Here is a 124976-nt window from a genome sequence, read left to right as displayed (position 1 = left end):
AAATACAATGAGTTACTGGAGATTTGAAAACAGATTCAATCCACACGCTGAAGTAGCAACCTCTAGAGATCCACATATAAGAACTATGCTATTCCCTCCAAATAGGAAGAATATTCATTAAATGTTCAACTGTTTTATGGCAAAGCTACCATATGAAAATCACCATATTAGATGTAGAGGATCATGTAAATTCAAATTAAATATAATCCTATGCCAGAGAGAGCTTGTATCAAGTAAGTGAGCTAAGATATGTATGAGCTAAGATGGGTAGCCAGGCAGGATTATTATATTATTAACAGAAAGGGTTAAGTCTGAAAAGTATAAATCAAAGATCCATTGGAGTTCAGAGTGGGGGGAGAGAAAGACTCTTGTTGGGTGACTGCAGAAAAGCTTATATTCTAAGAAGGCATTCCTTAGGTTTAATTGGAAAGGAGAATAGAGTTTGGTAGAAAGGATACAAAAGATATTGGAGAAAGGTCTGAAGTCCAGTTTGGCTACTAGGGTAAGTCAAATAAGTGACCCTCAAAACGAGTACCACCTTAAACATGTGTCCGGGCACCTCGCTTGCCTCATTCATAGAGCTTAAATAAGTGGTCTTTTTCCAAAGCTCATACATTGTTCCATATTAAAACTAATGGTCCATCTGATGTAAAATGCATGCTTTTTCCATGAAAACTTACACTAACCTCCAAATGCAAAGCTAATGTACGTTGAGTTGCTCTAATTGAAGTACAAGTGGGCACTAGAGTCCAACTGTACCAGCTTAAGTCACTTTTCCTATTTTCAACACACTTACACATCCTGTCTTATTTCCTATCCTACCCATGCCAACTGCAGAAGAATTTGAAGAATTATGTTTGAAAAACTGCATGCTTTCATTAATATAGTCAACAGAATTTGAGCATCTAGAATGTCCTAGTAAATGTGCCATATGGTGATGACAGAATGTTGACTATAGGAGACATGACCCCGCCTCATGGTGCTGCTGATAGTATAGCTACAAATAAAGATCAGGTAAGGGTATTGTGAAAAATGGAGCCAAAAAGGAATCCTTGGGCCAGCGTATGGGAGAATTTGAATACTAAGCTAATGTAGTATGTTTAAGGTTGCTGGATTTCTTTCCTTCTTTCTCTTTCTTTCTTTCTTTCTTTCTTTCTTTCTTTCTTTCTTTCTTTCTTTCAGGACTGATGAGCTAAAGCTACCACTTAGGCATATTAATCTAAGGGTATAATATATAGGATGGATTATGGCAGAGAAAGGTGAAATTAAAAACTCTTGCAAATAGGAGACTATGAAAACAATCTAAGTGTGATATGTCTAAAATTCAGGTAGGGATAGCAATGAAAAATAAGGATGAATCGAAGCATATTTGACAAGATGATTTTTATCAATGGTAATCTAATTGGTAGTGACTGACAGAATGCTGGGTTCAAAGACGAAGTGGATCATACACCAAAGCTAGAACTATAAAAACAGAAAAGTCAAAAGAATAAAAGAGTTGGCTTTTTATTACATTTGTTTTATATATAAGAAAGTTCTAAATATCACCACCCCCCCCCCTTTTTATAGAAATATCCACTTCAGCTAACATGAGACTAAACTTCAATTCTGGAAACTCTCAGGCATTCATCAACACTATTAAGGCATCAGTTGTCAGAGCAGGCCATTTATTCAGCCAATACCAAAATTATCCAGTACTTACTATGTTGCAGGCACTTTGCTTTGCTTTGACTGACTTGTCCATGAGGAGCACACTGTCCTCTGGGGAAGAGTAGCAGTTAGCAAAGCATAGTAACACAATGTGGGAAATCTATAACAGAGGAATAAAGTGTCATGGCTACATTAAAGAAGAGAATACTAACCCTGCCTAAGGGAATCCGGAAGGACTTCACTGAGGAAACAACATACACACCAGTTCTTGAAGGATGAGCAGTAAGTAGTGTACCAGGCAAAAAACAACACACAAAAAAGGCTTTTGTTTTAATACATCAAGAGAGTAGCACCAAAATTATGGAAGCATGAAAGAGAACAGCATGATTGGAGACTAATAAAAAGTTTTGTGCAGCTCAAATGTAATATATACAGTGCAGAATCTTAGAGAAAAGACTGGAAAGTTTAGTTGGGACCAAATCATAGAGGGCTTTGTGTGCTGTGCTAAGAAGGGAATTTTTTAAATCCCTGGAAGAAGTAGAGAATTAAATATTTTTGGGTAAAGGTGTGATGATTATATTTTTTATATTAAAAACATACTGAGCCACATTATGTAGAAAGGATTGAATGTAAAAATAAAAGAAGCAGAGATCAGTAAAGTGCTATTATGTAGTTAAATCAAGAAAGGATGTGATTACTAATTAATCCAAATGAATACCAATAATCCAATTCCAACCCACACAAACCAGGACTCATAGTCTATCTTTCAAAGGAACAGTTTACAGAGTAAGACAACAAGAAGCCTGAACACTGATTCTTGGTAATTTCAACACATATACAGGGTGCAACTGAGGAAAAAGAGCACTGAAGACGCACTTGAAAGGCCATTTGGAAATAAAAAAGGTGGTGGGGGGGGTGGGGAACAAGAGGAAAGGTGAAAATAACGTCACAGTGACCAAGAGGAAAAGCATCTTAAGCATCTTTAAGGAGGAAAAAACAGTAAATAACATTAGAGACTGAAGAAGATCAAGTCAAATTAGAACTAAAAATACTCATTGGATTTTTCTAAAATTAGGGTTTTTTTGGTAATCATTTTCCAGAGTGATTTGACTGACTATCCAAGGGCATGTGAACCTAAGTGAAATGATTTTTTGACATGGAAATATGAGTAAGACAAAGTAAAAGAAATTGGAGTAAAGTGTTGAAAATACAAAAGAAAATACAATTTACTTATAAAACTTCTTAGTGGCGTCTGGGTGGCTCAGTCAGTTAAGTGTCCAACTCTGGCTCAGATCATGATCCCACAGTTTGTGAGTTCGTCCCTGCACTGGGCTCTCTGTTGTTGGTGCAGAGCCCGCTTAGGATCATCTGTCCCCTTCTATCTCTGCCCCTCTCCTGCTTGTGCACTCTCACTCTCTCTCTCTCTCTCTCAAAAATGAGTAAACATTTAAATCTTCTTGTAGAGATGAAGATTCTTAGTGTGCAGACAGAGAATCAAAGGCAAAGGTCTTTACCTTTGCTTTTACCTTTACCTTTAAAGGTTTATCTAAACAAGAGAAACAAGAAAAGTGCCTGGCACATGCATGCCTAAGTCTTGAATGAATGTTAGCAAGTTTAGAAGTAATGGTAAATTGAAGGCTTGTTCTACATGTTTTTCTCGCAATGGTCGTATGTTCAAGACAATATGCTGAAAAAAGCAATAAAGGCATGGTAACAAATTTAAGGACAATGATAAATGTTTGAGGTACTCTCTAAGGGGATTATAAATTTAGGTATCTTTAAAGAAATCAAGAAGTTCCTGAAGATGCAGATGAAACTGGAAGTCTTGTATTGTATTGGAGGTTTATCTGTACTGGTCCTGTGATTTATTCTAATGTCACCAGCTGCCCACATACAGGAGTACAGAAAGTACATATCATTACAGGTAAAATGAGTATGCATCATTACAGATAAGAGTACTTAGTACTTAGAGAAGAGTAACTTAGAGAAGTTAAGGGTATAGATGAGATGACAGTTAAAGTGACTGTCAATATGTCAATGGATAGGAAGACAAATTTAATCAGAGGAATTCAACTCATAAACTGGAAGCATACAGAAGAGTTGAGGCTTGGAGATCATAATAAGGATAAACAAAATATTTTGTTGGCATAATGCAAGAAGAGTAACGTTATGGTAAAAGACTGTGAACAAAGTAGGGTCTGGGTTTAATAATGTGTGATAGAAAAATGAAACTATCCACAGGCAGTTATTTGTTCACATTTGTGACATTTGTTGGAACTCTATCTCTATTACCATTAACATATTTTCCCCCACTGGCCCTATAAACTTCATCAAATAATGTGAATGCAAAGGAGAATATAGGATTCTCTAAATTTTTTATATAATCCAGATTCTGTCCAGTTATACATGATTCCCAGAAGAATCTGGAGTATTTATTCCCAGGACTGCAAATGGGTATTACTTATATTTAACTTTGTAGGGGAAAGGATTCTATACCAGAATTGTAATTTTGTATCTTCCTCCAAATGGATTTTGCTATTACTTCTGTACTTCCTATCAACAAACACAGAAAATCAAAATAATAAAATTAGTACATTTATGTTATAAGAGAAATGTGACTGACTTCATGAGAATATTAGTTAAATAGATAGCATTCTGGGCTGGAAATCAGTTAATTTGCTTCTAGTGCTGGCTTTGCCAGTATATGTTCTCTGACCTTTGGTGGCTTACCAAACCTGTTGGGATCTGTTTCTTTACTCTTAAAATCAGTTATTTTATTAGCTTATCTTTAAAACTGCCTGTTTGTTTGAAAAGTCTTCAGGGTACACATTTGTTTTTAAAATTGTAATCACAGTTGATTTTTCATCAGTTTATGCTATGTATATTTTTTAAAAAGGGACCTTGTCAAGGTCCCTTTTCTTTTTTAAAAAATATACATAGTATTTTGGGGCATGTGGGTGGCTCAGTTGGTTAAGTTCTGACTTGATTTTGGTTCAGGTCATGATCTCATGGTTCATGAAATTGAGCCAGCATCGGAATCTGCACTGACAGCATGGAGCCTGCTTGGGATTCTCTCTCCCCGCCTCCCCCCCTCTCTCTGTCAAAATAAATAAACTTTAAAATAATAACAATACATAAAAAATATACATAGCATTTAAAATCTATGCTTCTTGAAGTTTTTCAATTTTTCTCATTTTATATTTTGAAGCCATGTTATTAACAGTATGAAAGCTTTGAATTATTGTATCTTCCTGGTACAGTGAATCTAATATCATCATTCATTGCTTCTCTTTATTGCTAGCAAGACCCTCTGCCCTAAAGTCTATTTTCTGAGATAATACAGAATGCTAACTTTCTTTTGGTTAATATTATATCTGTTGGTTAGTATTCTTTTTGTTACTATTAAGATGGTTGTATCTTTCAATTTGTTCTGCAAATTTTGTGTTTTAATGTCAGAATCTAGTCTGTTTATGTTTATTATAATAATTAGTAAATTTGAAAGTGTTTCTACCCTATTATGTTGGGATTTCTACTTCCTCTATTTTTCTATATATCATTTTTATCCTTACTTACTTTTTTAAAAAATTTATATAGAATATTTTTGTTGTTGTTGTCATCTGCTTGTTTATCCATTAGTTTGGAAGTTACACACTATGTCTATACTATTAGAAGTCACCCAAAAATGTTAGGAAGCAAATTTACATGTCCAGAGTTAAAGAATATCCTCTCATCTCAAACATTATGAAGACCTTAGAGTGTTTTTATTTCTAAACATGTTTTTAGACATAATATTTAAATACTAACATTCAATATTCACAAATTGGATATTGTTACTACTGTTTTAGACCATCAGGTTTCATTTGGATTAATCTTATGCTTGCTATTTTCTCTAATTACCATTCTTCTATCACTCTCAGTCTTTCCTGAATGAATTTTAAGTTATTCATGAAGCTCATCTTCTAAAACTTCTTTAGAGAGAGCTGTTGGCAGTAAGCTCTCTCAATTTTGCCCTATCTAAAAAAAAGTCTTTAATACACCCTTATTATTTTTTTAACTCTTTTTTAAGTTTATTTATTTATTTTTGAAAGAGGGAGAGCACACACACAAGCAGGGGAGGGGCAGAGAAAGAGGGAGAAAGAGAATCCCAAGCAGTCTCTGCACTATCAGCACAGAGCCCAACATGGGCTCAATCCCACAACTGTGACCTGAGCTGAAACCAAGAGTCAAATGCTTAACCAGCTGAGCTACCCAGGTGCCCCTATTTTACCTTTATTTTTATATTTACCCTAATTTTATAGGCTATATAATTCTATGTTGGAAATTGTCTTTTCTCAGAATTTTGAAGATATTATTCCACAGCTTTCTTGCTTCAACTGTTGAACTACTGCAGACTCAGATACCAATCTAATTGTTATTCCTTTGCAATCCATCTTTGTTCTCAGTCAATATTTCTTTTCATCATAGTGAGTCATGAAGGTGATGCCTTTTGATGTATCCTTCTTGTGATTGGTAAGGGTTTCAAATACGGTAATTTCACAGGAATTACCTCATTGGATATTGCCTGTCTCCCATTCATTCTATCCTCTATTTACAGAAATCAAATTACATACATCTTAAAATTTCTAACTCTATTCTGACTCTATTCTTCATGTCTTTTAGAATATTATTTTGTATTTCTCATTTCTTTATTTCACTGTATTGATTTCTGGACAATTTCTCCAGTTGCATCTTCCAATTTACTAATCCTCTCTTCACTTGTGGTTAATCTGCTATATAATTAGCCCAATCAGTTTCTAATTTCAGATATTGCATTTTTGTTGCTATGGTCTTTTACAAATTGCCTTGACAGCTGTGATACTGTTTTGCTCTTTACTCACATTTCTGATTTTGTTTATTTAAACATTTATTAATTTTATATTTTATATATAATGCAAATATGTACAAGTTTTACTGGCCTGATTTTACTGCTAACGGTTCAATTAGATCTCACTCATGGTAGCTTGGTTCTTTCTGTACATGCTTTATGATTTTTTTCCCTATGACCTCATATTTCTTGCAACTTTATATGTGAAAAAAAATGTGATATGTCTGGGTCTTTTGCTGATTCCAGATGCCTACAAGCACAACTAACATAAAACCACTTTGAATTAAATTATGACCCTATACTTTTTGATGATACAAAGATAATGAAAACTGAAAATCTAAGCCCATGTATCTTGGAATTCTCAGTATGTGTAACTACCAATCCCTATAACCTAAGTCTGTCTATCTATCTATCTAAAAAGATAAAGATAAATAATTTTTATTAAAAATTTTAAGATTACCCATTGAATGTCTATCAGACTTATGGCCTTATATATAGATTTAAAGTCTTACTTCCTACCCTCACAGAGACCCTAGTCTTTGCTTTCAGTCCTTCTCCAATGAATCATTCAAACCAAAGCTTTAGGCTGCTGAAGATTGGTAAATATCCCACATGAGTTACAGGTTTTAGTTTACTTCCCTGGATTTGTCATTTCTTATTGTTTTTGGTCTCTAAGAATTTTCTTTTCTCTCTTGAAAGCTTGGGTTGGCCTCATGGCTCATATCATTGTCCCTTTATCTATAAAAGTCTGTTTATTTTTGCCCCTTTTAAAAAAATAAGACTTTATAAATATGTCATAATCCTAGGGAAGAACACAGACAGGAGCCTCTTTGACATTGGCTATAGCAACTTCTCAGTAGACATGTCTCCAGAAGAGAAACAAAACCAAAAATGAACTATTGGGACTTCATCAAGATAAAAAGCTTCTACACAGCAAAGGAAATAATCAACAAAACTAAAAGGCAACCTACATAATGGGAGAAGATATTTGCAAATGGTATTTGATAAAGGGTTAGCATCCAAAATCTATTCTAGAAACAAATAATCTAGTTAAGAATTGCACAGAAGACATGAAGACACATTTTTCCAAAGAAGACATACAGATGGCCAACAGACACGTGAAAATATGCTCAATATCACTCATCATCAAGGAAATACAAATCAAACTACAATGAGATATCACCTCCCATCTGTGAGAATGGCTAAAATTAACAATACAGGAAACAACAGATGTTGGTGAGGATACAGAGAAAGGGAAACCCTTTTGCACTGTTGGTGGGAATGCAAACTGGTGCTGCCACTCTGGAAACAGTATGGAGGTTCCTCAAAAAGTTAAAAATAGAACTACTCTAAAACCCAGTGATTGTACTACTAAGTATTTATCCAAAGAATACAAAAATATTGATTCAAAGGGACACATGTACACCAATGTTAATAGCAGCATTATCAATAATAGCCAAATTATGGGATAAGCTCAAATCTCCATCAACTGATGAGTGAATAAAGGAGATGTGATAGATAGATAGATAGATAGATAGATAGATAGATAGATAGATAATCACACAAGAATATTACTTAGCCATCAAAAATAATGAAATCTTGCCATTTGCAACAATGTAGATGGAACTAGAGTGTATTATGCTAAGCAAAACAAGTCAGAGAAAGGCAAATACTATATGATTTCATTCCTATGTGAAATTTAAGAAACAAAACAGATGAACATAGGGGAAGGGGCAGGGGAAAGAGAGGGAGGCAAACCATAAGAGACTCTTAACTATAGAGAATAAACTGAGAGTTGATGGAGGGGAGGTGGGCAGAGGATGATTAGTATTAAGGAGGGCATTTGTTGTGATGAGCACTGGGTATTATATGTAAGTGATGAATCACTAAATTCTATTCCTGAAACCAATATTACACTATATGTTAACTAACTAAAATTTAAATAAAAACTTGAAGCAAAAATAAAATCACCATCTCAAATAAAAAAGAATTTTTATAAAAAAAATAAATATATTAATTTCTTCTATTATCTAAGTCACAGGTCAGCAAACAATGGTTTGTGGATAAAATACATCCCACTGCCTATTTTTAAAAATAAAATTTTACAGGAACACAGCCACAATTATTCACTTATGTATTTTATGGCTACTTTTGTGCTATAACATCAAAATTGAATAGTTGTCAGAGACCATCTGACTCACATAGCTGAAAATATTTACTGTTTTCCTTTTATAGAGAAGCTTTTCTGACCCCTGATAGAAATCATCAGCAACTGACTTCTTTTACAACAATATCACGAACCTAATAAAACAGCAAAGTGTTATTTAATTTGTGCATTAATTTACTTATGCATGCATATATTCAATATAGTTATTTAATACCACTGCAACGGACTATAACTTCTTTGATGCCATGAGCTACATATCTAAAAGGTTTAAGTAGCAGATCCATCATAGAAATATATTTAATAAATGTCTTTGATGATGATGATGGTGATGGTCATGATGATATCCTGAGTTCCCATAGTTTTCTAATCCATGACAGATCTAAAAACAGATATCATTTTAGAGACTTAAATGTACTTGTCAAGTCATTTTGGAATGTGGTAAATCACCTTAATTGGGTACGTTTTGCCTCCAGGAATCTTAACTGCTTATGTTCTCTGGCATTCTTACTGATAAAACTCATTCCCATAGATTAAAGCTGTGAATGTTACTCACTTTTTAACATTATAGCTCTTATTACAGGGAAATATCTTTACTATTAGTATAATATCCCATGTCCTCCCACAAAAGAAGAAATACACATTTGCATAGAAACAATGCAATATTCTAGTGATAGCTCTTCACTACTTATTTTTAGAGTGTGTATAGCCTCAACTATTCTGGTCCACTCAGAAAAACAGAAATATACATATTATTTTTTTGAAAATGTTCTTTTTGAAAATGCTCCTGACAGAAGATGGGAGATACAGTCTGCAGAGTAAAAGAAATGGCTGAATAATAATAATAAAGAAAATACTGTCATAAGGGAAAAAGAGAAATACATTAGAAAACTTTATTCCTAGGATAGGGAACACAGTACTTGATGAGACAAGCCAGGAGTGAATGAGTAAATGGTATTTACTAGATAGAAGGAAGTGTCCAATAAAATGAATATAGAATACATGCAAAATGTCCCTGATGGAAGGATAGTGTGCTGGATAGAAGGGACAGCTGGCATTTGTTGAAACACATGAGTGACATGTCCTAGAGAAAGAAGGAAAGTGCTGGGTGTAATGGCAGCTAGTGTAGAGAGCACGGACAGCAGGTTTTCTGCAGAATAATGTTGTTCGTGGCTAGTAGTGATCTGCGAAAAATGTAAGTGAACAGTTTTGACAGAGCAGCATGTGATAGGGAATAAACTAACTAGAATATCTGGCTGCCATGCAACTGACTAAGGGAAAAATGTATGGGTACAAAACCAAGCTGTAATCTCTTCAGAAACCAAGCAGTAAGTCTGAGAAAGGAAAAAAAAAAAAAAAAAAAAAAGAACTATATTCTGAGACAGAAGTGAGTAGCACAGCATTTCAATTCAAGATTTGTATGACAATCTTTCATTTATGTTAGGAAAAAGCGTTGTAGAATGCTAATGAATAAGTTACAAAAATTTATAGTGGGAAAATACTTGGTCATTTGCTCATTTCACTGTTTAAACTATTTATTTCCTATTAGTGTGGCTGTCCTAAAGTAAAGAGCATTTACTGAATGAACTCCATGAACAGAGCACATGTAAAGGACTTAGTGGGGAGAGAGAGGTATAGTAGAGGTGATTCTGATTGTGAGGAACAAGTTTCTAGCTTAAAGACGAAATTCAATGCACAGAACACTAAAAATACACCACATCGAATATATGTGCAGTGGTCCAACATAAACAAATTTCTTAATGTAAATAGAAATATGTCAGTTTCACAAATGTTAAATGCCACATCAATATCACCAAAAATATCCATGACTGCTGTTTTAAAGTGCCATTATAAAGCAAATAAAGTAAAGTAGCTCTGGGAGTTATTAATAATAGCTGTAGGATTTGGATTCTATAGACAAAGAAACATGAGATCTTCCCCAAGGATCATTATTATAGGAATCTCATTGTGTCCCAAACTTACCTATGTTTATTGACTGTCAAGCCTTGATACAAGACTTATCTGTTTCAAATGGCTGTTCCTAAGTGGTCCTGAATGTTTGAAATGTTTGAAATATAATAGCTTTGTGAAATCTGTTTGTGATTTAACATTCTTACAATATATCTTATTATAGAGGCTATTATTTTCATAAATCCTATAAAACAATGAATAAATACTTGCAAGCAGGGTTTAATAGATGACATCAAAATGATTCAACACAGTATTTTTTTGAAAGTATGGTGAGATGCATAAGGAAGAGGCTCTCAGAAGTGCTGACAATACTACTGAAGCAGATTACCTTAAAAGAAAACACATATGGTTCCATTTTGTGCCTTCTCGCTCAACTAAATATGTTTAGAGGCATAAGCTTGCAACCTGCTGAGTGAATCCTATTTTATCCATATGAGGATTACAAAACTAAAGAGGAGACAGTTAAAATTATTCAGTTACTTTTTTATAATTCAAGATGAAAACATGAGCAAATACGTGGGCTTCCCTTTTCTTCCTATAGGTTTAGGCCCAAGAATTAATTTCTTTTCCTTCAATGAACTATCTGTTGACCCTCCTGATTCCCCAATCTCTATGACTCTCAGGCCTCCAAAATTCAATGCCATTTTGTTTGGCCATAAGAATTCTTTAAATTGGGAAGGAGAACATTTTGAGTAAACACAAAGGAAATAGTAGCCAATTATCACTTCACTCTATCTACAGTTTCCTTCATCCACATACTCTAACAGTGTCCATTCTGACATATAACTCAACCCCCACTTCTCATTCCATCCAGTTACTATCCTATCTTCCTTCTCTCTTTCATAATCTTTGTGAATGTCTTATCTATCCTCACTGTCTCTATTAATTTGTACCCAAACTTTCCTTAAAACACTCCTGTCTGGATTTCCCTCAAAACAGTTCTGAAAAATAACTTTGGTTCAGTCATTAATCACTTCTACATTAAGCTTTTGTCCTCTCCATTTCTTGATTTCTCAGTTTTAGCACTGTTGATTATTCCCTTCTTAATACTTTTCCTTAGCTTCTGTGACATCCTAATTCCTGTTTGTTTGTTTGTTTGTTTGTTTGTTTTATACCCAAGTGGAACTACTTCTTCAGCTCATCATTCAGGTTTTAAAGGTTGAGATTTCTCAAAGCTCCCTCTTAGAGTCTGTTATCTACTGGCACTGCATTTTTCATAAAGGTATCCTGATCCATTACACTGGCTTCAATTATTATCTATAGTCACATAATTTATACATCAGTAGCCTAGGCTTCTCCTCTGACCTGTAGACTAAGCCCCCTGCCTACTCATATTGCTTCCTCCATGACTTGAAAATTTCAGAATAGGTCTAAAAATAACCCACACCTCCTCCATCCTGGTGTATGGCCCCTCTCTCCTTTAAGTTGTGCAAACCAGAAACACAGGAGTAAGCCTTGACTCCTCCTCTCTCCACATCCAAATCTAAAGAATCTTGAAGATTTGTCAACTTCATCTCCTATATGTCTCTAGAATCCATCCATTTCTCTACAGCCTCACCACCATTACTCATTCCAGGTGTTTCCTCCACTGTAGCTCAAAAAAAATTATTGAATTCTGTCTTCTTTTCTCAGCATTCATCATCTGTTATTAAGGTGAACAAGTGGGATGAGTACCTAACAAGAGTTATTGCCACCAATTGTTCTCTAGTCCAGAAAATCATCTACAATGCTCTCAGAGTTACTGTCCTTATTTTTTTAATTTTTAAAAAGATTACAAAAGAATATTGTTGTGTAATAATTTGATGACAGTTACCAATAGAAAAAAACTCGAATTCCCTATCTTAACTGTGACTTCCACAATTTATTCCCAACCTTTCTCCAACTTCATTTCAGAATATTCTCCAACCTCATCAACTCTAATTGCAAGCCAGAGTGAAGTTCCTTGTCACCTTTCCTTGGGCTTACCTATTTCTTTTATGACTCTTCAGGCTTTTATATTGGATGATTTCTCTGTCTCATACACTCCTCTCTATTCTTCCAGACAGAAGTCAAATATTACTTATAGCTGTCTTTGACTGCTTCAGGTATAATTCTTAATCTTCTGTACTTCTTTACCTCTAGATCCATATATCTGTTTTAGTATGTACCATGCAATATTTTCAAATCTCTGTTAATAGATATATCCTCCCAAGAAGACTATGTGCTTTGTGATGGCAAGTGTTGTTTTAGTTATCTTTTGGTGCTTATCACACATAATAGGTGTTCAACAAAAGCTTTAAGCTGAATTATTAGACTATTTATAAAATCACAAGACATAAATAAAGTTTTAATAGAATATTTAAGTAGGAATGTTGTTATATGTGTATTTGATGCCTGGTTAAATTAAAAGCAAGATCACATGTAGGGAAATATAATTGAGATGCCAAAACCAACTCCATGGAGGAAAGTAGGTTTGGGGGTGACCAGCATAAATAGATAGATACTGACTTAGCATAAATAGAAAGAATGACTTAAGCCTATTGTACCAGAAAAAACTCAATGGTTAAAAAAAAGATTTAAAAAAGAAGTATATATGTACATTTGTTAAGGTACGTTCTGGTGGGCAATATTTTGGGGTGACCTCTTTTGAAAGTCAAGAACTGTAATTTCCTGGTTCCTTACCTGGTTCTAAGTGACTTTAGTCAAACAATTCCATTGTTTCAGATATATTAAGGTCCAGACCACAAATTCTTTAGTTTCTTTTTCACTTTTTAATACCCTACAGGTCTCTCTTCCTTCCTCCAGAGCCCCAGAGCTCCTTTCAGGCATATTAAGCTGTTTGCATATCTATTAATGCTCCATATTCTTTTTTAAATTTGCACTTTTTTGCACGCACTTTTCCTCTGCCTGAAATACTCTTCCCTCTTCCTCTTACTTATGATTAAAGTGTCAACTTAGCTTCTTACACATCCAGAAACTTACCATAATTTTGCAAATTAAGTTAGATGTCCCTTTATGTCTGACCAGAGTAGCTGCTATATCTTCATGTCATAGCACATATTACATTACTGTGCAATTGCCCATTTATCTGTATCCTTCTCTAGATTATAAAGGAAGGATAAGTACTATATATCTTAATTGTAAGTGCCTCCCTAATGCTCAGAACTCTCCCTGGAACCTAGTAGGAGCTCAGTAAATATGTGTTGAATGATTACCTAGGCTTCTTCAGAGAACATCTTTCTCCATAATACCATGTTCTGTTACCAACATGTTATTTCTCTCTGCTTGTGCTAACAAGCTGAGCAGGAAGAGGCCAGACATAATTTCATTCTGTTCTCCACATTTAATTATTGGGACTATATTCTCTTGCAAAACCAGACATCTCGGTCATGGCATTTTACGTACTTTGATCACTGAAGTTACTGACCCTGCTCTCCTTTCCTTTGACATCACAATTCCCAGATTTTTGACCTGCCAAGGTCATGGATATCACTGGTTTCCTGACCCTTGCTTTGATTTTATGGTTTCTGGCTTGTCAGCATGCTGCCAAGAACAGAGAGTCCACATTATTTGGTTACTGCTTTGACCTCAGGTCTTCTGGGTGCTTGGCTAATTCCTGATTTATAGCAATCTCAGAAATCTTCATCCCCAGTTTCATCATCTCAAACCCAAGCCTCAGTCCAGATTCCTGTTGGTTCCAGGCAATGATCTGACAAAACCTGACTTAGGTCCTCTTGGAAAAATGACTCAAAAAACTGGTACCTACGTATAATTAATAAAATCCACAGAATATTGAAGGCTGAAGAATGGCTTACCTAATGTAAAAAGTGTTAAGATGTTTACTAGTCTTGTATTATGATGTAAAATGGAACTAGAGCAAATTAATATTGTTTTTCTACATATGAATTTATGAGATAAAAATAACATGTATTGTCAGAATTATGTGGGTACTACAAAGGAAAATATTATTATTTTAACTATGAATATTGGATTATTACATTATTAGTAGCAGATTAAGTATACTGTTTTATTTAGTTTGGTATGAGATTATAGGTGGGATATATGATGCATATATGGAAACATGAGGTGTAAAGGATGGTAGGTATTTTGCCCTGAAACTATGTACCCAAGTTTCTAAGCCCTAGCTGAAGTTGTAAAAGGTGTGCAAGCTGGCAAAAAAAAAAAAAAAAAAGAGGCAGAAATACATAATCATGATACATAAGAAGATATTTAAGATCCAGACAGAAACAGGGAAGGGACCCACAACCAATGAGAAAAGAGAATACTAATGTCCACTGAGGAAATTTCTATTCCCCTCTATTCCTGCAAGGGGAGTTTGAAGAGGATAAGATAGATAATAATATGTAAGACTACAAGGAAGTACACACGTTTGATATTTCATGACAGAGACAGCGTGAGGGAAACTGAGTTGTATGCATAGGTCCTTTTGCCTTAGGATTGCAATTACCTGTAGCAATGTTACAAAGCTGGCTCCCTTGGTCCAAGAAAAACAAATATGAAAAAAAAAAAAAACATGGGTGGGGGTTGCATGTATGTTTTCCTGAGAGAGCATTTCTACCGTCGTTATTTTTTTTTCTTCATACATTATCCCCTAACTTTTGGACACAATGACTCCCTGGAAAAGTGGCCTGGACTGTCTTCTACTTATGTTTAGTTCATAGATTTATTTTTGTCATGGAGAATTTTAGGGCCATGTCAAAATTTAGGCAATATGTACTGAAGATACATTGACAATCAGAATTTGGACAGCTAAGATTCTTAGGGAATATTCAAAGATGATACTGCTTTGGAAAAAATACATTGTAATACTTTGAAATCCCCATTAAAATACAAAAACATGAAATACATTTAATTTGCTATACTAACCATCACTATAGAAACTGCCCAAAGCAGAGAGTTCATCCAAAATCTGTCATTGAAAAGTAGTTGGTAAGTGAACATTACTCCCCAACACCTCCAAGTCAGTATGAACTGACAGCTAACAAACTGCATTTTAGATGCAATTTTTTGCCATAATATAAATTTTCTTTGAACCAAAATATAAGGCACAGGATAAAGCTGGTCACCACATGGTTTCACAAGAAGGGCACTATTTCTGAGATCCTTAAACTTAATATTCATTTGTACTTATAACTTCAGTGGTAGTTTGGTATCTTTATAAAAGAATCTTTGTAATACATAAAAATGTGTACTTTTTAGTATAAAATGGTTATGTTTTTCTTACTAAGTCATATAGCTTTTTACTATAACCATGCAGTATAATAAAGACAACTGATTTTTGGCAGTTCTTAAAGTCCTAAATTAAAGTTAGGATTCCATCATAATTTTCAATGCGTGCCCTTACCCCCAAAGTATGCAGAAAAAGGAGCTGAACAACAAATAGCAATTAAATACCATCTCTTTATGTTCTATCTCTTTACTTATTTCCCTCCCTGCAAAAGAAAATGAATGAGTGAATACATACATACATACAACATACAATTAGGCTCCCTCTGTGGTGTATTCCTTTGAAAAATGCTCTGGACTTCTGACCAAAACATGTACATGCACAATCTCCTTACCACACCTCAAGACTAAAATACATGCATGCACATGCGCCGCCCCACCCCACCACACACACCCTACTGCCCTATTTTTTTTCACAATTCTTCAATCAGGGGTCTTTATGTATTTTTTATCGTTTTATTTGGGGTCATTTTTATCAGTGGGCCAAATAAATCTCAAGTAAATTCTTCACGATCTCTATTACCAAATCCATTTAAAAATTCAGTAGAACATCTATAACTACTTGTCATAAATATGTATGTATGGTAGGACATGTATGGTTGCTTTTGTAAATATGTATGCATACACACACCCACACCAGCATAGAAATAACCAAGCTAAGTAGCATTGCTATTTATTTAGAAAAACTTCCACAAAAATGTATAAAGATAGAAACTTCAGAAGTAATAATCACAGGGGCGCCTGGGTGGCTCAGTCGGTTAAGTGTCCAACTTCGGCTCAGGTCATGATCTCATGGTTTGTGAGTTGGAGCCCTGAATCAGGCTCTGTGCTGACAGTTCAGAGCCTGGAGCCTGCTTTGGATTCTGTGTCTCCCTCTCTCTCTGCCCCTCCCCACTCACGCTATGTCTCTCCTTCTCAAAAATAAATAAAACGTTAAAAAAAATTTTTAAAGAAGTAATAATCACGTTTTAAATTAGTTAAGTTTATGATGAATGAACACAAACTCAAGCCACATTTCTGCAGTTGTAATCAGCAAATTATTGAGGATATAATTCTCTCTCCAGAGACAGTATAGGCATCTCTTGACTCAGAAAATTGAGGCTCTTTCAAGGAAGTAACACATAGAAATTAAAGGAGTTCTAAGCATTATAATCCAGAAATAGTTGAATATATAATAAATGAAGAGTAAGTACAGTCCATATAATAAGTATATAACTTGACATACTAACAAAAACCTCTTGTCGAGGATTAGACCCTACTTAGCCTATTAAAAAATAAATGAGTTATTGCATTTCTATTTATTGGCAATGGAAAAACTGTACAAGAACTGAGAGAGTTAATGGAAAATTAATAATAAAAAAGGGCAAAAATGATAAAAGTAGTGTGTTGGATGAGATATAGGGTCATAGACATTTATATAGTCAAGAGAGGAGAAGATTGAAGGGGATTTGATCACAGTCTATAAATACCTTACAAGTATCTGTATAAATGAAAGAATGTGATTATTCAAAAGCATCAGAAGATGGGAGAACAAGGAGCACTGATCTGAAACTAAAGAAGAAAATGTTTCAGCCTTATATTATATTAAGAAATACTTTGCAACAGTAAGAGGATTTGGCATTAGAAATAAAAACCAAGGACAATACATAAAGTTTAGAGAACGCCTGAAAATGAGGTACCTATGAGTACAGAGAATAAATCAGAAATGATGAAGGGAAGAATGGAAAACAGCGAAGCTCACAGGATCAGAAGATACACTTGTTCATGATGTGTGAAATATGTTAGCTGCTGGTCTGTTATGCATGATTCTCCATTAAGTCTCATCCTAGGAAACTATACCAAAACTGGGAAAGCAGTTTAAATAAATGAAAAAATTTAACCTGTACTTTAATCAACTATTCTACTATGACACTCAATTATTTCCAGTTTTGGGCTATGTTCTTGCGTTTGATAAAGAGCAATGCATTTAAGTCTGATAGCTAGAGTTCATGATAATAGATTACACATAGAGATATACACATAGCATACTCTTTATAATTGCCTTAATTATATAGGCTCAGAACCTCTCCTAAAGAAAGTTAAAGAATAGTAACAACAATAATAGTGAGATCACTAAAACAAATACATATCTTTCTATAATACTTTTCCATCTAAGAAAAAAGGAAAACCTATATGTCTCCTTTCCTGAAAAACACATTAGCATAGGGGTGCCTGGATGGCTCAGTCGGTTAAGCATCGTCGGTATCTTTGATTTCTATTCAGGTCATATTCTCACAGTTCTTGAGATGGACTGTCAGCCCAGAGCCTGTTTCAGATTCTTTCCCTCTCTCTCTGTCCCGCCCCAAGTCTCTCTCTCCCTCTCTCAAAATAAAAATAAACTTTTTAAAAAGACATTAGAGGAGCACCTGGGTGGCTCAGTCGGTAAGCATCCGACTTCAGCTCGGGTCATGATCTCGCAGTTCGTGGGTTTGAGCACTGCATCGGGCTCTATCCTGACAGCTCAGAGCCTGGAGCCTGCTTCGGATTCTGTGTCTCCCTCTCTCTCTCTGCTCCTCCCCCACTCACGCTCTGTCTCTCTCCCAAAAATAAACATTAAAAAAATGTTTTTAAGACATTAGTATAAAAATAAATGTATATTCTCTAAATAATGAAAAATCCATCAATGTTGCTTTTAATCATGTTTTTTTCATTGTTCAAACTTTAGATTTTACTTTCTTCCTTCATTGTTTCCTCTTATGAGTGGACCTTCTATCATCTTATCAAAAGCTTTGAACTTTTTTTTTTTTAATTTTCTTTTTTTGAACGTTTATTTATTTTTGGGACAGAGAGAGACAGAGCATGAACAGGGGAGGGGCAGAGAGAGAGGGAGACCCAGAATCAGAAACAGGCTCCAGGCTCTGAGCCATCAGCCCAGAGCCTGACACGGGGCTCAAACTCACAGACCGCGAGATCATGACCTGGCTGAAGTCCGACACTTAACCGACTGCGCCACCCAGGCGCCCTGCTTTGAACTTTTTTAAGAGAGGTGCTTTAAGGAGTAAGAAGAAGCTTGCTGCTTCCTAGGTGCAGGGTATAGTTGACTACGAACAAAGGAATTACTGCAAACAAGAAGTGTTTAGCTGAAGTTAAATGAAAGGAATTTGCTGTGGTCCCAATTCATTAATTCCCTCACTTTAAAACAGACAAAAAAAAGGAAATACATGTAAAAAAATTCTGATCATCTTCTATGTATCAAGAGATCAACTAAGTAGATCTAAGAGTATGGGAAAATTCTGGGGTGCCTGGATGGTTGAGTGTCCAACTTTGGCTCATGTCATGATCTCACAGCTAGTGAGGTGGAGCCCCAGGTTGGGGGCTGTGCTGACAGCTCAGAGCCTGGAGCTTGCTTTGGATTCTGTGTCTCCCTCTCTCTCTGCCCCTCCCCAGCTCATGCTCAGCCTCTCAAAAATAAACATTTAAACAAATTAAAAACAAAAAGAGTATGGGAAAATTCTATATAAAGATGATTTTGATCCAATCAAAGGCATTTGGCCTAATGTGTTTCACTTCCTTAGTTTCTTGTAATTACTTTGTAATGATCAATACATTGCAGGTGGAGAAAGTGGAAGTTTTTAACAGGTGAAAACTGGCTGTCTAGGAGTTCATGATAGGGTGAGGAATCTATAGGATACTGGTCCTTATACTGTTGACAAGGATGACTATATAAAAAGGCTGGATAGAAAAGTAAGTGGAGCCAGAAAGGGATGACATCCTTAGAGAGCAGAGAATATTTAATAAGAGCACATGATAACGAAAAAAACAGATTCAGAAGGTATTAAAAATTGGAGAAGGTAGAAATCACAGAGATGATAAGCACAAGAAAGATTTCAGAAATGTGAAATTGTAGAATCTGAAATTTATAATCTGAAATCAGAATAGAGTGGTCACTGGGTTTTGTGCTGGAATGGAAATGCTAGTTAGTGATTGTCAGCAAGGAAGCCAAAAGCTCTTAGTTGGTGAGATAAAGTATTTTAATAATTGAAATCTTAGAGTTATGTGGATTTTTATATATTTTATGAATCATAAACAAAATAGAAAATATATTAATTTAGATGTTCAAGTGCAAGTAAATTCATTTGACTTTTATATTAAGAGCATTATAGACCAAGTTCACCAAATTAAATTTAATTCATTCTTTTGTCAAATATTCTTTTGTAGCACATGATTAGAACAATTAGAACACTTGATTATTAAATTTCACTGTCTTAGGCTTAACATCAAAACATGACAATGTCTAAAAATGAATAAAAGAGCTAGAATATAAAGAGGGATACAGAATATGTAATCTTACTGTATTAGCTCCTATGACTTCTCTTTTTTGTTCCTACTAAAATATATATATTGCTTTGATGACTGATGAGATAGCACAATTTCAAATTTTTCCTCTCTTCTTCCCTTCCCTCCCTCCTTCTCTCATTTCTCTTAATCATCTAATTTGAAATGTTACTTAATAAGCTTAAATCAATTATGTGCCCCATACTTAAGACTGGCCTATAATATTATTTCTTAAATCACACATTTTAGAAGACTTCAGGACCTAACTAATGGAATTCTTGAAAAACCTATCAAAGTGTTTCAGAACATAAGAAATATATCAATGGGACAGACACAGTTCTTCATTATGCTTTACACACAATTTTGCTCAACTGCTTATTTTAATTAGAGCAGAACTCTAGCTTCTGCTCATTGGTTTAGCATGAGCAATAAAATGAAGTTTATTTAATTTTCTAAAATAAGTAAAGCAGAGTAAAGTTAATTAAAAGTTAATTACAGAATAATGAATCATCTACCCTTGCTGTGCTAGTGTTGCCCAGATGATTAGATGCTGTCCTTCCTGAATACACTTCCATTCCCTTAAGCTGAGTATTCACTTCATTCAGTATAAGGATTTTCATTTGTGCAGTTGAAAAGTTTATGTTGCCTTCTTCTAAAGCTGTCTTTTTAGGAAATAAACTCAGACATAGAGGTACGTACACACACCTTCCTAGTTTCTCTTTTTATATGCTTTCCCCAGGCATAATTTTCATTTAGACTTCTGATTGCCTTTTAAATTTGACAGAATATACCTATAAAATTCGTTAGTAATTGTTTCATTTCCCAGCATGGCATGTGTAGTTAACCTTGAAAGACGGATTGGGCGTTAACTGTAGTGAACCCAACCTTTGCCAGTATCACAAAGGTCACGGATCTGTTCTCTCTAGCCCTGCGTCTTCAAATAGAAGGTTTTGTACATATTGGAATTAGAATGCTTTTACTGCTCATTAATTCATCATTAAAATGATGTTAACTAATCATTCTCTATAAGGCTCTGGTGTACAGATTTTCTGGCTTGAATTGCTGTAGCTTGGCTCCCAGCCACTTATAACTTGCTGAAAACAGTGGCATTCATGTTTTTGGTAGATTTAAATCTTTTGTGAAATTGTATCGTAAGTAGCAGGTCTTATAAATTGCACTGGAAATATAGTATGGCTTATACTGAGAGTATCTTAATTTTTATGAATGGATATATGCATGGAAATACTTGAATTTCAATTTCAATTTGGCAGCAGGCTTCTCATAGTATAAGGAATAATGTAAAATGAATATTATGTCCTCACCCCAATTATGTGTCTTGCATCTTGACATCATAAATACTAAGGCACTGTAGCAAATATTGTCACTTAAAATAGGGAAAGAAATGAATTGGTGTACTTAGGGTATTTACTGATGATATGTCCAGTCTGTGGAAAAAGCTGCAAACTATTAATTTTGTAAAATTATATGAGATTGGATACAAGTGTGTTATGCAGTAACTACAAACAACTGAGTTGTTGAACCTTTTTATAAAAGTATACTCTATATTCTACACCCATAATTTTTCAACCCTCTGCTAACAGATATATCTAGAAGCATTCATTTCCCCACATGTTTTTAATCAGATGTTAGGTAATAAGGAAACAGGTAGAAAAGATCCAAAAATAAAGTTTCAAGAGGATATTTTGCATGGGGACTGTGAGAAGTTGGAAGACAGGGTGTGTTCCTGCTTTCACAACTTCCTACTTGTCATGCCTTTATCTTCACTATTCTAAAGCTTTCTCTCATTCTTCTTTTGCCCCTGCCTTTCTATTCTAGTTATGTGTGCAACTTCACTCATATCCTAATTTTCTGGTTCTCAATTTTCCAAGCTTTAAAATGATGAGTATAAAGACTCAATAAATAAACAAATCGTCTTTCACTTTAGAAATGCTGACTTCTATTTTAAATATGATTTTCAAATGTGGATCCAAAAATTCGTATTCATATCCATTTCACAAACACAGATATTGGCTGTTCTTTTCATTTGCTTATGAAAAATATGCCAAATTAGGAAAGCACAATTTTATAAGGTGAGTTGTTCATTTATTTATTTTTCTTGGCTTTAAAATTTTATGATAATGTTATTTAGTATCTATATGATTCAGACACCTTTACTTAATAATACTTGAAATTCTTCATAAAGAAAAATAAAATAATTCAACCCATACTATAAATTATAGGTATTTCACCATAAGCAGAAGTAAACAGTATACACTCAATAATGGAAATTCCTTCTTTTGGCTTTTTGGTTAGAAAGGGAAATGGTCAAATCAATGCCAAAATATTCTGTGTGTTTTTTTTTAAAGTTTATTTATTGTTGAGAGAGAGAGAGAGAGAGAGAGAGAGAGACAGAGAATGAATGGGGGGAGGGGCAGACAGAGAGGGAAGCACAGAATCGGAAGCAGGCTCCAGGCTCTGAGCTGTCAGCACAGAGCCCAATGTGGGGCTCTAATTCGCATACCATGACATCATGACCTGAGACAAAGTCAGAGGCTTAAATGACTGAGCCACTCAGGTGCCCCACTAAGTCTTTTTAATTTTTTTTAATTTTTTTTTTTTTTAGTTTTATTTATTTTTGAGAGAGACAAAGTGTAAGCAGGGGAGGGGCACAGAGAGAGGCAGAGAGAGAATCTCAAGTAGGCTCCACAATGTCAGTGCAAGGCTAAAATTCATGAACCATGAGATCATGACCTAAGCTGAAATCAAGAGTCAGGCGCTTAACTGACTGAGCCATCCAGGTGCCCCAAATATGCTAAGTTTTTATAAACAGCTTAATACTGTCTTCACTGCTGGAGCAGAACTAGGTTTCAAGTGTTTCATTCTCCACAGAGACAAGTTTGTGATTAAAGACTATAGTCTTAACAATCACAAATCATTTCTATAAGAACCCAAAAGAGAAAAACAGATTATAAAGCATCCTACAAATATAAAGATCTATTGTTTTGTGTTATTACCTTTTACTATAACCAATTTGTACATTTACTTAGAGTTCAAGTTCTATTATTTTTATGTGATTACTCCAGTTAATGAATATGCAAACATACAGTTGATATGTCAAGATCATCCAGTTAATTTATAATTTAGCACAAAATATGACTGGCAGGTAGTGCCATAAAACATTTAATTTCTTTGCATTGAATCATACGCATCACCTATTTTAACAATAATACAGTATATAAATATGTTCATAAGAATTTTTTATATATTGAACTAATTATTTTTTGATGTTTTTGAGCTTTTACTGAATCAAAAGTTTAAACATTATAAGCAGTATAAAAATGGCAGCACCACGTAGGAATTATGAGAAATCACAGAGGAAATAATAATGCAGCAAGTAGCTCATACAGATAAGGGTCAGAGTGTATTTCAAATATATATATATATATATATATATATATATGTGTGTGTGTGTATATATATATATATATATATATATGTGTGTGTGTATATATATGTATTAAACAAATATCTGTGTATAAAATAATAGTATAAATATACGTATTAAATTAAATACATGCAACATGTATTAGAACACCTAGTTTATAATAATTATTAACCATATAGAGTGAGAAAAACAAGCAAATAAGTAACTAAATTTTAAGACAATTAGTACAGTAGGGCAGGATGTATTTCTTGTATATATAAAATAAGTGAATGATGGGAGATCAATGGACATAATATGTTCATTAACATTTTTCTCCGCTTCATGGAAAATTTCTGCTCAGTATACTATAAGAAAACAAAAACTATGCAAAATGAGTCTCAAATGTCTTTAACACTGCCAGCTAAATTAATCTCTGAAGGAAAATATAAATTCATAAACCATTGCCAATCTGAGAATGTTGTTTAGGGACCTGTGCAACACGGTAGCACACTGAGCAGACTGACAATACAGTCCTTCTCTAATGCAGTATTTGCAGAAAGAAAAAAACTTTTTGCTGGATTCATTACCCAAGATTGAGATTCCTGCTTTAGAACCCAAAGAAGACTCTGTGCTGCCTGTTGATCTCCAATTCTGCTTGAGATAAGAGAGGCAGAATGGTAGCACTTCTAAAAGGGACAAGGAAAACCAATGACTCAATTATAAGAACAGCATGTTTGCTACAAGTTGGTCTACTCTGAAGCCAGGCTACTGGCTACTTCACTTACTACCACTCCCCTCTTGTCCCATTGTTTTTCTCTCCATTCCCTAAACACACCAGTCGTGCCCCTCCTGCCTCATGACCTTCGTGGCTGTTCCTTCTTCATGGAACATGTGTTTCCTGGATATGTGTATGTTCTTTCCTTTACCTCCTTGAGATCTTTGATCAAATGTCAATCTCTCAGTGAGGCCTTCCCTGATTGCCCACTTAAAACTGCAATCCTTCTCCAACCCTTCCAATAGTCCTTGCCTACTTTAATTTCTCGTAGTTTTCTTTATTGTCTGTCTCTAATCACTAGGATATAAGTTCCCTGCAGCGAACAGCAGTTTTTATCTCTTCTATTTACTGATATATCCTCAGTCCTAGAACAGTGTCTGGTACTTAGGTGCACTCAGGTAAAACATTTTTTGAGTGAATGAATGTGAATCATTAAGATATCTCATGGAAGGAAAGAGGAGAACAGTTTTCTTCCAAAAGAACAGCATGATTATAAAACACACTTATTTCCAACAACATAGGTCTAAGTACTACACCTTGAAGCCAAGTAAGCCAAACTCCTAGGTCATTTCTGAGTCTATCTTTGACTCAGCCAGATATGTTTTTCTCCATGTGCTGATTGTGTAATCTCTTCTGCTCCAGTTCCCTTTATCCCACACATCAACAACTACTCTGGCTGCCACTGGAGCTCATCTTTCACTTCCATAGTATTAAGGGAAGTATACAAGGGAAAAGAACACAAGCAGGAACTGTAATCCTTCACTTTCATAAAATTAGAACACTAGCTTATGTTTACTTGACTGACCTCATCTCATACCCCTCCTATTCCCACACTCCTTGAAAATCAGGAAGCAGAGAAAAAGCAGGACAATTTTAAGCTTAATATTAATTAAAGTGAATTATAAGCCCAATAATTTCCTACAGCAATACTTCAAGGGTTATGTTGACAGATGTACTGAAGGCAGTTAAAGTCATATAACCGCCCCTTGCCAAAAAAACAAAACCTAGCCAAAGAAATTCTTAAACATTTCCTTTTTCATTCAAGTATAAGATTATTTATTGGCTTTACTTAACCCACAAAAAATGATCAAATATGTGGGGGTTGGGGGAAAGGGTATACTAGTTTTACAAGCAACTATTCCCACTTGCAAACTAGATAACTAAAAGATGAGTTGGAGATCTTAGCCCTGTTCCAGGTAACAGAGAGGTGTCTACATCACAGAAAAAGCCACTGCTCTTGAAACATTTTGAAAGGCTCAGCAAAAATCAAAAGGTCAACTGACTCTGAGATTAAATTAGACATTGAAATTTTAAAAAGTGGACTATATATGAACATGTATTACCTCCTTTATGCAAATAACATCAAAAAGTACTACATTAGAAGAGATTAGACCTACGAAATATAATCCATTCAAATTAGAAATAACTTTAATTATGTTACTTTGCATTTGTATGTGCCAAACAAAATATAGAATAATCCCCAATATTAAAAGTTATAGAACATAATCTAATTAAGCCTATGCTTTCATAATGATTTCACAATGTCAAAACAGTAAATTTCAAAATCAACCCTGTGGAAGTAAATGAATCAAACTGGCTTGCCATTTTAAACACAAACACCAGTCATTTGAGAGTCAGTGTCGAATATCAGTTAAGGACATAGTATTTAGAGCCATCTTCCCTCGGTTTAAATCTTGCTTCTGCTGAGAGCTCCGTGACCTTGGCAGAGTTACTTAACATCTCCGTTCTCTAAGTATATTCTCTCATATAAGGATAACAATGGTCTCTAATTTGTCAAGTTAATTGAGGATTAAATGAAATAGTGTGAAGAAGGCTTGTGATGATGTCAGGGAAATACTAACCGTTTAATAAATAATTATCTGTTTTAGCCAAAGAGACTGGGGTGACAGGGCGCCGGGAGGATTAGGGCTTAGCACATCCTGGAAATTGTTACAGATTACATTTTTTAGCTAAAAAGAGAGGAGGGAAACCTCTGTTTTTATTAAAAGAAATCAGTACAAAGGTGAGTTTAGGCCAGGTGATCTTAGGCCAGGTAATCCCCCAATTATCCAGAATCGTGAAGGCTCTATGCAGTGTCCTTCTCCAAACTCTACAGGTCTATAAGAATAATGGATTATGGAGTTAGAACAAAAATATTCTTAAAATTATCCCTCAACCATTACTTTATAGATTTTCAATGTAATGGATCACCTTATCTAAAAGTTAACTCAGGTTAATTTCAGATCATCTTTTTAAAATATATACATTAATTCTATATGTTATGAGCAAGGTTTTCAACTAAAACTGCCTGTTTTCTCTATGCCTTGGAGTCATATAGATGTCAGCCAAATTATTACACACTGACTCAATAGAAAATTTTATTTAAAACATATATACATAAAGGTTTAGAAGTCAACACTGTCTACATGAAGATTTTCTCTTTAGTTTTGTTATGCAAATTTAATTATAGAATATATATGACAACTTGACACTGGATAATCCGGTAAAGTCCATTTAAGTAGCACTCATATTACTGTTCCACAAATACCTTCACCTGAATAAATATTTATTTTCTTATCATAATTGTGGAAAAGTTAACAATGCCAAAGTGGCTCGATTACTTTTCATGTAAGATATCTTAAATTTTTAATTAAAGCTCTCCACTTCCAATTTGAGATCTCACACTTGGCTTCAGATATAAACTTGCTTATAGAGACACAAAGCATACTATGTATTTATAGGTGTTTCTACATATTTAGTATATATTTAATGAAGGTCAAGAATAAAACTGCAAATGAGGTTTATGGAAGTGTTGTAAAGGTTCATTATTGTCATTGTGTGGGAAAGTATAATTTTCTTAAGAGAGATGATGACATATACATAATAAAGTCCCTGTCCATGTCATGACAGCTCAAGAGCATGCCATCGTTACCACCTATGTCACACCGCAGGTGTGCCTGCTACATGGGTGACAGCCGCTGACTTCTCTGATCAACACATAATTATCTCTGAATAAAAATGCACGTTGAAGTTAGCTGGACATAATGGATTGAAGACCCAGGGCAAAATTATCTCTATCATGGCACATAGCACCACCTGGGGGTAGGAGAGGGCTAGAGAGAGTTGTTGGCAATGACGCAACCTTGAGAATCCTGCTGTAGTGTGGGTACCTCTGGGGTGTTCATGTTTATCCTGCCTGTCTCCTTTTGGATATAAGAGGTCATTTGGTTAATGGTTAGGATGCTCCTGGCAGAGAAAGGTCCCACTGATCAGCGCTATTCTCCACTGATCTAACTGTATATCTCTCTCTCAGCATCTGGATAGTTTCCATTTGCAGAGTTCCCTTCCCCCATAAGATAATAAATATCATATCACAAGGATGGCAGTGCTCCTTCATGGAACACTGACTGTTTATTAGAGGCAAAAAAGTTTAAGAGAAATGCTAACAATGTTCATTAATGGCCCGCATCCAGGTTTAATGAGGCATGTCAATATGCGGACTGGGCAACATCAGTGGCATAATAGTGGTGGTAAATGGGAGTAATTGTATCCAATTGTACAGCACAGCTTCCAGGAATGAGCCCGAACTGCCAACTGACAATGACAGAGCAATTATGGGAAGGCAAGCGAGCTGTGTCAAATTAGCACTTGGTGAGAACTCATTTTTCAGAGATGTGCTTGCTCTACACCACCACAAGTGATAGCTACTTTATTGTGAGTGATAGGAAGACCAGCACTTAGACTGATGTTCTGATTTGTCAATAGCTGTATTTGAAAGCTTAGTGTCACAAATATATAGAGATATTCAGGGAGAGAGGCACACTGCTCATGATCCGAAGGATAAGAACGTTGCCGAGAAGGTCATCTGTCAGTGTGAGCTGTCAGAGAGAGATCACACTCTATGAAAAGGGAACATTCAGCCGACTTAAGTAATTACCTTTGACTGAGATTTGAAGATGTCTTCTTTTGTTGGCCTACATTGACTGCATAATTTATAATTTACTGCAATCAGCAAAGGGCCAGGACTTGTAACTAAGAAAATTCTTATTTTATTTCCCATAATTACTTTTCCTCTCTCTCCTCTTTTTTTTTTTTTAACTCCTTTAGCATTTCAGAAGTGTAAAATGGGAAACTGATGAAATTGATTTTTCTTTCTTTTTTAAACACTCAGTCTCAAGTACATCAGAAACAATGTATTTACTTTTGGCTGTTGTTTCACAGGGCCACACCTCCCTGTCATAACGCTATAAAGGGTATAAAACACCCCTTTATCCTTGATGTATTTTTTCTTGCTTTGTGGAATTACTAGGTAAAGAGGATAAAGGAATAATTCAATTTTGTCTCTCTAGTGCAGAAGAATAATAAAGAAAAAAGCAGATTTAGAGTACTAAGCACGGAAATTGTAGTTCACATCCTCAGATACTCATCAGTTTGACTGAGTTCTCATAACTATAAAGAGATAAGTATTGTAGCAAATATTTCAGAACTATATGGATTAACAGAATTTTCAGTTCTTGTTGTCTTTTCCCCCTGGGACATACTACAGGATCGGTGTTTGCAAAATAATTATTTCGCCTTTAATAACCTTATGAAAAAATATATTTTGTGACCCATTATATCCTGGGTGAAATAAACATAAAAATTTTATTTTTTATATATTTTTTTAGAAAAAGTGATTACTTAATTTTGTTAGCTAAGGTATAATAGGGGTCATGACAGTGTAGCTTTTGATTTTTTACTCACTGGGTTAAAAAAGAACCTCTGAGGAAATACCAAACTTCTACGGTTTGGCATTAGTATAAAATTCTAGCTGCTTTTCTTTCTCTCTAATGGTGGCCAATTGATTAATGAATTGTAACTAAAAATTACCAAGATTAGCCTGCTTTCTGGCAAAAACTGTTATTTAATTCTAGGTGTATTGATTTACTGAAGAGATATTGACAAAAGAATTAATTTAAGTACTTTAAGTCAATATTACTTGAGTAGAAACTCCACCTTTTTGGCTTAAAGAAATACTCTTAAGAACACTCCTTTATTAATATGTTGTAAAACTATTGTCACATAATAAATGTTCATTTCTTCCTATCTGAAAGTCTGCATAGGTTCACACTGCTTTTTCCCCCCCAAGACCCATCAAACACTCATATTTGAAATTAATAATTATGGGTTTTTGGATGTTTGCTGATGTATTTCATGTTTCCTTTAAACTAACAATTCTGATAAAAAATATTTTGTTTTCCAGAGTTTACTATCTACTACCTGGGATTATTTTAAATTATACACTTTGATGTTTTTAAAACACAGTTTTAAATTATTTTTTTAAATATTTCAGAATTCCTTGGACCATTCAGTTTCCCAGTTGTAGAGAGCTGTTTAATTCACAACGCCTTGAGTACAGGCCCGTCATCTATTCTATAGTGACTGTGCCACTTAATAATGGAATAGTGCATCAAAGTGGCACTTAGGTCTCAAATTGTTATGTATGACTGTCAAAGCGGCAAGAAAAAAGAATTAAAAAAGGGGTTGAGGGGGGAGAAAAACCCTTGATTTGTCTTTACTACTGAAATGTGAATTTGTCAGCCAGGTTCTGAAATCACAACAGCATTGCATCCCCAGCGAGATGTTGAAAACTTGACAGGTACATATTTTTTCAACTACAAGCACTTCTATAATGAAAACTAAATACACAAATCTTATTTTTTTTACTTTATTTTTTATTATTTATTTTTTGCTCTTGACAGATAGTTGTTGTCAATGGGATTTAATGTTCAGATTTGGGCTGTCAAGAGAAATAACCAATAAGCAAGCCAAAGAGTCACGATACAGATATTCAAAGGCAAAAGCCTGACTTCTGTGATATACTGAAAGGATTTGAGTGTATAATTAACTAAATCTAAGCCACTGGCACTTAATCTTCCCCCTAATGGCAAGTAAAGCCCATCACTGCCTCTCTCAGGGGAACAAACTGTAACTTGTTTAGTGGTCACCAAGGTTTTTGATCATCACTGTTCTTTTTACTTCCTCACTTAAAGAGGACTTTGCTTTAGTCTGGCATTTTTCCATTTTATCACTGATTATTCTCAGGAAGAATACAAGCATAAACCACAATTCAGTATTGAATTCTGTTTTAGTAAGTGTTTTTAAAATTTCTTAAATATCCATATCTCCCAAACTTTCTACTTCTGAGTCTGATTCAGAACATATCCTGAGTATATAATTTCTCTGGGTATATTTTGTGCACAATGTAAGTGCCCTGACAACCAGTATTAATACCTACAATGATGCTCTATGTGTGGTGATTATTTACCTGCTGGTAGCTTCACTATATTACGGAAAACCTTATGAATATGCCTGGACATGTTGTATAGGGAGAGAGCAGGAGACCTGTAGTTGTAGTGCTGTTTCCTAGACATAATAAATTGCAACTGGTTGTCACCCACTGCTCTACACAGATCAGTCTTACAGAATTGCATTCAACCATTTGCCTGAAGCAAATAATAGTTTTGACAGGTGAGTGGAATTTTGCAATTCTAGATAACACCACACAAACCACATATGAATAATCCTAAAAACTACAACCCCCATCATGCTCTTTAAATGAACATTAAATAATCATGAGCTCATCAGAATTTTCTTTTATTGCAGTAAGAATACTTAATATGAGATTTATTCTCTTAACAGGTTTTTTTAAGGGCACAATATAAGCATTCTTATCTATAGGTACAACGATGTACAGCATATCTCTAGAACTTAATTCATTTTGCATAACTGAAATTTTATACCCATTAGTTAGCAATTCCCCTTTACCCATGCACCTCCCCGCCCCCCCACCCCCCCGGCCCCAGCCCTTGCCAACCACCATTCCACTTTTTGCTTCTATGAGTCTATCTTAAATACAGCATGTAAGTGGAATCATGCAGTATTTGTCTTTCCTTGACTGGCTATTTCACTTAGCATAGTCTTTCATGTTCACTCATTTTGTTGCATATTGCAGGATTAATTTCTTATTCAAAAATGGATAACATTCTACCATATGTATATACCACATTTTTAATCCATTCATTCCACTGAACATTTAGATAGTTTCCATGTCTTTGCTCTTATGAATAGTGCTGTAACGAACACAGGAGTGATCCCTTTGAGATCAAGATTCCAATTCCTTTATAAAAATACCCAAAGGTGGGATTGCAAGATCATATAATAGTTTAATTTTTTATTGAGGAATATTTTCCATAGCACTGCACCACTTTGCATTCCCACTAACAGTATACAGGAGTTCCAAATTTTCCACACACTTGCCAACGCTTGTCTTTTTTTTTTTTTTTAATAACAGCCATTCCAACAGGTGTGAGGTGATAATATCTCATTTTGGTTTTGATTTACCTTTCTCCAATGATTAGTGATGCTGAGCATCTTTTCATATGCCTGTTGACCATTTGTATACCTTCTCTGAAGAAATGCCTATGGAGTTTCTGTGCCCATTTTTTAATCAGGCTATTTGAATGTTTTGTTTTTAGGTTGTATGAGTTCTTTATATATTTGGAATATTAACCCTTACCAGATTTTAAGGATTGCAAATATTTTCTCCTATTCTGTAGGTTGCCTTTGCATTTTGTTGATTCTCTTGCTGTACTAGCTTTTTAGTTTGATATAGCCCCACATAATAGATGTTCAATAAATTGCACCTGTTATTTTATACTGACTCGCTTGACTATTTCATTTCTTCATGTTTGTCTTCCTAACCAGGTCCGAGACTGTTATGGGAAAGGACAGTAGTGGTCATATGACTTCACCAAAGTGTACATGAAGTTTCTATTATACGTGAGCTGGCATTGAAACTTGCTTTGCCAATCAGCAGAGACAAAAATGAATTATAGACTGATGGATATAATGACTATTTACTTGCCTGATGTAGTTCTACTTGTCTATTTCTGATTTTGTTGCCTGTGCTTTTGGTGTCAAATCCAAGAAATAATTTCCAAGGCCAATGTCAAGAAGGTTTTCCCCTGTGTTTTCCTTCAGCAGTTTTACAGCTTCAGGACATTTAAATATTCAATCCATCTTGAGTTGATTTTTGTATATGGAGTAAGATTAAGGGTCCAATTTCATTGTTTCACACGTGGATATCCAGTTTTCCCACCATCTGTTGAAGAGACCATCCTTTCTTCATGTGTCATCAAAAGATTACTACAGGCCTTTTTGAATCAGATCTCAATGCACAGAAAATCAAATCAACATGACAGCCTTAGAAATGAACATTAGTTTAATTCAGCTCTTCAAATTGTTATCACAGAAGTTCCCACATTTTCTTACTCTTTTGGGGAAGTAAAAATTGGGATGTTCCTGAAACCTCTAATTTCAAAAGACTGCTGCAACATAGAGTCATTTTAGTGTCTATGCTTCCCAATGTGCACTGACTGATATACTCATCTTTTTCTCTCTTCCTTATTGTCCACACATAAGTTATGTAAATTAACCTTTTCTATGCTACTCTCAATATCTGTCTTAGAAGCTTTCTACTTCTGTCACCCGGATCAATGTAATAGCTCTAACTAGTCTTCCTGCATTCACTATGGCCTCTTCTACAATTTAGTCTCCACAGGCAGCTAAAGGGATCTTTTAAAAATAAAAATCAGCCATGATCATTTCAGTTGCTCCCATTACACTTATGTTAAAATATACTCAAAGGTTTTAACTGACTTGGTATTCACAGAAGGATCAAATCACACTAAAATGTATCTTGATAGCCTCTGCCTCTTTTGGGTTCTGTACTATTACATGGTCACTTTTTTGTCTGATCCATAGGTCCTCCAAACTAACTTCTCATTTAGGGTTCAGCATAGGTACTCCTTATACTGAGAAAAATTGTACTCCCTTCAACAATGGACATAATCCCTCCCCTGCAATATACCATAGCACAGTGGATACATGTGCCACTATCATAGCATCTGTTCTACAAAACTGATTTTTTCTATTTGTGTGCCTCTCCCTCCAATTGGATATGTTAATCCTGAGGACTGGCACTGAGTTTTATTCATAATCCTATCTTCTGAGACTCGCAGAGTATTTGGTATTGTAGACCCTTAATAAAATTGGTTGAATGAATGAATGAAAGAATGAACCCTGAGCAGAAGCCACTGTATTACATGCAATTGATTACAATTATAATCTCTAAATTCAAGACTTAGTTATATTACCTTGAGAAGGGAACTGCTTCTTAGTTTAATCACTTTAAAAAATGGGGAAACACCATTGCTCATAAAGTCAATTAAATCAGATATTTACAGAAAATAAAGTGCCTACTGTTTAGCAAGTCTTCAATAAATGCTTTGTGTTGTTTCCTTCTCCAGTTTTCAGCTGAACTCCTTACTTAAAACTACATTTTCAATTAACTTATTAAAGAAGAATGGGACTTCTCATAGGATGATCATTGGCAAGAAAGGAGAAAAAAGGAAAATTATATGTAGTATTTGGTCTAAACATGACATAGCTGTGATTTTGTTTCTTATCTAATACATTTTATACCAAATAAATCTCATTTGTCCACATGTTTACAATAATCGTGGCATTCCATTCCAAAAATTCTGACTGCTTTCTTAAACTGCCTCAGTATTTACTAATAAATGTAAAGGGGGAGCATTTCACTTGGCCATCTGAAATCTGAATAGCTCGAGGTTATAGGACTCAGTGAGTTAATGGGATGAGATTTGTGGTTTAGCAGACAGCTTTCTAACATACTGTCATAAATGGACTGAATGAAATACTATAGGCTGTCTTCTAAGAAAGAATCTTTCATCATGTAGCTATGATTTCAAAAAAGTTACAGATTTGTAAATATTCTACACATTAATGTATAAGGGTTTGTAAAGGAAATCATGTGAACTAATCATTCCCATGAAGAAAATCCACATATACTTCTCTGATAGTTTAAAGAAAATCATTCTACATTTTATCTGGATAAATGAAGAACAAAAAGAAATCATTTACATAAATAGGTGATATTTATACTACCTACAGAAATACATTAATATCAAAACTATGCTCTTGAAGCCAGTCACTATGAAAAATTATATTTGATCTACCAACGCCCATTCTGAAAAGTCTGTTTTTTTTAAATCTTGCAAGATGTTTCAGGATTAGCATCACTATAAAACCTTAATGTATATGTATTTAACAAAAAAGTGTATAAAATACAAACAGGTTGATGAATGAGTATTTAATAGCATTGTTTTTCTTGGTTTTTCATGCAGGATTTATAATTACACAGATTCCTTAGGCAGTGTTTCTTAAAATTGGAATGTAAATACAGAATATGAAAACTATATCCACGTATTCAGAAATCGGTGGGTTCTTTGATCCTATCAGATTAGCCATAATGTAATCCCATGGCAAAGCTGTTCCCACATCTTCCAATATTCACCATTTCCATCTAACATGGAACACTGAACTAGGCAAAGCCTCAGGTGAAGCAGTCTCTGCAATCTTTTTTAATGTTTATTTTTGAGAGGGAGAGAGAGAGAGAGCACAAACAGGGGAGGGGCAGACAGAGAGGGAGACACAGAAACTGAGGCAGGCTCCAGGCTCTGAGCTGTCAGCACAGAGCCCAATGTGGGGCTTGAACTCACAAACCATGAGATCATGACCTGAGCCAAAGTTGGACCCTTACTGACTGAGCCACCCAGGTGCCCCACAGTCCCTATAGATTTTTAACCCTACTAAGCCTGCAGCAAAATCTTCTCTGGTATCAAAAAGGTAAATGAAATTAAGGAGCAATAATATATGGCTTGCCTTGTTTATTTTTTTAATCTTTGATCTGGAAGACACATCCACACTGTCTAGTAACTGCGAAACAAACCAAACTTAGTGTGTTCACCATTTGAAACCTAAAGTCAGTGCTTCAAAACAATTAGTAATGTTTTCCTTTATTTAATTCTGATACCAGTGTATTCATGACACTTTAGTTCCAACTCTGAGATGGCAATGTCAGATGTGCCAATTTGACAGCAGAAGATTAAAACCAAAAGCAGGTGAACATCTATCATTCTAAAATGGTGTTATTTTTACTCAGGTAAGTTTTCCAATGTATTTAAGAGATGACCTCTATCATGATTTTTTTCAAGAGCAAAAAGAGAAAATATCACAAAAATAGAAAATAAAGCTAGCCTTCATAAAGTAGAGCATGGACTTTTCAAACAGCAATTCTCTCACTTCCCTATGAACATCAATAGCATTGCAAACCAGACATGTAACAAAAAAAGAGAAATACAATATACCCTGAAAGTAGAAAACAAGGTCAGAGGTGAGGCTTTAGCTAAAAGACTTTCTTTAGGCAACAGAGACAGCAAATCAAACTTATGCTTTCTTTTTGTTGGAATCCTCATAAAAAAAGCCTAATACCTCAGGTTTTTATTTTTAATTTTCCTTCCATGGAGTGCTATATTAACACTTTCCTGCTTTGTTATTTTCAAGCATATTATGCACCAGCCAGCACTTGAAAAAGACTATTAGTAAAGAAAAAGAGGGGAAGAAGGAGGAGAGGCAAGAGGGCTAAAGGGAGGGAGACAGAACAGAAGAGGGAAAGGGAGGGAGGGAGACAGAACGGGAAAAGATAAGGGAAGGAGAGAGAGAGAAGAGGGTAGAGAGAGGAAGGAAAAGGAAGAACAATTGGAGGAAGGGAGAGACATGTTTTCACGTCAATCTGATAAACTGATTTGGGTAAGCAACCCTTACTATTAATAGATAAATGTAAAAAATCTTTCATGGCATAAGGCCATTCCAAATAATTTTACTGGGTATGAGATCATATTTCTCTATCTTTATCTTTCATCTACCTTATGATTTCCAAATTTATTATTCTTTTGTCCCTTTTATTAAATAATTCTACAAATGTACATCTACCACATTTTTCACTACTAATTTTGTTTCGTTTATCCAATGGAAGTATTCATCTCCTGGCGATTTATTTCTATTTCCCCTAATGTATTTGTTACCTTGTTCCTCTTTGCCTCCCCTCTTTCTCTTCCTAAGTTAAGACATCATTTTATCATAGGGATGCATGTGGTAATGTTACTGGTTTTTTTGTTTGTTTTTGTTTTTTTTTAAGTTCAGTCTTAAGGAATCAACCAAAAGCGAAGTTGAGTCATTAGGATAACACTCTATTTCAATTACCTGAATTAACCTTATTCAAAGCTCACTTCCAAAGGGCAGATTGTTATTTTACGGAAACAAATGTACTTATTTATAATCAATAATTGCTTAAATAATTTACAATTAATCAAGACTAACATAGAGAGAATATAAAGCATTTTGACTTTGATCTGGTAGTGCATTAAATAACGTATTTTTTCATTTATGAGATTATTATTCACCTACACAATTGCATCTGATTTTCACTTATTTCATTCCATCTTAAAATGTACTTGGCCAATAATAAAGGTGTCTATTGTATAATAGAAATCTTCATGGGGAGCATTAGATTTAGAAGTCTATCTAGGAAATAATGAAGAGATTGGGACTAAATTCATAGTGGAGGGAGGGGAATAAATGGTTCTATTTGTAAAGAGGAGGGGCACAGAACACCGTACAACAATTCTCCCTGAAACATCTGAAAATTGATCTCAGTTTGAGCTGAAGTCCTTACCAGCCTCACCTCAACAAAGTGCCCAAATGACTTTTTAAAAGGGTACAGCTCAAACCGGGGGAGAATGAGGGAAAGGGCAGGTTTGAAACTTACAGTGTTTCTATAATCAATACTCTGCTCCTGAACAAAAGTGTAAAGAGGCGCACAAATGTACTAAACCGCATTTCAAAAATGACATCGTAATTGCTGGCACTGCCCAGCCTACCCTGGCCTCAGCATTGCCAGGTTTTAAATTTATTTCAAACTGTTCTTCCCAAGTCTGCCTAATTTTTTTTGTCCAAATAGCAGCAACTCGCAGTTAGTGAACAAAGCTTCAGGATTTTTTTTTACTTACAGCTAAATTTAACTTTACCCATCCAATAAAAAAGAAATAAGGGAGCCTTTATTATCTCCCTGGATTTCTGGGTATGATACCACATCATAGAGAAGTGGTTATTAGAGACAATGGCCTACCAAGGTGAAGTTTGTAATAAAGCCTATTATGTGGTTTCACCATTGACACTAATGGAATGTAACAGTGATTTAGAATGATTTAATGGTTCCCAGGTTGTGCTCTAATAGTGCTCTTTATATTATGATGTATATCACAAAACCTAATGTGGCTGTTGTGATATATTGACAGTATTCATGCTGTTTCATTTTTTTAGGGGAATTTAAAAAACTGTCAAAGAGGAAAATTAATAGGCTGCAACTGCTTTATTTTCAAGGGTTCTGTTTTTTAAATGTATGTGCATAAATTTCCATTTGGTGCCACTCTCAGGCTAATAAATTCATTTGCATTTTTATTCTGAGATGATAAAGAAGTGTGCATGTGTGTACACTTGCATGTGTATTTATGCACTGTACAGCTATACATATATATTTGTGTTTGAAGTCCAACTTGGAGAAGTTTTATCATACGTCATTTTATAATATGCTTACAAAATGGTTCTGTTAGATTAAAATGCACCTGAAGGAACATTGCAGAAGAAATCACAGTTTTACTATGTAAGATAAAATTATCTAGTTCGAATTGTGAAGCAAAAGGCTATAGATTTAGTACTAGCTCACTAAACAAACAAACAAACAAACAAAACAAAAACACCTGGGTATCTGTCATGTGAGCTCTTAGATTTCTGAGGAAAAGAACAGAATTATTTGAAAGAGTTGAAGTGAGGCATCATTATGCTCTTGTAGCTTGTAAGCATCACAACAATGCCTGATCTTTTAAGTATTGAGGCATATTGTGAACTTAAATAGAAGTTAGACATCACTGCAAATTTTAAGCCTATTATTTTTTGAAAGTTATAGAACTGGAGGGCTTCAGATAAAAGGGAAAGAGGGAAGGTTTTCAGAAGCCTCCATATTCTACCTCTCAAGCACGTGATCCTACTGAAAAAAATTTTGGGGGGAGGGGTGTAGGTACCTGGGTGGCTCAGTCAGTTGGGTGTCCAACTTTGGCTCAGGTCATGATCTCATGGCTTGTGAGTTCAAGCCCCGCGTTGGGCTCTGTGCTGACAGCTCAGAGCCTGGAGCCTGCTTCGGATTCTGGTCTCTCTCTCGCTCTGCCCCTCCCTCACTCATACTCTGTCTTTCTCTCTCTCAAAAATAAATAAACAATAAAAAAATTTTCTTTAAGTAAACTCTGCACCCAATGTAGGGCTCAAACTCATGAACCTGAGACAAAGAGTAGCGTGCTCTACCAACTGAGCCAGTCAGGTGCCCCTATTTGATCTTCCTTTTTAATAATCTGATCAGTTTGTTCTCTTTCTTTAAAATGTATTACATCCCCCTTTTTCAGGTTGCAATCATTTCTTAAATCTAAAACCTTTATAAATCCCACTTACGAAATTAAATTTATGAAATTATCTTCTTCCTTTCTAGCCCACAGCAATTTTCATGTTTCTGATCTCCTTTTATAGTCAGCTAATATCTAGTTCAGTCATTTGCTGTCTCATAAGTATATTTTAAGTAAACACATGATAAGCACACATCACATACTTTCTAATTATTTGACAGATTAGTGTGATTCCGTACAACTCCACACAACTCTAGTGCTATGAAAGCAGACCATGCTTTCTTATGGAAAAGGTGGCTATCACATTATATTGGTTGGATATGAAGCCTTTCAGACATTGGATTACTTCAACAAAAAAATTAACAACTTGAACATGACAAGAGCTTTTTTCCTTAGAGGAAATATACTCCCAAACTCTACAGTTAATTCATTACAAACTTGTACAACCCAGAAAAAATATTATTTTAAACTCTTATTTAAGGTACTTAATTTTCCTTATGTTATTGCTACCATTGTATCTTAAATGTAATCATAGATATACTTGAATACGTGTATAATTTTTACTTTGAGTGACCTCCTCCACCTGTATAAAGATCACCAGCTTTGCATACATCAAAAGCACACGAGTATATGTGTGCCTATGCACATAGGGTGACTTCTGGTGAGTATTAACTAGAAGAGAAACAGTATAGTATTTTAACTCAATACATACAGGCAACATATTACAGTTATGTGTATTAACTTCAGGGTATTTTTAAACTAACACCTTTTTAAGTATATCCCACTTAATAATGAGGTAGTTATTAAATTAAGTTTATCTAAAACTGTTCATTTGAAACCTATTGGTCGTCTTAAACTCTCTTTGCCAAAGTTGGCAAATAAAGAAAAAGTAAATAGAAAAGGAAGATAAAAGTATGGGTAAACAAACAAACAAAAAAAACATTCTATTCTTGCCTAGGAATATTCAATATTACAAAGATTGCAATTTTCCCCACAAATTATATATAAATTTAGTATTACATAAATTTTGGCAAAATGGCAACAAAATGATAGCCTGTAAAAAAAAAAATCAAGGAATATTTTGAAAGAAAAAAACTACTATTAAAACACTTTTAAAAACAAATTTAATTATAATAGCTCATAACTAGCATTCAAATAAACAGAAAGATTTAATGAAGTAGAGAGTCCACAAATAAGTTCAAGGACACACTGGAATTTAGCAAATGACAAAGGTGGTGACTGAAATCTATAAAGAATAGATGTTTTCACTGAAAAATGGTACGTGGACAACCAGCTAGCCATGTGGGGGAAAAAATGGAACAAAAATGGTTGCAGCAATATTTATCTCAAAATAAATACCCAATAATCAAAAATTTCAATTTAACAATGTTAAGAGATCTAAAGGAGATCACCAGCTAATTAAAAACATAATAATTTGTGGTTATTTGAGTACAGAAGGCCATCATAATTATAGACAAAACCCTTAAACCATGAAGAAAAATGATTGATAAATCTGACCACATAAAATGGAAAACTAAAGAAAGGATAAACCAAATCAAAGAACAAAGTACAGGAAATATCTGCCATAGACAAAAACTTTAGCAAATATGTAAGAATTTTTTTTGGAAATCAATACAATGTTCAACCCAACAGAAAGAAAATGATCAAAGGACAAGAGTAATATATATCACAAAAAAATGGTAAAAATCGTAAAAAATTAAAAAAAAAACAGAACTCTGCTGTGAAACACAACAAAACAAATGTATCACAGTGATTATGTGATTATTTCCCCCATTTAAAGTATGACAGTCCCCAGTGCTGTCAAGGGTGTGGAAACATACATTCTATATTATCGATTATATCAATGCAGTTTTTAAGGCAATATGTTAAAATCTACCAATATTAACCAATAAACAAGAAAAAATGCTTATCTTTATTAGCAATCATGGCAATACAAATTAAAACAACGAGATTCTGTTATATGTGGCAAAGAATGGCTAAAATTAATAAGACATTTAACATAAAGCAGCAGAGATTTTCTTATACTCTTATATAGTGGGGAAATAAATTGGTACAACCAGTTTGGAAAATTGGTATCATTTTTTCAATTGAATATATCAATAATTTATGACCCAGCACTACAAGTAATTATACACACAGCCAAAAAAACTTGCACATGTGCACGGTGTTGAGAACATTATTTGTAATATTCCCAAAGTGGAAATCCAAATATTCATCTGACATAGTGTGAATAAATCATTCAAGTGGTATTCACAAAATGAGCACTGTACAGCACTGAAGATGACTCAACTATTGATATACACAACTACAGTGAAGAATTTGTCAAATATGTTAAGTGAAAGGAGCCAGATCCAAAAATGATTCTATGTATATAAAGACCACACAAAATTTAGCTTTAAAGTTAGAAGTCAGAATAGTGGACAGAGAGGAAGAGGAAGGGAAAAAAAGGTGTGAGTAGCAATTGGCAATGGTCCAAAGGATGCTTCTGGATTGCTGTCAATTTAGTATTTCTTGACCTCCCTAGTAGTCACTCACTTGTGATTATTCTTTGAGCTTTAGGTTTTGTGCAAATGATCTGAATGTGTTATACTTTATGATAAAAAGTTTATAAAACAAGAAAGAACAAGTTAAAGAAAAAATAAAGAGATACTAGTTATAATTTTTAATAGTCAAAAAAGGTAGCTTGTCATAATGGCCCTTAATAATAACAGTAACTTCTAAGCCAGTAATTTAAGAATAGAAATGTAAACAGAGATATACCTGAAAAGGAGATTAATCATCCATTGATTTTAACCTGCTGATACAAATCTGCTATTAAATATAGAACCATAAAATTCACAAATAATTTTTATACACACAAATTTTCTGCCTTCTTATCCTCATTTTAATTAAGAATATGGAAAATTTTCTGATGAATATAAACAGACTAAACATTTTATGGCTAATAAATTTTATGACTTTTTACAACTGTGTTCTTGGTAGATTATCTTTATTCTCTGGGAGTTGTTCTGGGTCCTAATCCTTAAAGAAAACTCCAGGCCTGAAGAGAATAAAGGTATTCTCTTCTACCTTTATCACTTAACCAATGTAATATTTATTAAACTCCTAGTATATTCTGATTAGAATAAGAAAGAAGACATAGTTTTTGATCCCTTCCCCTTAGAGATCAATTTAATAAGAGATGAGCCCACATAAAGATCACTTTGTTTACACCATACCACATGGTTCACCTTAGGAGTCTTACCTTTCCTTAAAATGAAAAATGGGATTTCAATTTGGAAGAGCATCGAGTGGCTCTCCTTACATGGGGAAATTATTGCATCTTCGCTCCTGTTATGGAAAAGATGCAGTTTTGCTGGGAGAGCGTGGGTCTCTGAGACAGAAATAATCTGTTTCGAATACAGTACTGGCTTTACCTAGCCTCAGTAAAGACAGCTTAACAAATGAAAATGAGTATCTCACAATTCTGTGTCCATTAATTGGAGTTATACAGACTGACTGGTTAGCTTTAGGCGCTTAATAAACTTTAGTTACCTTCTCCCCTTTCAACTGTGTGCTATAGTTATTTGTCTAGTGTCTCACCCACCATATTGGTCTGTAAGCTTTCTGAAATTAGGGATCACATCTTATTCTTCTTTATACCCCTTACAGAGCTTGGCATAATGCCATGTGCAGAACTGAAATTCCATATTTGCTGAAGGAATGAAATTTTTTCAACCACATATTGACTATGAGAAATGAAGATAAGATATGTGCCCTTAATTCTGCTGAAGCTAAAGGAGAACTTACTCAATTAACCCAAACTGAATGATGCTTTACTCACATTCATTCTAGAGAAAACTAAATATATACTTAACAATTGTCGTTAGGAACATAAAGTTATTATACAAAAAGTGAAAAGTGACTCATTGAATTTCATAAGGAGACTGTAGGAAAAAATAAGTTTCAACTCATTGAAGAAGCTTTTAATACAACATGTAGCTATATGACTGATTTTTTGTTCTGCTTGTAGAATCAAGTTATTCCTTTATAGTCATAATGCTTTTTGCAGATAGACATGATGCTAAATTTTGGAATTTTGTATAAAATATACCCTCACCAGAAATAGCTTAGCTATTTGATGCCAGGATGTAAAAGGAATAGACAAATTAATGCCAAGGCCCTTTAAAGCCCTATGATTCTCTGACCTATTTGGTTTTGCCTTCTAGTTCACCTCTTAGGAAAGCTTTGAAAACTTTAAACAGATAATTAGACAACTACAGAAAGAACTCTAAAGCTACCCAACCATTCCTCTTATTCTACAATGGTACATCATAATGAAGAGTATCAATGTTCTAGGTGACAAAGGTCATATATATATAAGATAGGTAATAATCATACCATTATGTGTTAATAGCACACCATATCCCATCCTACTGTATTTGAACTTTCCATGAAAACAATAGCCTGTGGTGAAACAGCTTGTCATGGATACTAATGAAAAATTGCCCGAGACATCCTGATGGGATTCCTCCTGCATTCATTCTGCCCTTAAGGTCTGGGAATTCAGTGAACACAAAAGTAAGATTTTCCTGTCTCTTATATTTTGGCAAGACTGTATACAAATTCCAAATATTTCAAGTGAGAAAAGTAACATGTGCAGAATGGTTTTTAGAATACAATCATACATTGATTAATCATTTTAGAGTGCTGAATGGCCAGAGGACAGGTTGGTAGAGGGGGACAGCCATTTGTTTTCGACACCAAAGTTATTTCAAACTTATGAACAAACAGATGTTCCTCTTTGTTTCTCGTTTTGTATAGCACCTTCCCTGTGGGAGCTGGGCAAAGTCCTACATAACAGAAATAGGCAAAATGCCTCCCTATGTAACCTTAATGTCCTCTAAAAATAATAGTGCATTATCATCACTGGAGCTGCCTCTTTCCAAAGACTCTGTATAGTAGGTTTTTAAAAAGTAAATGGGGGGAATGACTAAGAAATACAAAGAATCTTTGTAAGATAATAAAATAAGATTTGAATAATTATTATTCCAATTTTATTCTTCAACTTTGGGTCAATTTCTAGTGCTTTAATTAGCAAAATCAAAATAACAAAAAAAGGCAATTTCCTGTACTCTCTTAGGTGTTTTTTTTTCATTTGCAGCCTGTAGCAATAATTATATTTTCCAAATGCAAAACACCTCATTTAAAATGGAAGCTTCCCAGAAGTTTGCCAACTCTTATGTCTTGAAGGAGCAGAAACAAGTAAACCTTTTTTTCTGACATCTTCCCCTGTTAAAACTCCTTTTGGCACACGCACTGAATGTGAATCAGCCACCGTGTAAATAAATTTCTGTGTCAATACTTCTTTTTTTCCAACACTTTTTATTGTAAAATAGTTTGCCTGCTGGAGTAAAAGAAAAAGAAAGGTTTACAAGTCAAATTAGTAGCAAATTTCTAATTTATACCCTGCATGGATAGTCTTTAAGCCACAGCTGACTGTGTGTGTGTGTGTGTGTGTGTGTGTGTGTGTGTATGTATACACACACACACACACACACACACACATATGTATGTATGTATTAGCTGGAAACAATTCATCAAGTTAGTTACCCCCTTTCCTTTCAAATCCACTTGTATTACTAAAAGGTTGAGTAAAGACCTCTGGGGAACAAGGGCAATTTTTGACATGGGTCTCAACAGATTAAACTATGCAGGGACAATATAGAATACATTGGAGCAATAACATTATCACATCATAGGCTGATTGAGAGGCATTTCCTTGCATTTCTGTCCTTTTACCATAAGCCAATAGTAGCCACAGGCATTTGACTGGAGAGCCTGGAGGATTGACAGGCCTGGCAGTCATTACACGCTGGATTGAATACTAGATTACTCCAAAGTGGCTGAGGGTCAGGGATCAGTGTGTTCCCTTTTGGCACTAAATGACTTTAATATCCTTACTGTATTAGTCAATTACTTTAAAGCTGCTGCTCTCTGAGCTCTCTCTGCCCCCCTGCAGTTTACTATGGACATTTGAATTGCTCCCATACTTAACCCCCACATCTGCTTTTAGCTGTCAAAAGAACAGTGCTATCAGTGGAGCTATTGACAATATGAAAAGAACTGAGATACTTGCTGGAAGTGTCAAGAGGCTCTTTCTTTTGGCTGCTTAGTTTAAAAAAATAAAAAACTAAATAACTCAGTTATAAAGGTGGTCCTCAGAGAAAGGGAATTCAGCATCTTTTAACCCACTGGCATGTAAAGTGACCAATAGGAAGAAAATGGTGGAGTTAACTTTTTTTTTTACCACTTACTTCCATCAACTATGCATCATCTACGTGAGTTTTTATTAACTTTTGTGAACACACACTTTGAATACAACTGTGAAAGAGTGAGCACCTGAGTGAGGGCCAATATCAAAGTCTTTATTTCATTTCACAATGGTTCCAGTGATAGTGGAGAATTATACTGCACTTCTCAATTTATTGGTGCAACACAGTGAAGAATTTTATATCACAGCCACTGAACTTTAAAAGGTCTGGTGTGGCTTGGTGTTAAACCAACATGTCTAGATTAAATATGGACTAAGCTGATTTGAAATTTAAAACTACTTGAAAGTCATGCCTTCAGTGTTTCAGAAAAAGTGATATGATTCCCACACGGGAGCACATCTGTTGAGCTGGCCCTGACTTTATGTGTGTACATGTATAGAGTCTGCTTACATGTGAGTATCTGTGAGTGCTTGTAAGTCACAGTGCTGTGTAATAATAAAGGAAATTGCTGAAAGATTCTTAAGAGCTATTTCATATAGAAATTAAAAGATGAGACAGAAACTTAAAGATTAACACATTGCCATTAGCTTACACCGAAAATATGGGAAAACCAATGATTTCCTACTTACAGAGCCTCAGGAAGATCTAATGATTTGATCAAAAAGTATTCATTAACTGGGGCGGCTGGTGGCTCAGTCAATTAAGCATCTGACTCTTGATTTTGGATCAGGTTATGATCTCTGGGTTCCTGAGATCTAGCTCCCCCTGTAGGGCTTAAGATCCTCTCTCCCTCTCTCTCTCCCTCTCTTTCTCTCTCTCTGCCCCTCCCTACCACCTATCCCCCCAACCCAGCACTAGCATACCTGAGAGCTCTAGCTCTCTCTCAAAATAAGTAAACAAACAACAACAACAACAAAAAAGAATACTCCTTAACTGTTCTAAGTTTCCACTATTGATTTTAATTTTTGTGTATACTAAATTATATACAGATGTAAGCAATTTTTCACAACATAAAATTTAAGCTAAAGCTTTATTTTCCTAAATTAGTGATTGAATTAACAAACACAATGGAAACTTTTTTTCACTTGTATGCAAACATTTGAACCACTGAGGCTATGATTTCAGTGACCATCCATCTCTCTTCCCTAGAAAAGATTCTAATCAGGCATGAAAATGTATCACAAAACACTAGGTGAGGAGAAACACAACAGCATCAACCCAAGACAAAATTGATAAAGAAATCAAAGTTTAGACTTCAAAGTCATTAGAAACAACAGTTTTGTCATCAGTAGCATTTTTAAGACAGTATAAAGGAGAAATAGCATGAAATTACAAGATTTGGGAACTGATCCACATTATTTGCTAAACATAAAACTTTTAATTGTTGAAAATGGTACCATCCTGACCCTAAAGATTTAAAATATGCCTTTAACTTCCAAAAAATACATGTTTCCAAATCTTATAATTTCAAGCCATTTTCCCCTCAACTAAAATATAATTTTTATTAGTCTAGCTTTTATGAGCATAGATCTTATAAATAAACAGGGAATAAGCTACATATACTTGAGTCGTTAAAAGCTGATTATGACTCCTATCATAGGAAAGCAGAGAGAAGACAATAATATGTATTTCTTTTCAATGGACATCTACTAAAAATATAAAGATTTGCCTTGGGAAACGATTTTGCTCATTTAAAATTTAGTCAGCAAAGGACCTTTACAAACTTAATACCTCTTGGCAATCATGGGTCATTAGCACTTTCCATTCATTTCTATTTTGTTGTGTTTTGGGAATTGAGTATTCTGGGGAAGAAAGGTAGCCTGACAAGAAAGCGATTGAGTCAGCCCCCTTGATAGTTGGGATGACAGAAGGTGAAGAACTGTAGCTGCAGCTGACAACTTCTTTAATATGAATCACTTATAAATATTTACAATTCATAATTCAACAATAACTCTATGGGTAGCACATAAACAGAAGTATGTGATGGTTTGTTTGGAATCCTTATCATTACTGTTTTGAAAGGAGCATGTTTCTATTAGGAATTGTTTTTAACCAATTCATTTGGAAAAGTCTATTCTTTCACTATTTCTAATAGATAACTTCCTCTTGCAGCTTACCTATCACATTTTATCTTTGTAAGAAACATAGTTTGCATTACCAAAGATTACCTTCCTCTCCAATCTGTCATGATGTTTAGGTGGATGCACTTAAATTATACTTCCACTAGAATATATTACAAATTAAGTAATTTTTTGGCAATACCATACCCTAGCTATCTTTTAATGATAAGAATGATCAAAAAATAATAATAAAATAAAAAAATAAAATAATAAATAATAAAGATAAGAATGATCACTGCAAAATATGCAAAGTAAAATTCTGTGAACTGTCTTCTGAAATACAAAAATCTACAATAATCTGTTGGTGTTGTATCTAATTTTCATTTTCAGAGATTTCATTATTGCTTCCCTGATGTAACCAGGAGGATTTAAATAACCGATGGGGGTGGATACTCCTTTCTTTCTGACCTGGTGAGTAATGAGGTAGACAACCCCCTAACCCATTATGCTTTCAGTTGTGGAGTGGGAGTGCAGTTAACTTTCATAGCATAGAAAAAAGTACATATCATTTATGACAAGGAAATACAAAGCATGTAGAATTATAATCTATGCATTTTAACATCTTTACTCAGCAATTACATAGCAAATTAACTAACAACCAGTATCTTTAAGAGTTTCCTCTCTATTATAGCACAAAATATGAATATTTTATATTCACATGTGTAGTACATCATTCACTACTTCTTGATTTTAGAAAGAACACTGTAATTTCTGAAACAGAACACATCACCAGAAGGTACATTGGTTTTAAAAATAGACTTCCTTAAAGTAGTGAGAAAAGTTTACTTTACAAGTCAGATAAATACAGGTGAGAAAGCTTTTTAAAAATGTGATCTTTTCCTTAACAATTATTTCTGAATCCTTCCTGCTTTTTTATGAAAATGAATATGTACGCGAGTATGTGCACACGTGTGCATGTTTAGTAATTCTGGCATAAAGAAATTGAGAGTTACTTGGGGAAGTATCGTTAGAATTATTTGAAACATCAATTTCCCTTTGAATTTGTATCATACAACAATAATAAAAAATGCAGAATTTGCTTGTCATGTATCACACTTCAGTATGTAAACAATTTACTGAGTAGCTTTGCATGAGAGTAGGGCTCAATAATTTTCGGTCTGAAAATGACATACACAAATAAAGGAACTAAAGCATGGAAAGTAACATATTTTGGTCTTATGACTAATGGTAACCTGGTGCTATTGAATTACTGAACTGTGTCTGAGAACTAATGAGAAAATTTTCCCAGGGGAATCTTTATCCAGTGCACTTGGAGAGCACCTCAGGGACCTATTCTGAGTCTGTCACCTTCCCCGTCTCATTGACACTCCACTTCTTTACCACCATTACACTGTGCAACCATTTCACTTCACACCTCACGATTAGAATATTAAAAGGAGAGAATACTATACGACTTGTTCCAGATAGCAGAGTTGTTTTTGACACTTAGAATAGAAATTGTCACCAGAATATCACAAAGACATGAGAGTCTCCAACTGAGTAGAACATTCTAAAGCTTAAAGCTATTTTATTTTACAGCTAATGAAAACTTTTCAAGAAATCTCTTAATGGCACATAATTCATTTACTCAGAGTTATTTAAGGGCTGCATAATTTTAACCACAAAGAATAATTGTACTTTTACAGTTACAAAAAAATGATTCTGCCATAGAATTTAGCTTAGACCATTATTCTATTGATCTTTTGTTGGTTATTGTTTCATTTGACCTTACGTATACTTGGATAGAAGGTATGTGCCTAGACAGAGGGTGGCATTCTTGTATTGGGCAGTGGTTAAGATTAGCACTGTTACCCACAGACCTCTTACTGTAGTAAACAAGTAGTAGTGAACAAAGACAGTGTTATTACTTCTAGAACTAAGAGTGATATACTTAATGGGACACTCCTACTTTCTGGCACAAAGGAACAAAGAAGGGGGAAAGATAAGACCATTTAAGAATCTCTTCCCCTGGGGCGCCTGGGTGGCTCAGTCGGTTAGGCATCTGACTTCAGCTCAAGTCATGATCTCATGTTCTGTGAGTTTGAGCCCTACATTGGGTTCTGTGCTGATAGCTTAGAGCTTGGAGCCTGCTTCAGATTCTGTGTCTCCCTCTCTCTCTCTCTGCCCTTCCCCTGCTCACGTTCTGTCTCTCATTATTAAAAATAAACATAAAGAAATTTTTTAATAAAATAAAATAAAAAAAGACTGTATTCCACTATTACAATGCTATATATTTATATTTGTTTTTGTAACAAATTATTATTTAGGGAATTCTCTTCTGAAAGATAAGAGCTATTTTTTTTTAATCAGAAGCAAAATCCCTTCCACCAAAAAGATAAAAATAGTGCTGATATGTTATTTTTGCCTTTCAAAAAACATGAGGACTGCCTCTGTGGCTGACTTTACTATATTCCTGTAGCAGAGTAAGCATTTTATTTCTATTGCTGAGGTCTGGCTACTAAATTAAGAGCACTTCACAATCACACAAAAGACCCTCCCATGTATACTTTGGGTTGGAATTTCTGAGTTCTGCCAATGACCTTAGCAGTTATCTGTGTATTTTGCAAAATATAATTTGCATAATAAATAATATTCTCTTATTTAAATTTTTTTTCATGTTTATTTGTTTTGAGAGAGAGAGGGAAAGACAGAGAGTGTGTGTGCCCATGCAGGTGAGCAGGGGAGGGGCAGAGAGACACGGAGAGAGAGAATCCCAAAGAGGCTCCTCACTGTCAGCTCAGAGCCTGAAGTGGGGTTTGATCTCATAAACTGTGAGATCATGACCTGAGCCAAAATCAAGAGTCAGACACTTAACCAACTGAGCCATGCAGGTACCCCAATAAAATCCTCTTATCAATATTACTGCTACATTTGCCAATTAGCCAATTTGTACTCTTTTTAACAAGTGGTCAAATTCATATGTCTACAACATGGTCAAATATAGAAAAATATTAGAGACAAGATTCTACAGAATGATAAACTTCCTTCCATTCTCCTTCCATAACAAAGCCTCTTTTTTCTATAGCTTAATCTTATTTCATTATTGGAACTCAATTGGGCTAGAAAAGAATGTAGTCCTGGTCTGGTCACTCAGGTTTACACTATGAATGTGCATGCTAGAATTTGGCATTTTTAAAATTTTCATTCCTGAATTGGCCTGATATATTGTTATTTCCGTTTCAGAACCTTATTGCAAAACACCAAGTGGATAAATGTAAATTCTGAAGTTCCCTGGTTTTCTCCAGGACACACCCAGAAAGATTCATCACTCTGACAAAAGTTTAAATGCCTATAATCCATTTGTAATGGAGCATTTGGGATGGAATTATATATGGAGAACTATCCATTTTGAGGGAAGACTTACGGAAAAACTATCAGTTCAATATGGTAAGTCCAGGGAAAAAGAAAGGAATGAATTGGACTCAGCATCCTGGTGTCATTTGTTTCCAGTGTTCACTGAGCATCATTTTGCTACCTCTGATCCACTCTACATCATAAGAGGTGATCTTACCCCTTTGTCTCATGGATTTTTTTTTCCATTGCAAAAAAAAAAAAAGGCATACAAGAGCTAAATTTGGGCTCTTTTCCTCTGCTATGGATCTAAAAACATTGTTCTTTTGATACATAATGTAGGTCTGTTACCATGTCTATTAATTTAATGTGATAGAAGCAAAAGAAAAGGACCAGAAAGCTCTAATTTCTGGCTTAATATTTGTATTTAAGTACTCAAGGATTAAAGTGATATTTGGCAAGTTGACTTTAGAATGCTTTTCCACATAGTATCTTGAGCTTAAGTAGATGAAACCTGGTGACTCTTGAGTGGTAATGATTCAAAATATAATTCACATGAGGGAATTAAACACACACTTAGAATAAGCCTACATGAGCAGTCCATTACAAGGGTTTCCTTCATTTTCTATGCCAGAGTCACAAACTAACTTCAAACTTTGTCCCAGAGATGAAATCAAAAGTCCACCTCACATACATGAAAAAGACATCTCTACAGATTTAAACCAAGACCCGATTATTCAGGAGCAGCTTATTTGGCCGTTGGCTAAGTCAAAGTTTGCTACTTCTGGGCATGTTTGACTATAGGGAACTCTCCCTCATTTTCATCCCTTAGCCTGTTCTGAAGTATGTGAAAAACACACAACTTCATTTTTACTCATGTGGTTTTGAATGGGCTCTTATTTGACTCATCTTCTTTAGAAGTGGGGAAAAAAAAAAGTAAGAAAGCTTTTACATGTGCAGGGATTTGGGGATTTAGTCTCTTTCTTCTCTTTTCCATTTCTTCTTCCCCTTGACAGAATTTTTGGTCTTCAGGCATTTGTAAGGTCTCTGCTTCATTCTTTCAAACCAATCCCTGATATATGGGTGGGGAAATGGGGGATACAAGAAATAGGAAATGTATTCCTATTCACAGGACAACTTAGAACCTTGGGGATTGCAGGTCACTACCCCACACAGAACACTTCAGCTGAAAGTGTCTCAACACAGCTTAGGCCAACAGAACAGAAGCATTCCAGAGAACGAGTCCTTTTGGATGCCAGTCACTGAAGTGCACAGCCCTATCCTGGCACACCGCTGTACCTTGCATACACTCTTAAAACCTACTTTTTTTTTCTTTTTAACTTATTGCACCTGAACCACCTCCAGTCCATTTGCTATATACGTTTTTAATTTGCAAATGAGACCTTTTTTTGGGAAAACAAAACAACAAATAGAGACGTACTTATCTGACTCAAGATCCAGATCATGTCAGAGGAATCACTCTCTTAAAAAGGACCAAAGAGTAAGGGAAATCCAGTGCTACGGCACTTGCTAGTGAAATTAGGAATGACTGTGAAACAGTTTCTTCAAAGGATAAAATGTATGTGCCAGTAGAAAAGGTGTGTGAAAACTCTGAAACTATTTTTGACTCGTGATTGAATTCATGCAAAAAGAGCCAATTTGAACTTCATTTATCAATCAGTTTGATTCATAGTTAAAATAACATTATAAAATAGAGGGTCATGTTTTTCATTGCTCAAGTTTTCTACATTAGTACATTTGGTATTTTATTTTCAGTGTCAAAGAACTGAGCTGACAGTTTGAATCAGAGTCAATTTATTTCAGCAAATATTATAGATTGATACCTGGTTTATATTTCTGTTGTTTTGATAATCCATGGCTGAACTGATTTCCCCACACTATACTCCTATAACTTTAAAGTGTCATTTGAGAACAGAGGGATTTTATTTTCTCATGATCTTATGCAGTTGAAGAAAAAAATTCTTTGAGGTGTTTTTGGAGAGATTTCTTTTTGGCTATGTCTATACAGTGTCCAAATAAACAGTGAAAAGTTGAAAAGTTCAGTCAATTCTCTGTGTTATTGGCTTTTTAGACACCAAATAAGAGTTAAACTCAAAACAATATACTAATGTTTTCAATTAAAGTGACCTGTCAGTTTAGTCCAATTAGTCAAAACCTATGTGCACATTATTAAAGTCTTTGCTACTCAAAGACGGTAGAAAATTTACACATTGGTAGAGCCTCTGAAGTTAAATATAAGTTCAGTACTACATAGGTCTGGGTCTAGTTTTCTCTCTTTGATTTTCTTAGGCATTTTCTCCATAAAATCCAGATATAAAATATAAAAATGCAAAGTAACTGGAATTTTTTCTCTACTAGTTTTCCACGGATGTCTAGATTTGGAACTCTTTTCTCTATGCAAATCACCAATATCTAGGAGTTACGTGCTAAGAAATGTAGATCAATGAGGGACAATCTCTGCTTTCAAGGAGCTTTGCATTAGTGGGGGGAGATTGCCTCCAACGGACTTAAGAACAAATACCATGTTAAAGAAAATTAATTCAAAAAGAGGCATAAGCAACATTTTGAGAAATGTACAAGGACAAGGAGGAAAGAGTTTATGGAAGACTAAGCACCAGTGCCCAGCTTTAAGGGATGAGATTTAAAATTTAGGGGAAGGGCATTTAGAATAGGAACAAGATAAGTAAAATATTAATTTACATGAGCAAGTGAATTTCTGTCCTAGTGTAGACTGTGTGGAGGGACACAGTAGTATTTCAGAGCCTTCAAGGGGACAATGCATAAAATGATTATATCTGAAGTTATTTACCATAGGCTCTAAAACAAGAGTTTAAAGCTATTAATGTGTGACTAGCTAATTTTATTTCACTCTTAGGAATAACAAAGTATTTGCATGCTGTAAATCACTTGCTGGCAAGTCAAACTTAACCTGACTTACATTATAATGAAAACAAATTTAAGAAATTTCTTAAAATTTTCAAGAACAATTTTTCATTTTTTAAGAATTTTTTTAATTAAGAAATTCCTATATTCATTTTTTAAAGTTTATTTATGTATTTTGAGAGATAGAGCATGCAAGTGGGGGAAGGCAGAGAGAGACAGAGAGAGACAGAGAGAGAGACAGAGAGACAGAGAGACAGAGAGAGAGAGAGAGAATCCCAAGCCGGCTCCATGCTGTCAGCACAGAGCCCAGTGCAGGACTCAAACTCACAAACTGTGAGATCATGAGCTGAACCAAAATCAAGAGTTGGATGTTTAATCAACAGAGCCACCCATGCACCCCCAAAATAAGAAATTCCCAGCTACATAAAGATATATGTGCTAAAAAACTAACGGGTTTTTAATATCCCACCAAATATAGGTATAGACGGATTACCCATTATTATTTTTTTTTATAATAAGGATCAGAAAATGGATTTCCCATGACTAAGATTTTAGATAGACATCATTAAGGGTTCTCAGCTACTATTACCAAAGTGTTTTCCAATTCTGTGGCTCTGTTGGTGTTCTGGGACCATTCTGCTGGACACACTGAAACCATGCTTCAGCAAACAAAGGCACAGTGCTTTCTGGATTCAGTCTACCTTCTGGGATGCAGGAAAGAATGAAGGCAACTGATTTAAATCTTGGAACATTAGCTAGTTGTGAAGTCTTTGTTGATATGATTCTGGGCACACAGTCATAGATGGAAATGAAACAGAATCCCTCTCAAAAAATCCACCAAAGCATTTCTTTCATCTGTGTGTGTTGCTTGTTGAGGAGAAGTTTCCAACCACAAGGATCATACTACATATTCTCTCTGCCAAACTATTTTGACTAAGTAGCATCCAGCTCATGGGACTCAATGCTAAATTAATACTGAAGTTTCTCAAATTCATCATAATTGTTTCAAGTCGGCATTCTCTGGAATCTTCAATGAATCAGAGGTCTTTAGTGATGGGGTTCCAAAATACATTGTAGAAATATCACTTTCTCCCAAGAGAGACAGTGCAAGCCTTCAATCTGCTCTGGTGATCCAGTTATACGGTAAGACTGGAAGATACTGCTATACCAGGGATTCGAGGTTGAAAATACCCTCTGGAAAATACTAGAAGTTTGTATGAGCTATCACTTTTCCATTTTTATTTTTGTTTATTTTGCAAATGTAATTTTTGGTAAGAACTTAATGGAGAGCTTAATGGAAAGTTATATTCATATATAACAAATTCAAATTTGACTTTTTGAAATTCCTTTTCTTAAAAAATATTTGACCATATGCCATAAAGTGCTTCCTACTAGCTCCTTTCCACATGCTCCCATCTCTAAATATGGTACTTGCCCCCCTATTCTTTGCTTAATTCACATTTTTTTCAATCCTTTCTCGTATCAACATTGTCATACTCATAAACATAGAAGTTGCAACAACTGTGTTTTGCTGTCCCAGTGCCGACAATGGCTGCATAAGGTCCTTTAATACCTTTTCAAATGGGTCCTTTTAACTCCTTTGCTACTAAGATATTCTTTTGGGAATTTACCTGGACATGAATTGTAAAACTTCATGTACCACCTTGGAAAAGTTTTCATCTGAAACTTTTCATTATTTTCATAAGCTTAAGAAGCTGTAAATTATATAATTTCTAGCATATTTTAAATATCACAGTTTGAGTTTAAATCAATTTACATTTAAATAAATGATGTTAACAGCACATTAAGAGAAGCACATCAGGAATGGTGGGAAAAGGACTTCTGAAAAATCTACTCCTCCAAAGAAGCAATGAGAACACTGGCAAAAACAACCAAAGTCAACTTTTCCAGAACCTTAGACATTTAATAACCCAAGGAGCATTTATTAAGACAAACTGCTGAATCTCAGAAGAGTAAGCTTTGTGTCATTTTAGTTTTCCCTATTTCCATCCTCCTCTCCCCAGGTCCACAGCACTCTTTAAAACCAGCAGCCTCACAACTATGGTGGCTATAAAAATTAGCAACCTAGTAGCCACTGGAAGAAACAGATGGGTTTGGAGATCCTCAAAAGTCCCATTCCCAGAAAAATATCACAATTTGTAGAGTCCCTGAAAGAGTTCTTTATGTTTATGTGATCTGAATCAGAACTTGCTCTGTGTGAACAGCCATATTCCTAGAGCAATTTTTAAAAGTGATTAGTGGCAATTATTTAACATTAAAGTAGCCTGAGGTGAAGTAATAGTCAGTGCTAATAAGAGGCTGAATAAAAATCTTAAAATGAAGGGGTGCCTGGCTGGCTCAGTCAGTAGAGAGCCTGCTGTCAGCACAGAGTCTGATGCGGGGCTCAAACCTGAGCAGAAGTCGAATGCTGAACCGACTGACCTACCCAGGCACCCCTAAAAAAATCCTAAAAGGAAAACCTAAAGAATGATATTTACATCTGTAAACTTCTGATATATTCCTGAGAATCTAGAATGCCAAGCACTGTGCAGAGATGTGCATATCTCAAGGAAAAACTGAGAATGTCCTAATTGTTCATCTCTAGCTGACCTTGAGGCTCCTCACAAGTAGGAACAGAAGGCTAAGGCAGAGACGTAGACTGCCTGCTGGAGCACTAAAGCATGCCTTCAAACACAGGGAACCACTTTGCAAAGGGAGGGAGATTAATTAAAGACAAGTAAAGTAATTTCTGTCCCCTCATTAACTGACCACTCAGCTTATTCAGCACAGATTTCAGTGCCTGCATAAAACAAAAAGACAGACTACATGAACTTAGTCCAGTGAAGTCACTTAACAATGACAACAACACAGAAGGGTGCCAAGCAAATTCATGAGTAAAGAATAGTCTTTTTAACAACTGGTGCTGAGCAACTGGATATCCACATACAAAAGAATGAAAATGTACCCCTAAATCACAAAATATACAAAAGCAATTCAACTTCCACCTAAATGGAAGCACTAAAACTCTACAATTCTTAGAAGAAAACTTAGGAGTAAATCTTTATGACCATGGGTTTGGCAATGTCTCCTTAGATATATACCAAAAGCACAAGTGACAAAAATAATAGCTTCCTTGAAAATTAAGCCTTCTGTACTTCATAAGAGACCGTCAAGAAAACAAAAACACAACCCACAGAATGGAAGAATATATTTTCAGACTGCATATCTTATAAAGGACTTGTATCCAGAACACAAAAGAATTCTTACAAGTCAACAATAGCAAGACAAATAGCCCAATTTAAAAATGGGCACAGGATTTAAATAGACATTTTTCTAAAGAAAATACACAAATGGCCAATAAGTACATGAAAACATACTCTCAGTATCATTAGTCATTAGGAAAATGAAAATCAAAACCATAACGAAATTTTTAAACCTACTAGAATAACTAAAATTAAGAGAGACATTAATAAATTTTGTCAAAAATGTGAAGAAATTGATACTCTCCTACATTGCTAGTGGGACTGTCAAAGATACAACTTCTTTAAAAAACACTTCAAAATATTAAACATACAATTACTGTATAACTCAGCAATTTCAGTCCTAGATATACATCCAAGAGAACTGAAAACAAATGTCTACACAAAAACTGGAACATGAATGTGCATAGTAGCATTATTAATAACAGTGCATAAAATGTAAACAACAAATCTCCATCAACTGACTAACACATAAAATGTGGAAATCCATAAAATGGAATATTATTTGGCCATAAATAGGAATGAAGCTGAGATCCATGCTACAACATGGGTGAACCTTGAAAAAATTATGCTAAATGAAAGCCAATCACAAAGACCATAAATGGATAATTCCATTTAAATGAAATTTCCAGAATAGGTAAATATGAAAGGACAGAAAATACACTAGTGGCTCTAAGGTGGGGGGTGGGGGGGAACGGAGAATAATGCTAATGGTATAATTTTTTCTCTTTCGGGTGATAAAAATGTTCTACGGTTAGATAGTGGTTATGGTTGCATAACTTGTGAATATCCTAAAAACTAAACTGTATAAAAGGAGAGATTTTATGATATGTAAATCCTGTCTCAACACAGTTGTTACTTAAAAAAGTAAATTAACAGACTTTATTTATAATCAGAAATCAGGCATTCAATCAACTTGTTTTGAGGGTGGAAGGGATGCTGTATTATCAATTTAGTGTTCACTGATTAAAAGTAAGGTTACATAATTTTGTGTTTATTAGACATTTGCATTTATTTCAACTATATGTTTAGTGATTTGATTTTTTAATATTTATTATACTTAATGTATAATAATTTAATAACATCGGTCAGTGATCAAATAAATTGAAAATAATTTCCCAATTTAAGGCTTAATTTTTTGTTTATATAAAAGTTCTATACAAAACTTGTATATATACAAATTTATATACAAGTTCTATACAAAACTTCAAGATTCTATACACCAAAATCCATTTATTTCTCTTTTATGATTTATTTCATTTTTATAAATACTTTGCTATTGTGAAATCACAAATATTTGCTTATTTTTTCTTGCTTTTTTTCAGATTCATATTGTATTTAATTCTTTAATCAATCTGGATTATATTTTAAAGTATGATATGTTACTGGGAATGTAATTATGGCTAAACAATAACTGTCCCAGCACAATTTAGAAAATATTTCATCACCTTGCACTGATTTAAGACACAATTTTTATCATATACACTACTTTTTTTTATTGACACTTACGTTTGGTGATAAGTTTTCTCTTCATTTGGTGGTATTTCCCTATTAATTACTATTAACTTTATCATGTAATTAACATTTAAAATCCAAGTACATTAAATAAGCTATATTTTTAAAGAATTATCTTGGCTATTATCATAGATTTAATCTTACATATGAATTTTAGAGTTATTTGATAAAGTTTCCCAAAACTCTTTATAGGTATTTTAAGTGCTATTACACAGTGTTCAAGTTGGGAGGGTATGTAATTGTACAGCCTGAGACCATGTTTAATTGTGTCATGTTATCTACTTAACTCTTTAAAACCTTAGTTTTTTCACCTGCAAATAATAATACTAATAGAATATCTTAATCAGCAAGATACTGTCTTTAAAAGCATGCATACATATATATATGAAACATATATATTATATAATTTATGTATAATATAAACTTAACACAATGCCTACCCCAGAGTAAAGCAGTTAAGAAAAGCTATACTGTGTGATTTAAATTTTTTTTTCATTATATGAAATTTATTGTCAAATTGGTTTCCATACAATACCCAGTACTCATCCCAAAAGGTGCCCTCCTCAATACCCATCACCCACCCTCCCAATTAATTGGATTTATAAATTATTTAAGTGAATAATTACTATCTTAGCTTACTATGTTTCTAATTCAGAAAAACAATTACTGAAGTTCCTTTTTTAATTTTTCTTTCCAAATCTTCATAGACATATCTCAGACAAGTTTGGAACACATTTCACCTTTAAGTCATTATAGGTATTACATATTTTCATTGCTTTGTGAATGAAAATATTTCCTATTGTATTGACTATATTTTTACAGTGATGTATTGTAAACAATTATTTTTGTAACTAATCACATTACTGATCTTGCTTATTAGGTCTAACTTTATCAATTAATTTGAGTTGTCTAAACAATTGTGATTTCTAGCAATGATAATTTTATCTCTTCCTTTCCAATTCTAACATCTCATTTTTTTCTTCTTTTACTGCATTCTCTAGAACTTTCAGAGCCATCTTGAATAATACTGATTGTTTTGGTTCCCAATTGTAAAAAGTGTATTCAATGTTTCAAAAACAACTACAATGCTGGTTATCGTTGAAGTAAATTTGATCATGGTATTTTTTTGTTTCTGGTACTTTTTTTCTAAAAGGAGAGACGGTGTATTTCATCTAAATTTTTGAAATCAAACAAAATGATGACATTTCTTTTTCTAAATTATTGATCCAATGATTTACTAAAATTAATTTCTCTATTTTGATCCATCTTTGCATTCCTGGAATAAAAATGTTATAACATAAATACTGAAACCATGCTTGCTATGTTCCCATACTGGCTCTGAAATTTCTAAACACAGAATTTAGAGGGGCGCCTGGGTGGCTCAGTCGGTTAAGCGGCTGACTTCGGCTCAGGTCATGACCTCACAGTGTGTGAGTTTGAGCCCCGTTTCAGGCTCTGTGCTGACAGCTCAGAGACTGGAGCCTGCTTCAGATTCTGTGTCTCCCTCTCTCTCTATCCCTCCCCCGCTCACACCTCACACTATGTTTCTCTCTCTCTCTCTCAAAAATAAACATTAAAAAAATTTAAAAAATAAATATATAATTTAGAACCTATTAACCTCAGTTTCTCCATCTATAAAATGGGGATAACAAGGTTGCTTGCCTCAGGGAATTGTTTTGAAGCTTAAAAGTGTTAATACATATCATGATGGTTTACTTTTAACATTCTTTTGGGTTTTCTCTGAAATTATTTTGTGATGTTTGTATCTACATTTAAAAGTATGTTTTGCCATAAATTTTCGCATACTTTATTGGTGAGATTTTGAATCATTTCAGGAGACCCTTGCACTCTTTTAGGTTTTCAAAGTAATTAAGATTAAATTGTATTCAGTGATCCACTAATTTTAATTTCAGCCATGCATACTGTTTTATGTTCAGTCTTATTTTTTGATTCTCCTTACAAATGTTATTCCTTTTATTAGCAGTGTTAGTTTCCTATTGCCACTGTTAACAAATTACCACAAGCTTAGTGCCATAGCAACACAATTTTTTTATATAACAATTGTATAATATATATAAACATGATGTCTATAAATTAAATAATCTCTTGTTTTATTGTATATAAAATTTATTCTATATATTATATATATGCATATATATAAGATGTAATTATATCAGAAGTCTAAAATGTGTCCACAGGGCTGTGCTCTTTTTGCAGGCTCTAGGGGAAATCTACTTTCTTGCTTCCTTGTTTCCCACTCCTAGATGCTGCTCTTATTCCTTGGCTCCTGTTCCCTTCCTCCATCTTCAAAGCCAACAGTGTCAACATCTTTTCTCCTTCTCATCTCTGTTTCAGTCCTTACATCTCTCTGACTCTCTTTTATGAGGAATCTTGTGATTACATTGGGCCCGCCTGGATAATTCAGAATAATCTTCCCTTTTTGAGATCTTTAACTTAATCACATCTCAAAAGTCATTTTTAATATAACATATTCACAGGTTCCCAGGGGACAATGTCACATCTGTAGGAGGCCTGCCAGATTGTATCCTATTAGCTGTATTACAGATTTGCATGTTTTGTTTTTCTTCAAAGAACACGATCTTGGAGTGATTTGTTAATTGTGCTATTTTTAAAATTATTTTTTATTTCATATTTTGCTGCCTTCTTCAACTCTGGTTACTTTCATTTGTCCAACTTTTTGAAAGTCAATAGTTGTTTGTTTATTCTTATTTTTAAATTTAAGCATTTACAACACCTCTGAACTTTTATCTGACTACACTTTTGGATGCACACCACATACTTTGTTTTGTGATGCTCCCATTATTGTCATTTTAACAATCATTTTCAGGCTTGACCAACTCTTTGATCTTAGCATTATTCAGGTGAAAATGTTTTTAATTGCAGGTAACATTTAAATTTGTACTTAATTATTCATTTCTGAATTTACTGCATGTGTTAAGACAATAGCCTAAATATGCATTTTGAGTCTAGTGGGTTTTATTTGTGGCCTGATAAGGAACCAGTTTATATTAATTCAACAGTTTTTTTGGTAGGGTATAGAATGTGATATCTAGATATTAACCAGCATTATTTTTATATTATGTCCACTGTAGGGTTATTTATCTATGCCTAATTTGTAGGCTTTTAGAAGTCCATTATACTGCCATGGATTAGAAAACATGGTCATATTATAGGAACACTGAGATGCTGTTCTCAGAATAGTTTCTAAAATTGTAGATAAAAAATTAAAACAAATATAAAAGTAGAAAAGTAATTATTTGTGGACAGTAATAATTCATTGCTTGCACTGTACCTTGCTTTTTTCACACGTGTTTACCAAAGCACATTTAGAAAAAAGCAAGTCTTAGATTTTGACAAGTAAATATTCTTTTTAAAAATATGCCTATTTAATCTTTCTTTCTATCTATCTTCTTATCTTTTGAAAAAAGCTTTTGACCTTGCCCATCCATAGTGGCATTAAGAAACACCAAAGAGACAAACAGTGACACTTTTAGCATTAAGTATTATAAAAGTATGAGGAACTTACTTTTCAATAGATAACTGCTGTCCCAGCAAAAGCCCAATGTTGGTTTTAGCTAGCTTTTCTTTAATCTTCTGGATTGCAGCAGAAAGCTGATACTGAAACCATGTCTGCAAGTTCTAAACTAAATGAGTTTGATGGTGTCAGCTTAACTGGAGCCAAAATAAGCCTACAGTATATGTTTATAGTCTCTGTTTTATACATGTCTGGAGCAAAGGAACTATTGAAGTTGAAATACTTCTCACCCCTAGAGAGGGTACTCCTTCAATGTCATGACAAAGGTTACTGACAGGTCACCATGGAGAAGACAGCTTCTGGATATCAGAATACAGTTTCTAAAACCTGTCAGTTCACTTTTACAAAAAACAAATTGTAAAAGTATTTTCATAAGAAAAGGAACACACACACATATTTGTGCACACTTACATGTTGGGGTTTAAAATATTTATGTTCAATGTACATACAGAAAAGTATAAATTGTACCTAGAACTACTGTTGTATTTGGAAGCAATTTTACTTTGAATTTGTATGAAATACTACCAGAAATAAGAAAACTTCACTTCTACATTGATACCAAAAAGTCATAGCTTTGCCTAGGTTAATAGTGAGCATTACTGATAGATGCTATAGGCTGGTGAATTAGATATGAAGAATACTACCCTCATTTCAAAGGAACAGAAAATTTTCAAATCTTTCAGCATACATAAAAGATATTTATTTTTATATAAAGTGGTCAACATTTTAAATTTCATTTCTCACTGCATCCCCCACTTTTTTGAGCAGAATGATTTTCCAAATGTTGATTTTCTTCAGTTACAAAGACAAATTCTTCTCTATCCTCATTATTACAAATTTCATTTTAATGTTCAAGATGTTGGTATATGTAAATAAGTATGTGATCTAATGGACCACCCTCAGTATTGATCAACTTATCTATGTGATGTCTTGTTGCTGTTGCTATACTGACCTCTGCAGGCTTCTGAAGTTGGGAACAATTGTTTACTTTTGTGCATAGCACTGTCAGCCATTGTAGAGTAAAATGAAGGAGTTTATTGTCACCAAGGACTTGTACACTTTAAACTACTGATAAGCTTTCTTTTTATTTTACCTTTGATAAAGAACTTCATGTACATACATATATATGTTTGGAAGAACCATTCCAAAAGCAATATTGGTCATTTTTGATTACTAAATAAACTTTTTGCCTGCTTAAGCTGAAATATCTCCCTTAAAAATAAACATTTAAAAGTCATTTTTACATTTACTATAGGAAAAGATTATTGGTGGGGTAGTAGTTGCAATAATTTTAGTTGAAAATTGTCCCTTTGCAAATAAAATATGTTGACTCTGATTTTCTCCTGTGTGCAGTTTGGTTCTATTTTTCCATCTGTTACTACTTAATAAACACTTTCACTTGCAAGTTAGGGGACCAGTTGCAGACTTACTGAAGCTCAAGGAAGACTATCTATTACTTCTGACATAAATATTATAAATAGTAAATAAGTTTTCTGAAGTATCTATGCTAAATTCAATTTTATCAAGTAGAACTGTACACTACCTGTAAAGAACTAGTGTTGTTTTCTAGCTTAAGTCTTTTTACCCCTCTGTAATTTGCTTCCAACATTTACTCATGCCAAACTATAACTTTCCAATTAGTCTCTGACACTTCTTTTGCATGTATGTATGTATGTATACATTTGTATACATTTGTATACAGTTACAGGACATGGTCCTGTCTGGTTGATTTGCAGAGCAGTGCCCCAAATTTTATTTTTGTTAGCAACAAAATCATGTTGAACTGCAGCTCTGTGTAGGTCTATTTGTGGTTCAACAAATGACAAAATACAGAATACTTAAAAATTTGGTCCTGGAAATGTATTTGTCTGGTTTATGTTCTCCTTTGCTTTCCTTGCATTACTGATTTTAGTAGCTATTTCATCCATTTCCTATAGCTACCCAAACTATTTTCTTAAATAGATATAGGAGATATTCAAGCAGTTTCTAGCTCTCCAAGAAGTAGTGAAATCATTTATGAAATGATCTTTCACTATGCACCTTTGAAGACTGAACTATGGTATGTTCTGTCACCTTTCCTCCATTCACAAAACTACAGATGGTACTGACTCTAGTAGTTCATCTCATCCTAGCTTTTGACAACTGAATCCTGTGTCCTAGAATTTAAATAGTCTAAGATTCATTATAAGACTATCATTTGAAACATACAGTAACAGTATTCAATTAGTTTAGCCTCCCCAAAATGCACTTTCATGTAAAATATACAGACACAACCAGGGCAAAAAAAATGTCCTTAGCATACTATCCTTAAGAGTTCTTAGAAGAAAAATTGGGAAAATGTTAATAGTGACTATTAAATGTTTTATGTGTGTTCCAGTTATGTTTCTGATAAGTCCTATGTTAGAGATACACAGTGAACTGTTTCCTGATGAAATACATAATGTCTAGAGTTTGGTTCAAAACATTCCAGTGGGAATGCTGGGGTGGGGCAAAGAGTGGTTGGTGAATATACAGATGAAACAGTGTCTTTAATAATCTAGGGTGTGAACATCTGGGGGTTCACTATACTATTTTCCTTATATGACTTTTTTCTCAATAAAAACTTGAGAATAACTAACTAATTCACACCTTATTTTCACAATCATTCAACTGAACCATCATCTCAAACCCGGGTCACTGAGGTTCTTCTCTATCTATACTTTTCTAACACAAAAAGCAACACATTGTAGATCTGGTCAGTTTCATGCTCACTGATGACCCCACCTATCCTTCCTTCTACTTTATGATGAAACATTTGATTTCCCAAATACACTACACTACTCTATACCATGATATTTCATGTCTGCACGGATTATTCCACCCTGTTCTCCATGTCTACTCTTCCTCTTGTTCCTTCCTAAGCGTACCACTTCTTCCTGAAAATCTCCGATTTAGTTAAAACCTCAACAATATGGCTAGTTATGCAATGCAACTTTTCTCTTACAGCTCCACTTTGCAGTTTTTATTAATGCTTAATCACACATTGTATTTTATCTGTTTACAGATATCCAACCTAAAATATTTAAGATTTCATTGAACGTAATTTCACTGAATATAAGGCATGAATCTTATTTCTAATTACATTTTACTTCCTTACTCTTGTTTATTCTCCCCTTCTCTTCTTTCTCACTTGTTTTTTATTCATGTTTTATTGTTACAATATATGTTCTTATGATGGCCTTAAATTATCTGGGGTACAATTTGGAACAAATATAAATGAACTAACAATGTTTCTAACTAATTGTGAAACTCTTCAGGACAGTTAATGCCTCTTGTTGACTTGTATATACCCAGCAATAAAGCTATCTTTGACTGAATTGAGAAAGCAAATAAAACTTAAAAGAACAGCTAGTAAATTATTGGTAAATAGAAGGAGGACAGTGAGAAATTGCTAGAATCATCCAATTTACAAAATGCTCTAAAATAAATACCTAAAACTTTATTTTTCATTTTATATATCTTAATGTATAAAATTATTATTTTCTTGTTACATAGAACCTGATGTACTTTATTGACTTACAGCATTATTATTATCACTATTTATTAGAATTATGTAGTATTCTTTTATTTACTTACTTATTTATTTATTTATTTATTTATTTATTGTTTTCCCTTAGAAAAACAAATAATACTTATAATGTGAGATCAAAGTACATATTATTTCACAGGTTGGTAGGTTTTTGACAAATTGTAGGTTATCATGAGGACATATTTGTACAATGCTAATTTACAAACGTATTTTCAAAATTAAGTATAGTTTTTATCTCAGTTAAGTATTCCTTTATTTATTATGGTGAAATTAATAATCAACATATAAAAACTAATGGGAAAGTGAAAGATATAATTCTTCTCTTAAGTGTTTTCACGTAATTTCAGTCACCTTTAAATAATATTTCTGGATTATGAATAATTATAACTATGGGCTATAAAATCTAACTTTATTAAAATTCATAAATTTTCAGAATAGGAGAATGCCATATGCAAGTATTTTTAATATAGTAGACTGGTATGGTAGTATTCAGTCTAAAATTGAATAGAACTATTAGATCATATTTAGGGTGTTAAATTGTCACAGATATAATTGTACAAATACCAACAGGAATGGATAGAAACTTAGTTGTTTTAGAAAGGAATGGAGATATTACTATAATCTTCCTGTGTTTAATATTAACAGTTTTAACCATGATTGTAAACAGAAGCAATGGATTGGCTTTATCAAGGGATAAGTTCAGGCACCTTAGGACTTACACAATGTGTGTGTCCATGAACTGTCCCTTCCCTCCATCACCACTACTGCAAAGGGATTATGCTGTGGCTTTCAGATCAGCAGTCAACAAAGCAATCAGATCCTCCAGAAGAGGAGATCATTTAGCAAGTTTAAGTTATGCTTCCAAAGCTGCTTCCAACTCTTTCTACAACATTATCATGAAGGGGGATATGGGTGAGACAAAAGAGGCTTCCTTCAATTTGGTGTTTCCCTCCTAAATTGGTGAAGAGTGGGAAGTAATAATAATAATAAGAAAATCGTAACATTTATTCCCAGCAGAATAATGCCATACATTCTGCTAAATTCAAGGTTCACAGGCCCTTGCTATAAATAATTTGTGTGATTTCAGATTAAAATGCTTTATCTGAATCTTTGTCTCTTTTTAAAAAGCCTCTCAAATGGTGAGGAAGGACCAAGAAGTAGCTGAGCACTGGGGCAATGAACCTGAAGGGGTTTTGGATTGAGACTTAAAGATAATTCATGATTCTGGTTACTGGAGGTCATTGATGCAGTGCCACAAATGAATGCTTATTTTATTTTTGAGATAGAGTCAGAGCATGAGCGGGGGAGGGGCAGAGAGACGGAGAGAGAGACAGAGACAGAGAGAGAGAATTTGAAGCAGGCTCCAGGCTCTGAGCTGTCAGCACAGGGCTTGAACTCATCAACCGTGAGACCATGACCTGAGCCGAAGTCAGACCCTCAACTGACTGAGCCACCCAGGCGCCCCATGAATCTTTGTCTCTTCATTTATTCATAATAAGTATTGTTTAAAGATTAAAAACCTAGAGCTGGACAATAAACAAAAAACAATTTACCTGTTTTAATTTTCTAGGACAAATAACAGGTTCAGACAGTATAATATTCTTCTACACTGAACCCAAAACTTAAGCCGAGACACTCTGAGAATTAAAGAATTCTTTAGAATATCTTTAAATTTTTATATCAGAGGCAAGGTATGATTTTACAATCACAGCCTCAGATGTGCAAAATTATAGTATTCTGTATTTCTCTATAAACCTAAGTTAGCTCATGACCCTCCATTTTTACATAATCCTGTCATTTTTAGGTACACTCAGCCACTTTCAGCTTAAATTTGACATTTCAAGATTACATCGACTTCCCATGTTTCATCCTATCTCTCTCTATGAGCAAAAGAAATTCAGGGAGGTTGGGAGGAGCTAAACTTGTCCATCACTATCCTCCAACTTCCTGTAACTTAAACAATTCCCTTAGAAGCATTCATTTGTGGCATCCAATCTTACTACATCAATGAACTCCAGTAACCAGGGTCATGAATTATGTTTAGGTCTCAATCTGAAACCCCTTCAGGTTCATTGCCCAGTGCTCAGCTACTTCTTGGTCCTTCCTCGCCAACTGAGAGGCCTAGAAAATTTAATATAACCTCCCATGTACTGTATTGGATCTAAGAGATTCTGTATGGCTACCTATGGCCAATTTAAAAGTAAAAAATAAATGTTAAATAGTAAAAGAAACAGGCAAAGGTAATTACTGGTATATGATATTTAATTCATATATTCAAATACTAATAGAATAACTGATTTTATTTGGGGGAAAAAAATCCCAGATCCAACAGAAGTTTTATGATATACCAAAGAAAATTTTAAGCATGTTTTTATTCCAGCTTTAAAGATGATCCCTATATAGCTTGGGAGACTTAAAAAAAAAAAAATACATGCTTTGGCAACTTATTAGAATCTCAATCACCCCTACTATCCATTGCCCACTAAAACAAAAGGCCTCTAATTAGAAGTGGTATGGGCTACTCATTCACAAACATAGTTAAAATCTAAAGGGATCATACCCTGAAGTCTTTTTTTTTTTAATTTTTTTATTTCAACATTTATTTATTTTTGGGACAGAGAGAGACAGAGCACGAACGGGGGAGAGGCAGAGAGAGAGGGAGACACAGAATCGGAAACAGGCTCCAGGCTCTGAGCCATCAGCCCAGAGCCTGACGCAGGGCTCAAACTCACGGACCGCGAGATCGTGACCTGGCTGAAGTCAGACGCTTAACCAACTGCACCACCCAGGCGCCCCTTTCCCTGAAGTCTTTATAAAGGCACTATGACTGTTAGGGATACAATTCAGAAGTAATATTTATAAAAATTATGATCACCTTAATGTACAATGTTTGACTGATTTCTAGTATAGCCTACTACTTTAATCATTGTGAGAATTAAATAAGTGATTTTTATTAATAATTGTATTTGTTCAGATTCACTTGATAAGTTAAACATTTTACAATTCTATTTATGCTGAATCTAAACATTCTCCACTTCTCTGGCTAATGGTAGATAACAAGCTAACATAGAACAAGATATCATTCTATTATAACTAGTTAATGGTATGGAAAAAACATCAACAGAAGCAACTTCTCTTTTCCCTTTTATAAGGTGTAGTAGGATTCATGTTCAATCTTTCTCCTCACCAATATGACTACCACTGCCACCATATATATAGTGAACCACCAATATTAAGGGACCAGGATCTCAAGTATGCTATTTATTCTAAATACAATGTATTTTTTTTTCCAATAAGAGATTAGAGCATCATCCTGCTGATTCAATCTTAATGGAAATTTTACCCTACCAACACATGTAACCACTTAATTCTTTACCTTATTTTGACTAGGGTCAGAACAGCTTTACTAAGTGATTGAGTTTCTCTACACTTTGGTCTAAAATGTAAAGAAAACAAAGATGGCCAAATGGCACACATCCAAAGCATTCTAAAAAGGTGATAAGTGTGCTTTATAAACTGGATAATTTTGTAAGTGAAAGACTGTATTACTAAAACTTAGAACATCTTTATCAGGAAAAAAAACATTTTCTGTTATATATTAGGTCATGTAAGTCAGCACTATACATCTAAGGGTTTATGTTTTTGTTTTGGGTGGGAGGGTTGTATTTTGTTTGTTTATTTGTTTGTTTTAGCTGATTGGAAACAATTGAGCTGTGTCATATGGAAAGGTCACAAAAGAGCTTCAAATTCTGGGCAACTATGTGATTGGTGAATTAAAAGAGAAAAGTGTTAGACTGAATTCACAATATGTTTTCACATTTATATATTTGCTAAATTTTCATAGTTCCTTTTTTCCTGTCTCTTGTGCTTTGTGATAAAATGCAGAATGGAGAGAAAAATGACTATGAATCACAAGCCATGTGTTCTACCCACACCATTAACTAGTTGTCAAATTTGTGATAAGCCTATTAACTTCTCTGAGCTTCATTTTTCTTTGTGTTTCCTTTAAAACATTAATAATACTCATATTCCTTTCCTTTATTTAATATACTTGACATCCTTGAGGTCCTGAATAAAAGGAAAGGACCATACTGAAGGAGCAGTCTCAGGTTTAGATAAATGTTCAGAAAGTTCCTGGACCCAGTATCTACATCACAGAAGCAGATAAACAGTAATAATAGACCTGATTTCTTAGCTGACTGAGTTAAATGATGGATTTACCTCAGTACAATGGCTCCCAACATAAGTAACATGGTTACTACTTGTGTATGTCCAGAAACAATGATGAGATTCAGAAGATAATTAAACATTTAAACACAGCAATAAGCACGGTATCTGCTGCTTCATATAATGGGAGAAATTATACAAGGCATATTTGAAGTCAAATAGTTTGAATTACATGTTATTTATATGCTGGGCCGATTTTTTTTCAGCTATAAAGCTAGGAAACAATATGTATTATTTGTCCAAATCTGTGTTTGATGAAACTCTAATCTATCTGGTCTCTAATTTTAAAGGGGAAACTCCTCTCCTCCCATCTAGAATAACATGAAAAAGATGCAATGTCAAAGGATAGGAGGGAAGCAGCAGGGGAAATACTAGTTTGCGCTGAAACAAAATAGTGGAAAACAGTACGTATTACTTAAGTGAGTTATACTGGGTAGAGCTTGAGCAAAAAAGCTCTATGTAAGAGCTTATATGACACTTACTGTTTGTCAGGCACTGTATATATATATACATATATGTATATATATATAATTAATTCTCATATTCTACATAAGATAGGTTGGATTACTACCCTGCACAAGGTACAGGGGTACAGAAGGATTAAGTGTTATGCTCTAGAACATGAAAAATTTTAAACTGGTTACTCACCCCAAAACTACTACATCTATAGTTTCTAATGTTTTTCATTTGTTCATCTTATATTCACATAGTAACTACTTGCTTATTATCCTTAACACAAAATTAATTCTGTAAATCATTATGTTTTAATTTCTCCATATTTTAATATATATTCTTAGAATTTCAGAGCATTTTTCTATTGAATGACAAGTCACCGTTCTATCTCAATCATATGGATTGAAGTCATTTTAATGAACCTCGATCTCTAACTTCTAAAATGGACGTCACATTTGTAAGAATTTATGAAAAGAATAAGACTGGTGTAGAATGCTGTAATTAGGTGTATAATAAGAGCATCACAATTTGCAGTGCATCCTACAGAGGAATAGCCGCCTACTATGATTTAACTAGGATTGGGCAAATGTGCAGCCCTCAGCGCCATTTATGAATTAATCAGGTGCACAAGCACCTCTTAGGAGCCTTCATACCGAGTGAAGAAATCTCCTAAGGGACATCATATTAAAACAGCCCTACAAAACTCATTAGTAGAAACTACATCTTCCTATTTTTAATTTAAATATATAATAGAAAAAGAAACAACCTCTTTCAATCTATCACTGGACTTGAATTAGGGTCATTGTAATGCAGAAATTACTAAAGTTTTTTGTTTAGTTTCTGAATAAATGCATATTTTATATCCATGCAATTCCAAAACTAAAAGAACTATGGAAAAAACATTTTTGATATAGCTCATGATGTATCTAGAACACATATGCCTTACAAATTTGCAAACAGACACACATAAATGCTTTATTTCATCCTGAAGGCAATACAAAATATTTGTAGTTAAAATAATCCCTTTGCTTAATTTAAGCCAATGCCATATGACTTGACTATTATCAGCTTTGAAATTGAACCAGAAATTAGGCAAAGTTGTAAAAAAGTCACTTTTTTTTTTTTGCCTAGCTATTACAGAAATACTTTTTAATGCTTTCAGGCAGAGCAGGTAATATAAAATTTCCAATACTGACTTCTACTTGAGACAAGGATACACTTTAGGAGTTATTAGCACTCTGCAACTTGTGTTAAGTCTGACATTCATGATGTCTCCGTTATTAAATAGATACTAGTACGTACTGATTTTCTTATAAAACTTAATAATGATAATGACCTTTCCTTTAGGAATTGGGTTTCCACACTGAAAACACAGGTAGATATATAGAATTTGATGCCAGACACAGACTGTAGCAGGCTGTTGAGTTTTTATAAAGAGAGAAGTTGAAATGCATTTTTCACCTTGGGCTTTGAACATTGGTGTGCCATCACGGTCATCAAATGTATATATTTCAGTTCATAGTGAATATAATTAGTGTTACACTCAATTTATTACCTGATTCATTGTCCATATGCCCCATTGCATCATTCCACTGTCGTGATTTGCACACCAGAGGATCCTATTAAGGGAAGAGCAGCTGATAGTACACATTTTTTTTCCTCATGTCACTTTGTTCTATTTAAAAAGCAGTATTCAGCCAAATTTTTATGACCATACAGAGGCTAGTAACTTATAGATATAATGCCACAATCCTTAACCTTATTCACAATCCAAGACTAAGGCTTATTCAAATATGATGTATTTAATGGTTCAGTGGTCCTATTAGTATTGTTTTGTTTTTCTCCAACTTCAGAAATTCTAATAATCAAAAACTCATCATATAATTAAATATTTCACTTAATATTAAATGCATGAAATAGCTATTAGTGGCCTTCATATTTTTCCTGGTCATGAAACTGTTGTGTAATCCATTAAGTTGTATGATCATCAAAGGCCAAAGAAGAGAAATCTATTATAAAACAATCATATCAGTGCATATCAAGAATAAAGAAAATTCAACAGTTTCTTTGCATTCAAAAACACTTTCGGAGTATTATAAAATTTAGGTTCTTCTCTAAGCCTATCATATTGACCTGTACTATATAACTATATTTTACCTTATCTCCAATCACTTATACAATTAGCAATGAGCAATCAAAAATGACATATCAATTGTTAAAGCCTTTTAAAAGGGCATGATAATTGAGCTCAACCAAATCTAAGCCCAATTCAAATCTTGGCTCTGATTTGCTACCTATATTAACTCTCACAATCTTTGGAAGCTTCTGCTCCCTTGACCAGAATCTTTTGAGTCCTATTAGTGTGTTTCTGCAGGCATTTTTGCACAGCATGAAGTGCTGGATAGATACAAGCTATAATCTGAATGTCCATCCCTTTCCTAGATGCTAGTGTCATCCTCTATCACTGGTAAGCTCCACACTCAATATATTTTTAACAGTGTATTGACTTGGTCTTAAATAGTTTGCACATGAAAAGGCTTACTCAAATGACAAGCAAATAAGAAGTTTAAAATTATTTTTCCTTTCATATGGGCCATGATGACAGATTGGGAGAAAGTGGCATTTAGCTGTAAGAATATGTCAGAAGACATGTCTCTAAAGTGAGACATTGGGATCACCTGGCAATTAAAGAGTAAAATATGTTTTCATTTTGCCCAGTAAGGACTCAGCCATCTGGGGCTTTGAGAGAGCCATGGCACTGAGTGACTGTACTATGGACAAAAAATCCTTGGTTTTTAATGTTTGCTGAAGACTAATAAGCTATATTAACTTGAAAGTGAGCCACTTACAAACCCCAAGCCTCACTTACCTCATCTGTAAAAGGTGACTATAATCAAAATCAGGGATTTTTAAACTTTCATTCTTAGAAACTTAGGAGTCTATGGCATAACTCAGAGGCCTCTGAGAGAGGTAACCAAAAGCAGCACAGGGAAACATCCAGGCCTCTGCCCCATTTCAACAACATCAATTTGTTTTTACTTTGAGCTTCCCCGTATAATTTCCTTTAAAAAGAGTGGGGGGTGGGGGAGAAGGTGTGGGAGTGGTAATGCTATTTAAAAAATCAAAACCACTGTTTCTACATAATCTCTGAGTTTCATTCAAAGATTTTTTTTAATTTTTAATAACCAAATGTTTTTTAACATTCCAATAAGCATCTCTTATCTAGAGAGTTATAAATACTCTCACTCAGTTATCTATTCACTTAAACACATAAAAGTACTATGCAAAATCAATGCACAGAAATCAGTTGCATTCCTATACACCAACAATGAAGCGACAGAAAGAGAAATCAAGGAATCAATCCCATTTACAGTTGCACAAAAAAACATAAAATACCTAGAAATAAATCTAACCAATGATGTGAAAAATCTATACACTGAAAACTATAGAAAGCTTATGAAAGAAATTGAAGAAGACACAAAAAAATGGAAAAACATTCCATGCTCCTGGATAGGAAGAACAAAGATTCTTAAAAATGTCAATACCAACCAAAGCAATCTACATATTCAATGCAAACCCTTTCAAAATAACACCAGCATTCTTCACAGAGCTAGAATAAATAATCCTAAAATTTGTATGGAACCAGAAAAGACCCCGAATAGCAAAAGCAATCTTGAAAAGAAAACCAAAGCAGGAGGCACCACAATCCCAGACTTCAAGCTATACTACAAAGCTGTAATCATCAAGACACTATGGTACTGGCACAAGAACAGACACTTAGATCAATGGAACAGAATAGAGAACCCAGAAACGGACCCACAAACGTATGGCCAACTAATCTTTGACAAACCAGGAAAGAATATCCAATGGAATAAAGACAGTCTCTTCAGCAAGTGGTGCTGAGAAAACTGGACAACGACATGCAGAAGAATGAACCTGGACCACTTTCTTACACCATACACAAAAATAAACTCAAAATGGATGAAAGATCTAAACATAAGACAGGAAGCCATCAAAATCCTCGAGGAGAAAGCAGGCAAAAACTTCTTTGATCTTGCCTGCAGCAACTTCTTAATACATCTCCAGAGGCAAGGACAACAAAAGCAAAAATGAACTACTGGGACCTCATCAAAATAAAAAGCTTCTGCACAGTGAAGGAAACAATCAGCAAAATAAAAGGCAACCAACAGAATGGGAGAAGATATTTGCAAATGACATATCAGATAAAGGGTTAGTATCCAAAATCTATAAAGAACTTATCAAACTCAACACCCATAAAACAAATAATCCAGTCAAGAAATGGGCAAAAGACATGAATAGACACTTCTCCAAAGAAGACATCCAGATGGCCAACTGACACATGAAAAAGTGTTCAACATCACTCATCATCAGGGAACTACAAATCAAAACCACAATCAGATACCACCTTACACCTGCCAGAATGGCTAACATTAACAACTCAGACAACGACAGATGTTGGTGAGGATGCGGAGAAAGAGGATTTCTCTCATTGCTGGCAGGAGTGCAAATGGGTGCCACTCTGGAAAACAGTATGGAGGTTCCTCAAAAAACTAAAAATAGAACTACCCTATGACCCAGCAATTGCACTACTAGGCGTTTATCCAAGGGATACAGGTGTGCTGTTTCAAAGGGACACATGCACCCCAATGTTTATAGCAGCACTATCGACAATAGCCAAAGTATGGAAAGAGCCCAAATGTCCATCAATGGATGACTGGATAAAGATGTGGTATATATACACAATGGACTATTACTCAGCAATGAAAAAGAATGAAATCTTGCCATTTGCAACTATGTGGATGGAACTGGAGGGTTTTATACTAAGAGAAATTAGAAAGATAATTATCATATGACTTCATTCATATGAGGAATTTAAGATATAAAACGATGAACATAAGGGAAGGGGAGCAAAATATATTATTTTTTTGGGAGGCGGACAAAACATAAGAGACTCTTAAATATAGAGAACAAACAAAGGGTTGCTGGAGGGTTTGTGGAAGGGGGGATGGGCAAAATGGGTAAGGGACATTAAGGAATCTACTCCCGAAGTCATTGTTGCACTAATATGCTAACTAATTTAAAAATTAATTAATTAAAAAAATTTTTAAATATTCTAATGGAAAACATTATTACTGTAACATGTCTAGCAGGCTGCAAAGACCCAGAGATGAGTTACCTGTAAAGTGGTGCAACAACCATGTAATGGACCATTTCAGGGTGTGTTTGGGGAGAGGAGTAACACAAAAAGAAAAAAAAAATTATGTCAGGATTTAAAAGAGAATAAAAATATAATTTTTCTTTATTAGCTCTGAAGAATTGAGGTACCATAAGGAATGGTGAGAAAGCTATAGAAATTAAATGGGGATAACATGGGACAATAAAGATCAAGTCAGTTATAGTTATATGGCGATTTACCAATGAATCCCATCTCTGCAAGGTTTAATCACAGGATTGCCTTCCCCAGAATATCCCAAGATGTTTTCCAAGACTTTCAAAAATTATAAACCTTCAATACACGAAATTCTATGTCAATCAATTAATTTCTTTTCTTCCTTTCTTTATTCCTTTTTTCCTTCCTCCCTCCCTCCAAGGTCAATTTACTAATAGAAAATGGACAAAGGGTTCTAAGAAGAACATACTGCTTTTCAATGTCTAAACTCCTCATGTGTGTTATTTCATCATTCCATAACACATTTTGAATCAGCTATACCCCTTTGCCAGGAATAAAGACTCTCACTATTTTTGTTGTTTTGTTTTTTTTTTTTACTTTAGTTACTATGAGACTTCTGTCTTACCAGGTGTCCCTGGTCTTTGGTGTCTAATTAGCCTCAGAAAAGCAAACATATTCCCTTTGGCTACCAAAAACCGTATTGATAACAAATATCAAATGGGTTAATCACTGTTCTCTTACAAGGACTTCAATGTATGGTGGGATGTAAATATCAATCTCATATAATTTCAGTTTGCAAGCCTCTAAATATTTGTCAGAGATCTGGTTTCAATTAAACACACCTAAAACATTTTTTGTAGAAGAGAGCTATTATTAATTGTGTACTTAAAGCTAAATTATGCAACTATTATTAATTTAGAGCTACTGAATAGAAAAAGGTGCTGTGGGATAATATTAATAAGATTTCAAATGTTTTCTCTTGGGATAAAGAATTTTATCAAAAAAGTTAAATACATAAAATTCTAGGCTTTAGTGGGTTTCTCCATGGTTGTGAATTTTAGATCAATTAAAAAGATAATCTGTTCACTGGCTTATGATAATTTAAGAAAATACTGATATAAACTTACCATTTCAAAATCTACATTAGAATTTCATGACACACTAAATTATAATAACAATATCCCTTGTTTTTACCTTTTATAACTTTTATTACTAATCTTCACTAAATTATTAAAAACAAAGGTCTTCTTTTCATATCTGTCTAGAGAAAATCTACAAAACTGTTTCCATTCCTTATTAGAAATATATTCAAATTATATACCTCACTTTGTTGATAACTCAGTAAAGCAAGGGGAATTAAAAAAATAATAAACCATCCTCCAATACAGAAATACAGGGAACTTTTCTTTTTCATTTTTTTCCTGCGCTCAGTGTTAGCCTTAACCAGTGCCCAATTCCTTCCCCGTCATGACCTCAACCTCCTGCCCCCATCTCTTAGTACCTAAGATTGGCTTTGTCTGTTCTTAACATTGAAATAGCACCTTAATATTATTAGACAGATTTATTTAATAAAAACCACATTATTCTAAATGGCGTTCCCCCTTTTAGAAGTTTAAACAATATGCCAGAAATTTACCCCAGCATTGACCTTGCTTTCTTTAGTAGAGTACAAGCTTTCAATAAAACACTCTGACAGTCAACAGCAAAAAGCTGTTTGCCTCACCTGAATATATAACAAGGATAAGTATCCTTGTGCTACTCTATATGAACACATTGATATAAGCACATACACTTTGGGGGTTGTTGGTTAGTACAAAAACATATATTCCAAATGTTCCTCATATTCAAATCCAGGTAGTTACAGTACGTTTTGATCTTTGAAAAAGTGCTCAAAAGTTTGAATCTATTTGTGGGCTTGCTTCATGTATTATATCCAGTTAAAATTTAATACAAACTGACTTTTCCCCCTGTATGTAGCCACTCTCCAACCGCTATCAGTCAGCAGGAGCTCTGGATATACAGACTCATGTTAACGGTGGCCTCTAGAAGGATACAATTTCTAGCCCATTCATTCTATTACAGAAAAGCCCAGATTGTATTTCAAACAAAAATAAAAGCTTCTATGGAGGTGATCCTTTATTCCCCACCTTTACTACTTACTAGCACAAGTAATCAATCAAAAAGGGAAATGGATAATTCAATTTTAGATATGTAACTAAAATGTGTTCCAACAAAGAACATATATGCTTCTATTCTGGAGAAATATGGGAATAGGTGGGTGGGAACTTATGAAATCTCCTTCAAAGAAAGCCTATGAAAGTAAGAGATGACTTTAACATTTTTCCCTCCAGTGAATGGATTATATAATATCTAAGTTTCTCCTGGGCATATATTTAGTTCACGAACTTAGTCTATTATATTTGATGTCAAGATGGCTTAAAATGGTTTTGCATTCTTGCCCACTTGCTAACAGCCTACCAACCTTTCAAGACTCAGCACAAATAACATTTTACTTTGACACTTTCACTGAATCCACCTATCACATTTAGGAATTCTTCTGTAAATCTGTTTTCAAAGCAGTGTTTCCTAAACTTCAGTATCTTACTTTGTGGTCATGCACAGTATCTAGTATGTACCTGTGAACATATTGAGCATGCAAAATAGAAATGTTTGCTAAGTATTTTAAAATGAAAATTTCCATTCATTGAAAGTTAAGTTCCATCTTATGCCACCCCCCTATGAAACTTACCTTACGAACCCAGCCAAAATGGTTTTTCTTCTCTGATTTCTTTGTTACATATCTAATTCATTTGGTGTTCCCTTGTAGTTTCTACCAATAGGAATGAAAATTTTTGAAATGCAGGAAGAATCTAGCATAGTCTAGCATCTAGTCCATTGCTTGTGGTAATGGTTGATTGCACTGAGTAGAGATTCACCAAAACTTCTTGAGTAAATTCTAGCTATTCTGGCCTAATACTAGAGAGCTTTAAATTTTTTAACTTAATTCTGGTGTCAGACTAAAGTCTTTTTTATCCTTGATTACTAGTGACCAGCTAAGTACATCAACAACTACAATATGCTTCATCCAGGGGAAAATCCTCTTTCCAATTCACATTTTCTCTAAAAATTCATAATGCCCCTATTGTATTCATTTAATAGGTGCTTCCAATGTGAAGTTTAAGGTATGCCCTCTTCCAGATGTCAAAACTTCTAATAAACTAGCCAAAACCTTAAAGCAGAATAACAAGGAAATATAGATTGTAGTTTATTTTGGAGGAATTGCCATTAGCCTGACTACAAGGCTAATCTTCAAACATGACTCCAGAGGAAAGGTCAGCAGCATGAACTCAAGCAGGAATGGTTGTTAATAGATGAATGCAATGATGAGGGCTCTCGGGGGTGGGTCAGCTCAGTGACTTCTGACCACCTCCAAAACACAAGCTGTGAAAACACAAGCATTCCTTCATTTTACTTATCATTTGGATCCTAAGCTCCGATTCACTTTTTTCAAAACTTATTTTGGAGCCAACAGCAATTGGTAAGTGAAAGGCTACCTGGGGCTGATTGTCATCAGCAGCAGGGCCCCACATCGAGGAGAATTATTGCTCTTGTTCACAAGAGTATGTTTATAATACATCTGAAATTGACTGGCAGAGGGTCTTTGAGGAGACTGTGGAGCAAGGGTCGAAAGAGGTAAGAATATGGCTTGAAAAAGACACTTTAGTGATTTAGAAAGTTCTCTGGGGGAATACTTTCCCTCTCTATTCATTCTTTATCAACTCAGTTTTATTTAGTATTTGTGTATGAAGTTAAAATTTGCTTTCTAGTGTTTTCTTCTATCCAAATAACCAAATGCAAAGTCTAGATGGTTATTAACAGTAGATCACATACTTTGCATTTACTACCCACTTAGTCACCTAAGAACAACATGACTCAGACACCTGGACTCCATTTGTTAGCCCTTCCCAAGCCACTGTCTGACCAGGCCTGAGTAGTGAGATGCAGTGGGCACTGGCAGACTAGGTTTTGCTGTTCCTCAACGACTAACTGTGTGACCTTGGGAAGGACATTTACCTTCTCTGAGCTTGAGTGGTAGTACTAGAAGCGATGGGTGTGACAAATATTGAAGTACAGGTGCCACAAATCACATTTAACTACTACTTTTAAAATATTCGCATCAAATAGCATCTTCACAATAGACTTTTTTGTTTGTTTGTTTGATTCTCATGATGTGGACACTTACAAATGATTCTGTAGGAAAATCCTGTGGTTTTACTTAACAAAAGTGAAGATTACATATCGTTCAACATATCATCACAAGGCTCCTTCTATTTGAAGGGGCCAAAGTCTAGATATAACTTGTAGCCCCGTGGAATTCTATGCCTGAGAACAAAGGGTAATTTCTGCTCAGCAATCCTCAGTGGGTATGTAAATGAATGCTGCTGAAATATTCAGAAGCTGATACCAATACAAAGTGAAGTGTAATAATCTAAATGTGCCATTGCCTTCCCCTGCTACTAATTACTTGCTTTAGGCTTTTTTCAACACTGTTTTGTCTCCTTGCCTTTTCTGTACAGACTGAATGGACAACCCAACTGTATAGGATCACTAGAATTTCTTACCACAACTTTCAAGGATTGTCTTTATTTTACTGCCCTGGCTGTACCAGTTAGCAGAGTTGGTTCAAATTCAAAAAGGCTGGAGTCACAATTTATAGGGGCTAAATTATTCTTTGTTCCACGGAAACAGAAATGACTCTGAAAATGGGGAAAATATTCACTGGTTAAAAGAAAGATCAAAACCAGTGCACCTCAGAAGGTATGTCTATCCAAAGGCTAACAGTTGGTGCCATTTTTGGATAGAACAACAGCTCACTGGTAACATAATGCCATTCTCTTAAACAAAACTCTCAATATAATGTATGGACCTATGCTTTGTTTATACTTTCTATCTAGCCCCTTAAGAAAGTGTCCCCTCCTTACAGGAGTACTGATGCATAGGGCACTTATACCCCAATGTTTATAGCAGCATTCTCAACAATAGCCAAATTATGGAAAGAGCCTAAATGCCCATCAACTGATGAATGGATAAAGAAATTGTGGTTTATATACACAATGGAGTACTACGTGGCAATAAGAAAGAATGAAATATGGCCCTACTTTGTAGCAACGTGGATGGAACTGGAGAGTGCGATGCTAAGTGAAATAAGCCATACAGAGAAAGACAGATACCATATGTTTTCACTCTTAATGTGGATCCTGAGAAACTTAACAGAAACCCATGGGGGAGGGGAAGGAAAAAAAAAAGAGGTTAGAGTGGGAGAGAGCCAAAGCATAAGAGACTCTTAAAAACTGAGAACAAACTGAGGGTTGATGGGGGGTGGGAGGGTGGGGAGGGTGGGTGATGGGTATTGAGGAGGGCACCTTTTGGGATGAGCACTGGGTGTTGTATGGAACCCAATTTGACAATAAATTTCATATATTGAAAAAAAAAAAAAAGAAAGTGTGAATTATGGAAAAAAAAAAAGAAAAAGAAAGTGTCCCCTCCTTAAGGATGGAGTCCCAAGAGAATCTCTCCAAGAGAACCTATTCCAGAGCACTCCCTCCCATTCAGCATGTGACATATTCAGCACTTTGCTCCTCTAATTCTCCAGTTCCCATCAGCCACAGGCTGCCACTTTTTATCTAACAGTCCAACTGCTATTGATTTGCTGAAAGTTTTGAGAACACATAATGAAACTGAACTGTCTCAAGTCAATGCAATGAAACTTGGTGGTATTTTCACTTTACACAAAATAATTCTATTGTTAATTACAGCCACTCTGCCCCATCCTTGTTTCCTTACACGGACTCAGATTTATCGATTAAACTGAAAGACAAATCCAAAGGATACTTACATTGCTTACTCAAAGACAGCCTCTCCTTTTGGACACAAAGGCCTTGTGTCTAGCAAAAGCTTGATGGCTAGCTTTCCCTTCCATCAGAACAGAAACTTAAGAAACTCTTCAGGATCTCTTGAAAACTGGTTCCCTATATGCCCACTCCTCTGACACTAACTGAATAGGCATAAACCCAGAAGCTGATACAGCTTATGCTTGACCCATACTTGGAGCCACTAATCATTAACCTTAGAAAAACTGACAATGATTTTCCTGTTACTTACTTTATAGTATTTAATACTATTTTTATTTCAAAATAATCCTTTTTCAAATGACTCACTACTTAAAACTGATGATAGCAGATGTGGATATGGAGAGGTATCAAAAACCCAGAGCCATCAACCCAACTTACTCTTTCCCTTGGAAACATCTCCCTTTCAATTCAAGAAAAATGACTTGAACACTGCACTAAATAATTCTACTCGTGGAATCACATTCTCTAAATTATACATGAGTGTCAGGACTCAGGAGAATTAAAAGAATACATAAAGTCTGGGTAGGCACCTAAATATTACTATTGATTCATAATTTTTATGACTAATGATACAATATAGAATTTTACTATTATTAATAAATTGTACCTTGAACACTTACTATGTTTGCAACTGTGCTAAGCACATTAAGTACTTTTTCTCATTTAATCCTCACAACTAACAATTGATAAGTGTTATTATCTTCATTTTATAATAAAGGAAAGTGTGTCTTAGCAAGGTTAAATGATTAACTTAAACAGAAACAAATAGTAAATGGAATATCTAGGACTTGGATACAGGTCTCTATTCAACTCCAAAGTTTTTTACCTCTATTCTCTATTGCCACATTATTCATTCATTCATTCACTCATTCATTCATTCCTTTATTCTTTCAAAAAATATTTATTGAACATCTTCTAAGTGGAAAGTTTTAGAGCTGTTATTGTGATATATGCCAGATATTATAAAGATAGCTCTTGTCTTTAAAGAGCTTATGGTTATTTAGAAGAGATATGATTTAGGGCATCTGGGTGGCTCTGTCGGTTGGGCATCTGACTTTGGCTCAGGTCATGATCTCACAATTCATGGGTTCGAGCCCCATGTTGAGCTCTGTGCTGACAGCTCAGAGCCTGCAGCCTGCTTAAGATTCTCTGTTTCCCTTTCTCTCTGCCCCTTCCCTGCTCTGCTCGCACTCTCTATGTCTCTCTCAAAAATAAATAAACATTAGAAAAAATTTTATAGAAGGGATATGGTTCTTTAAAGGACTCAGAATACATGAAAAGTATATCTGAATAATTATATAGTTATCCCAGGTTGCATAATAATTTAGATTTTTTTCCCCACTTTCCAAAAACATCTTGGAAGAGTTGGAAGAGATCCAGAAAACTGGCAAAGATCCCACACACAAAAAAAACAAAAACCAAACCAAACCAAACCAACAAACAAACAAAAACCAGTAGTATAGTTTTGAGCATACGTACAAAAGGGAAGTGCAGGATTAATCTGGAATCAAATTGAGCATACCTTGAATGTCTGGATAAGTGCTCAATATTTTATGGAGTAGCCTCAGTTTTTCAGAAGGATAATTTAGTATTTAATAACTCAAGCTAAAGTATAAAATAATTCAAACTTAGACTATTTTCTCTTTGGGTAGACATCTGTGGGAATTATATCAGAGACAGGAGATGTCAAAGAAAGAACATAAACTTGGAGTCAAAAAAATCTGTTTGAATCCTGGCTCATCCATGTTATAGACAAAATACTTAAATTATTTGAAACTGTTCTCACATCAGTAAATTAGACATGGTAATAAATGATACTCATCTTATGGGACCATTTTTAAATGATTAAGATTGTATATGAAACACTTCACATGAAAGAGATGTTCAATATAGAATATATCCTTCTTTCTTCAGGAATATCAACACATATAGATAGGTGTCCTTGACCTCTCCCATTACTATAGATGAATTCCTCCTAAAACTACATAACTTGGTCAAAAAAAAAAAACAACTTTTTTATGATAAAAATTAAATAGAATTAACTCCAGGGAACATGAGGTATTAGTCTCCCCTGATAAACTGCTCAAACTAAAACTCAACTCCAAAAACACCTGATTATCATATTGTAGATTACAGAAAAGGAAAACAGATTTTCCTTTATATATATATATATTTTTAAAAACAGGTGTGTTTTTTTTGAGGTACAAATACCTTAAAGTTTATCTTTTTTTAGTGCATAGTTCTATCAATGTTGACAAACACATAGAGTCATGTAGCCATCACTAAAACCAAAATAAAAAGTTTCAACCCCCCCCCCCAAATTTTCCAAGCCTCTTTATCCCTCACCATACCCAAAGCTCCTGGAAATTCTGATATGACTTTCTGCCTATAGTTTTGCCTTTGCAGAATGTCGTAACAGAATCATCACATATTATAAAGTAGCTTTTTGAATCTGGCTTCTTTCACCAAGTGCAATGCATTGAGATTCATCCATGCAATTGCATGTCCAGTAGTTCATTCCTTTTAATTTTACATTTCACTGCATGGATGCAACAGAGTTTGTCCAGTTGAAAGACATTTTGATTTTTACAGTTTGGGACAATTATAAATAAAGCCATCAGACACTTTCACTTATAAGAATCTGTGTGAATACAAGTTTTCACATCTTACGTAAATATCTAGGACTGGAACTGCCAGAGCATATAGTGAATGTAGATTTAACTGTATCAGAAACTGTCAAACTTCTTTCTATAGTGGCTGCACAATATTGCATTTGCACCAGCAATATATGAGAATTTCAGTTGTTTCACATCCTCAACAGTGCTTTTTAAGAGCCATTCCAACAGGTGGGTAGTGGTATCACAGGATGGCTTTAATTTGCATTTCATAAATTACATCCAACGTAAGCCTGATTGGTCAGTACCCCTGCTTCACCTGTTTTTTAATGCTTTTCACATCACACCTTCATGTCTTCTCATAATATGAGGTAATGGAAAATCTATTAAGATTATGTAAACCTTTGTTGGATAAACAAATATCCCACCACAGAACTCAACTACTCAACTGCTGCACCTCTGTATTTGAGTGTATATCTTTTACTATAAAATTGTGCCATTCTTTCTACATTGCCATGTAGTTTTCCTTTTATTTGTTTCATCTAGGAACATTATGTTTCCCCAAGTAGACTTCAGTCTTCAAAAAGACAGCAAATTAATGGTATCTGTATTAAAATGTATATTGTACTAAGTCAGTACAAATGCTTAGTACAAATGCTGGAGTAAGTTACAAGCTTTAAGTCACAACTTTGTCTTGCCCTTCTCCAACCTAAATGTCACCACTTGCAGAAGATTGAAACTAAACAGAAAAGAATACAGAAGAGGAAGTGTTAAGGGCATGAAAACATTTGATACCCTATATAGGAACTGGATAGAACTCTAAGGAAAGCTGAAGAGAAAATGCAAGGTGAAGTATTATACAAGGTAAATAAAGATGCACAGGCAAAATAAGGAGTATTAAAAAAATAAGCAACGGGAATATTGAAAAATATAAGAAAAGGAAACAATTCATCATAAAACTGGGTAGGACTAAAGAATAAAAATATATGCCAAAAAATACACGTAAATCTATTTCGTTGACAATATTTAGTTCTCTTGGTCTATAAGTTAAATATTTTTAAGTTAAATCAACCCTTTTGATTGAGAGGTAGAATGATGGATGAGTGATATACTATTTGATATATTTCTGGTAATAATATCTGAACAGATATTTTCCTATTAACGAAAAATTGGAATAGTATAGACTCTGAAACAGTCAAGATTCTATGATGTAAGTAGGACTGGAGAGAAATTGAGGAGGACCTAGTGTTCCCCTGATAACCATCATCCTAATACTATGGTTTTAAATACTACTAAATACTGACAACAACCCAACCACTACTCTGAACTCTGAATTCAACAACTCACTCAGTATTTCCATTTGAATATTTGATAGCATGTCAAATTTTGTCATGGTCAAAACAGAATGATACTCAAGCTCTTCACATCCACTCTACCACCAGTTTCTTCCAACCCAATAAATGGCAATTCCAGTCTTCCATTTGCCAAAACCTTAGAGTCATTCTTTACTCCTTTTTCTTACAAGCCACTTCAATCTATCAACAAATCCAAACATCTGCACCTTTAAAATACACCCAGAATCCAGCACCCTACCATTTTTTAGTATAGTGGACATACAATGTTACATTAGTGTCAGATATATAACAGTGATTCAACTTCTCTATACCCAATGCTCTGTTCACAAGTGTAGCTACCAAATGTCTATTTCTTATTACAAGAGTCGAAACTACCATCCCCTCTTATCTGAATTATTACAATGACCTTCTAACCGCTTTCTCTAATCTCACACTTATTTATCTGGGCTTATGTCTAGGCCTCTCTTACCAACAATCCCTGCCTGGCTCACTTTTTTCTAGACACACTGCCCTCCTTTCTCTCCTGGCAACACACCAAACAAACTTCCCTCATAGGACCTTAGTACTTTTTTCTGACTCTCTCTGAAATTTCTTCCCCCAGATGTATACATGCTCCTGTCCATACTTCTTTTCAATCTCTGCTCAAAGGACACTTCCTTCTCTGAAAGGCTTTCCCTGACCATTCTGCAGGAAGAGCACCCTTTTGCTTTTCTTTATCCAAATCATTTTGGTTTACTTAAGTTCACTTGTCATCACCTAACATTTTATGTATTTGTTTGTTTACTGTTTATTCTATCAATCTTTGGGTACCCCAAATAGAACCTAAGCTCCATGAGGTATACAGCCTATTTTGTTCACTAATGAATCTCCAGTACCCAGAAAAATGAGTGGTTCATAGAATGTGGCAATATGTATTTGTTAAATTAATGAATGAATGAATGATTTAGGAGCTTAAAGTAAGGTCACAGCAAGTAGTAGAGCAGGCATATGAACCCAGCACTTTGATTCCACATCAGTGCTCTTAACCACTCTGCTCTACTGATCCAGGGAAACTACTGGAATGATTAAAAGACAATTTAAGGGTGCCTGGGTGGCTCAGTCAGTTGACTGTCTAACTCTTGATTTTGGCTCAGATCATGATCTCATGGTTTGTGGGATCAAACCCCACATGGGCTCTGCAATGAAAGCACAGAGCCTACTTGGGATCTCCTCTCTCTCTCTCTCTCTCTCTCTCTCTCTCTCTGTCTCTCTGCCTCTCCCCTGCTCACGTTCTCTCTCTCAAAAATAAAAACATTTAAAAATTAAATAAATAAAAGACATAATTTAGAAAATTTTTAAATAAATGACATAATTTAGAAAATTTTCCACCATTGTTTTTGATACAAAGTAATTACTAACTAAATGACAAATATGTTTTCATTATCAGAACTTTCTCAACTTCAACACCTTCAATGACTGGTAAAAAAAATTTTTTAAAATGATGAAATCTCTCAACAGTCATTGATTGTTTAAATATTCAACTTGAAACCTACTTGGTATTTGGCATGGTAGAGGATAAATGATGTGACTGTCCCCCAAATTTGAGTAAAATTGGGCCTCTACCAGTTGTTATCCACAACATATATATAATGTCCCCTTTCTCCTGACTCTGTGGCCAATTTGACTTCCCTTCTAAAATTCAGAATAAAAAAAGAAGGCAGAGTTAAAGGAAGTACAAGTTAGAGAATAGCATGAAGACAGATTGTCCCACATATAAATATCCCATATATCTCACCTATACTACCTATATAACCTATATGTTGCCATTATTTGAACAAGCAAACTTCAGATTACCTTGGCTTGACTTGAAGGTTAAACAAAATTATATGTCCAGAGCCAGGACAATGTTGTCTTCAGTTCTGCCCCTTCCTCAGTATTCCACATCTTTCTTCATCCACTCTGAGTGTTTAGTGGGGTCTAGTCAAAGTCAGCAACAGATGGACATCTGGAATTTTGTATTAACAATATGTGAGTTTTAATACATAAGGAATTTTGTGAAATAAAACTAAATTTATTTTGACTCGTACTTATCTACAACCTTGGAAACCCCAGAGTAAAGCAATGGTCTTATAATGTGTGTGCAGAACTCCTAAGGTTGGTATAGGTGATACACTGGGTAGACGAGAAAATATTAGCACTACTGTGTTTTTATTTTTGTCTAATAAAAAAGAAACCTTCATGATAATTAATCATGTTTTATAGCAATATATACAATTTATAAATAAACATATTAGAGTGTGGTAAAATTATTTTACTTATAGAATTCTAGAATTAGAACAAATTCAACAAATTCCCTTCTCTTGCCTAACAGATTACCACAAACTTAACAGCTTAAAACAACACACATTCATTAAATATGTGGCTTCCATGGGTCATGAGTACTGGCATGGTTAGGTTTGTCCTCATCTGGAGCCTCAACTAGAAAAAGAAGCTGCTTCCAAGCTCATCTAAAGCTACTGGAATCATTTATTTCCTTGCAGTTATATGACTGAGGGTTTCAAATCCTAGAAGCCTTCCTAACATGTGGCTCTCTCCATAGGCAGTTCACAATATGTCTGTTTCTTCTTCATAGCTGTAAGGAAGCAAAACTTGCTTCCAATATACCATATGGATGAATAATTCCATCTGGAGAGGTGGGGCTTTTTTCATTTTTAAATTCGAAAATGTGTCTATTTGGCACGTGTATTATTTTAGGCTTTTTTTTTTTAATTTAAGTTCTATGCCTAACCTGGGGCTTAAACTCATGACCCTGAGATCAAGAGTTGCATGCTCCACCAATTTAGCCAGCCATGCACTCCTAGGTTGACTATTTTTTAAGAAACAGAAGACAAGAACTTTCCCTTTGTCTTCCCCTTAACTACCTAAAAGAATTTAGATAGGTCTGTTTTAGGATGGGTAAATCACCATAGGTTATACAGATGAACGAGGTAGAATATGAATGAGGGATGGTTACCAAGAGGAATTTAGCAAAGTCCGTTTATCAAAATTTTTCTCTTTGTCCTATAATTTGAGTAAACATTTGTTTACCAAACAGACTCATTTTCATCTGCCTGTGAACGGCTTTCCTTCCCTTTGATGTTCCACATCCTTATCCCCCTTCTCCTTGGTCCAGAATGACATATATACTTTATTTTGCCTGTCTTCATAATCTCATGTTTATGTGGATTCCCTGTATGTACATAATTAGATTTGATTTTCTCTTGCTAATCTCTGACATGTCAATTTAATTCTTAGACTAGCCAAAAGAATATTGAAGAGTAAAGAAAAATTTTTTCCTCCCCAACATAGCCAAAGGAGAATTTCTCTGATTCTAGCCTACAAAGGCAAAGTCATATGGTCAAATGTAATCACAAGAGTGATACCCCATCATCTTTGCCATATTCTATTATTTAGGAGCAAGTTACAGATTTCACTGACATTCAAGGGAAGATGACTATATAAGGCTACGGCTCATTGGGGGTCACTTCAGGGTATGTCTTTCACAAAGACCATTCTTTCAAAGGAAATCTAAAAATCTTTTTAGCTTCAAAACACCAAGATTAATTTTAATTTTTTTAAAACCTAGCTAGGGGTGCCTGGGTGGCTCAGTCGGTTAAGTGTCCGACTTCAGCTCAAGTCGTGATCTCACAGCTCATGAGTTCAAGCCCCACACCGGGCTCTGTGCTGACAGCTCAGGGCCTGGAGCTTGCTTCGGGTTCTGTGTCTTCCTCTCTCTGCCCCTCCCTGACTCGTGCTGTGTCTCTCTCTCTCTCTCAAAAATAAATAAACATCAAAAAAAAAATTTAAACCTAGCTAAAATATGTCTTTCCCCATAGAAAATTTATTTCATCAACCCAGGCCAACTCTAGTCATTTTCTACATTGGATTTCTTCAACAATTAATCTATGTTCAGACTTGTACTAGTTAACGAATGCTAACAAGCGTGTTTATAAAGTTTTGAGTCTCTAGTATATACAGAACTTAATGACATGAATGTCTATTTCTCCTGTAAATAACATTGTCAGAGAGGACATTATTCATCCTCCCCTCCTATGCTCACATACTCCCAGTCTAAAAATGGCAATTTCACATCTTGTGTTGTAAGACAAAACTGAGACAAAGGGGCCATGTATCGTGGTCGAAACACAAAGCAGTAGTCACTGACAGAGTAAGGATTAGACTTCAACATTTGCAATCCTTTATCCTTTGTTCATTCCATTAGGTCTTACTGTTTCCAATTAACTAGAAGAAATCTTTAAAGGAAGAAATGATCTTCAAAATAAAAATGAAAGCCTTAAGAATGCAGTCAGCACTAAAAGCTTCCAATGTACCATCTGGATGAATAATTCCAGCTGGAGAGGTGGGGCTTTTTTCATTTTTAAATTTTTAGGGCAGGTCATTAGATCACTTCCCTTTGTACAATTGTGCATTAAAGAGTCTAGCTCCCCTGGACCAGAATTCTCAAGAGAACAGGAAATCAAGCTCAGTTTACAAGTCAGTTCTATATAGACGCCTAAGCCTCAGAAGCAACTCTTTCAAGTGGATTCATTATTTGTTTTCAATATACTCTTAACAAGTTAAAAAATAAATTTCAATTTATGTATTAATGCAGTTTGACTATAATTAATCCAATATGACTCAATTTGTTTGACAAAAAAGCAAATCAATTAATTATATTCCATCAATTTCTTGACCTTTTTTCTTCATATACTTGGTGGGAAAAACACATGTTGAAAAAAATAATAAATGTATGCTACAGATAGGGATGGCTTGTAACATGCCCAAGCAAAGAATGTAAGAACAATTTACTGAATATGGTCCCTTTCCCAGGACAAAAACAGATGATTGCAAATGCTATGAGAACATATTTCTGAGGCTTCAATAAAATATCCACATTACTCAAGAAAAATAGTAAAAGTTCTATCACTGCCTCTGTAGAAGATTCTATGTCCCCAGTCACTGAACTCTGATATCCACAAACATCTGCCTCTACTCCAGCAGGTAGTTTCTCTCTGTTGTATGCAAGCAGCATGATATAAGGTAGGCTGTGGGAACACAGGGATAGTCTGAACACTAGTAGGTGCTGATCAGTGAGAAAACAGTGAAATTCTTTACCTCCTTCCTCTTGTGTAGATAACAGCCATACAAAGATAACAGCAATATTAGCTTTTGTTACAGGCAAATCTCTGACCTGCTGTTGACACTTTTGGGTTTGTTTTAAAACTTTTCATCATTTCAATTCATATAAAGCAAAGAATAAAAAAGGAAGTTTGCCATTTCTCATTTGATCAGTTATCCAAGAACAAAGTGAATTTCTTCAGTATTGTAAGGTTCACACGGTGAACACTAAGAGATCTTTTCAGGGAAACAGAATGTTGGTTAAATCTTTTGTTATATTATGAGCACATTTTAAAATAATACAAATGATCTTTAATCCTGATTTCATATAATTTCTAATAAATTCAAACATATATTTGTTCCTCATTGAATTTTAATGTCAGTATTTTATAAATGAAATAACAGTATTTTTCTAATTGGTTCTCAGCTGATTTTTTTTAATCATCAACTCTGTGATACATTTTGGGAGTTCAGTGTAGGGAGTACACACAGTGCATTCTTTTTTTTTTTTTTAAGTCCTCCTTAATGAATTCTTAATTACATTATTCAAAAGACCCATTATTCAGCATTCATCTCACTGCTAAATGAAAGTCTTTACCTGACATGTGAATGAAATGAGTCTAAATGCTTTCCATGCCACCTAGGGATTCTGAATAGACTTTTAGCTTCATGCAGCAATAGGCTTCATTTCTGTTTTAAATTTGTATGGATTGTTTTAGAGACGGGAAGCTTTGCAAGTCTACCAGTCTGAGCAGCATCTAACCTCCATTGTGTTCTCAAACTTACCTCGGGCTAGAAAAACTGCAAACAAGGTCAAATGATATCTGAAAGTGGAAGAAATGCTATACAAGATGTGATAAACCCTGTAAAGATTTTAGATGAATGTCTACATTACTTAAAACACTGACTAATTTCAGATGAGGACAGTAAACTTCCTAAGACCTCCTTGTAAACTTCCCTTATCATTTCTCATCAGTAAAAGAAGGTGCTTAGTAGCAAGAGGAATTAAAAGACCCTTCAACAGATAACAAGATCTTTTCTTTTTTTAAACCCACTTCCATTTCTTTCAACAGACTACTGCATAATGGTGGAGTTAAGAAAAAGTGTCAGGCTTTATGTGCCTCTTACAGTCATATCTATAAAATGAACTTATCAAGCAGTCCTCATGTCTCCAAATGGTACCCCAAGAATGTATCTACCAAAAAGATAAGCTGGAATATGCAATATTTCTGACTGGGCTCTAGAACTCCCTCTAGTTCTACAGAATATAAGCAGACCTGTTGGAGATTGTAAGTTCAGTGAAAGCAAAGTTTATACTCTAAATAATTATAAGCAACAGACTCAGAATCTTTATTCTCCCTGCTTCTGACACCAGCTTCAGAAAAGAAATTAGCCAGGTGCCTGGGTGGCTCAGTAGGTTAAGTGTCCAACTCTTGATTTCAGATCAGGTCATGATCTCAAGGTAGGTCATGAGATAGAGCCCTGTGTCAGGCTCAGTGCTGGATGTGGAGCCTGCTTAAGATTCTCTCTCTCCCTCTCTTTCTGCCCCTCCCTTGCTTACACTCTCTCTCTCAAAATGAAAATGAAAATAAAAATAAAAATAAGATGATTAAAAACATTAATGAAATCTTTTGGATCCCCAAGGCCATCTAAAAATATCATTCTTAGAGAAAGCCTAAGTTAACAGTTTATGATTCAGGACTTTCTTTGTAGATAGAAGGATGTCTGGGAAGAAAAGCACTACACTTCTCTTCCATGATCGTTTTTATAATAACTACCACTGTAGTCAAAATTGTAGAACAAATTGTTCTACAATTGCTGCATGGAGTGAAGAAAGTACATAGAGAAGAAATGTCAACATCAAATTACTGCAAACACAGGACAGTTGCCCTATCTTCAGGGGAAAACATATTTTAATGTTACCATATTAACTGAAAATCTTATCAACAATAAATATACACATTTTAAAGTCAATGCCCACCAATTTTAAAGAACAGAAAAAAATGGCATTCCATAACAAAATGATGAAATGTGTCAAAGAAATGGAATATCATTAATTCTGTAAAAGTCAAGTGGAGAAAATGTACTTCTTCTTATTTTTGACTAAAATCAAAATTTAAGATTTTAACTAAGATTATCAAAACTTAAGATTACTACATCCATGGAGAGTCCAATCTTAAAAGATATTTCTGATTGGCCAGAGGTGATACTAAAGGTACAGCCTTTAGTCACTGAGATTGGAGTCACTGAGATTCCAATCCCTGCCTGATTGGAAAGGAGTGAAAAGGTTATGATCCGTAGAATCAACTTCATTGTACTTCTTGCTAGTAAAGAATGTCCATTTTAAACTGGTCAGGCATGAGTTAATAAAACACCTGGTGTTTTCTAACAGGAATTCAATACATCCTAGTTAAAAAAAAAAATCCAGCCTTTAGAACACATATGAACTATGAAAGGAAAGCCCACATTAATCCTCTCCTCTGATGGGCAACATTTGCAAGTGCAGCTCATGGGTACTATAATCTCCCATGCTCGTGCAATGAGTTGCAACAACTGGGCATCCTCTACTGAGGACCCCCAATCCATTCTAGCTTCTGGGGTAAGGAATGCTCAGAGCACATGGACAAGTCAATGGAAGACTTCTGGTGTGAATAAAGCTAGAGAATTTGAAAATGAATCAAATGAGTTTAATCATAACAACAAATGTATGTAAAGATGCAACCAGCAGGTAACATAATAAAGCATCTAGGTGCTCTCAGCAACCAAGCCAATGAAACAAGGATCAGCACAAATCCTGTTTTCAAACTTGGTGCTGCATTTGTTAGGAAATAAGTTCCATGGTAAAAGATGTGATTCTCTGTCATAAGAGCCTCTTTCATTTTACAGAAGAAAACATAGATCAGACTTCTCTCCCAGGGAGGAGGGCATGTCCCCACAGCCTGGCTAGACTGTTTTATGTCTTGCTGCCCCCATTCCAATGCAGGTGGAAAATAGACCTTAAAAGAAGCAGACAAAGAACTTGCCAAGCTTCCGCCCACGACATATGCACGTTTGTAGAAAATAAAAGGTATGTTTAGGGGGAAAATCGAGACTGTTTAAGTTAAGAGTGTGGAGGGAATGAGTAAGCCCTGGCTTGATGCCTGACAGTTTACAAGGCCCTGCACAATTATTTTTTCAGCCGAAGTGCAAAAATCCATATTTGTCTCTGCTACTGCCAGGAAAAAATATCCTAGTATAGCTTATGAATAATATTCAAAAATGAACGAAGCACATCTATTTAATCAACTTGTTTCTTCTTATAGCTATAAAGGCCAATGTTACTTAAAATCCCACTCAGAGCCACTGGTAAACATCAACTACTGTTTACCAGATGTACCTTACTACTTTAGAAATGTCATTTTATTATATTTAAACAAGGTAATTTGCAACCCCCTGCACCATTTATAGGTGTCTCTTTCTCAGTCCCTTTAAAAAGGAAATTCATTAAACAGGAACACAGTGTTTTTTATGTGACAATTTTATCTGTTTTTAACCAATCTATGCTGCACTTTAGCCATTTGAGTGTTTACCTTCTAAGTATCTATTAGAGTAACTGCACTGAAGAATATTTTAACTCTCATACTAATAAAAATAAATAGGATTAAGAAAATGGAACTCCTTTCATAAAAACATTCCTTCACAATAAGATTAACATTTTTCCCTTGTTAAAAATGACAGCTACTTTCTATGTGTTCTTTTTCCTTTCAATTAAATAATCCTTAGCATTTTATAGAGAGAAAGGTTTTTTGTTTGGTTTTTGTAGTTTTTGTTTTCCCTAGTGAGCAAGCATTTAAACTTCCTCCTAATTTGGTAACACTGGCATAAAACATGCTAGTATAGTGCAAAATAACACTGAATCTTGTTTCCTATTTTGGTGACAATTATTCTGTATTAACATGCTTTGATATTTAGGATGGTTAAAAATGTTTTTCAAATGGGCTAAGTATGTTTAATTAAATGATTTTCCAGATTGTTTCTCGACCCTAATCCCACAACTCTGGGGTATTTACAATCCTTTAAAAATTTCTGCTATTTATTCTGAAGATTTTATGAAGTCATAAGGTAGGAGTGTGAGCTTCTCAGAGTCGTTAATGTGTTAGAGATGTACACTAGAGGTGATCCTTACAATTTAAACTTAAGAATTATCGATAGCTATAAAAGCACTCGTTCAAAACCACCTAACCTTCTTAGCTGGTTAAAACAGTATAATCCTCTCAGTTATTAGAAGACCTTTGAAGTGAAACACAGAAAGTCAGCCCTTCTGCCTGTTTTTAAAATTCTCCTTGACTACAGACTAAATCATAGGGCAGTGTGGGCTCAACCCCATCTGCATGGTGAGCAGCGAATTACTTTACTTGAACTTTGCTCTAGTCAGGACATTTTGGGGCTTATAAATCTTGAATTCATCTAAGTTCACCTTAAATTAGCCTTGCGAAAACACACTCCAAACTCTAGTTGTCAGCCTAGTGGCTTTTGGCCAGATGCCACTCAGCAGCTGAAACACTGATTAATTGTCATCTTCTCTCTCTCTCTTTTTTGTCTTATATACAATTTTTAAGGAAAAAGAAAGAGTATGCAAGCTAGTATGATGTGAAGGATAATTCTAGCTGAATAATGGTACTGTTAGCAGGTACATTTTATATTTAAAATATATGTGATGAAAAGAGAGGGCTTGGCAGCTTCACTGTATATACAAAAATGCCATCTACTGCACAAGGAATCTGGGGCTGGGCCAGAGGTTTGGCTAAGCCATGCCAAGATACAACAGATTTTTCAATTTTCCAGCAAATAGAAACAAAATACTAGTTTCAGAAGGTGTACTCAACAAACACTTCCAAATGTGTTTCTGATTTGTGGTCAGAATGTTTTTACTGCTGGTGCCCTGCACTTTTGAGACATTTATTTCCTAAAAGAAAGATTCCTTTCTATAAACCTCAACTGTCTGTTTTTCAAAGCAATTTAAAATCAAACACACAAATAAAATTCTTAACATATGGAAACCTTCATATAAGGCCTTACGTATTCAGAGTTAAAATTGTTTTATAAACTGTAATGCTTTACAGATGAAAATACATAGAGGATGACTGTTTTTAGCACTAATGCTTTTTGACAGCGTTAAACCTTGTTTTAGTAATTGACATCAAAATGTTTGGTGGTTTTAAATGGACCATTAATAAAAATGGCATGTTTTAAGTTTTTTAGAAATTGTGCTTAATACTGTGAAGTGGGATAAAATTGCAAATGTAATACTGCATTTTTATTATTTAAAAAAAATCCTTATAACAAAACAACTCCCGTTCTCCCTCATATCTCCAGAGGAATTTCTGAATCTCAAAGGGGGAATCTCTTCTTCATCCATCCTCAGAATCTATAGAGAAATGGACCTTTTGGAAGTCCACTTCCAAAAGAAAGTTTGTTCCCAGAACAAACAAAAGAAAGAAAGTTCCCAGTTTGGAAGAAGACAAAATAACAAAAGAAGAAAAAACAAAAACATAATTGACATTTTCTGCCACCAGGACTCTAGAAGGCAGCTGAATTCAATTGGATCCTATGAAACCAAGAAAATATAATTAAAGGTCACTACAATGAACTGGCAGTCCTATCAGAAGACCTGAATTTTGGTGCCACCTCTGTCATAAATCATATTGTGTTCAGGAAACCACTAAAACTTCTCTGAGCCTCAACCAACTCATCCACAAAATGGAAATAGTAATATTTACTCTGCCAAAGAAGAAACACTATTGGGTCAAGCTCATACTGTATGTGAAAAATCTTTGTATTTGAAAGCACAATTATTCAATTCCATTTAACTCAACAAGCATCTACTGAGTACTGATTAGTTCTCATCCACAACGCATGGGAGAGAAGAAATAAACAGGAAAGTTATGAACCTCATCCTTGCGAAAATTTTAAAGAATAAATTGTTGGAAGGTAGAAAATGGAATGAAGTTGGGCTAGAGACCCATTTCGTTCACAGAGGACAATTTGAAAAACAAAATTAGGGCAGGAAATAGTGTTTCTGGAACTTCAAGTGATCCAGCACTACCAACATGAGGATCAATTGGTAAACAGAAACAAGTATGTTTGGGCATACTGTCGTATGTAAAAGAACACTGTAAAAGGTTGCCATTCATTTGTCCATTCAATGAACATTTATTAATGCCTGTCATGAGATAGGAACTATACTGGTCAGTCAGTAAACAGAGGTGATATAGAGATACCTATAGGATAGGCTCTAACTTCACTGTACAAATAGTCCAGAGTAGGAGACCTTGGACCTGACTAAGCAGGAAACTGCAAAGTATAATTCACATTTTACAGAGACCACTCTGCCATCTACATAGGGGGTAGTTCCAGGGAATAAAAAATGGAGAGTTATGTTACTGCAAGGGCCTTTCTTTCCAGTGCCTCTGGGTCTTCCCTGTCCAGTTCCTCCTTGGTTCCTAAGCCTTTGATTACCTTAATAATAATAATGAAACAAATCTGCCATAGTGGATGTGATGAACACAACAAAGAGGATTTAATTTGGAAAGGGGTAAAACTATTAGGTAGTTCTATAGGACACAGGGAAGACACAAAGTAGTTAAAAACCACTGGGTTATAGTTTGAAAAAAATTAAGTTAGAAATTGAGATATTGGGAAGTCAGAAATTTAGGGCTGAGTAGCTGTCATTCAAGTAAAGAATATTGAGAGTAGAAGAGATGAAAAATAAATATTTAAATGGTGTAAATAAATGAAAACAGTAACCCTGATTATCTTTAAAATTTTACCAGAAAAACACAGGATAATGGTGGAGACGGCGTTGAAGTTGGAAATGCGATTTGTGGGAGAATGCACAGCTCAGAAATTGGGGTTTCAGGCTGAGACCCAGACAGAAGTGTTTGCTTTCATTAAAAGAAGTATAAAAAAAAAGTCCCTAGGAATTTACATCAATCAATAAATACTGAGGTACTTTAGAGATACAAAAAGAGATACTACTCTCAAGGAGACTGCATTTTAATAGGACTGACAGATGTAACATGTTTTGTAAAAATATAAAACAGTTTCAAGTATTGTTAAGTAAATCAAAGAGAAAAAGATAAAGTCTCCTCTAGCTAAAGGTAGTTGGAGAAGACTTCTCTGAAGAAATACTTTCTGAACTGAGTGTTGAATAATGAGGAGACAACAGCAAATCATCCGGCACAGGAGCAGGACATGAGGCTGAGATACAAAAACTCTAGGATAGTGAACATCTGAGGAATGCAAGGAAGGCCTCTGTGGCCAGAATGTACTGACTAAAAGAGAAAACAAGGAAATGAGGTCAAAGATATAGGCAAAAGCCAGACAGTACAATCTTAGAGGTCATAGCAAAGAGTATGGATTTCCTTTTGGCTATAATGTGAATCAGTAAAGGGTTTTAGGTGAGAAATGACAGCTATTGTTTTAGAAAGATAACTGGCTGTTATGTGGATAAGCTTTTGGTGGGAGTGAGTGGGGTTGAGGGTAAAGGTGTAAAGACAGAGCAAATTCTTAGGAGGCCATTTGGGCAGTACAAGCTGCCAGTGGCTCAGGGGAGGAACATGTGTTTGGTGGGGGAGGGAGGTGTGAAATAGGAAATCAAGAGTTTTGTATTGGTCATGAAAAAGTGATACTCCTACTAGACATTTATTTATACGAGGAAATCACCACAACTAAAGGGAAAGGTCTGGAAGACAGAAATAAATTTGAACATCATCAGCACAGAGATGTTACTTCAAGCCAAGACTAAATAAAGTGAAAGGAAAAGATGATGAACAGAGCCCTGTGCAATTCTAACATTTAAAAGTCTGGTGTAGAAAGAGAAACAAGAGAAGAAAATCGAGGGAAAGCCACCCCACACAGAAAATGTACTAAGAGTAAAGGAGTAGTCAAATAGTTAATACACTGATGAGAGGTCAATAAAATTTTTTTTAATGTATCAATTCATTTTGCAAGATGAAGAAAATTGGTGACTTTGATAAATCTAATTTAATATTGTGATGGGAATGACTGAAGAGGGCTGAGTGAACAGCAGGAGTAATAACACTGAATATAGGCTCCTTGACTGCCATTATCTCTATTAAAGGGGTTTAACTATGGGGCCCCTGGGTGGCTCAGCTGGTTAAGCTTCCAACTTCAGCTCAGGTCATGATTTCATAGCCTGTGAGTTCGAGCCCTGCATAGGGTTCTGTGCTGAAAGCTCAGAGCCTGGAGCCTGCTTTGGATTCTGTGTCTCCCTCTCTCTCTGCCTCTCCCCCAACTTGTGCTCGCTCGCTCTCTCTCTTTCAAAAATAAATAAACATTAAAAGAAAAAAAATTTTAAGGGGGTTTAACTCCATTGAAAGAGAAATTCTTCCATTCATATGTGCCCTGGATGCCATCTGCTCTCAGCTTCTCTTACACTTTACTCCTATAATATTCCCCTTTCACTCCTGGAACCTTAGCTTCTCACTGTTATAATAAGCATTCTTATTAGCATAATATGGCTTAATTTTCACCAATCTTAAAATAGTTCTCTTAATCCTCTTTCCCCATTATAGTCACTGTCCCAGATAATTTTTTTAATCCATATCAAATGTATCAAAAAATATATCAAAGATTAGAGTTATCCTTAGAAGAAGGGCAGAAACATGATCCCCTCGAGGCTTTCTATCCACTATGGGGGTCAGGCAGGCTGCAGAACTGGAACAGATTAATTGTTAACATAAACATGGGGTCAGGAATTCACAGGGATCACCATGCCAAGGATCAGAGAAAAAAACAGTGTACTTCATGATTAGAACATACTGCTAAAATTCCCTAGAAATGGCAGTCATCAAAGGCAGACGAATATTGGCACTTGAAGTAAGCACTGAAAGGACCCAGCAATGGAGAGTATTCATGAACCCAAGGCCACCAGGATCTCCATTATGGTGGCAGATTGTCCTGTGGTAATTATAAACCATGGCAGAGAATGCGTGAAACTCCTGTGTTAAATTCCTAATGATGTACCAATCAACAAGAAAAATGTTTAACTTTCTTTAAAAAATGAGTTTTGAAAGACCACACACCAGGAAAGCAGAATAGTTTGGAGCAAGTCCTTCTGTGAGAATCTATAGTAAAAAATTGAACAGTCTTGTCTTTCGTATTAAATTTAAGCAAACTCTACTCTTCTCACTACTGGTGAAGTTTGCTTAGCATTAAGTTGGGAAAAGAAAACCACAGCTGCCCTCAAGAATGGAAATGGAAACCATGAAGTGCTTCAGGTATGCTTTAGCCTCTTAAAATAAGCCTCTTAGCAGGGGAGTTTGTGGTAGGTATAGTAGTAGATATAATCAAATGTCTTAAGTCCTTTCAGGCTACTATAACAAAGTATCATCAATTGAGTGTGCTCATAAACAACAAAAATTTATTTCTCATAGTTCTAGAGGCTGGAAGCCCAAGATCAGGGTGCCACCAGCATGGTCAAGTTCTAGTGGGAAACTTCTTCCAAACTGCAGGGTGCTGACTCCTTGTATTCTTACATGAAAGAAGGACAGACATGGAGCTTTCTGGAGTCCTTTCATAAAGGCACTCATCACATTCATGAGGGCTCCACCCTCATGACTTAATTACCTCCCAAAGGCTTCACCTCCTAATACAGTCACTGGAGGTTAAGACTTCAACTTATGAATTAAACACACAAATTTCAACAAATATTCAGTCCACTGCATCAGATTTTTCCATTTTCTGCTAGAAACAACCTCCCAAACCAAACTACACCCAGTTTGAGACTAAGTCTAGCAATTTTCTTTTAGTGTGGTAGGACAGACCAGAGGAAAGATGGCAATCACCATAGATCTGACTCTGGCCCTTACCACATATCAGAAGGCCCACAGAGACGCCCCACATTTATATTAGTTGTGGCAGAGGCACATTACATGGCTCACTGGACCTTTACAAAAAAAAAATAGTAACTCAATAAACAACCATCATCTTATCCCTACCAGAGACCTATTAAATCAAAGCACTGGCCTGTTTACTGACCAGTGTACTAAGGGGAAAATAAAAGCAGATAGATTTAGGCAGTAAACCCCAAAGATAACAACAGTAATTCCATTTTACCCAATCGAAGGGAGTAGGCAGGATTTATGTCAGGAATGACAGCATGCTGATGGTTGGAGAATGATAGGAGCCTCCAAATAGTAGGAATAGGTGTGTGGCCCTTCATTAGTTCTCTAGAGGAAAATGTAGGAGTTTTAACAAACTAATACCTTCTTTGCTCTGCTGCCCTCCCCTGATTTCTTCTTTTTCTCCAACTTCGAAGGAGGAGTCTGTGTCTTCCTGCACAGCACTAAGGCCTTCTGGAGGACAATCAGGTTAAATGGGAGGACTTTTTCAATAAAAGAAACTAGAGGCTTATATTGGAAAAAACAGAAATCATGAACAGGAGTAAAAGATATACTAGACTGAGTTTTGCACAGGGATTTAGTGTTTTGGAGAAGCAGCTGTCATCCACATGGAGAGTGAAACAAAGAGGCAATAATGAGCGGGGAGGTTTAAGGTGCAATTGCCATTTATTAGCAATGTACTTCCTCCTTTTGGATATTTTCTCAGAGACAGATTACATTAGAGATTAGAATTTCTTTTGATTATAGTTTTCCTTTGGACTACTGTTTCTTCAAATGTGATTCCATGTGGGGGCAAAGGCCCTAATTTTATGTGTGTTTTATTTTTGGTAATATAAACAAGATAAAATATGAGTGTAAACTAGGCTGTAGCCTTGGTGATTTTAGAATAGGAAAGAATGAAGAAATACTGAGAATATAGAATCAACAGGGTAATTGCCTTGGACATTAAAGGGAGAAGAGGGAAAAATAGTTTAGGATGTTTACCAGGCTTAGTTGATTGGTTAAGTGAGAATGCCAACAACTATGGAGGTTGGGGAAGAAAAACAATAACCCACCCTGAGGATAACCAATAGGCAATGAGATATCAATGTTTAGAGCTCATGGCAGAGTTAAAGCCAGAGAGTTCCCTGCATACAGGAAAAAATAAACTTGTGGGAAGAGATGAGAGTCTCTAAAGTAGATAAATCAATCAAGATCCCAACAGGAATCCAAGGGCATCTTGAGATTGTTAATTGGCCAACTGTTAATTGAAAATCTTAAATGTTAGGTGCAACTGATACTGTTCAGATAATGCAGCAATGGAAATTGGAGGGGAAAAAAATCACCTGATAAAATAAATTGTAGCTGCTACACTCTTCATTTCTGTAGTAGGTCACAAGGTCTATACTGATAATCATAGCTAATTTGCTATAATTCTGTGCTCTCCTTTCCCTCTGCCAGCCCCTTTTAACTAGACAAGGTTTGGATCTGGTAGGGTAATGAATACCTTCATTCCCATAAATTATAAGCTGCTGGTGGTTATGTCTTCCTTGGGTTACCACAATTTCCCAAGGACTGTTAGATAAGGAAGTATCAAGTGGTATCCATGATCCAGCTGAGTTTTAAACACAGTCCCTTTTCTTCTATTCTGTAACGCTAATTGTGATAAATCATTCAGGATAGAATAGTGACCTTCACTTTCTCTACCTGATGGTTCAGCATCATGAGAAACTCAAAGTGTCCAGAGAATAGTCTTTCAATTTATTGGAAATATGTTGATGTTTTCTGGTAAAGCATCTCTCTCCTAGGCACTATACTTTCAAATTTATGAACTATACTCTTGGAGACAGAAAGCAAAAATTCTTCTAGGGCATAATTAAGAGTAATTGCATAAGTTGCATTTCTATACACCAATAATGAGGAAGCAGAAAGAGAAATCAAGGAATAGATACCATTATAAATGGAAGGTTAGTAATAAACCTAACCAAAGAGGTGAAAAATCTATACACTGAAAACTATAGAAAGCTTATGAAAAAAATTGAAGAAGACACAAAAAAATGGAAAAACATTCCATGCTCATAGATTGGAAGAATATTGTTAAAATGTCAACACTACCCAAAGCAATCTAAATATTCAATGCAAACCCTTTCAAAATAACACCAGCATTCTTCACAGAGCTAGAACAAATGATCCTAAAATTTGTATGGAACCAGAAAAGACTGCAAGTAGCCAAAGCAATCCTGAAAAAGAAAACCAAAGCTGGGGCACCACAATTCCGGACTTCAAGCAGTATTACAAAACTGTAATCATCAAGACAGTATGCTACTGGCACAAAAACATACACACAAATCAATGGAAGAGAACAGAGAACCCAGAAATGGACCCACAAACATATGGCCAACTAATCTTTGACAAAGCAGGAAAGAATATCCAGTGGAATAAAGACAGTCTCTTCAGGAAATGGTGTTGAGAAAACTGGACAGCAACATGCAGAAGAATGAACCCGGACCACTTTCTTACATCATACACAAAAATAAACTCAAAATGGATCAAAGACCAAAACATAAGACAGGAAGCCATCAAAATCTTAGAGGAGAAAGCAGGCAATAACTTCCTTGACTTCAGCCACAGCATCTTCTTACTTCACGTATCTCCAGAGGCAAGGGAAACAAGCAAAGATCAACTACTGGGACCTCATCAAGATAAAAAGCTTCCACACAGCGAAGGGAACTAAAAGGCAACCAACAGAATGGGAGAAGATGTTTACAAATGACACATCAGATAAAGGGCTAGTATCCAAAATTTATAAAAAACTTATCAAATTCAATACCCAAAAAAACAAATAATCCAGTGAAGAAATGAGCAAAAGATATGAATAGACACTTTTCCAAAGAAGACATCCAGATGGCCAACAGACATATGAAAAGATGCTCAACATCACTCATAATCAGGGAAATACAAATCAAAACCACAATGAGATACCACCTCACACCTGTCAGAATGGCTAAAATTAACAACTCAGAAAACAACAGATGTTGGCAAGGATGTGGATAGAGGAACCCTTTTGCACTGCTGGTGGGAATGAAAACTGATGTAGCCACTCTGGAAAACAGTACAGAGATTTTAGAACTACCCTATGACCCATCAATTGCACTACTATATACTTACCTAAAGGATACAGGAGTGCTGATTCAAAGGAGCACATGCACCTCCATGTTTACAGCACCACTATTGACAGCGGCCAAAGTATGGAAAGAGTCCAAATATCTTCTGACTGATGAATGGATAAAGAAGAAATAGCGCGCACACACACACACACACACACACACACACACACACACACACACAATGGAATATTACTAGGTCATCAAAAATAATGATATCTTGCCATTTGCAACAACATGAATGGAACTAGGGTGTATTATGCTAAGCAAAATAAGTCAGAGAAAGACAAATATCATATGGTTTCACCCATATGTGGAATTTAAGACAAACAGATGAACATAAGGGAAGGCAAGCAAAAATAATATAAAAACAGAGAGGGAGACAAACCGTAAGACTCTTAAATATAAAGAACAAACTCAGGGTTGCTGGTGGGGTGTTGGGTGGGAGGAAGGGCTAAGATGGTGAGCGGCATTAAGGAGGGCACTTGTTGGGATGAGCACTGGGTGTTATATGTAAGTGATGAATCACTAAATCCTATTCCTGAAATTATTATTACACTATATGTTAACTAACTTGGATTTAAATTTAAAAAATAAAAAATAAATAAAAAGAATTCTCAGTGAAAAAAAAAGTAATTGTAAGAAGGGTCATTTCCACTTCTATGCCTTAACTCTCAGACCCATACATTCCACCTACTGGGCCTAAACTAGCATTGGCTTCTGGTTTAAGGCATACATCTCATCCTGTAAGAATATTCACCCTCCTCTCACAAGGTGTTTTCTCATTGTTTGCACTATAACTGAGGTTTTAGCAGGTCATTTAACTGGTCAAGAAAGCTGCTTCTAGATGAGACATGTGGTAAACACTGGTGAATTCTGGAATTGTGGGACCACTGTCAGGAAATGTGGCCCTAGTCAGACAAAACATGTGGAAGAAAATTACAGTTGATAGGTCATTCTACAAATTCATAAATGAGGCTACTAGTGGAAGCATTGCACACACTGAAAGCAAGTTGCTATCCAGAATAAGTTGGACACTCAGCAGTAGCAAGACCCAAATCAGCCTTAGCAGAAAACCCATGCAGAGCCCCTATCCCTGATGATATAGTCATTTTATACATGATACACTGAGCAAGCACCGAGTGTCTGAAGTAAGATAAATATTATCTATGGGGTAGGTTGTGGTGAAGTTTTGGAGTGATGGTAGGGTGGTCCAGAGCCAACAACCAAGAAAGAATTCTTGAAGACGTCTCTGGTGCAAAAAGGTGGTTTTATTACAGCATGGAAACGGGACCTGTGGGCAGAAAGAACTGCACTGTGGTAGTGATGGGTAACTCATTATATACCCTCAGGTTGGGAGGGGGTCAGGGATAGAGTAAGTCCCTAAGGAGTATTGGAAGCAAGGTTTCCAGGACTTTGAGGGGTTAGCTGTTGCTAGGGAAATGCCACTTATTACCATTTAATAAAACCTCAGTCATGATACCCTTCAGATGTATATGGGGGGCCATAAGGGTGAAGTATGATTGCCAGCATATACCTTGGGGCAGTTGAGATAAAGGAAGTAGACTTACAGGATCCTCGAGTTTGGGATAATGTTAAGCTAAGATTCTCTTTTGCCCCTAGCGAAGTGTCATCATCTAAGTAGCTGAGCTCTTAAAGGCAGGTCATTCTGCAGGTTTCAAAGACTTGTCAATGGGCTATAGGCAGTAAGGGAATTTAATTATTCATTTGCCTTAGTTTCCCACATTCCATGGCAATCACTTAAACCCCTTTCCTTCATTCTTGGGTAACCAGGAATGTCTGAGCAATATCACACATAGTTCCATGTGGGGGCGAAGGGGGGGCAGTGCCAGCCTGTATTTTGCCCTCAGCTTGCCCTACACTCCCTCATCAGGTCACCTTTCCCAACAAATTACTGACAGCCTGTTCTGCAACACTGAGCATTACACAAAATATTGTCCTACTCCCTACCTTTTCAGAATTGTCATCCCACATACCTGTCCCTCATATGCGTTTTTTTAATTGTTCAATATTTCATTGAAAAATTTTCCAGTCCCTGATAAGCCAAGTAAGTTGTTAGGCACTACCAACACTATCAGTGTAGATCTGCTTCTCAAGTCATCTCTTTTCACACATACAGTGGACAACGAGATGGATATACTAGCATGTTTTCTTTTCACTTTGAATAGGACTACAATACAATATCCATCCACTTCCTTCCATTTTTCTTGCTCTGGAAAATGGTGTCCCTGTGCATCAAAACAAGGGAGGCCATCCAATACCGCTCACCAGTGATTAATATAACAAAGTGTTAAAACTAGAATATTCTAAGCCTGTCATGGAATTTTGTTTTCCTTGCCGGAGTAAATAATGAAATTTTAATTAATGAGACTGAAGAGAATTATGTTTAGGGACTGCTGGAAATGAGCCCTTCTCCTAAAAAGTTATGTGTAAAAGGAACAGACCTATTTTGCCCAAATATTGTTGTGTGCATGTGACATGTGAATCTAAAGCAAACATCTCAGGAAAATGAAGGACAGTAGCTTAAGAACAGAAGCTAACAAACTGATGGTGGCACGAAGGAAAGATAGAAAGAATGTGGTTTCTAGATTATATTGTTGAGCCACTGAGTTAACCATCCTTGGAACTGCTCTGCCGGTGGGCTTCTTGTTTGCAAGATAACGGATTCAAAAATACGCAAGTGACTAAATGAAAGAGGTAGGGCAAAGGCACCTTTCTAATCTAGAAGTGTGAGAACCTTGAAGAGGCAGGGAAAGGGAAGATAATTAGAACGTGTAATAAATAAAATTGGAGCCTATTATTGAGTTGTTTTCTAAAAGATAAGAGAGTGAATGAAGCTGGGATAAATGTAGGATTACAGGTGGTTCTTTCCACCCAAGTATATTTTTTAAGCTCTCATGTAAAGGCCATCAGTCCTGAGAATCATGAGGTTCAGCAAAACATCAAATCTAAACAACAATATTGTCTAAAGAGTGACTTTATAGCTCCTTTGCTATCACCGCAACGTTGGCATCATCCGAGTTTACTAGAATTACAGAATCTCATGTTCCACCTAGTTCAACTTAATCAGAATCTTGCATTTTAATAAGTGATTCATAAGCACATTAAATTCTGAGAAACATTTTTTAAGACAAAATTTTGGATGCAGTTATTAGCACATGGAATTGACAAGAAAAAAATGGACTGAAAGCTTATTAAGTTCTTGAGGAAAATGTATTTCCATTGGGTTTTCTATTACTTGCTGCTAAATGTAAATTCATTGATACAGAAGGGATAGATTTTGAATGGAAGATCTTAAACTTATTTATAACCTCTTTTCTGTTAGTATAGTAAATATATTTGGATCGTAAAGCATGAAAACTAAGGAGCATTAGCATTTGAATTCTGAGCATCTTAATTCTGTAAGATGAGGAAACAAATGTAGAGGCTTCAGAACGTACAATGTTTAAATAACTGCTTAAGAAGACAATAAAGTAAATATCACATGAAAGAGGACATGATTAACAAATGAAAGCAAATCAGTATCATAGCCAGGCACTATCCATGTACTGGGAATAAAAATATGAATGGCTTAATCCCTGCCTGAAGAAAACACAGAGTCTAAATCAACTGTAAGCCAGGTGTCAGATCTAAATGAGTAGGACCAAACAAAGAATATACTTTTGACAGCCTGTGGCATGCATCTCACCAAACCATAAGTAGAAGCCTCATAGTGGGCTTTTTTTTTTTAATTTTTTAACTTTTTTGGTATACATTCCCCTTTTGCTGACAGCACAACAAATTTCCTTTGAGGTTCCAGCTCTCTCCCATTCTCCATGGACATAGTTCAAGTTAAGCTATACCATCGTTCCAGGGTAAGCATGAGATACAGACCCAGGCAAACAGAGCATTTTAATAGACTATACTACTGTTTGGAGCCATCATCTTAACCCTAGTCCCAACTCTAGTATGAAGAGTACATATGCCTTTTGTTATAGTACTTGAAGTGTTGCCCTGTAGGTCAAATATACTGGAGGGGAAGAAAACACTATCTAGAGTTTAAGTCTGGGAAACCAGAAAAAAATGATTCCATTTGTAGTGATAGAAATGTCAGTGAGTGAAGAGCATTTGGGAAGGAAGATGAAGAATTCAATTTTAGATAATGAGATTTAATTTGAAATAATACTTATTATTTCTTTTTTATTATAAAAGTAATGCCTGGCTTTGTAGATAATTTTGAATACAGGGAAAAACGGAAGGAAGACATTTAAAATAACCCTGTTAACATTCTGATATATTTCCTTCCAAGTTTTCCTCCCCCCCCACACATAAATATATAAAACCAAAGTGGGATTATAATTTATACATATTCTTACGTCCTGCTATTTTCATTTAACATACACGTGAGTATTCCAATGTTTAAAAAAAACTTGAATATAGGATTTATGATGTCTACATACACATACATGTATTTTAAAGTTAATTTAACTCTTCACTTATTGACAGATTTCTTACTACTTTTACAATTACAAATATAACTACAATAAGAACATTTATATTGAAATCTGGATATGCCTCTAATAATTTCTTAGGAGAAAAGCCTAGAAATGGAATTATCAAGCCACATAATATGAAGTACTCTAAGGCAATGTAGAGATACACAGTGATTTCTCAAGAAAGTCTTTCAGGTAAAATGTCAGGAAGAATATAGATATGTAACTCTTCACCCTCACGCCAAATATCTCACAAAAATGGCATATTATACACAGACCTACATGTGTGTATGTATCAAATTATTAAGGAAAACTGTGTGACACCATCCTGTAGTCTCTGCATACTGTATAAGGGTAAGCTCAGCCTAATTAGTTTTCTTTCTACGTGGTCCTTGTAAGCAAAAGGCCAGCACAGAGGAGTTTTGTATTGTACCAAGTGACAAAACAGAAATAGTGCTCAATATATGTAGAGGAAATGCAGGCAGAAAGGGGAGCACTGCTTTGAAGACGCAAAGTAATTTTTCTCTGCGGGGGGGGGGGGTGGGGAGGGGGGAACAAAAGATATATATAATATATCTATTCTTAAAAACTAGAAGATTAGTATTCTTAATGCTCAACAGGGTATTGCATCTATAAAACTATAGCACTTATTACAAAAAAGAAAGAACCCAAGTTTTGTGAAGACAAAATAGAGATTTTAAAACACAAGACCACAATCTGTTCAGTTAAAAAGTACAATGGACGGATTAAGCCTCATTTTAGATACAGGGGAAAATCAAATTAACGCAATAAAAACAACAACAACAACAACAACAAACCCAAGACAGCAATTTCAGACGGGTAAAGATGTAAACACGAAGATAGTAAGTATCAGGAGGGCCTCACCAAGCGCTTCGCGTGCAGCCACTCCTGGGATTCTTCAGCTGCTGCGGAACCTGTGCCCAAAGCATGCTGGGATGGTGGAGGGCGGGGCCTGGCTCCACCTGGGCCTCGCTCCACCCGGGCCTAGCTCGCGGCCTGTGGCTTGAGGCAAGGAGCTCCGCTGCTTGTCCGTGTGGCTGCCGTCTGCTGGGACCAGGTGGGAAAGCTTGGAGGCAGCAGTGTGTTGTGAAGCTCAAATTACCTGGAAACAAGAAGTTGATCGTGGCCACGTAAAAGAATGACATTGTACAATTAAGTTCTCGGACTGGGGAGATTTTGTGGCCTGACGTTGACACGTTGACACGTTGACACGTTGACAAGAGCGCAGCAAAAAAGGCTGAGGATGCTATGCTCCTCTACAGACAGGATGCAATCACTGTGTCCATGGAGGCTGAATCATGCATTCCTGGAAGACTAGTATCCGGGGCCTGAACAGAGAAATCACCTGGAACAGTGGCAGTTACCAGGCACTTAGGCTTGTAGGCCTGCAGGAGCCCATGAAGTACTTTGTCTTTTCTGAAGAAAACCACTCCCACCCTCCATTTTGTCTCCAGGGGGCACCTAAAGTTAAAAATAGAAAAGGAAGGAAGAGAAAAAAAGATGGAAAGAAAGATTGAAAGAGAGAGAAAGAAAGAAAAGAGAAGGAAAGAAAGAAAGAAACAGAAAAGGAAAGGAAAGAATGGGCGAAGGGAGGGAGATAGCTAATAAAAATACTAGAGTCACAGAAAACAGATCTAGATGATTCAATATTTATATAATAGGAATCTTAGATACAAACAAACCAACAGACTCTGGGAACCAGGGAAACATTTATCAAACATGGCAGTTAAATGCATGGCTGGATTGGATATTGGATTAGGAAAAAAGTTACAAAGGACATTTTTGTAAAATTACCATTTGAACTAAATACTGGATAATAATGTATCAATGTTAAATTTTATTTGATAATTGTGTTTTGGGGATGTAAGAATTCCTTATTCTTAAGAGACACATATAGACATATTTAGGAGTGAAAAGTCATGATGTCTGTAACTTTCAAATGGTTAGGCAAAAAATAAACAATAGAGAGAGAATGTGCCCACAAATGTGCCAATATGTCAATTGATTAACTTAGATGAAAGATATAAGGTTGTTTATTGTAATACTCTTGCAACTTTTCTGTACGTTAAAAATTTTGAAAAAATATAAAAAACATGAAAAAATTTCAAAGATAATACTGGGATGCTAAGGAAAAGTGTAACCCTAAAAGATAACAGAAAAAAATTCTGTAGACATTTAGGAAGAAAACAAAAACAATTCATAGAGATCAGCATCTACACTACATAAGCAGAAAAAAAAATGGAGCAAGTTCTAAAAATGTCTAAAAACATAGAAACTAAGAATATATAATTCTTCCTCAGATGGAAATGGAAGTCTGTTTCCAGCCAACTGAAAAATAATACAAAACCAAGTTTGAGAGAATCAACATATAGGGGAAAATAATTTTAAAAGAAATCATTATATAAAATATTGTCTAAAAACCTATTGTTCAGGTCTGACTTTCTAATTGAGCTTGGTTTACTATAATTAATATTTCCTAAAAACTACCTCTCCTTCCTTTTTTTTTTTTCCACTTAGAATCCACATCTGGTGTTATATCCCTCAAAACATTCTCATTTTTTGTATTTGGGTTTTATCTCTTTATTAGATTTGTGAAAGACTGCTTAATTCTTGGCTTTCTCAAATATTCCTATCTGTAGTATTTGTTGAATAAATGGTGATCATGGACACCATTATCATTTTCTGAACATCAAACATAATTTTGCAACATTGGAACATTAAGTACAGTGTTATATAAAGTTTTCACTAAGAGCTTTTGCTTATTTAGTTATTGGGGCTCTTTCTCTGTGAAATGAATGTTCAAGTCTACTGCTCCCTTTTCTATTGAACTGTTTATTTTATTCATACTAATTTATAAGAATTTTATGAATATTCTGGATACTAATCATTTCTCAGTCATATAGATTGGAAATATATTCTCCTTGTTTGTAGCTTATCTTTTTACTCTCTTCATTGTATAGTCTGATGAAAATAACTAGAATTTTAATGTAGTTCGATATCATTTTTTCTTTCATGGTTCATGCTTTTTACATCTTGCTTCCATATCCCAAGATCATCAGTTATTTTGCCCTATTGCCATAATTTTTATAGATTTGTCACCTATACTTTATTATTTAATTTGCTTGAAATTTATTTGCATATATCAGTGAGGTAATGGTCAATTTTTATTCTTTCCAAGTGAATAAACCAATTGTCACAGAATCGTTTTTGAAAACTCCTCCTTTTGCCATTGATCTGAAAGGTCATTCTGGAATATTGGAACATTAAAATATAGTGTTTAACATTAAGTGTGATGTTTGCTGTAGGTAATCTACCAAGAATTCTTTATCAGGGCAAGGAAATTCCCTTTTATGTCCAGGTTGCAACAGATTTCTCTTGTGAAAGTACTTATCAAATACTTATTTTATATGGCTTGAGGTTAACATATGGCTTCCTTCTTTTTAACTTTTAATGTGATATATTACAAAAATTAATTTTTTTAAATATTAAAGCAACCATCCGTTGCTTGGACAAACTCAACTTTGTCTTTCCCCATCTCTGTCTCTTTTCTCTCTCTCTCTCTTTTTCTACCCTTCTTCCCTTCCTCCCTTCCTCCCTTCCTCCTGCTGTTTGGTTACACTTGAGTTCAATGCCAAATATTTTCTTTAGGAGTTTTGCATATATGTTTATGTGATATTCAGCTTATAATTTTCTTTCTCATCTTTATTGAGCTTTGCTATAAAGATTAAGTCAGTCTTTTAAAATGAATTAGGAAATAAACTATTTTTGTAATACTCTTGGAAAAGGTATAAACTTACTAAATCAATTCATTGTATATTTGGAAGAGCTTATTAGTAAAATCGTCTAGGCTAAAGTTTTCTTTGTGGAACAATTTTAAACTACAGGTTTAATCCTGATAAAGGCTATATAAAACTTTTCACATATCCATTTGTATCTGTTCCCATATACACTTTCACCATTTACTTTGGTGAGTTATATTCGTATAGAAATTTGTCCTTTACGTTTTCAAGTTTTCTTATCATGAAGATGTTTTTACTATTTTATCATTTTATCACCCTATATTTTGTAAGTATGTCCCTTTTTACATTTTTTAAATTACTAAAGTTGTTTTGCTTTTTTTATCTAGAGATTTTCCTGGGGTTTGTGAATTTTATCAGGTTTTTTGTTTGTTCGTTTTGGAGGGGTTTGGGGAGGCAATAAAGGCTTGGTTGATCCTTTCTCTTTTTTTAGTGTTTACTATTTATTTTTGAGAGAGAGAGAGGCAGAGTGTGAGCTGGGAGGGGCAGAGAGAGACAGAGACACCGAATCTGAAGCAGGCTACAGGCTCTGAACTGTTAGCACAGAGCCCAAAGTGGGGCTCAAACTCAGGAACCTAACTGTGAGATCATGACCAGAGCTGAAGTCAGATGCTTAACCTACTGAGCCACCCAGGCACCCATGGTTGATCTTTTCTATGTTTGTTTGGTTTTATTAATTTTTCTCCTATCTTTATTTTTTCCTTCTTGAGGTTTTTCTTCATTTAGGTTTATTTTGCTTTTCCTTCTCTAACTTAAGTAGATAATTTGCTCATTAATTTTCAGCCCTTTTTTTTTCTAATTTAAGCATTTGAAAGCTATGAATGTCCCTCTAAATACTGCTTATTTGCATTCTATAAGCTTTGATAAGAGATATTTTCTAAATATTTTCTAAGTTCCAGTATGATATTACCTTTGACTTATGATTTATTTAGCTATGCAATTTTTAATTTCATAATATAATAATTTTTAATTTTATAACATAACAAATTGGAGCCATTAAGTTATCTTTTTCAGCACACACAAAGCCAGTTTCCATGCTGTGCTTAACTTTCTAGTTTTCTAACTTCCCTCAGTTTTTGACCTGCTATTTCTTTTCTTCATTGCCAGCTCACTAAAACACCCAAGATCATTCTTCCAAATATTTTTTATCCAGTATTTTAGGTTGTTTTCAGAGAGATAGCCAATCAGATTATACATTTCTTATTTTGTGGTTGTAGATACTTTAAATTTTTTAAATTATTTTTTGTGTAAGATGTGTGTTTTGTCATAAGGTATTGGCATAATTTGCTTAGTGCTATTGCTTATTGTATAACTTTTCCATGAAAGTAAGATATTTTAGTTTGAAGAAAATAAGAATTTTGTTTCAAATTCTCATTCTCTAGTTAATGATAGACATTTTAGGATCAGTGTGTTTGATTGGTTATTCCAGTGACTTGTTAGCTTTAAACAAAAGGTCATCCATCGTAATAGAAAAATAAATGGGGGCACCTGGGTGGCTCAGTTGGTTCAGTGTCTGACTTCTGATTTTGGCTAAGGTCATAATCTCAGGGTTTGTGGGATTGAGCCCATGTCAGGCTCTGTACTGCGTTCTCTCTGCCTCTCTCTCAAAAAATAAATTAAAAAAATTTTTTAATTAAAAAAAAGAGGGGCGCCTGGGCGGCCTAGTCAGTTGAGTGCCAGACTTCGCTCAGGTCATGATCTTGAGGTTTGTGGGTATGAGCCCTGTATCGGACCCTGTGCTGACAGCTCAGAGCCTGGAGCCTGCTTGGGATTCTGTGTCTCCCTCTCTCCCTGTCCCTCCCCCACTCTCGATCTGTCAATCTCTCTTAAAAATAAAAATTAAATAAATAAATAAGTAAATAAAAATTTTAAAAAAGAAAAATATCTACAAAAAATAAATCAATTTAAATATAAAATCTTTATAAAGGAATAGGTCTTAAAACTTCAGAAAATGGATTTTTAAAACTAGTCGGAATCATTTTAAGATCAATGGTATGCTTAATATTAAACAAGTCTCTTTTAAATATTCAAAAAATATGCAGAGAGCAAAATACAAAATAATGAAATATTAATTTTTATTTCATTTAAAATTAGCATTCAGAAAAGTGACAAAATATTCATATTAATTACACTGATGTATGAGAGGAAATATTTTGAAAAGTTGATATTTTGATATTATGTAAGTCTATTTTATGATGTAATAAATTCCAACCTTACCAAATGGAAAATACAAAGTGAAACTGAATTGAATAGAGTGTCTAACCCACAAATGTAATGAGTAATACCTTATATTTCCAAATTATAAGGATCAGGATCTTTAGGGTCAGAAGCACTTTTTATGACATAAAATATTCAAATAAGATTTAAAAAGATGGATAAAATAAGATTTAAAAAATCTTACAAAGTTAACTGTAGAACTTTTACTGCAATAGGGTTTTGCAGCAGAATAATTGTGCCCCAAAGATACCTACATCCTAATATATGGAACCTATAACTATGTTAGGTTACATGACAACGTGAATTGAGATTACAAATGGTATTAAGGCTGTTAATCAACTGACCTTTAATAAGAGAGATCTTCCTGGATGATCTGGGTGAAGCTATTATAATAACTGAAGTCTTAAAAACACAGAAGACAAAAATCTGAAAAGGGGCCAGAATGAGGGGAAGACTTGAAGATGTTAGGCTGCTGACTTTGATGATGGAGAAAGGGGCCAGGAGGCAAGGAATGCTGGTAGCCTCTGGAATCTGGAAAGTGAAGAAAATGGATCTCTTCTATAGCCTCCAGCTGATATCTTCATTTTAGCCCATTGGTAAACATTTCAGACTTCTGACCTTTGTAACTACATAACAATGAATTTTTATTTTTTAAGCCACCAAATTATGATCAATTATTAATGCAGCCATAGGAAACTGATATAATTCAACTTCTCCAAATGCATTAAAATATCTTGCAAGACCAGCTGATATATTTTACATTTAAAGGCTATAATTAAAGACACTTAAAATTGATAAATTTATATATAATGGGGGCATCAACTTTCTACATTCCTATCAAATTTATTTGATGTTAGATATTATTTTTATGTTTGATCCATAAATTACTACCCATATTCTCTTTCTGCCCAGGAAAATATAATTTTTCAAGCTTATTCTCATGGGAACATCTTGAATGGGTTGCTGCTACTTAAAGTGGACATAAGCCTTTTAAAACAAGGTAAGAATAGTTCATCTAAAGAGCTATAATCTTGAGATTTCACTATGGAAACTTGTTGTCACGAAGGATTCAAATAACGCTTCTTTAATAATTAAAAAAAAAAACCCAAACCTCCTTTAATTTTAAATTTCTAAACCAGAGACTTTACTATCCTACTAGGTTAATACTTTCAGAGGTCAATGAACTTTCTTGGAAAAGAGTAAATGGTCAAATTTGTGTCTTAGAAAATTAAGAAAAATATAGGAAGCAGTTTGGACTTCAACCAAGATAACTCTGTAAGTCCATGCTTTGGTATAACCCCATGGTTCCAGCTACATACTGATGACATACAAAGTTAAAAAAAAAAGTATAAAGATGAAAACTGACACACAAATAAGAAACAAGATAATCTTCACCATAGACTACACAAACAAAGTAAAGTGTAGGCAGAAACAATTAGCCTGCTAAAGGCAAGGTACAGAAAAAGCAGACGTAGCTGGGATTCAGCTCATGTAGAGACATGACATTAAAATGCTTCATGTTTGGTAGGAGGATTCCTTGAATTCAGAGGACCTTTTATATATTCCAAGATGCTGACGATACAGGGAATGCTTCAAGCCTAGAGAACCAGGTAAAATTACAAACAGCATCAGAAGAAACAGGAAAAAATTTGTTTGGGAATTGGTATCCAAAAGCTCCAACAGTGCCTTGATGCAGAAGATGTTTCAGGATTTGGTTATAGATTTTAACTACAGTAAATGAAAAACCATTAGACAGGGATAACTAGAAGAGAAAGAGTGAAAGTGAAAGCAAGGATGGGATGGGGGGCATAAAGAAGAAGAGGGAGGAGGGGGGACAGGAGGAAGAGGGAGGGGAAGAAGAGGAGAAGTAGTATAAGAGGAAGACAAGAAAGGACAAAGAGAGAAAGGGAGAGAGATGGTAGAAAATCATTAAAAAAATTGTCTAAAATATACAACCAGAAGTCAATCTCAAATGAGATTAAAGTAGTAGAAGAGTAGGAAAAGCATGTTTAATTTTTTTAAATGTTTATTTATTTTTGTGAGAGAGATAGAGAGACAGAGTGCGAGCAGGGGAGGGGCAGAGAGAGGGAGGGAGGCACAGAATCTGAAGCAAGTTCCAGACTCTGAGCTGTCAGCACAGAGCCTGACGTGGGGTTTGAACTTGTGAACCTTGAAATCATGACCTGAGCTGATGTTGGACACTTAACCAACTGAGCCACCCAGGCACCCCAAGAAAAGCATGTTTAAAAAAATAAGCTTAGGATGCTAAAAATCCTCATTAGCATCAATACAAAAATAATTAGCATGAGGATACGAAAAGGACAAATTCTAAATTCTAGATGAAAAATACCTATTAAAAAGCAAAGGTCTATACCTAGAATAAACTCCAGATTGAACAAAGAGAAATAAAGAAGTGAAACAAAAGATTTCTGAGAGATTAACTCAGAATATATAGCATCTAGAGAAAAAGAGAAAAAGGTAATTTTTTTTAGAAAAAGGAGAATAAAGAAGGATAAATAGATCCAGAGCCTCCAATAAACAACTAATACAGATTCCAGACTTATAAAGCGGGGCTGGATTGATGGCATCCCCAGAGGGTCCACAAAAGCAAGTTCCCCCGTTTGTGGACAAACCCATCTCAATCTCCATTCTCACGGAGCTACCACAGATAAAGTCAAGAAAAATAAGGTCACAGTCAAAATCTACAAAACAAACAAGGAAATAAGATACCATGAGCATGAGATAGCAGAAACAGAAGAAAATAAATAAAATTCCAATTCTTCAGCTGTAGGAGTGACTGGGAAACAGAGTACAAGCATGTGTAATATGCTTAAATATATAAAAGGCATTAGAAATACGAACAAAGCTCAAGGACAAGAAAATTATCTGACAGAGAAACAAACAGAACTTCTAAAGAGGAAAATATAATTATTTAAATGAAAAAAATAATGGGCATGACTAACAGCAATTTAGGCCTAGATAGATAAAAAGAAAATTAGTGAATTGAAGATACAGATGAAGAAATTGCCCAGAATATGGCACAGATAGACAGATGAAGAAAATGTTAAGGAACGGTAAAGAGACACAAAGGATGAAGTGAGAAATAGGTATGTATTTATTTACACACATATACACATACACCATATGTATATGTATGCATATACACCATATGTGTGTACCAATTTAGAAATGCAGATAGCCCAACAAATTCCAAGGAGAGTAAACTGGAAAAAAAATACAAATTATAATTCATAATAGTGAAATGGCAGAAACTAATGACATAAAGAAAATCACCTAGGGAGAAAAGACAGATTACTTCCAAAGGAATGACAAACAAAACCATAGAGAACAGTTTATATTAAAGTCTTGGGAAAATATATGCCAGACAAACACTAACCAAACAAATTGTTTGAATAATTTTAATATCAGACAAAACAATTTAAGGAAAAAGATGGTATACAATGTCAACACATAATAATAGTTTTTAAAAATTCACCAGGAAGTTATAAAAATCTCAAAACTATAGAACACACAAAGGGGATTTGAGAATGGACTGGGAGAGGAAAATATTGCAGTGTGAAGTTTGGTGAGGAAGATAAGGAAAGAAGATTGTCAGGTAGATGTGGTATTAGGGAATTCAGTAGAGAGTAACTAGGTATTAGGGTCTTCAAGAGAGTAATATTTGCAAGCTGATTGAAGAGTGAACCAAACTGCTGTACAAGGTAAAATGGTGAGGTAAGAAAATGGAAACTTTAGAACTGTGTCTAGGACATGAAATGGAGAGCTATTACAGAAGCTGGAAGGATACATGAGGCCAAGAAATTTATTATTATTATTTTTTAACTTGGACATATTTTGGACAAAAGCTTAGATTTTGTGATTTTTGTTTGGCAATATGTAACGTTAAAATGATACTTTTCTTCCTTTTTCCTTCTCTACACAAATGAAGGAATCAGAAAAAAGAAACTCTTTAGGGTCAGGCCTTGGGTCATGTGCTGTTTTGTTAGTGTGGATGCAAGGAAAAATGTCAACAAGATGTTGGAGAACCACACCCACATACATGACCTCCTACTGTCCTGTGATGCTACCTGGCAAAATCGCTCCATCAGTATCCTAGATACTGAGCAACCAGACAAGCAACTTCTCTTTCAAGGGAACAGATGGCAAAGAAATAAGCAAGAGGTTGTTATGGGCTAATTGTGTACTTTTAAAATTCATACGTTGAACTCCTAAACCCCAGTATCTCAGAATGTGACTGTAGTTAGAGAGAGAGTCTTCAAAGAGGTGAGTTAAAATGAGATCATCAGTATGGGACCAAATCCAATATGGCTGGTGTTTTTATAAGAAGAGTTTAGGAGACCAACCTACACAAAGGGAAGACCATGTTGAGGACACAGGGTGATGTCAATCTGTAAGGCAGGGACAGAAGCCACAGAAGAAACCAATTCTGATGACAACTTACCTCAGATTTCTAACCTCTAGAACTGTGAGAAAAAGATTTCTGTTGTCTAAGCTACCCAAGCTATGGTATTTTGTTTTGACAGCTCTAGCAAACTAATACAGAAGTATACGATGAAAGCATGGAATCCTGAACTCCTTCCCTCCTTGAATTCCCAAACCTTTTTATTTTTATTTTTAAAATTTAAGATGTGATAGGACAGTAAAACCAAGCCCATGGTCAGGCCAGATATCAGAATCAGAAATTTAGATCATTAGATCAGAGAGATTGATCTTGAAAGTCCTAGAAAGAAGTCAAGTAGAGTCACACCTTCTACATTACTGAAGGAGATTGTCCCTTGCTCTATTTCTTAGTCTTGAGTTGTATTCAGAAATGTGCACCCAGTGCATCAGGAATGGAGTTTGGTATGCCCAGGTCATAATGTTGCCCAAATAATAACACTAACCATTTTTAAATTCTCAGGTTGAATAATAATGTCCCTGTTCCATTTTTAAGAACTCATAGATAACTGAAGCTCTCAAAGAAATATAAGTCCACACAGTATAAATCTTCCCTCCTAGTTGTCACAGAGAAGTATAAAATATTATATAAGTAAAAGCAATTAGAAAAGTAAAGTAAAAATCTTAAAAGCTGTTTATTTGGTCAGAAACATTAAAGTCTAAAAATATACATTTATCTTCTATACAAGCTTTGTGAGATTTCTACTAATTTCGGGTGTACTTGAGGATAGCTTTTGTAATTAAGATAAATGAAAATGGGGGTTTTTAGACGCTTACTAAACTGTCCTAGGCTTTGAAATTAATCCCAATATGTTTGAATCATGAACATGTAAGTTATCAATAGTATAACATTTTGTGAAATACTTTACTTCTATGGCTTCTAGTGTTCTCAATGTTAAGAATAATAATGCAAATCATATAAGATATTATAAAAATCAAATAAGATAGCTTATGAGAAACCATTTTTTGTAGAGAGAGAAAGAGAGAGAGAATGAGTAGGAGGGGCAGATAAGAATGGAGACACAGAATCTGAAGCAGATCCTGACGCAGAGCTCATCCTCATGAGCCAGGAGATCATGACCTGAGCCGAAGTTGGACTCAACCAACTGAGCCACCCAGACACCCCAAGAAACCATTTTGTTAACCATAAGACATGCAATTAGGAATATTATCCTTGCTATTATTTTTTAATTTACTTTTGAGCAAGCAACAAAGTGGCCTTGAGGAATTTTCTCTCTGAAATTATTTGACAAAACATCTCTTTGTCATCGAGAATCTAGTTTCATCTAGAATCTTATAGGTTGGTCACTGTTACAACATTTCTGTATTATGTTCTAAATACACTTTATACAAAAATATCATGAAACCTAATGTTCTTTATTTAAAACACCTCAGGCTGTCTGTGTTTTACTTCTCACTGTGCATTTTTTAAATAAGTAAATAGGAAGCAATGGGCATTTTTCACTTGCTGCCACAGGAATTGTACTGTAGGGGTAGATGCTTATCATACTCATGCCTGACAGACCAATTCTAGGGAGCTCTGAAGATCCGCCTCCCTCTCAAGGTGTGTCTGATTAAACATCCCAATAGGTTAATAGAACACAAAATGTCCATTTTTAAAAAGAAAAAGAAAAAACTGTTCACCCAATTTATCTTTGAACACAAGAATAATAGTATATTATAAATTGTAATTAAAGTGGGGGATTTTAAAGTTGAAGCTCCAAGTATCCCCACCAAAATTCGAAGCCTCTTGCCATTTTGGTGTTAAGTAGGTATGATGTACTACTTCTCTGGAAATTAATGATCTAGATTTTCTACCCTTTAATATTTATGATGCTATATAAAGGCTGTATGTACTTGACATTTCCAGAGCCAATTTTTACAAATGGTCTTCACCTAGCCTCTAAATTTTCAAACACAAATTATTTGGGCAAATATTTCTGGTAGTTAGATAAAAATGCAAATGTATATCATTTGATGCACGCAATTTTAGAGGAAATGCAGCAGGAAGGTGGAGTAGCCCCCCCCCTAAAAAAAATCCTTGAAAACTTGGATGTTTAGTCATATCCACAAACTTTTGATCTAAGAAGGGAAAAAGTAGGATAGAATTTAGAAATAGCTTATAGTATACATCAGATGGCTTCAAATCTTCACTCAAGTCATTGTTATTTGCAATTTGTTTCACAAAAGAAGGAAGGTGTCATTTTCCATTTTATTCCTGTGGATTTGATTTTCTTATCTTCCACATAATAGATAATACAGTCAAATACGAAAACTAAAGAAGAGATTTACAGGGATCAGATAAGTAGAAGAGGATACTCTCTTCCTCTTAGATGCTCGAATGGAGAGTTCAGGGGAATACTTGCTCTATGACCACTGGTCACGGTTCTATTCATTTCTTTCAAAGCACCCATTTCAGGGCGCCTGGGTGGCTTAGTCAGCTGGGCATCTGACTTTGGCTCAGGTCATGATCTCACAGTTCGTGGGTTTGAGCCTCACATCGGGCTCTGTGCTGACAGCTCAGAGGCTGGAACCTGCTTCGGATTCTGTCTCCCTCTCCCTGCCCCTCCCTGGCTTGCACTCTTTCTCTCTCTCTCAAAAATTAATAAACGTTAAAAGAAAAAATTTAATTCAATGCACCCATTTCACCATTGGCTTAATATAGTTGCCAGGCTTCTTTCCAAATTTTAGTAATAAAATCAATATAAAGTGGAATTTTCCAATCTGTTGCAATTTTCCTTTATTTGTGTTTTTAAAAAATCTTTTCTGAAGCTCCACAAGTGGTCTACCCAAAGTATAAGTGCCTGATTGATTGACAGATTATTTTACAACTAGTACTTATTATTCCTTTTCATTAAGAGTGGAGTGGCTTTTAGAGTAAAAACAATAGGGTGAAGAAAAGGTCTTTGACTCACTTATATCAAACAGAAAATGGGAGATAAAAAAGTTAAAAAGTCAGTGATTTTGACAGTGTGTGCATTTCCTGCATCATATTAATTGGCAGTCATAAATTGTAACAAGTGGACACACAATGTAAAAGGGAAAGATGTACTGAGGGATTTTAAAGGTATTATGCAGTAGGTGATAATCTTTTCTTAGTTCTTATATAAGTGAGTTTTTAAACAGAAAACTCAAATAAATAGTATGTGGGGATTGTGACTCCAGTGTATATTTTATGAGGCTGTGGGAATTAGTTCATATGTAAAGGACAGGTGTTACTTTCTGCTTCATGGTTTTTAATGTTTTTTAAATTTTTTCCTTTAAGAATGGTTGGATTTCAGGGCACCTGGGTGAATCAGTCAGTTAAGCATCTGACTCTTGATTTCACCTCAGGTCATGATCTCACAGTTCATGAGATTGAGCCCCACATCAGGCTCTGTGATGACAGTGTGGAGCCTGCTTGGGATTGTCTCTCTCTTCCTCTCTCTCTGCTCCTCCCCTCCTTGCATGTGTGCTCTCTCTCTTTCTCTCTCTCTCTCTCTCGGAATAAATGAATAAACTTTAAAATATAAATTTAAAAAAAGAATGGTTGGATATTTTTTAACACTTGAGAAAAATTTGGGGGGCTGTTTTCAAAATTTTATTAATATCCTTTTTCATATAATTATAGTCTACATATGGCTTTCCTAGATTACATTCTGTTTTACTTACTGTAATAGTAAATTTCTTATTTTAATCCCCATAGAGCATGTAAACCTATCAGATGCATTGTGTTATTGGGTTAACTTTAAACAATTACAGGGTTTCTAAGAAGACAGAAACTCTGTATAACCTTTAATGAAAATTAACAAGACAAAAATTTAACAACTTTGAGCAAGATAAGCTTCTTGGTTAAACATATTTTTCAAAAATCAATTCTTTGAGAAATTCTTGATTGCCTCATATGGATAGCCACCCAGAACTAAACAATTCAGATATAATCTGGGCCATTGATTTATAATGCTTCGTGTATTTAGGATACTAATCGGAAGTTTGCCAGTCAGCAATGTATGAAATGTTAAGAGAGATGAACAAATTGAATAAATTACCCTATTTGCAGATCATATGTATTTCTTGGACATGCAGCACCAAATGGTGACTACTCCAACAATGTTATTCAGGTGGGAAGGCCTATTTCTATATACCTTTGCATGAACGATCACTTCTAATATGGTGATGGTTAGAGAAAAGTTTAACACTGTTGCTTCCCAATACACTCTAGTCTTGTCAATGGCTTATGAGAAATTCCTTGGGCAAGTGGGATAGCTGATCATAACAAGTCGTGCCTAAATTCTGTATCACCACATATGGCAAGCTCTCCACAAGCATAAAATAACATCCATGCGCAAATTAAGCCAATAGGTAAGAATAGCAAGTCAATAACTGCAGCTGAGTAGTATTTATTTTTTAGTTGTTCAAAGAGTCACTTTCAAGCTCATACTGTGAATGTCTTTAAAATGCTTTGGGGGGGGGGGAGATTTGTGATTCATTTTAGCCTGGGGAGACTGATTTAGAGCTCCCGATTTAGGTGATACTGCTGAGCTCTTAAAATTGACTGAGAGAAGTTGTTGAATATTTGGCCTAGAAACAGAAGCATGTTATATAAAGAAAGGCCATAGCACTGAGGTAGCGTTGCAGAGGGCAAACCAAAATGAGTCTGCATTTGAGGAATTCAGCACACTTGGGAGGAAAGAACCAAGTAAATTATGCTCTCGAACCAAACCCAAGTTGATGAATAGGAGTGGTTGATAAACAAAATTGGGGGCTAAAAATCATATTAGTCTATTAATAAGGGAGGGAGTAAATATGATTGGTCTTGGGATATAGTTGTGTAAAAGTATGATTCTATGCTTGATTTATAAACAGAACCCATTCAGAGTAGGCAATTCCTGCCTGCTCCCTGGCTGCCACTCATCCTTTGCTCAGTGTCTGCCCTGCCAACCAACGCTTTCTGGGCATTGACCTATCTTGGATCCCAGTCACCTTACAACATGCCTTCCTTGTTCTCTCCACATTTGTATTTGTCTCTGATGCCTCCTATTCTCCCATGCGTATCCCTCCTTTTCCTTCCAAGGCATCTTTTCTGTCCGTATTCCTTTTTATATTTTCCTTATCAACAGCTGCATTCAGCCCTTATTCTTCCTTTTCTGATGACCATTTCACTGAGTGTTTATTTCTTTGGTTTGACAAATCATTCTATTAAAATTGGGTAGGGTGGGCACACATCCAGTTTTCAGGGAAATTTTTTCCAATAATTTTGCGCACTATTCCAAGATAGTCTCTTCCAAGGGTTACATTTCCCCTTTTCTTGATTTTGCATAACTAGGACGAAATGGATAAAAAGAAATAAAAGGAGGTTGGGGCACCTAGGTGGCTCAGTTGGTTGGGCATCTGACTTCAGCTCATGTCATGATCTCACAGCTCATGAGTTTGAGCCCCACATGGGGCTCTGCACTGACAGCTTGGAGCGTGGAGCCTGCTTTGCATTCTGTGTCTACTTCTCTCTCTACAGCTCCCCACTCATGCTCTCTCTCTCCTTCAAAAATAAATAAACAAATGAAAGAAAGAAAGAAAGAAAGAAAGAAAGAAAGAAAGAAAGAAAGAGAAAAGGAGGTAATGTGACAGGACAGATGACCCATTCCAAACTCAGGTTTGGCTGCTCCCAATTTGAAAACCAACATGTGAGAGGTAAGTGTTGGTGGGAAAGGTGGTTACTTTCTTCAGAAGACCAGGCAACTTGGGAAGATGGCTGACTTAATGTCTCAAAGACCATCTCCACATCCAGGCAGAGTAGGAAATTGTTAAAGGTGAAGGTGCAGGAAATGGTGAGGGGGCTAAATCCAAAAGAATCTGGTGCTCAGCAATTAATTTGTCCTTTCAAGGCTTCCACATTCCCCTGTTCTGCCAATAATCAAGGCTCCCAGATATCTCTTAGTAAAGGATACCATGGTCAATGACAGCTGTTACCAAGTGCGATCAGACCTTATATTCCAGGAAAGTCTGGTTCTTTGTTCCTCAAGGCCAGTGTCCTGCAAAATCTTAAGGGGAATCCATAAACAATGAGGTTTGGGACAGAAAGCAAGGAGTGTATAAGCTAGAGGCAAGTTAGCCCTTAAAAGAGTGGGGTGGAATGCAGTTATAGTAAAAAATAGAATAACTTGAGGTGCCATTCATTGCTGATGGTACACTTTGTGAAATGATACTACAGCTTTGGAAAACTGCTCAAGAGGTTTTAATAAAGTTCAATAGATGCCCACTCTATGACATAGCAATTCCATTGCTAGGTATTTTTACCAAAGGAATGAGTGTTTATGTCTCCAAAAATGATTTGTATAAGAATATTCATAAATGCTCTATCTATCATAAACAAGAGACTGGCAACAATCTGAATGTCTACCAATAGGAGAATGAATAAACAAATCACAGATACACACAACAATATGGATGGATCTCAAAATAATTGTGCTATATTAAGTGAAAGAAGCCAGACATGAATGAAGTATATTTTCATGAAGTATACTTCATTTGTATGAAGTTCAGGAACAAACACAAAGTAATCAGTGGTGATAGAAATCAGGATAGAGAGTACTCTTGGATGTGGGTTATTATCTAGCAAGGAATATGAAGAAATTTTCTGGGCAATGAAAATATACTAGTTTGCTTTAAGTGATGGATAATTGAGCCATACATTGGGCTCTATGCTGACAGCACAGATTCTCTCTCTCTCTCTCTTTCTCTCTGCCCTTCCCCCCTCTCAAAAATCAATAAATAAACTTTTAA

At 35.0% G+C, this 124976-nt stretch overlaps 2 long non-coding RNA genes across 3 annotated transcripts; one reads left to right on the top strand and one right to left on the bottom strand.

Moving 5' to 3' along the window:
• The first annotated feature begins 43221 nt into the window (after positions 1–43221).
• LOC106970642 (uncharacterized) lies at positions 43222–50710 on the top strand. Its single transcript, XR_001429533.3, has 3 exons — positions 43222–43386; positions 47531–47611; positions 50384–50710. It is a non-coding gene; the product is annotated as an uncharacterized LOC106970642 (long non-coding RNA).
• Positions 50711–71321: 20611 nt separating this feature from the next.
• On the bottom strand, positions 71322–108888 carry LOC128314737 (uncharacterized). Of its 2 annotated transcripts, none has more exons than XR_008296708.1 (3): positions 108610–108888; positions 86881–87031; positions 71322–71593 (listed from the first exon to the last, which is right to left on the bottom strand). It is a non-coding gene; the product is annotated as an uncharacterized LOC128314737 (long non-coding RNA). The 2 variants fall into 2 exon arrangements; XR_008296707.1 differs by lacking the exon at positions 108610–108888 and adding an exon at positions 96993–97119.
• Between the last annotated feature and the right edge of the window lie 16088 nt (positions 108889–124976).

This window comes from Acinonyx jubatus, chromosome A2, assembly GCF_027475565.1.
Source record: "Acinonyx jubatus isolate Ajub_Pintada_27869175 chromosome A2, VMU_Ajub_asm_v1.0, whole genome shotgun sequence".
Classification (NCBI taxonomy): Eukaryota; Metazoa; Chordata; class Mammalia; order Carnivora; family Felidae; genus Acinonyx; species Acinonyx jubatus.
The sequence above is the reverse complement of the archived record's forward strand: the minus strand, read 5'-3'. Positions and strand labels throughout refer to the sequence as shown.